The 144,179-nt window shown below is 39.5% G+C and overlaps 1 protein-coding gene across 1 annotated transcript; it reads left to right on the forward strand.

Moving 5' to 3' along the window:
- Positions 1 to 888: 888 nt before the first annotated feature.
- Positions 889 to 116,882, forward strand: LOC121520570 (vertebrate ancient opsin-like). Its single transcript, XM_041804084.1, has 4 exons — positions 889 to 1,261; positions 19,697 to 20,025; positions 90,502 to 90,735; positions 116,598 to 116,882. The coding sequence occupies exons 1-4, from the start codon at positions 889 to 891 to the stop codon at positions 116,880 to 116,882; spliced, it is 1,221 nt and encodes a 406-aa protein (XP_041660018.1).
- The last annotated feature ends 27,297 nt before the right edge of the window (positions 116,883 to 144,179 follow it).

The following is a 144,179-nucleotide window of genomic DNA, read 5'->3' on the forward strand; positions in this document are numbered from 1 at the left end:
TAATGCTCGGAGCTTCTTCTCTTGGATCATTTTGTTTACCTTTAAACTGCTTTAATTATTCATGACAGACTAGTTGAAATATGGAGCTGGCGCTGCCTGGGAGTCGCTCCTCAGAGATTCAGCACCATGGACAGCGCCGTAGACGCTGCAGGAGCAGCACTAGGAGAGGGAACAGCTCCTGAAACTTTACGGTGGACTTTTATCCCCTTTTTAATTTCCTCTTCAATAAAAAAAATCAATGTGGAGTTTCCCCTACTTCCATTATATTTATTCTTTTTTTCATACCAACGCTCTGGGCTCCGTGGGGTGACTTCAGCGTCTGAGTTTGAAGCGCACCATGGTCCTCTTGATGCTGCTCGTGCTCCGCCCTGCTCCTCCTCCTCCTCCCCTTATCTCTCCCCCCTCGTCCTCCGCCCAGACGTCAGCTGCTGGAGAGCGGGCTACAGTGATTTAAATCCGGACGGAGAGGGAAGGTGTCTGTGTGAGAGACAGGAGCGTGTCCGGAAACAGTGAGAGTGTGCATTACAGGCTGCCACACGGTGGAGCAAAGACTTACCAAACTTTATTTCTAAATTCTCCAGCAACCCCCCCCTCCCCTTCAGCTGAGACACAAAGTTTTGACACCCCCAACAAACAAACTTTTTCTTCTTTTTTTTTCTTTTTTTTTTTTTTTTTTTTAAGTTCCCCTCATTTCTCTTTTGGTCTGCTTTTAAACTTGTGATTTCTTTTCACAGCAACAAGTGCTGCTGGCTCTCAGCTGCAGCGTGTCTTTATGATATTTTTCCACACACAGAGAAAAAAAAAAAAAAACAGATGCCAACGACACATTAGCCGCCGCTCAGAGCACCGTGGCCGCCCAGTGTGCCACCGCCGTGACAGCGGACTGCGATGATCGTGTCCAACGTGAGTCTGAGCGGCTGCGCGGAGGTCAACAGCGCTCTGTGCGCCGGAGCCGGGGAAGGGCACCTGGGGGGCGGCTCGTACCGAACCACCCTCACCCCGACGGGGAACTTGGTAGTGGCCGTGTGCCTGGGCTTCATCGGCACGTTCGGACTTCTCAACAACCTGCTGGTGCTCGTGCTCTTCTGCCGCTACAAGATGCTGCGGTCTCCCATCAACCTGCTGCTGATTAACATTTCCATCAGCGACCTGCTGGTGTGCGTACTGGGGACTCCGTTCAGCTTCGCGGCCAGCACGCAGGGACGGTGGCTCATTGGAGAGGTGGGCTGCGTGTGGTACGGATTCGCCAACTCGCTGTTTGGTGAGTAGACACGCAGAAATGTTCAACTCTACGGTTAAATGTTTGGTTTGGTTGCGTCATTTTTGTTGCATGTCTAGACTTGTGCGCGTTTTTTGTTCGGATTTGGTGGTGGATGTGGAGCGCTGCGCTTGCCGGACTTTATGTTAGGCTTCATTCTTGTATGATTTTGAAAAACTGGATCATTATTTGACTGTCTGCCCTCGTAGACTCTTCAGAGATGCGCTTTTTTCCCATGGGAAACTTTCAGGTAAAAGCCTAAAAATGATCATATGGAAGGAAAAGATGGCAAAATGCTTATAGTCCAGCTGAATGCATGATAAGGAAATGCCTTTTATTCAGAACTGAAGGGGAGGTAATTTAATATTTTGCCTTCGACTTACGTGCGCAGTTATTGGTAGGTTTGCATGCTTTTGCATACTTCCTTAACAGTTGTCTCTGAATTTTGGGTGGCATCATCCTGAAGAATCACATGGCAGAGGTTTTGGTGCAAACAAGACATGCATGATGATTTTGCACAAAAAAGTAGCTCGAAGCTTTTGATCAAATCAGTTCTTTCATGCAAAGGTGCAGGTCATGCAGGTGATTATTTGTTAGAAATAGTCTTTGTGGTGCATGCCAGTAGCCTCCAAGATGCGCACGTGTGTGCATCTCCATAGCAGCGGTGTATTTAGCGGATTATGTGCACTGCCACGCGGACTCATCTGTTCAAATGTCATCAAAAACTGTGAAAAGCTGTCATACAAGACAGCGAGCGGCTGATTTGGGCGCAGCACCCGGAATGAAGCGGTGTGCAGGTTGCCATTAAGTGCTCGTTAAACGTGTTGCCATACAGCGTGTTGCCTGAGGCGAGGGAAGCATAAGCAGGTCCGCGCGCTGGGCTCTGCCTGTGCACGCGGACACGGTCCCGGGTCCACACGGCCAGGCTTCTATGAGATGCATCACTCGCATTTGTGGCAGAATAAAGTCACCCGTGGGAAATCTGTTTCGTGAAAGTGGGGGGAGGACGCTGCTCTCGCTTTGCTCATATTGATGCAAATGGGCCACAATGATGCAACTGAGGATAAGGCACTTACTCACTCACCTGGAGCCCGGCCAGACTGCAGGCTGAGGAGCCAAAGGAAGGGTTAGTGATCATCCCTGCGTGAGCCAGGAGGGCGGGGGGGAAAAGTTGCAAAAGACGAGTCTTGTAAGAAAATATTGTCTGATTATTATGTTAATAAAATGTCTGATGCATGTTAGGTTGCAATCTGTTTGATGGTAAAGTCAAGACAAAGACACAGAATTGCTCTTCTGTCGTCAGTTGTTCTCCTGGTGTGATTTAAAGGTCTTTAATGAACAGGCTTTCTTGCTATCAGGCCCACTAATTGCTCTAAAAGCCTTCCAAGCCATCCAGAACAGCCCTCAAAGACCACACAGCCTGAGTTATGTGGTTATAAAAACACTTACTTCTCTGCTCTCTGACATAAACGCAGTTATTGCTCTGCCTTATATTACGCATGCTCTCTCCTGCTGTCCAGCTGAAGAAAATTTGCAAGGTAAAAACTTCCTGTCTGGATGCATTTTGCAGATATTTGTTCAAAAGGACAGCCAAGAAAAAAAAAACCCTCCTCAAACAGAGTATTTTTGTTTGCAGTCTGCCTCAGACGCCCACATCCCGCTTGACTGATCAACCTGATGTGAGAAACTTCCATCTATATGTATATTAAATAGAATTCATCGCATAAAAGTCGTTCAATTTGTCAAAATATAAACGATAACTGTCACTCCTCTGGTGATGTATGAATTATTGATCATGTTTTCATTACTTTTTCTGCAGCCCTCATCAATTAATCATAGCCACTTATTTTCCTTCATGGTCAGCTTCTTTTAAAAACAAATTCCTTAAGTTCATTGGTCAGGGAATGAAATCCTGCAAACAGTATGAATAGCTTCATAAAATAGTTTGATGAAATATTAAGAGCTTTCTGAAATATAGACCTCCACATCTCTCCAGCATTGCACGCTCAGTGTCGGCGGTCAGCCATAGCCTCAGTCCGATGAAGTTTGTGAAAAGGCTCATAAATCCTGAAATAGGGTCTCTCTTTCTAGCTCACTTCAGTGCATCTATTCTCTGGATGTTTAAAGTCTTTCTCAAAGAGAAGCTATTGATCTCCACCCACAATCCACAGCAAACCAGCACAGACAAAAGCCAGGGCTTCTGCTTCTTGTTACGAGGAAACAATTTGTTCTCTTTTTCAGACGCTTAAATTGGTGTTATGTAACAAAAACATGTAATTGTTTTGGGTAATTGTTGATTGTCTGCAACTCTGACTGGTTGCATACTGAGACAACAGAAGCCTACTGGACAAAGGCGTGAATGCATCTTACAGGAGGGATACAAAAGACTCTTTTTGCATCTTTTTTGTCACTTTATATCAATTTTTAGCAGCGACTCTATTTGTGATGTCTTTGGCTTGGAGATGTGGCTTTCAATATGTGTGGAAAATGTGTCCTCTGTTTTAATTTTGTCTTGTTTTCTTATAACACTCTGAAACTAATCTGAGCAATCATCAGCATATTGGCTGCCTGTCAAGTTGAAAAAGTCACCTTTCTGGGATTTTGTTCTGCAGCTTTAACGCTGAAAGGTTTCCTAAATGCCGCTGATTGATGTTGCTCATTTTTGAAATGATGCCCTGACTGTTTGGTGCGTGTGCGACCACATTTGGCATACAAATGCACTCATATGATAAGAGTTGTTGGATACTGCTTGTTGTCTAACCAGCTAGATTTTGATAATTAGGTTGTTGTTGTCACATATTTAAAACATGCACCCCAGGTTGAGCTTGGAATCAATTCAGTGATGGCTAAATAATCAGTCAGACTCCTTGCATGATAGATTTCACTAGTTATTGCGGAGTGAAAATAGAGCGAGTTAGTTCTGCTCTCAAAATGCTCCCTGAGTTAGCGGAGCAGCATGTCACAGCTTTCTGAGAAGCATGATGAGGAAGCACCAAAAGTATTAGGCTGTGCAAATATTTCATCACTGTGCCTACAGGTATCTGTACTTTATTTGATTATCTATTTTTTGGACAACTTTTTACTTTTACTCCCCACATCTAAACACAAATATCTGTATTTTCTACTCCTTCCTTGCCAAAACAAGCTCATACTTGTTTCAGACTACACAGATGGACGAAAGCGTGGCCGTAGCTCAGTCTGAAGCTCATGAATGTCCGTTCATAACTCAAAGAGATGCATTAAGTTGTCTCCACTTCAGTCGAGTCTCTCTGCACAACTTCGTATCCTGTCGATTTGTTTCAGACTGACATGACAGTACGGTACTGGGTGTTTTTCAAAGTAACAGTCAGATCAGTTTGTTTCTTTGCGTTTTCACACAATGCCTTTATTCAAAATGTTTCCGGGATAGTTCTTCAATCTTTTCAGAACCTTGCAAATTTATGTCAGGTTTTCTCTGTATCTGTGTTAAACTTTCTGTTCCTTTCTACTCCATGTAAATGATTTAAAAACATCAGATTATGAATGATATTAACTCAAATGTAATATCCATCTCATTCTCTGCCTGCGTCTCTATCGGTTGTTTTCACACAATGTAAGTTCTGTTCCTGTACATGTCAGTTAAACTAGTTTAAATGGAAATAGATTTTTTTCCATATAAGTTGAATTCCTTAAACACTTCTAAATGAAACCATGTCTGTATACAGGTAGGACAGTCTGTAAAATTAAAAATGATCAATATTTTCAACAGCTGTTGAGCTGGACAATGATCATGCTAGAAAAGTCTAGTTTGATGTCGGCTCTTAACAAGAGTGCAGCTGATCTGACACGCACGCTTGTATTGAAGCAAAAGGTTCACATAATCAGTCAACTGAGAGTTGAGAAAGGATTTCCAATGTGGCGCCTGCTACCTAAAGTCTTAAAAATTCTGCTTCAGAAACCAAGACTGATGTCACTGAGGCTATGTCCATGCTCAAGTTCAGGTCTCTGCTTTTCTTCATGTATTATGAGATACAGTGAGTCCACTATAAAGGGTGTGACATGTGCACAGCAAAATGGTTGATTCACCTTTTAGTGAACTATATCTTGAGCAGTACTTTTAGGAGTATGCGATAATAAATGTGCTCACATATGGTTGAAATATAATGGTATAGCAGTAAAACATAGCATTGATGGAAAAAGTGTGTGTATATATAATGCATTCAGAAAGTATTCAGACCCCCTTCACTTTGTTCTTATGTTTTGGCCTGATGATAACATTGAAAAAATTCATTTTTATTCGAATCAATCCACCCTCAGTGCTCCATCATGACAAAGTGAAAACACAATTTTAGATTTTTTTTCACATTTATTAAAAATAAAAAACTGAAATATCATATTTTGCATGAACCCCTGAAATTTTAGCCCAGGTTCCTCACATTTCTCTTGATAATTTTTGAGATGTTTCTACACCTTGAATGGAGTCCACCCATAGTAAAAGTGATTGGACATGATTTGGAAAGGCACACACTGCTCTATAGAAGGCCTCACAGCTGACAGTACATATAAGAGCAAAATCAAGCCATGAGGTCAAAGGAACTGCCTGCAGAGCTCAGAGACTGTTGCAGGATTGCTGTAACAAACTCAGCTAAACGGAGGAATCGAGAGAGAATGGCCTTAGAGATGACCAAGAACTAGATGGTCACTCTGACGGAGCTCCACTGATCCTTTGTGGAGATGGTCTCATGATCAGTTATAGTTTGCACCAGCTGTGCGTAAGTTAAAAAATAGCCTGTTTGAGATAGTTTCAGTGAAGGCTTTAGTTACAACTTACACCTGTAAAGTCCTCTGTAGACTACGCCTATCATTGTGATAGCTCTGAGAGACCGGATAACTCAGAGGAAGATGAGCAGCAGAGGATATAACCAGCAGAGATCATTTCTGCCATCCACAACTAAAGTATCTTGATGTCAGTGTTGTTATTTTATACTGGAGCTAAACTGTCAGCTTTAATAATTACTTCTGCAAAATGCCATGTCATATTTTTCCACCCTACTCAATGCTATTTGAGGATTAACGAAAGTTGGCATGAGTTATTTTTAGCTGTTAGCATCTGTAGCAAATACTGGGTTAAATAAAGCTCATCACTGATTGGTTGAATAGAGTGCAAATGTCACATATGCGACAATATTTTGATTAGTTCGGATGTAAATCTCGACTAATTAAGATCAACCTTAAGCCTCTGTGGTTCAATGGAACAATGACACAACTTAAGTTACAACTTAAGTAGTTTCAATGTAGGGTTTAATGTGGACTGTAGACCATAACATAAGAGAGAACTTTGACGTAGCTGGTGCAGCAGGCTACTGGGCTTTATGGTAGACTAGATGGAGGCCCCCTTTTGGCTTTCATGTGGAATTTGTCACAGGCTTTCTTCTTTCCTCTAGCCATGCTCCCCAATTGGTGGAGGGCTGCAGTGATGTTCATCCTTCTTGAACTTTGTCCCTTCTCCACACAGGACCTCCGGAGTTCATTCAGACTGACCTTCGGGTTCTTGGTCAGCTCTCTTACTAAGGCCCTGCTCCCCAGATCCCAACCAACTCTTGCAAGAGTCCTGGTTGTGCCAAACATCTTCCATTTGAGAACTATATGCTCCTGGGAAGCTTCAGTGCAACATAATTTTTTGTAGCCTTCCCTGTGTCCCACCTTGGTGGAGTTCGACTCCATCAAGGTGCAGAAAAATCTCAGCAATGAAAGAGAGAAATGGGAGGAACCTGAGCTTTGTGAAGTGTTATTGCAAAGGGTTTGAATACTTCTGTCAATGTGATAATTTAGCTTTTAATTTCTTATAAATGTGCAAAAATTTTTAAATTATGTTTTCCCTTTGTCATGATGGGACACCCAGTGTGGATTAATGAGAATAAAAATGTTTTTTTTTTTTTTTTTACTGTAGCATCAGGCTGCAACAGAACAAACTAGAAAGAAGTGAAGGGGTCTGAATACTTTCTGTAAGTGTGAGATGGTCCTTCACATATGATAAGAGTTCATTCAGTCCAACTCAAATTTACATGTATTGCTTTGGATTCAAAGAGAGTGCATAGTGAAATGTGAAGTTCATTGAATGGTTCTCAAAAAAGCTGCAAATAGCTTCTGCGGGGGGCAGAGAAATTGTACTTTTATGAACACTCCAGAGGGGTCTTCCACTCAATGATTCAAGTTTCTGCAGCGAAGAACTTCAGCAGGCTCGTCATTTCTTCCCGGTCTATTGTAACCAGACTGCACTACAACTTTTCCTAATCTACTGCCAAAGTTTGGTCAACTTGACTAAATTGAATCCTCCAATGCTTAAGAGGCTCTTGAATATGTCAAACTTAAAATGAAAGAGGACTTCGTAGGAGTACTTCCACTCTCTCTGGGATTAAAGTCGGCAATTTTCGAAGCAATATTCCTCATTCCACTCATGTTATGTGGAGTAAAGAAAGCCTGTGATGATTGTGAGTATGTGTGTCTCTAACATGAGTGTTACGCTGAGATTAAGCGCCATGTGAAGATGCGTCACTGACATCCATGAGGAGCCAATTTATTAAGAACTGCCTGACAGGAGTTTGGCGTCTACAAGCTAAAACAGAGCAGGGAGGAAGACAGTGGGTGCGTGTGAGGGAGAGATGGCTCGCAGACATCATTAGAGCTCCATTGGTTATGGATGAGTGATTCCTCAATGGCCTCATAAAAACAGAGGGAAGGAAAGAGTGAGGGAGGGTCACCGAGAGGAAAAGTGAAATTGATTGTTTGGATGAATAATGCTGCATGCAGCTTTGACAAAGTGACTGTCTGTCTTCACCAAGTCTCCAAAAAGCTCCTCCGAATGATTGATGCTCCTTTTAGTTAGAGGGCATCCCTGTCAATGGTAAAAGAAATTGTTTGATTTCTTGCATTGATTGCTACTTTTTGCTGCTTGTTTTTATCTTAAAAAGTAGACATTTTTGGAGTGAATGAACACTTGAAGTTTCTCAGCTTTGACTTTACGCCAAGAGCAAGAGCTGAAGACGATTTGTGGAGACGCATGCGTGTGCTCAAAAGCACACTCATACTCTGTACTTTGTCCTTTGCCATCAGCCTCCTGGCACCCATTTAGCCACTTCACCTCTTCTGCCCAGCGTCTTCCTCTCTTTCAGCTCAACTTTTATTGTTTTCTGTGATACTTTAGAGCATCTTTGCCTGCCACTCTGTGAGCGTGTTCCTGCATACTGCTTCAGAGTGAGTGCACACAGTCAGTGGATTAACCCGATACTCCCTGCATGCATAAGTCAGATCACATACCCACATGGAGCAGCAGACATATAGGCGCAGAGATGGATGAACATGTACAGGAGGGTGGCAATGCATATACATGTGCGTCACACAGGAACGGGCTACGTCTGACCTGAGTGATGGTAATTTGCGCAGAAGGTAAGAAGAAAGTCTCAGCAGGGAGAAAGAGAGCAGAACAATGCTGCTCTGCCATAAAGGTCAGAGAGAGACAGACGGCTAATGAGCCGCTGTAATAAATACTGAATTAGAGTCTAAAAACAGACGGAAAACAAAGATTCTGGTTGATGAGCTTCAGAATCCAGTTTGGCATGAGTGTGAAAGAAAGTTGGTGAAAGTACACAGGCTCTGTAATCCAGTAAAGGTGCAGATACTCGAGTAGAAGAAGGTTATGGTGAAAGCAGAAGTGCTAATTAAGCGTGTCGAAGTCCAGGTTCTGAAAGGAGCAGTTTTTAAGTTAAAGACCAGTCCTGGAGCACGCCTGAACACAGAATTGTCTGGACCCCTGACAGACCCAGAGAATGGGCCCTCCCCAGCTGTGATTCACTGATTGAATCAGTGAACATGTGTTGGTTCAGTAGCACTGATTCCAGCTTAAAAAAGTGTTAAAGACCTTCTCAAGTGAAAATGAGTGAATCTGTGTTTAGGTTTGTTGTATGACAGGTAATTGTGTCTGAACCCCTAAATCAAATTTCAGTCTACTAAAACATCTCTAAGTTTATGAAATTAAGCTTCAAAATCATGAAAAATGAGGCAGTAATATCTGCTCCAGGATGGTGTGGGCGTGCCTGTTGAATGAGCTGAAGCCACGCCCACTCAGGAGAAATACAGTCCTCTCAGATTAAAGAAATGTTACAATCTGAATGTTGACCTTATAAGCAGAATGCAGCTGCCTGGCTTTGTGCCAGAGAAGTGACAAAGTCTCTTTTCTGGCTCAAATCTCTGTTATGTTACTTTTGACGATCCATTTCACTTTAAGGCGTCTTTAGGCTGTTAAAATAATATTGTTATGCCACTTTTAACCCCTTTTCATCACTGCCTCAGCCCATTTTTACCACATTTGTTTCCACATTGATTTTTGACATTTTTAACCAATTTTAGCTACTTTTTAACCGATTATCACTGATAGCCTCTCCTTTTGCTACCTTTTACCTTTTTTTTCCACTTTTAACATTTTCATTGCAACTTTTTAACTGCTTTTTCACATTTTTTCCACCTATTTTGTCCCTTTTGTCCTTTCTTAACACACATTGCCACTTGTATCCCACTCTTGCATCTTTTAACCAAATTTTGCCCAATTTTGCAGTTTCTTTCCAATTTTTTCCTTTTTTTTAATACCCTTTTCACAACTTAAGCCACACATTTCTGGCTTTAAAAACAAAAATTTCCACTTTATAATGAATTTCACAATTTTCTCTGGTTATTTTGGTCCTTTATTTCTTTTCTTAACCTATATTGGCACTTCTATCTCACTTCTGCCACATCTACCCACTTTTTGCTACTTTGAACCCTTTTCACTGTTTTAGCCACTCATTTTACCACTTTTAAGCCACTTTTCACAATTTATCTACAAATTTTGACCTTTTTTTCCTTTTTATCCATATTTTCTGCTTTGTTCCCTTTTTGCCACTTTCATCCCATTATTGCCAGTTTTTAACAGCTTTTCCCCATTTTTTCCGCCTACTTTTTCACTACTTTGGCCATCCATTTTTGATAATTTTTGACGCTTTAACCAAATTTTGCCAGTTACAAAAAATGTTTGCCACTTGTTAACGTCTTCAAGTTTTTCACCCCAATTTTTCCAGTTTTTCTTTCTTAACCCTTATTGGCACTTTCATCTCACGATGTCCTCTTATTATCAATTTTTGCCTGTTTTTACCACCTTTTCATTGATTTGGCACTCATTTTTGCCACTCTTTACAAACTTTTGCCAACTACCACCCATTTTTTCCACTTTTTAACCCCTTTTCACAATTTTTTCCACCCATTTCCACCCTTTTTTCATTTCTTATCCCATGTTTGATGCTTTTTCCCCTTTTTGCCACATTTAACCCTTTATGGCCACTTTATAACCCCTTTTCTCCATGTATTTCAACCAATTGTTGCTGCTCTTACTCCATATTTGCCACTTTTTAACCACTTTTCCCCATTTTTTTCTTCCCCATTTTCCTTTCTTAACCCATATTTGCTGTTTTATCCCATTTTTGCCACTTATTTTTAACCATGTTCACCTGTCGGTTTGTAATTTTTCACACCCATTATTCACATCGTCTGAATAACAAATGAATTTGCCCTCAAGTTGGTGCTCACCTACAGATGTAGGGTTGTCTTAGGCACCTTGATTGTGCTGGTACTCCAAATGCATTATTCAATTTAACTTTGGTATTCCTGCATATGCCTTTTGGACTTATTTTACCCAGAATTCTAAGGGGTTAAACAGTTTTTCATTTCTCTCTGTATTTTCCCTTCCAAAAGCACCATGACTCAGGCTTCTCTACTGTCATGTAAGCTGAGTTGTGTTGGTCCCCAGCATCCCCCTGCATTTTCAACAGTGCATATTAAGCTGTCAAAATCGAGCTCATGGTGTGAATAAATATTTTAAAGCTTATTTTTTTAGATTGTATTTGCAGTATGTTTATTACCACGCTGATGACTAAATGATGATTTATTGGACTGTCATGGAGCAGGAGTAGAAAGGTATTTGTGTTAAGATAAAAGAAGAGGAACTTTTCATGAGTCAAATATTCACAAGGAAAATTTGTTCTCATTTTCCCATCTTTCACTGTGAGTCCTTTGTCATCTGTAATCTGACATCTTTTACATTTGATTCCTACTTTATGCTGTCACAGTCGATCTGTGCATCTGCTCAAACTGAGAGGAAAAAGACACCGGGATGAGATTCAAAGAGCGACAACAGCTTTATCCAATCCTGTGTTTCTCATCCAAACAGCCTTTTCCTGGATCTGTGGTATCAGACTGGTAATACTGAATCACTTCTGACAAATACAGCAGATTCTGTGAGGGAGCATCCTTCAGTCAGACAGCGGCACAGATTTGTTTTATTACAGACATGATCAGATCAGAGGATGTTTCATTTTGGAATATTAGATTCTGCTGCTGTCACTGATCCTGACGGAGAACAAGGAGACGGATGGAGGGGGAAGTTTGATTTCAGATCTTATGAAAGTTGTTTGGGTGGCTCTTAATGTGACATTATACATGGGCATGCCACCCATATACTGTGTAACAAGAGAAAGAGCCTTTTAGACCAGAGGGTTTCATCATCATCATCATTATCACCATAATATACGACACTGGTTTTGTGAAGGCTGAGGGCAGAGGGTTGCTGTGGATTTGTTGATGTCTGCCTGTATTAAATTTGGATGCCTCTGTGTGGGAACCCCAAATGGAGCTTCTAATAAGCTTTTGCAATTTTCAGAAAGCGTGATTTGATTTGCTCCTCATTTAAAGCTGATTAAAGGGTTTTAAACATTTTCTGGGGATTCTATCAGTCTGTCATCTTGAACATGCTACAAATCAACCTCTGAATACAGAGTTTGGAAAAGTAATAAAAGTTTCTCTAGAGGGCAAGAGTCAGGGTCTTCATAGTGTAGTTTTTTAAGTTATTTTACAAATCAGGAAATCTATGTGCCTGCTATATTTCTCATAGTTTTACAGGCTAAAGATGTAAGATTCTGAATATTAAGTTAGAAAAAAACTGGGGCACTCTCATGCTGGAATAGGAAAGGGCCTTCTCTAAACTGTTGCCACAAAGTTGGAAGCGTAGCATTGTCCAAAATGTCTTGGTATGCTGAAGCATTAGGACTGGCCTTCACTGGAGATAAGGGGCTTAGCCCTAGTCCTGAAAAAAGCCCCATTCCATTATCCCTCCTCCTCCAAACTTAATAGTTGGCACAATGCAGTGCAGTCAGGTCATGTTCTCCCACCAAACCAGCACTCACCCAACTGACTAGATCCAGCCAGTTTATTTTGTCTTCTTGTTCTGAATTTTATTCTTGTTTCTTTTTTTCAGACAACTAGTTGAAGGAGATCTTGTTTTTACCTTGACATGTTTCGACTCTCATCTGCAGTCTTTCTCAGTGAAACTAAACAGCTGACCGCTGTGATGTGTCCTTAAATGCTGTTCTTCTCAGGCATGGTCAACCTGACAAACTGTCTTGTTGCAAAGGTGGCATCAATCACAGCATCACACTTGAAGTCACTGAGCTCTTCAACAGCTCAACTCATGCAGCTGCAACTCTCTCCTGCTGTTCTAAAATGGTAATCTTTGACCTTTACTGGTCCTAAGACTATGAAACTTTTAGAGCAGATTTTATGACCAACATTCTTGGGACACAGGTCCATCATCCCTCAGCTCCCACTGATATTATTAGAAAGTGGAAGCATTTAGGAACAACAGCAACTCAGCTATGAAGCAGAAGACCCCATAAAATCACAGAGCGGGATCAACGACTGCTAAGATGCATGGTCGATAAAAGTCGTCAACACTCTGCTCCATAGCTGAATAGTTCTGAACTTCCACTGGCATTAATGTTGGCATGAAAACTGTGAAGTGGGAACTTTATGGAATGGGTTTCTATTGTCGAGCAGTTGCATGCAAGCCTCACATCACCAAGTCCTATGACCAGCGTCAGATGGGGTGGTGTAAAGTACACCGACAATGGACTGTGGAGCAATAGAAACGCCTTCTGTGGAGTGATGAATCATACTTCTCTGCTTTGCAGTCAGATGGGCGAGTCAGATGTTAGGAGAGCCTTACCTGCATGACTTCATTGTGCCAACTGTGAAGTTTGGTGGAGGAGTGATAATGATATAGCGCTTTTGTTTCAGGGTTTGGGCTAGGCCCCTTATCTTCAGCGAAGGGCAATTTCAATGTTTCAGCATACCAAGATATTTTAGACAATGATATGCTTCCAACTTTGTGGCAACAGTTTCGGGAAGGCCCTTTCTTATTCCAGCATGACTCTGCCCCAGTGCACAAAGCAAGGACTATAAAGACATGGTTTGATGAGTTTGTTGTAGAGGAACTTGACTGGCCTGCACAGAGCCCTGACTTCAAACCGACTGAGCACCTTTGGGATGAACTGGAATCGAGATTGCAAGTCAGACCTTCTTGCCAGACATCAGTGCCTGACCTCATAAATGCTCTACAGAATGAATGGGTACAAATTCCTTCCACAAGGAAGTCAGCTGGTCACACCAGTAAAGTTGCTTAGATGCAAAAAGCTACAATGAAATATTTGAGTATTTATGAAAACTTTAATTGTTGAATTGGAAAAGGCAAAAGACAAAAGCAGAATTGCTATCCTATCACTGTCCTTATTCATATGCCACAAGTTTTATGCAACTACAAGTCTGGCATGAATAGCAGAAATAGAAACTACATGATTTCAGATTTGGAAAGAGCACTAATGTCAGACTGCGTTCTTGAATTCAACACGGGTTTCTAATCAGGTATCCAAAGAGTAAATATGAGAGTGGTTATAACTTATCACAGGCAAACAGAGAAACTTTATCCAAAGGTGCCATCCATTTTTAACTTCTTATCTAAACTAAATGAAATGTGTCAGTTATCATTTCCTTTTCAAAACAAATACATTTTCTTGTCTGATATCCCAGTCAACAGAAAGACAGATTCATCATACATTATGAATGTTTGCTGAAAGCAATCAATGCTGTGAAAATTTGATACATTCTAAACTACATGTATCGATTAAAGTTGTGGTTTATAAAAAATACTAATAATACATGGTTATGGTTATTTTTTAGATTATTCCAGATGTTTTTGTGATCCAGTGTACTGACCACTTTTAGGAAACTGTTAAAGCTGATGTTGAGTGAGCCAACTTTGCCATTAGATAGAAAGAGGAAGGCTCACATTGGATTGAGGATTTTTTCACCTTAAAATCGTTGTGTGAATAGTTACATTTTGTGGGAACAGGGCCAGGAAAACATCCAGGCCATGACTAAGAGAGAAAATTTGTCTGATAATACACGAGACTCTAACAGCATTTTCATGTATCCACTTCACAGAGTTCTTGACCCTGGATTAACTCTGACCCTCTCTAAGATGTTTGAGAGAAGTGAAGGTCATGTTATTTCAAACATTGCTCCTGGCAGACTATTAAGTCCACTCTAGCCCTCTAAATCTTGATTTATAGTTATGCACTGAATCAAGGCCATAGCATACACTGCTGGTCTGTGAAGCTCAGAACGTATGCGGAGGCTCATGTTCGACATGCACCTCATCAAAAATGTCTCTATGCATCAGGACAATACAGACGGGAAGCTCTGTGATTGGTCTGATTGGTTCAAATGGCAGCACTGGTCACTATCAGTCTGTGAGGTGTGGCTACAAGGCATATTGTGTCAATCATTGTGTGAGGCAAATGGCTGCAGAAAACTAACAGTTCAACCCCAATTCCAAAAAAGTTGGGGCACTGTGTAAAATTCCACTAACCCCTACCCTAACCCTAACCCTACCCTAACCCTAACCCTTTAAACAGAAGGCAGTGATTTGCAGATCTTGTAAACCTCTATTTTATTCACATAACACATCAGGGGCCAAGTGCACCAGCTGGATGTAACTTAAGTTGTTCTTATCTACTATGTATGATGTAGCTACGACTGACTTCTAGGCTCAACTTTACACTGAATGCACTAAACACAGCCTAGAATGTCTGTAGCTATGCTCAGTCTTATCATGTGAACACTTGCCAAGAGGTGAGGGTTGCCAAGAAACCCACTTCCCTCTAAATTGAATCAAACTATTGGAAGATTTCTAAGGCCAATATTCACGGAAAGGTGTGTTTTTCCCTAAATAACTGCATAATGGCTCAGTGTCTCTGCGTGCCAGTAGGTATGTGCAATGATAGACCAACAACATAATAAGGGGGGAATTAAAGCTGTGCCTTATGACTTATTTAAAATGTTTAAGTGCATGCACTTCTTTGTGTAGCTTTAACAAACAATCACGGCCCAACTGCTGTGTGATGCTGGCTGCACAGAGACAGTCTCATGTTCAAAGATGTTTAAACACAGTATCTATTAATAAACTATTGATTATTATGATGGCATATTAGAACCACTCTAAAAAAAGTTATAATAATTTAGAGGAAAAAGAAAGGCTTGACATTTTTTTTACCTTGACAGTCTTAAATGTATGTGAGCCAAAGCTGTTTATTTCTGAGATTTTAAAGTTGAAAAACCAACCACTGTTTTCATTTTCATTAAATGTAGGATTTTAAAAACTTGAAATTTATGAGTTTCTAATGTGAAAATTTAAGACTTTATAAACTTGGAAATTTCAAATTTTACCTGCCTGCCAAGCTCACATTGCTTTTATGTCATCGCTCTGATTGGCCCGTTATGAATGTGACAGACTGAATGTTTGTCCAGTCACCTTCCAAGAAGCTTTTGGAAAGTTTCCAACATGAATCAGAAATATATATTCCATACATTCAACATATGAAATAATTTATCTGCCGCGATGTGCAAGTTCGCAAATTGTAAAAAATTTACAAAAGAGTTCACAAAAATGTGACGAGTTACACAAAAGAGACAGTAACAACCTAAAAACCAGATTACAAATCTTTCAGGAAATACAAGTTGACAAATCATCAGCTCATTCTGGATGTGTTCCTGTGACACCTTACTCAAATTTGCGTCAGTATCACACGTCGCCACTTCTCAGATTTCAGTGAAACCAAACAAATGTCAGACAGAAACAACAGAGAGAAAAGGCAGGAAGAATGAGATAGAGAACTGAGCCTCTTTTTATCAGAATACACCGGAAATCTGTTTGGGATTGGTTGCTATGAGTCGTGAGCTCCGATCAAACAGAAGCATGAGTGGCTTGTTGTAAAACTGTGTTGACTCTGTAATACTGCAGTACAGAGCTAATAAAAGTGCAGGAAAAGCAACATGAGAGCTATATCTGGGGGAAACAGACGCGCATTATGCCTCGCTGTGCCAGAGACTCTGCAGGCAGAGGTATATGCAGTTTGGTCAACATATTTACATGCAAACACTGAAAAACAATCACCCTCAATCACAGAGCTCAAATGTGTTTTTCTGACTTTTCCTGCCCTCCTACTGTCCCCTCCTCACTTTTCTACCTCAAGCCATTCATCCTGCTGCTTTTGGCGCACTGTGAAAGGACTTGACCGCCTTTTTAGAAGAAGAAGCACCAAGGAAAGGTCTGCTTCACTGCCAGGGAAAATCAATGGGCATGAAGGATGGCCTTGTGGATCATAATGGCTTAAAAACAAATACCGAACAGGATAAAAAGGCAGAGGGGTCAGCGTGAACACTGAGCTACAAACTCCAGCTGCTCTGCCAGAAATACTGAAGCAGAAAAAGTCAGAAATATCGACATAAGATGTGTGTTTGGTGTTTATTTGGAGGTTAAAGCAGGATAAGACAGATCCTTTTGTGTTGGGTTTGACTGCAGAAGCACCACAGGTAAAGCTGCTGTTACTGATGTACAGCTGTGTGGATCTGCTGCACGACTCAGCATGAGAGCTATATATTAGCTGATTCCACAAACCGCACAGTTTTATTATGCTGCACTTTTCACTCTGCCAATTATTTTTTAAAGGCAGAACCTGCCCTCCCTCTGAGCGCGGTAAACCATAAAGCTCATTTCAGTTGCACTTTTGATTTTAGAGTGAGCCATGAGGCTTTAAATCACAGTGACTGTGAATGTTTTCCTCTCTAGAGTAGATAACATTTGGACAGGCCGTGTGTTTCTGTCTCCATGTGACGGCCCCATTAAATGTGACTCACCAACACCAAGGGTTTAAAAAGAAACTACACAGCTGTGCATGCTGTCTTTGCTCCATATTGTTTCTTTATATCAGGGTTTACATAGCCCAAAGCAGGCATGCATCCATGTTTTTATTTACTCCATTTTTCTACGATTACGAGTCATTTCTGGTTGTTTTCTAAAGACTAACTTATTTCTACAGTATACCCAGTAAACAAACACACATTAGCCAGCACAGTGCCATTTAAAGCCACAATATTTACACCCCTTTAACATTTAACACCTACAATAAAGGACATGGAAAAGTAAAGAGAGGATGAGGGGATGGCCCCTCTCTGCCAGAATTCCACATAGAGGCCAAAACAGAATAAATGGTGGAGTCCAGCCCTGTGTTTGCAAGTCTGAAAGTGGCTGGAAGATTTAAGACTTCTGGCTGTAACGAAAAACTTGCATTTAACAACAATGAAACATATGAGAACAGAAACGCTGTAATACAGCTTTACATGTGTGCTAAAGCAGACCCTGTCTAGACAGAAGAATCCGAGCATGACACTAAACCTGAGCTCTCGTTACCTTGTTTTTACAGACACATATTGCACATGAGCGGACCGTGAAAATGGCTGTGGAAAGACATTCCTTTATATTTCTTTATTTAAGTTTTTAAACAAATAAACTGAAAGCTGTGAGCTTTCCTTTCACACATGCAATCAAGTTATATGTTTAACATATAAACAACAGCAGCACTTAGCTTCACATTAGCACTGTTAGCTCTAAGTTAGCCCTTTAGCACAGCCAAATATCATCCCCCCACTTAAAACACCAACAAAGTGTCCCAACAAATAGCTCACAAGTGTTCCATTAACTAGACACCATGTTAAAACTCTGCTTTGCAAAAGAAAATTAAGTGTCACTGTCAGTTATCCAATATCAGTTTTCATAAACTGATGATCTCAACTGTTACCTTCACTAAAACTATAAAATCCAACCATCATGTTTTTTTGTTTAGTTTTGCAGTGAACGTCTAGAAAGAGAAAAGTGCCTTCTGTAGCTAGTGCTGAAGTTAGCTTTGCTGTTGATTAGCCAGAAAGCTACATACAAGCACTACCAGCTTTAGGTAACTGAGTTGTTGCCCTCACCATCTGCCCAATCAGTCCATGCCTTTCTACACAACCCAATTCTCTGTTGGATACAGTTCCATTTCATCTGAGAATTGGTATTAGTTAGAATTACCCACTCTTCAAAGTCGACAACTCTGCTTGGCCAAGGCCTGTCCTTGTCCTGGCCACTGCATCTGTGTTTATGCCGTCTGCAGTTCCCTTTGTCTTGGCTTCTTTATTACCTGCAGCAATTACAAAATCGAAATACTGCCACACCGTCAATTATCCTGCATATCATTCAGTAGCTCTAAACCTCCCCATAGACAAGTTTTATTTGACCTCATCCTCACATGTATACTCACTGCTGAAATTAGCCGTGTGCTGTGTTATGTAAATAATCAACCCCAGCCTTGAACCAGAAGTAGGTTGTAGTAAAATTGAGCTTTTATTAAAGGACTCTTGACAACAAATTGTGTAGGTGATATATACATGATATATATAATATCTAATTTTTCATTTTTTACTTATTGGCCATATTGCCATATTTTTCAGCCAGACATTTGAACCTTTAATATGCATATCTGCCAGACAACTGCCTGTGAAACGGGCAGACAAAACCTGTAAGTAACCTGTAACCTGCAAATGTAAACCCTGGTCTAGCTGGAGCTCCCGCTCTGCCATTCCCTCTTGACACCCAGCAATGCCAAAATGCACTGTGAATCTACAGAGACACATATTTTGTTAGAAAAGCCTGAAAAAGTGTATTTTGCATAATATGCGACCTGTAAAACCTCCACTAGATTTTGCCAGAAGGCATGTGGGAGACTCCATGGTCAAGTGGGAGAAAGTTCGTTGGTCTGATGAGATGAAAACTGTGCATGTTTGGCAGACATCAAACACTGTACATCACCACAGACACACCATCCCAACTGTGAAGCATGGTGGTGGCAGCATCATTCTATGGGGATGCTTCTCCAGATGTGTGATTGAGACCTATCCACACAGACTCAGTACTGTGATTGTAGCCAAACATAATTAACATAACCCTGTAGAAACTCCTTTCACTTTGACATTAAAGAGTTTTTTGTCAAAAAGTCAAATCATATTGACCATAATTGATTTATCAAATCAATAAAAGGGTAAAACATCCAAGGGGTTGAAACTTTTAGATGCACTGTAATTTATCTCCCACTCCTTCTATGCTGTGTCCCTGTGTTCCTGTATATGCAGTGGTTACCTATGTATTTATAGACACTGTCTTCCTTCCAGGCATCGTCTCCCTGATCTCGCTGGCTGTCCTCTCCTATGAGCGCTACAGCACCATGATGACCCCGACTGAAGCTGACTCCTCCAACTACTGTAAGATCTCCCTGGGCATCACGCTGTCATGGGTCTACTCACTCATCTGGACCATGCCGCCACTCTTTGGCTGGAGCAGCTATGGCCCCGAGGGTCCCGGGACCACCTGCTCTGTCGACTGGTCAGCCAAGACAGCCAACAACGTCTCTTACATAATCTGCCTGTTTGTGTTCTGCCTCATCGTGCCGTTCCTGGTGATCGTGTTCTGCTACGGGAAGCTGCTGTGTGCCATCAGACAGGTTAGTGGGTGAGGGGATGGGGAAGGCGTCTACCAAGCTTTTGCAAAAACCACTTATGTAACAAGGAAATACCATGAAAAAGGAAATTGTTAAAAAAAATGTGATTTCATACAAAACCCATAAAAGAAGTCCCATTTATTTACCATAGGACAGGAGGAGGACAGTTATTACCCAAAAAACTCTGTGAACCCATTTGCTCAGTGTGATCAAATTCAACACCATACACTTTTAAAGCACCTTTTTCATGGTGATATAATCACAAAGCATTAAATTAGTGTGATTTTACTTTTTTGTGTGTTGTTAAAATTCTGCCACTTAAATGTTTTGGTCCATACTCATGCAGCTTATGACAAGAAGCAGCAAAGTGTTGTTGTCAGTGCAAAAACATTGAAAATATGGGATGCTGGATAGTCTGGCAGTAATATTGTAAGCCTGAAATCCTGAGGCTATAACACTTAGAGTGGGTGGCCTGAGCTCAACTCCAACTCATGACACTTTGGTCACATCTCTCCCCACTCTCTCATCTTAGTTTCCTACTTTGCCCACCTATGCAGGCAAAAAGCCTCCCTAAAAACAAAAGCTTTCATAACCTGCTGTACGCCTAGCAGCAAAAACAGACAAAGTTAGAGATAAACTAACAAACACATCAACTAAAGAGGTCAATATTTGCCTTAAAATCAGAGAAAAATAAAGTGTGCATTCTGCAGATTGAATTCATATGGATATCTCCTATCTCCAAAAACCCCACTTCTCAGATAATGTAAAAAAAAACATTCTATAGATTTCAAATTATTTAAAGTGGCCATACTATACCCTTTTAAGACAAATTTATATTGTCCCCTAAACATGCCTGTGAAGTCTCTTGCTGATAAAACACTCTAGTATTGGATTTTTGCATGTCTAAAAACACCCTCTGTTTCAGCCCTGCTCAGACTGAGCTGATTCTGTGTCTGTAGCTTTAAATGTTACTGAGCTGTCTGACTCCGCCCCTGACCACACCCCTCTCAGGAAATGGATGTGGCTTAATGATGTGGCTCTCCTGATCCTCCTCTCAGCTGGCAGCTGAGAGGAGGATCAAGAGAGGAGGGCGGAACTTTCTTCCAAGCAGGGAACCTGGGGGCGGGGCTAATTCCCCACATGACATCATCTGAGAACGTCTTGTTTCAGCACACATTTTCTGAAAGGTGGAGAAAGAGAGGGGAGGGGGGGATCTTTTTCACAGTTTTTATCGGTTTAAAATTTGTTTCTGATTTATGGAAAAAAAAAAAAAAAAAACCTGAGATGGGGGTCTTGGCCTGATGCCAGTGATATGAACGGGCCAAAAAAGCAAAAAAAAAACAAACAAACAAACAAACAAAAAAAAAACAAACACCACAGAATGCCCCCTTTGTTTCAGAACATTTCATAAAGATCTTGGTGTGAAAGCTCCCCAGATGTCAAAACTTGTTATTTTAATGGCCGTTTCTTCCAATTAAATGAAAGGTCTTTACTCTACATTTTATTCCAGATCAATATACATAAAAACATACAATACAACAGGGTACAGAAATCTGACAATAAAATAGTCAGATGCATTCATTTTTGTCTTAATTGAAAACATTTGCAGTATGAGGCAAAATAGTCTGTGAAGAAATAAAAGCAGGGATGGTGAAGCAGAATCCTCAACTTTGGGGTATTTTTGTCAGACAGCATCTTAAATAATCATGACAACATCAGGAATTACTTTCAAATGAATAACTTTACAGAGCTGAAATCATGCAAGATTTAAGATTACGTTGGTATTTTTCCTTGCGTAACTGCATACATCTGCTGTTTCTCCAGCCTCCAGCAGTGTGACAGGAAGCCAAAGAAACTCAGAAATAAAATTGCTGATAAATACTCCAAAGAAATGTTTCCTACTGCTTGCCTGGTGGCAGGACAGAGAGCAGTCTGTGGGATGGATGGTGGGGGTCCTTTATGTTGCTAGAGGCCCTGTGAGCACAGTGCTGACTGTAAATCTCTAGCATGAAGGGAAGATGGGCACCAATGATTCTGCTGGCTGTCCTCGCCATCCTGTTAAGCTGCTCTAGTCGACAGCTTTGCAGTTGCCAAACCTAGAAGTGGGCATTTTAAGATGCTTTCAGTGGTTCCCCTGTAGAAGGGGGTGAGGTCTAGGATGGGAAGACTTGCTGTCTTTAGTCCCCAGAAGAGATGAAGCCACTGTTGAGCCTTTTTGGCTGAGGTGATTGTAGAGGAGGACAGGTCACCTGCAAAGTGCACACAAAGAAATGTAATGTTATTCACCCTCACTGCAGCTGCACCATTGATTTTCAGGGGTATAAAATGGGTTGAAATGAAACTCATTTATTTGTCCACATTATTCTCCAAATGTTGTGAACCCACTGAGCTATAATCTGCAGCTGCAACTGTATTAACAATTTTGTGGCCTGTTTCAGATTTTATAAAGCATTCTTAATGATGCACCTTACCTTTCCAATGGCTGCTTTAAAGCAGAGCTAATTAGGGATCATAAATTGTGGCTATATCACACTAGAGTTAACACAGTGCTGTCACTGTAAATCAGTAAAGTCAGTCTCAGGGCCTCTTTCACTGAGCTGCATTTAACAGGGTCACACATCATTTATTTTACACATTTATATTCATTACCAGTAGAAAAGCACTGACTAAACTGGTGTGGTAAAATACTGGTCCTTTTAAAGAATGTGTTTAGCACAGCCTGTTAGCATCTCAAAGTCAGAAATCAGTTAAATGAATGAATAAATACATGCATTTATCTAACATGGAAAACTTTAGACTCAGGTAGGATGTGGAAAAAGGAAGAAAGGAGTGTGGCTCTCTTCTCTAACCACTGCCTCCCCCCCACCCTCCAAAAAAAGAGAAAAAAAAAATAGCTTCTTTAGTGGGGATGCTGATGGGCACACTGATATAAACAATTAGGAAAATATTGTCAGTTTCAGAGCTAAGCCATGATGTGCACAAATTTCAGGATACCAGAAAATAAAACAGAAAAGACTTGGCTAACATAAATGGAAAATAATTACCTAATGGTGAAAAGCAGCAAAAATGGATGAGGAGTGGCAAAGTGGATTAAAGGTTGCAAAATTAGGCAAAAATCACCAAAAACTGGTCAAAAGTGGCAAATGAGTGGCAAAAATTGGTGTAAAGAAGCCAAAAAGTGTCATAAATGAGCAAAACAAAAAAAAAACCTCACCAAAATAGGTTCAACAGCACTTGGCTTCACATAAACACTGTTAGCTCTAGGCCAGCCCATTAGCACATTAACAGCAACCATGGCTTAGCAGTTGTCAACAGCCAAATAATATCCTCCATGGATAAATAAGGTTGTCTTCTTTTCTTCTTCACTGCCACAAATGAATAACTGCTCCAGATAGTTTGGTCCATTTGACCAAGTGCAATATGAAAGCAAACCAATCCACATGAAGGTGCAACAATGTTGCAGTTTGAGCCCTCAGCCAAATCGAATCCCCCAGTGTAAAATGACCAAATTCCCTAAACCACTGGTTCTCAACTGTTCTCAACAAATCCCAACCCAAATTTTCCCAAAATTTTCAGCAATGCACATTAAGAAAATAAAAATGTTGCACTTAAGATCTTGGATGGAACAGAATCAATGACAGAAACTAGAGACAGGGCAAAGCTGATGTGTTTTACACCCCCTCCCCCATGATGATGTATACATTTTAGCCAATTTCCAGAAATCTAGAGAAATTATTTCATTAACAAGGTATAAACAGCAGTTTTATTGCAAGAAAATAAGCTAAATGAGTTGAAATATTGATGAAATTGATACATTTATTTTAATTTACCTATTATCGCAATAAAAGAGTAAAATAAACAGTATAACTGCATGTGCTTCATAGACTTTTGCCACTGTTTTTAGTCCAGACACACATTCATGACTCACTGAAAACTGCTCTATGACCCACTTTTCGGGTGCCAACCCACCAGTTGAGAAACACTGCTCTAAACAAATAACTAACCAGTGCTATGTTAACTAGAAACCACATTAAAACTCCACATTACAAATGAAAGTGGATTCTTTCCATCAGGTGTCCCATATTAGTCCTCATAAACTGATGATCTCAACTGTAACCACTGCTATCACAGTAAACTCAACCATTGTGGTTTATTTGGTAGTAGTCCCAAAGAACAACAGAAGGGCCCACTGTGGATAGTTCAGTACAGTCCTCCTTTAAATGATGGCTCTTCCCACAAAGCTGCTGTTGATTAGCAGGGACACCCCCGAGTATTAATACCCAGCTACAGGGAAGTGGGATGGCGTTTTCCCTATTTGCCCTAACAATCCATGCCTTTCTGCATGACATGACTCTGTGTTGAATACAGTCCATCAGAGAACTGGCCATCAGTAGATTTACTCATTCATCGAAGATCACCTCAACTCTCTGCCTGGCCTAGGCTGTCCTCGTCCTTGTTGGCCCTCAGCTGCCTCGGTTCCCTTTGTTTCAGCGTCTTTATTACACTGACAAACTCAAAATCCTTCTACATTGTCAAATATTCCCCCTTGTTTTCAGTAGCTCTAAACTCTCCTGGAGATGATTATGACATCATTGAGCACATAAATGTACACCGCCTAAATTGGTCATGTGCTGCCTACAAAGATTCATTTTTTACTTATTTAGTAATTGGCAGTTTTCAGACGGACATTTTGACCATTTATGTTGTTATCTGCCAGACTTCCACCTGTAGAACTGGCTAAAAATGGGTAAATGCCCGCTTAGAGAAACCCTGGTTAAAATGTACCCTGGTCTGATATGAACAAGTTTTTATGTTCCAGCTTATAATGAATACAAGCCCAGATGATGGTCATGAAGTATTCAGCAGATGTCCTCAGTGAGGTGAGGAGGACAGCAGATCATCAGGAAGATTTTTCACCCTGTGGCTGTGAGCTGTGCCATGATGTAACCCATGTTTGAGATTTCACACACTGTCCCTCACTGACTGACTGCAGGAATATTAAGAGAGACAGTGTGGAAAGAAGCGCACGCTCTCTCAGGAGGCCTCAAACACTAACAGATGGGTAGTAATGCTTTACATTTACTCTGTTACATGTACTTGAGTAGTTTTTTTTTTTTTTTAAATCCTACTTCTGAGAGTGGTTATTGAGAAGAGTACTTTTTACTCCTACTCCGTTACATTTGTGATGAAAAAACGTTATTTCTACTCCGTTACATTGGGCATGCACTGGTCACTACTTTTACTTGTCTATAATTTATTTTCATTAAGTATTTCCTCAAACTCAGCTGAGCTCTCAAAGCAGCGTGAGGTAAAGTCACCACAGAGTAAACAAAGAAGTGACCCCTTCCCCCTTAACTATCAACAGTTGGAGATAATGGCTGAAGATGTAATACCTGCGTCTCCAGAGGAGCATGTTCATCCCTGGCCCAAAATCAAGACTCTCTGCCTTTCATACAATGAGGAACAACAGCCACATAATGCGCTGCCTACTGTGTCTACCTAAAATGGTAGAAATCTCAAGCTCCAAATATAGCACGTCAAATTTAAGAAAGCTAAATAAGCTAAAGAATGCACAGCTAGTTTGCTAAATCTGTAAGTTCAAATCTCTGTTTTAACTTGCAGACTGCAAAGACACAGTTGTGTCAGTGATAAATGATGTCACGTGTCCAACCACCTCTGCAACTCTGCCACAAATGTGATTTTACACAGCATTATTTAACGTTACGTCGTAGATGATACTATTATCATGTGTGTGTGTGGCATATCTCTTATATCAGTGATTATACCTTACATGGTTATAAGTGGGGCTAGTGGGCCAAAGTTGCCTTTGGTTTAATAAGTTTCAGTTTGGCTTGTCAAATCTGTTGAATGATAGTCAGGATAAAAATTCATAAAAGTTTAGTTCATAAGATTAATTTCATAAATATGAGCCAAACATCATTCACACATAATAAAATCAATATAATGACATGAAAAAGTAAGAACTGCAAGGTATGAATTCATGTATGTGAGATTAAAATCATCATGTAGAAATAAGATAACTATAATGAGAGAAACAGTCTGTTTTTTCTTATTATATTAAATTTTTCATCCCATAATTGTGATTAACGAACAGAACTTGACTGCTGCTTTATGTATTAAGTTTTTTCATTTTTACTTTCGGCAAGTTATGCTACTTTATTTATGACAATGTACAGTTTACATTACTACCCCTGAATAATATGTCATAATGCAATATGTTTTAATAAATTGCACAAAATGAGGCTACTCAATAAGTTACTCACTACTTGAGTAGTCTTTTAATAAGGTACTCATTTACTCTTACTCAAGTAATTACTTTTACTTCTACTTGAGTAATTATTATTGTTAAGTAACAGTACTTTTACTTGAGCACTGTAACTGTGTACTCTACCCACCACTGCACACTAACACACACACCCACCCACACACACACAGTAATTCACAGTTTGCAAGGACGAGTCCCAGAGCAATTTTCCAGAGCTACAACTCACTCAGACTGTTTAAGCATCATGACTACTCAGGTAAACAATGAGTTGTGTTTGTGTGTTGGAGGATGTTTTTGCTCTGTCTTTGCTGATTACCTGCTCTGGAGTCTGTTTGTGGCATCAATGCAACTAAAGATGCCAAGATGAATATCAATCAGTCACAACAAGGTGATCCTTCTTTGTTTGATGTGCCTGTGAGAGGGCTTTTCTTCCTCTCTATTTTTGATTTTGCAGACATTTCTCTCTCTTTGTTCTCTCCCTCATTTGCCTTCTTATCATATATTGTTGATTTAGCCCTTTTAATAATCTGAGAGCACACTAAACTTCTTACAGAAGAAGAAGGAGAAAGTGGAACACGGTTCTGTGCCTCAGCCTTTGTGTCTTTCAAAAATACAAATCAACTCCTCTTAAATGTCAAAGTGAAAAAAGAATTCTACAAACTACTAGTGTCAAATAAAAATATGTAATATAAAATAAGTGACTGCATAATATTCACCCCCCTCAACTTAGTGTAGTAGATACACCTTTAGGTGCAATCAAAGCACTGAGTCTGTGTGGATAGGTCTCAGTTGGGCCTGCTAATCTGGTCACTACATTCTAATCAATTCCCCGTGCAAAACTGCTCAAGCTCCGTCAGGCTGGAGATCAGATGTGAACACCCCTTTTCAGGTCCAGCCACAAACTCTCTGTTGGATTGAGATCTGGGTTTTGACTTGGCCACTCCAGAACATTTACCTTGTTGTCTTTCAACCATTTCTGTGTAGCTGTCTCTGTATGCTTCAGGTCTTTATCTTTCTGGAAAATACATCTTCTTCCAAGCCACAGACTGAGATTGTCCTTCAGGATTTTCCGATATTTTGTCACATCATTTTACCCTCTATCTTTATAAGCCTTTCAGAGCCAACTGCTGAGAAGCATCCCCACAGCATGATGCTGCCACCACCGTGCTTCACAGTGGGGATGGTGTGTTTTGGAGATGTGCAGTGTTTGATGTCCACCAAAGGCTCCATTTTTTATGCCATTAGAACAAAGAAGTTTCCTCCACTTACTCATGGAATCTCCCATGATTTGGTGAACTTTGTCGAGATTAAATATTAGTTTTTACCTCTGCCAAGGATGTTATGTGATCAGCAGGGTTTGTTAGTTAGTTTGTTAGTTTGTTAGTTTGTTAACAACATAACTCAAAAAGTTATGGACAGATTTTGATGAAATTTTCAGTTAATTTCAGAAATTGCTTAAGGAAGAACTTATTCAATTTTGTGAGTGATCTGGATCACCGTCTGGATCCAGGAATTTTCAAAGGATTCTTTACTATTGGGAGATAGGGCTAATAGCAGAGCTCTGTGCTCTGCGAGTGCTTTTCTAGTTTTCAACAGTGGCTTTCTCTTTGCCACTCTTAGCTTTGACAAGTAAAGAACCTCCCATCTCCCATCTCAGCTGCTGAAGCTTGTAACTCCTTCAGAGTAGTCATAGGCATCTTGGTGGCCTCTCTCACTAATCTTCTTCTTGCACGGTCACTCAGTTGGTGAAGACACCCTGATCTAGGCAGATTTACACGTCCTGTATTCCTTCCATTTCTTAATGATGGATTTAGCTGAACACAGAGGGATATTCAGTGCCTTGAAAGTGTTTCGAATCCATCTATTTGTATTTTTACTTTTCAAAAACCTTTTGCTAGGTTGCTTGAAGTGTTCTTTTGTCGTCATGGTGTAATGATAGCCAGGACAACTGATGAACGAGTGACTGGATCTTCCAGACACAGGTGTCTTTACAATACAGTCACTTGAGACAGATTCACTGCACTCAGGTGATCCCCATTTTACTAAATGTGAGACTAGGACCTCTGTTGAATTAGACTAGTCACTTTAAAGGGGTTGAATATTTTTGCAGTCACTTATTTTATGTTTTATATTTTTTATTTAATTGACATTACTTTGTAGAAATCTGTTTTCGCTTTGACACAAAAAAGTGTTTTTTTGTATTTTTTTGTCATAAAAGCCAAATTATATTGACCATGATTGATTTATAAAATCAATACTCGTACAAAACAGAATAATATTAGCTAGTTCAAATTACTTAACAGAAACATAACCTGCTATCAGCTGACCCTTTAAGTCAGGTTTTTTGGCAGTGATGCTGATCGAAAGGTAGTCATGCTTTCTTTAAGTTAACACACATATTTTATGCTTGGGAGAGGTCTGTTTGGTCTGTTTTAATCTGCAGTGTGCTCCTCTCTGGATTTATTCTCCAACGAGATTCTATAGAAGTGAAACCCAGCTTCTTTTTCATTTTTTTCTCATGAAGGACTGTTGAGGGGTCACAGCCACCCTCTCTACAAGTGAGAAAGTCTATGTGACCCTTCCCTTTGGAAGCACCACTGGGAAACCTTCTCTGTGTTTTAGCTTGAACTAAACTTTCCAGTTCACTACACGTCCAACCAATGTTATTCTTCACTCCACTGCTGATTAGTGAGTATTGCACTGGATATTAGAGATGAATGTAATACCCAGAGGATTGTCAAGTTGTTTGTCTCTGTGTCACATGAGTGCATATCTGAGAGGAGATAGCTGAAGTAGTGTGGAGTCTGAGCTGAAGTGCAGCCTATCTCACTCAGACGTTGGTTTCCTGGGAGACGGAGCGAGTCCACAGCTATCAGGGCGGTGGAGGATTTTTAATAGTAAGTCTAAGAAGCCAGAGCTAATCTATTGCTGTGAAAGAGACAGACTGTGACCTTCTTCTGTTAGGGCTGCCGCTGACATCAACCTTACCTGGAAATTCACTGCTTTCTATGACATAAACCGTTGGTGCTTAGAGAAGCAACCAAACTGGGACTATTCTGCAACCTGGAAGATTTTATTTTTTTCTCTATCCATGTTTAAGATTATTTTTGAGAGGCCAGGCTTGTGAGGTATTTCTGTGAGGCCGTGTCCGATTCCCTACCTTATCTTACAGTGCTGTGAAAAAGTTTTTACCCACTTCCTGATTCCTTATTTTTGTGTATTAGTCACACTTCAGTGTTTCATCGATGTGCTCTTGGAGTAATTTTGGGTGGCTGGCCACTCCTTGGAAGATTCACCACTGTTCTAAGTTTTCTCCATTTGTGGATAATGGCTCTCACTGTGGTTCGCTGGAGTCCCAATGCCTTGGAAATGACTTTCTAACCCTTTCCAGACTGACAGATTTCAATGACTTTGTTTCTCATCTGTTCTTGAATTTCTTCAGATGGCAACATGATGTGTTGCTTTCTGAGGTCTTTAAGCCTTCCAGAAGTTTTTCCAAACATGTGGTTAGCCACAGTGAATTCATTTAACAACGGGGGGGTAATTGTTTTTACACATAGGGCCATGTAGGTTTGGATGACTTTTCCTTGATAAATGAAATCATCAGATTTTTTTCTTTGTTTAATACTGGAATTTGTTTGCTGTTCTGAAACTTTTAAGTGAGACAAATATGCAACAAATAAGCGATAAGAGAAGGGGGAAAATACTTTATCACAGCACGTGTATGTCAGCTTAGCTTTCCTCTCCTTTCCCTCGTTCTTTGTCATCTTTGTGCAGGACTACGTAGTCATTGTTCATCTTTAATCTCCCTGCTGTTTCTGGGTTATTCTCTTCCCACTCACAGTGCAGTGTAAAGGCTACAGTTCTCATGTCAGGTCATATCGGGTAACACCAGCAGGGACAGATAAAAGTTGTTCAGCACTTTGTCCACTGAAAAGCTGGAAGAGTTGAATTCCCCTATCTAATAATGTGACGCTCAATGGAGCAGTCCGCGAGGGAAGACTAAATCGAGATTGGGTTCTTTCCAAAGCTGATATGGATTTATTACCTCCGCTTTATTCGCTGTTTGAACTGATGTCTTTGGAAGGATGCTACTTTTGCATTGTATCTAAAATGATCCAAAAATGTTGATGCAAAAATTATTAATGCTTTGAATGTCTGTGACATGAAAATTGCTCCTTTGGGCTAACAGACAGCAAAAGCATGACAGCCATTCTTATACTGAAGTCAGTCCGCTCCATGATCCAGGATGGCTCTTTGTGTTTATTGTAATCTAAGACAGACCAAGACAGGCCTCAATGCTCAAGGTTACAGCAGTTCTAACTGCTGCCCATTTTTTCAGCAATTTTCAAAAGTCTGAAGTGGGCAGAGTCAGCTCTGAGCAGGGGGTTTACTTACACTTTAAAGGAGGGGTACTTAGTTGTTTGGTCAAAGTTATGGAGAAGTTATGGGCAGATTTGAAAGGCTATTGGTTGAATTTGTGCCAACAGCTGCACAAGAGAAGAGAAGATTAAACCGGTATAAGACTAAGGCACTACCCCAGTACCCCTTTGCTTCTTCCACTCAGCCCTTCCTCTTTGTTTTGCTCATGTCAAGAGGTGAGGGAGAAATTTTTTCCTAAGGCACACACCAAATCAATTGTTATGGGACTTTTTCCAAAATGCCTTGGAAATAATTTGCAAATTTTGTAAATTACAACAATAATACAATATAATTTAATATTGTTTCAGTTCATTTTGGTTTTTCTGATTTTGAACAAGTGTTTTAAACTCCTTAGAAATGTCTGCCACTTATTTCAAGGGAGAAGGGGACTTTTGTAATTGAGGGTTATGAGGCAGGACCTAATGCAAAAGCCATGTTAGTCAAAGTTGCCAAGTCTGCTTATTGTAAGTATGGACAAAAGTATTTTTCCACACCTGTTAATCATTTTATTCAGGTGTTTCAATTAGACTCCTTGTCACAGGTGTATGAAATCAAACACCTAGCCATGCATTGTCCATTTGATAACATCTGTGATACAAAATAGGTTGTTCTGAAGATCTCAGTAACTTCAATTGTGATGGACGCCACCTTTGCAGTGAGATAGTTCATGATATTCTACAGTAAGTAATATCTTTAGAAAGTGGAAGCATTTAGGAATAACGGCAAATCAGCCATTAAAGCCACATAAAATCACAGAGCAGGGTCAATGACTGCTCAGGTGCATGTTGGGTAAAAGTTGCCAAGACTTCTAAACTTCTACCAGCATTAATGTAAGCACAAAACTGTGTGGTTGGGGCTTCATGGAATGGGTTTCCATGGCTGAGCAGCTGCATGCAAGCCTCACATCAGTAGTGTAAAGCACACTGACACTGGACTGTAGGGCAGTGGACACATGTTGACAAATCACGCTTCACTGTTGGACAGTGAGACGGGCGAGTCTGGGTTTCCGGACGAATGTTACTTGCCTGACTGCATTGTATCAACTGGGGAAGGCCCTAATCTATTTCAACATGACTGTAAGTTTAGTGTGGAGGAACTTGACTGGCTCACACAGAGCTCTAACCTCAAATCCACCAAACATCTTTAGAACGAACTGGAGTGGAGATTGAAAGCCATGCCTTCTTGTCCAACATAAGTGCTGACATCATAAATGCTCTACAGAATGAATGGCGCAAATTCCCCACACAAACACTCCAAAATCTTGGACATGAAACTGATCTAAGTGCCAGCTCTGAGGGATGCATCACAGAGCAGCTCTCCTAATATTGAAAATGAGATAGCATGGAAAAGGTCACATATTTTGAGCCTTTATTTATTCTTTTGAGAGGCCATGTTGCTTCTTTTGACCTTGTTTTCTTAGACATGGTCACTTTTGTCCAGGTCTGGTGACCCTGAAACTTGGCGCTGAACCAGTAAATGTTTAAAAATGATTCAAAATGTAAACATTTTAATTGAAATGGTTTCACTGTACTTTAGCATCACAGTTTCATATGGAGACATAAAACTCCCATCAGCTGATATCCCTGTCTGCTGTATTAAATGTGTTTCTGCTTCTGTGTGAACAGTTTGCAGCTTTATTTTGGTGCTGAAACTGCAACGTGCAAATGTTAGAAGCAAACTGGACCCAGTTACAGTGACTGATGGAGGAGCATTTTTAATCAGCCAAAAGCACGTTCTAGTCTAGTATTGAGCACTGTGCAGTTTGTTGGAGCTACATGTTATCTTGTTAATTAAACATAAATTAATTAAAAGGGCTATAGCCCATTGCCATTGCAGGAGAAGTACAAATAGCTGTACTGTAGAAGCTTTGAGCCAAGTATTTTGAGTTTTTAGTTTTTGAAATGAGCCATGACTGAGTGACGTGGTGACGGAGATTTCCTATTTTTCAGTGGAGGCAAAGTGCGTCATTTACTTTGCACTCGGGCTGGTTTTTTTTCTATTTGCAGCCCAATACAGCAGAATATGACACTATAGTTGCTGGCAACAACACTCAATTAACATGTATTTAATATTTCCTCTTTCAGTTTGATATAAATTTGGATAATAAACATTAAAAGCACATTTTCTATCTATCCATGTAGAGATAACACTTGTCACCACTAAAACTTCTGAGCCATGCTCTATAGAAGTCAATCCTCCAGAGCTTTAAGGTATCCCTCCATCCTGATTGATCATTCTTAAGCTAAAGCACAACATCCATTACTGTCTGCTTACCCAGCTTGTGTCTTATTGGCAGCTTGCCGAGCAAGCTATACTTGACTCCCCACTCTCACGTGCAGCTAATCCTCAGGGTAGAAGAAGCCATCCAAATTCAATGCCCGTAGCATCTTATGACCTTTGACCCTTCTGTGAGCTCTTTTACGGTGGTTATGCTCCCTACCCTATCTCTAAGACAAGGAAGGATGGTAGTTTCTCTTGCTTTGCATAGGGATCTCATTTAATTCCTACCTGAAGCTCATTTCAAAGAGTAAAGGATAGCATAGATTAGAAGCACAGATTGACCTTCTTAACCATGAAAGGTCTGGTTCAATATCCAAATAATTGCTGACTGCCAGATCAATCTACCCAACGATCTCACACCACTTTCCCCTCATTATGGACAAGATTTCGAGAAACTTGACATCATATGCAAGTGACAGTAGCTCAATCCAGTCCGAAGGAAGCGAGGAGATGTTTTCTGGAAGACAATTCAGTCTGAAGGAAACTCATTTTGGCCGAAGAAAGTCACAGTAGGTGTAAAGAAACACTGTCTGCTGATGCCAATAGGACCACATCATCTGCATAAAGTAAATTCACTTTTCTCATGAGCCCAGATTTGACTCACTCCCCATACTGGCTATACTTTTAGATCTTCATCCTCACCAGTCAGATGGGATCAAATCAGACAAGCAACAAACTTAGACTGAATAAATCACAGAAGTTGGCTTGGTCACCAGCTACGGGCCAGCTGTACATAAGTTCAAACGTAGCCTAGTTAGCATACGTTAGTTGTAGCCGTTAGCACCTGTAGCAAACACTGGGTTAAAAAATGCTTTTCAGTGATCAGTTAAAGTAAGAGAAAACGTCATACATTGACAATATTTTGGTTAGTTTGGACGTAAATCTCTACTAGTTAAGATCAACCTTACATCTCTGTGATGCAACCGAACAATGACACAACTTAAGTTAGAACTTATCTAGTTTCAACGTAGGGTTTACACCACAACTTAAAGCTGCAGTAAGTGATTTATTTTTAGTATTGTATGCCCACAAAAACAACACAACCTGCCAGGGTCTTGTTATTAAAGTCATCTAACAGAATAACACACTTCTGCAATGCCTCCTCGCACTGCACTCTCACTTGAGGAAAACCAGCAAGGCACGATGCTCCAGCCAATGACGAAGATGATGAAGTGTTTTCTTACCTGTAATCCAACCATTGATTTCAGTGGAAAATTGAAGCAAAATCACTCCATGAGGGCATTGCCAATGTCAGTATTTGATTCAGAGGACATGCTCATCCGCGAGGAGGTATGTGAGCAGAGGGGTGGAGCTACGGAGCTCAAACATGGAGAAGAACAGGAAGGGAGGGGGAGTAGAGTTGATTCTACACGGTTCTCATTGAATGTTACATACTCAAGCTTCAAGGCAGCACTTACGCAAAGCTGGTGCAACAGGCTACTGGTGGTTACTGAAAGGGAGTTTTGAAGCCCAATGGGTCATATGTAGACTGCATAAATGGGCCCCAGGTGGAGTTTGTCAGCAGCTTCTATGGTGGTCCCACCTGTGATTGTCCATATGGACTTTTGTCTGGGATGGGGCTTGTATGGGTCTCATAAAGGTTGAAGTCCAAGTTGGCAATCACAGGTAAGGCCACCATGGGCAAACCCACTTGGTACCATATGCATATAAACCATGATGGCTGGGTGATTTGGGTCTATTCCAGGGTTAATTTTGTCAACTAAAACTAGGACTAAAAATGTTCGTCAATGCATGATGAAAACTAGACTAAGGCTAGCCAAAGATAGATCTGTGATGACTAAAACTGACAAAAAGTAAGTTTGTTTTTTTGTCAAGATGACTTGAATCAGACTAAAATGTAATTCATTTTTCAACAGACTCTAAAATCCATGATGTTTCTGCGCTGTGGGTTAATCTGTCAAAAAACAATGCATCTTAAACTAAGCTTTAAACTTTAGTCTTAAACTAGACTAAAATGTTTTGGAGTTTTCATCGTCTAAAATTAGACTAAAACTAACAAGGGTACAAATGACTAAAATGTGACTAAAACTAAAAGTCCAGTATCTTTTCTGTAATTTGTCTAAGATATAATAAAGTCATGGGGCGTATTTTAGATTAATGTATCAGAGGGACTGATATTCATAACATTTAAAATAAACGTGATTAATATGAACATGTATGACCACACATTTTCATGCTAATATCTCTGCAGTCACAGGTTAGATAATTTGTGCTTTCCTGCTGTGTCTCAACATCTCTACCTCTGGTTTGAAGTCTTCATGTGACTCATATGCCCCTGTGGAAATGTAGCGATACACTCAAGTGCTACAATATTTCTCCAATACGCTGAAGGCTATGTGACACAGAGGCAGATGAAGATATCAAGAGAAAGTGAACGATGCAGAGACGTGAAATGAAGAAGAGGAGAGGGAGGAAAGTGACAGACTGTGACTGCAGAAGTCCTAATTTTATGCCGGCCTACATCAGATGAGTGACCTTGCTCTGGTCATGAGATAATTTCATTGGCTGCAAGCAGATTTTATTTCATGTGTGTGTATTGGGAAACTTCGTGACCTGGAATCATATCAAACAAAATAGGTAGGGAGTACACCAGAGGGGGATTTTAATGCAAATTGGGTGGTGGCGTTTGGATGGAGAAATTATACTTTTGGCTTTTGCCTACTTCACTGACACAGTCAGAAGTTTCTCAAAGACATCTCTGCCCAATGAAAGGTGAAGCAACAGTAGCTATACTGTAGCGTATCAAAACCAGTGGCAAACAAGTGATAATGCTATTATTGTTGCATCAGAGATTCTTTTTGTCCTAACATTCATAACATCTAGACCAGCACTTCTCAGCTGCGCTATCTTAATTTAAATACTTGGAAATTCTGAGTTGAAACTCTAAAATATTATTGGTGGACATCCCAAAACTTTTGAACTATTGCCACATTTATTTTTTTATTTTTATGGTGTGAATCAAGATCAACAAAGTGACCATATATGGTTCCTTCCTGTTTATGCTAAAAAATCCTTAAAGTTTCTTCATAAAAAATACTCTATAAGTAATCATGATACTGCCAGTTTATCTTTTAATACTCTGATGAAACTAGAATTCGCCTAAAGGCATGTAAGTGACTAGATGGTCAAGTGGGAGAACTTCTTTTTTTTTTTTTTTCCTTTTGAGACCAGAATGGTACTTTTTGGCCATCAGACAAGATTCTTTGTTTGGCAGACACCAAAAACTGTACATCACTACAAATACACCACCCCCACTGTGAAGTGCAGCAGTGGCAGCAGCATCATGCTGTGGGGATGCTTCTCAGCAGCCGGCCCTGGAAGGCTCACAAAGGTAGAGGGTAAAATAAATGTGGCAAAATGTAGAAAAATCCTGGAGGACAGTCTGAAGGAAAGACAATGACCTGGAACATCCAGTGAAAGCTACACAGAAATGGTTTAAAGACAACAAGGGGAATGTTCTGGAGGAGCCGAGTCAGAACCCAGACCTTGATCCAATAGAGAATTTGTGGCTGGACTTGAAAGGGGCTGTTCACACCTAATCCCTGTGCAACCTGGCAGAGCTTGAGAAGTTTTGCAAAGAAGGATGGAGTAAAATTGCAGTGACCAGTGTGCAAGCCTGATTGAGACCTATCTTGTGCTGTGATTGCAGCCAAAGGTCCCTTTGACATTAAAGAGCTGGAGGTTATATTGACCATGACTGATTCCGAAAACCAATAAAAGGGTTAGACATCCAAGGGGTGAATACTTTTTATAGGCACTGTAAATATAAAAGCTGTAAAGCTTAAAAGTGAAGCCCAGTGGCATCACATCATGTTTACAGGACGATCAATAGGAAGAGGAGAGTCATTCATGACTGGACAGAAAACCTTTTGGAAGTTATTCAATGTGTTGATGTTTGAATTCACTCAATGATTTCTCCTCAAACAGATCTGACTGCTGATAGTGTGTACCAAATCTTTTTAAACTTCTTCACTCATTTTTTCAGATTCATCAATTTAAATAAAAAATGGATGTAATATTTCACAAAAGGAATCTTATTTGATTGAAAAGACTCTAATTCAAACTGCAGTGTATGAGTGTACATTTTAAAACATTTCAGGGGGATTTGTTTAATATTCATCCCACAATGCCATGCTGGGTCATATAAAGTCTTTCCATGGCTCTTAAAAGAATGTATGAATACTTTTCTTTTGGTTTATCTTATCTGAATTGCTTTTCAGTGAGGCTTAGAGCCTGAAAGAGACTGACTTATTTCTGCCCTGCTGACTGTGAACTGACCACCATATCACCACACAGCCTGATAAAAAAAACATCAGTGGGATACCATTTTGTCCATGCATAAAAATGTAGCCAACCAGCTGTCATTTTATTAGACACACCTAGACTGATCTAGCTGAAGCAAATACAGAATCATGTCATTAGTTTAATTATGTTGTTCTGGACAAACATTGTGTAAATTCCTCTAACTCCTGTCCTCAGTGTAACGTTCATCAGTAGGTGAAAAATCATGAACATCTGTTTTTATCTTGAAGCATCTGTTTGTCCAAGCACTCATGCGCTCATCTCTGATTGTGAAATTAAAAATGTTTTCTTGAGTTAATATTTTAAGGGCCCTACAGTACAAATGGTGCAAAGCATCTTGGGATGCAGTGCAGGTGTCTTTGCAATTTTCCATCTGCCGTAGTTGTTATTTTCAAGATTAGCGCCCATGCTGTGTAAAGAACAAGAGAATTTGCTCTGATTTTAGAGCCCATGGGTGTTTGTTTTTATAATGAGGGATGGTCTGGTGCACAGGTGGCTCATTCCTAGAGAACACAGAAACTAGAAGAACCTAAGACTAGTGTTGTACTCAAGTCCACACTCTCCAAGACCATGACTTGGGCGAGACCAGAGTGCACCGAGACCAAGACAAGACCAAGACTTTTGGGGGCCGAGACCGAGTCAAGGCCGAGATCCAGACAAACTGAGACCAAGTCAACACTAAGACCATAAAAATCAATTTCAAGAAACTGTGAGAGGTTGAACAGTTAAAGAGCATTCTCTCTTTAATTTTACTTTTCTTTTGAATACATTTTACAGATAAAACCAAGATGTCTGCAACTCTTTCAAAGCACAACATGCAAAATTCTCAAATCTAAAAAAATGTTCAACTAACTTCTTGTAAAAAATAAATCCCTATATTTATTTAAAGCCGCTGACAAGTCTGGAATTATTTTAAAGGAGATGTTTATCTAGATTTGTCAGGTGATTGAGGCCTAAAGTAAGTGTTCAGAGGTATTTCTGACTAGAAATAAGACTGATGTCTGAGTTTTTGCAGGTGTAGTTATGTGAGGGTTAATGCCCGACGAGGTGTCCAATTATCAGGGATTGTGTGTCGGACAGTTCAGGCCTCCACATCATCCATTAATCCCTGATAATTGGACACCTCGAAGGGAATTAACCTGCTTATACCATGGTCACTTGCCAAGGAAAGTAATTAATAAAACTACTCATTTATCATTTCATACGTTTTGCAATATCAAAATCAAAATAGAAAGTTTTACTAGAGAAACAATTCCTTTCCTCTAGCAACGCCTGAGGGTTTGACTCATAACTGGAATAGTCATTCCAATCCCATAACATTCTTAGGGAATGTAAACGTTATTTAGTACTCGCTACTCAGTAGCGAATTCTCTTAATGGATTTATAGTGAAAAGGCATGAAGAAGAGGCAGACGGAGAGTCATCTGTGATCAGACTGTAAACCTGTACGTCAGCATGGACAGTCATCTGATAGAAAGGCAAGGCAAATCTATTTGTATAGCATATTTCAGCAACAAGGCAATTCAAAGTGCTTCACAGAGGACATTAAAATACATTGACAAAGGGAAAAAAGAAACACAATGGAAACATTTTAAACAAAACATGTAAAAGGTGATTAAAAACAGAAAATAAGATCCACAAAAGATAAAAACCTGGGTTCCTCTCAACCTTGGTCTGGAGACCGAATTCTGTCCCAGACAGTTTCACATTTCTGGTCAGTACTGGATCCTTATCTGAGCTCCAAGCTCTTAACTTAAAACAATTTAAAAGAAGGATGTAAAAGGTAATAAAAACAGCACATAAAACCCAAAAAAGGTTAAAAACACATATAAAAGTTACAAAAGCTTAGTTTTAGCAGACCAGCTGTTTGAATTAATAGAAAAATTCCCCCTTCTGCACTGCAAGGTCATAGAGGTGAGCTGTCCACGCCCCGCAGGTGCTGATTATCCGTTAGAGACATGTCGATATTTATCAGATATTATCATGCCAGTTTATCAGAAGCGTTTCTTTTGGCTCTACAAAGACATGATGGCATCTTTTCTCTTGTTTAATGTGATCTAAATCTTCTGACAATAGTTTATAGAAGTTAGAAAAGGAGGGAAGTGATTTTTTTGCCACACCTCTCAGTGTTAAGGTGAACCTGGGAACAAGTCTTACATTGAAAATAAGAGATAAGACCGACTTGCATTACTGCTAATTAACCTGGAGTCCGTCATTATATTGATGTCAGTTAAGTGACAGTTGATGCCGGTCCGCGGGATCCTTAGGGTGGCAACGCTGTACTCCCTGCTCAGAAAGTATGACTGCCTCAGGTTGCTATGGTTACTCCTATAACAGCTGCTACGCATTAATTTGGACTGGTGTAACGATTTTTTGCCCAGAAGGTTGTGTCCATATATCAAACGTTAATGGACACCAATGGAATTTCCAGAGCCAATCAGAATCGAGTATTCACCAAGAACATGATATAATTGTTGTTTTAGCAAGTGCTTCTTCTTATTATCACATTAATGAATAGCAGGTCAGTGCTGGTCTCGACTGGTCTTGGTGGAAAATCCAGAGTCCTGCTGGTCCGAGACCGAGACAAGACATTCAAAATGTGGTCTGGAGACCGATCTCAAGACCAAGATCATTCTCGAGTACTACAAAACCACCTTAGACCACCTTAAAAGTGGTCTCAAGTTAAAATCACCTGAAGTGGTATGTTCCTGTTATTTAGGGTGAGTGCAACAAGGGTATGTCATTGTGATGGACAGAGACTGAGAGACAGTCAGATTTATTTTCCTTTCCTGTTGTTTTTATACTATTCCAGTGATGCGAAATGTCAAATTGTATATCTTACCAATTTTTTATAAAAATATATGCATATGATTAGTTAAATGTAAAATAAACTCATGGTCATTTGGTGAGATTTACACTGAAATCAAAGTATGTTTAAAAAATTCCTTAGAATGTAAGTCTGCACATGCATATTCTTGAATTTACAAGACTGTGTACAACTATGCTTCAACCACCGTCAGGTACAGTGGTCTCTGGCATCTTTATTTTGGGTGTCACAGCTGAAAAGTTTCAAAAACCTTTGCTGTAGACCATAAAAGGACCCTTAAAGCCCTATGAAGTCATTAGATTTAAAATAATTCACTTTTTTATTCATTAAAACTCCACAGCCAGTATCATAGTGCCTGTGTAATAGTCAGCTCTGTGTTTGTGGTAACTGAAATCAACCGGTCATAGCAGAGTGTGGAGCTGCTTTAGATTCATTCCTGTGTTAATTCTTCATTCACATCAGTCCCACCTATGTTCCTCCTCGCCAAAAACTCCACACAGCACACAAAGATGGCAGAAACAGAGCAGCAGAGAGAAAGCAGCACAGCTGTGAAAACACCTCTTATCAGAGCTGAAAATTACCCGCACTTCTGTTTGAAACAAACTAGGACGGGAAGCACGGAGATACTTGAAACATAAATTAGTTCTTTGTCAGGCAGTCTCAAGGATGAAACTCTTGATCTCTTTGTGTTGGACTCAAGTTTTCTTTCCTCATTGCAGAGTCCTTTCTTTTGTCTTCTTTTTGTTCATTTGCCCCTGCAGCATCCAGATCAAACTCTGCTTCCTTCTTCTGATATGTCTTTGGATTGAGTATCCATTCTACATGTGTGTTCCTCACACCACTCTGATTGTCCCTGTTGGTGGCTTACTTTTCTGAATCTGTGTGCACAAGTACCTGCTACAATGGCTCATTTCATTTTCTGCAGCGACTTCTCCAGTCCCTGCTTTCTTACTTTTTTTTCCCCAGGCTGCTCTTTCTCCATCTCCCAGCTCTCCCCGTGCCCTCTTCACATATTCTCTCCCTTTCACTGCTCCATTATCATCCATCTTTTTCACCTTGGTTGTCTTGGCTGCCATTATCACTTCCATCCCATCTCCACCCCTCATCAGCTCTGAGGAAAGAGACCCCTGAAATGTGCTCTTTCTGTGTAACAATGAGACTGATGTTGACTCCTGATAGCATGTTGGAGCTTGTGCATACAAAAGAAGCCAAACAAAACGAGGCGGGAAACCTTTGTTTTGTATGGTGCTCCGGAGTTTGCTATGTGTTCCCATTCATCACAGACACTGACTGAGGCAACTTCTTCCTTTAGTGTAAATCCTTTAAATGACCATTTTCAGCAGGATCATATAAATCAGACTTTATAAGTTATAGGCTGATTCTCTGTCTGTTTCAATGGACCTGATCATTTATCATAAATACTCCAACTGTGACGGTTCAGTTTGGCTTTAGGTTTGATATACATATGGATACAGACAGAGCTTTCTGCCCAGATACTGTTCTTTTGGTTCATATTTTAAGAGGGGTCTGGCTGCAGACCACAGATCTCAGATGCCCCTCTTGCTGACCACTACTGTGAGACACCATCTGTGTCAGGACAGAAGTGACATAATTTACCAGTGCAATATATTTCCTATTTTACAGGTTTTTTATTTAAAAGTTCAACTTCATTCATAAAAAGTCTGGCGGTTAAATTTATGAAATAGCCACATTGCAAACGTTACAGACTGAGCGACAGTTCATAAATAAAACAGAAAACAAGGGTCTAATCTGGAATGATTTAGTCCCGCAACCTGCAAAAACACTTCATAAGGAATAGCTAAAACTGACATAGCTACACTAGCTACGTAGTTAACATTACTAGGTAAGCAAATGTAGCTGTAAGCTTTAGCAAATGTAGCTAAAGCTAACAAAGCTACATAAGCTATGTAGGTTACATAGCTACATAGCTAATATAGCTAACATAGATACATCAACTTTAGGAATCATTGCTGAGTTTGAAAGTAGCTAAGATATCTACATTAACTTTGGCAACATAGCATAAGCAAGGGCAAGAAAAAGTAGCCACATTAGCTTTAGCAACTTGAACTTCAACAAACATAGCTAAAGGTAGTAAAGGTAGGTGGTAGCTGGAGAGGTGCCAAGTCACTTCCTGAGCATTGCCGAAGTGCCCTTGAGCAAGGCACTGAACCCCCAACAGCTCACGGCAGCCCTCCAACGAGAGCAGCAAGGCCATCACTCTGACATTAGTGCATGCGCATGTATTTGTGTACTACATTTAATGTAGCCATGTTACCTATATTAACACCAGCAAACATAGCTCTGGCATTAGATGTTTGCCAAAGTTAACATAGCTATGTTAGCTTAAGCTGAGTTTGTTACGTTACCTACATAACTAATGTAGCTATGGTGCTTTAAGTTAAGTCATACTTTATTAATCCCTGAAGGGAAATTCACAATTTACACTCTATTGTTATACATGCTACACAGGCATAGGCTGAATTGCATACATAGCATAAGCTAAGGTAAGCAAATGTAGCTACATTAGCTATAGCTTTGGCAACATAAGCTTCATGATGGCTAAAGCTAACATAGCAACAACAACTTTAGCAATCATCTATAACCTACATAGCTAATGTAGCTAGGATTTCTTAATCAGTGTAAGCCTTACCTTCTTCAGCTGCTTTAATGTTTTCATGGACAACAAGCCTTTTTCCCTGTTAGTAGACATTTTAACCATCTTTGTTAAACATTTTGTAAATAGGTTTTTGAATTTTATCTTGTTGTATTTTAACCCTTACCCTTACCCCAGCCCTAGTTGGGCTCCCATGTCCAAAACATCTGAAACCACCTGTGCATGCTTGTTAAACCAATACAGAGGAAGCACATCACGTTACTTTGGCCGGCAGCAGGACAGAGGGCTCTGATGACAAGAGACAGCGGGTAACAAGAAGGACAGAGACTTGTCCATCACCAAGGTGAAAGTCAGACAACTTCTCAAGGATATTTGACAATATTTCTTGCACAAATGAGACAAGTTCATCAGGACAGTGCAGCTTTATGGTGTCCCTCTCTCATTAAAAATCAATGTAGACCACCCATCAAGCATCTAGCCATCCCTTCCCTCTAAAAATGAACCACTAGTAATCCATCTAGATTGTCAGAAAGAGACTTTTGAAAATGGATATATTGGTTCATATCATCCTTACGAGCATACTGTTTTTGCATCAAGTCTTTGCCCCATTTGATGGAGTTCAAGTATCTCAGGGTTTTATCTCTTCAGTTGTAAGGGAGGCGTAAATGAGCCTAACAGTGCTCTTCCTGGTTACTGGCTGCGCAAGATATCCCCATGAAAACATTTGTCCTGTAAGTTAAGGTAATTTTATTTACTGTATAAGCCATAAATGTTCTCATTGTTGGTCACAGTGTGCCCCTATATATGCCCCCCATTTCCGCTTACTGGACCTCCTTGCCACACCACTGTTTACAACTTCTTGGGAGAGGAGGCAAAAATGAAAGAGCTCCTATGAAGCCAAAGCCTGTGAAGTTTTTATAGGTGGATGGGCAGCCAAAGGAGTGATGGAGAGGCTGATAAAAGGGCCAATTCTTATTATTTGAAATAACACTGTTATTGTAAAGCCTGATCAAGTCAGGGGTGAAGTGGAAACTTATCAAAAGTCACAGTGAAGCAGAATCCCAGGCCTCCTTTCACACATTTTTGAGCCTTCAGCCCTACTATACTGTTTGATAATAGAAGGAACGTTAAAAAAAAAAAAAAAAGTTCAATTTTTCTGAGCTAAATATGCAACATTCTCAATATAAATGCAGCCAGAATCAGATAAACCAAAAACTGAGAGGTAATGATTTTCTGAAAAGAGAGCCAAGTCAAAGCCCCTCTGGTTTTGTCGTTTTCAGCCCCGTGTTCACACTTCCTCAGCTTATATTTCACTCAGAGGCTCAAACAGACATTCTTTCATACAGGTCTTTTATGCATGAATCTACGCATGAGTGCAACTGAAGAATTTAGCACTTCCCAAACTGAAGAAACTACACACAGGTGTGATGTTAGGAGAATGTTGCGTTCCTGCAAGCTTACAAGTTTTATAGAGAAATTCAGTACATTAAAGGGGTGGCTTTGTTCCTCTAACTTTATTTTCTGTTTGTATTCTAAACCTTATCTGACACTTTTGAGTCCTCCTCAGGCAATGCAACACAGTTTTGTTGTTCATAACATGTAAAAACAGCAAACTGATTCTGATGAATATAGGGGGCAGGGGAGCCTCACTTACATTCATGAAGTAATAACTGCAATAACTGCAGGTACAGACCAGCCTCAGTACTTCAGCTTTGGGATCCCTGACATCTGCCAACACCTCACTACTGATCTGTGGACATATGGAGAGCACACGCTGCTTACCTCCAAGCTGAGAGACGCCATTAACCCGAACCTGCTGCTGCTTTAATTGATAACCTCACAGAGGAACATTTCCTCAAAATTATGGTCAAAAGTGCAGCAGAAAATCTAGCCAAGACCGAGATATAATCAGGAGATGTAATCTAATATGAGCTGTAAAACTGATAATGGGCTGATCAGCAGCTACCGTCCATTACAGCCATGATATCCTGTATGTTGCTGTCAAATCTGTGCAGAAGGTGTCAGGGCTGCCCACAGGGATGGCAGGGCCCCTGAAAAACCCAGAGAATTGGCCCCTGTAAAAAGAAAAAACTGAGAATTGGCCCTCCCAGGTTGTGATTTATTAATGATATTAATGCATGTGTGTTGGATCAGGAGAATTGGTGCTAGAGTCCAGGCTAACAGTTACTTTGGACCTGAAAAGTGTGCCAAACTATAACTGGGTTCTAATGTTGGGATTATTTATACGTGCTACCTTTTTAACCCTTTTCAACACTTTTGTTCACCCATTTTTTAAAGTTTAGTTGCTTCTCTTAACCCATTCTTGCCACTTCATAGCCATTTTTTGCGTTTTGCCTGATTTTGTTGCTTTTCACTCATTTTTTCTACTTCAAGCACATTTAAGTAACTTTTTTTTTTTACAACATCCCATTTCTGCCACTTTTGTCCATTGTAGTTGCTTTTCACTCATTTTTGACATAATTTGCTCATGTTTGCAACTTTTTTTTGCTTTCACCCATTATGCTGCTCTGTGGCCATTTTTACACTGTTTTGCCATTTTAAGCTTTTTGGTCATTTCTTTTTGACATTGATATCCCTTGTTGCCCTTTTTAGCTACTTTTGACTCATTTTTACCTTTGTTGCTCATGTTTCTACTTCTTTTTGCCAGTTTTTGCCCATTTTTCAGATTCTTGCCCATTATTTGACTGTTTTGCCATTATACACTGATTTTAATTTTTTATTTTTGACATTAATATCCAATTTCACCATTTCTTGCCCGTTTCACTTGCTTTTCACTCATTTTTGACACTTTCTCCCATGATTGTTACTCTTTGTTGCCAGGTTTACCTGTTATGCTGACTTGTGCCCATTTTTCTATTGTTTTTCCATTCTATGTTCATTTTAGTCATTTACTTCTGAAACCTACGTCCTATTTTCGCCACTTGTTGCCCGTTTTAGTTGCATCCCATTCATTTTTGCCACCTTGCCCATGTTTGCTACTCCTTTTTGACAGTTTATACCCAATTTGCAGATTTTTGCCCATTTTTTCACTACTGTGTCACTTCACACTCATTTTAGTCATATGTTTTTGTTACATTTATGTCCTGTTTCACCATTTTCACATTTGAGAACTTCATGTCAGCTTTGAAGTCTAACATTATTTTCCAAATGGTTTAGTTCAGTGTGAAGAAGTCCATATTTGTACTACAGCACGATTGAATTAAATTCACCTGTTGTTGCCTTGATAAGAGTGCACAGTTTTAACTCGAATTGAACATTTTTTCTCTGGAAAATAGACCATTTGGTCCCAGTCTATTTGGAGTCAAATTTACTGCTTGCAGAGTAGTTTTCAGAGTAATTTTTACTCTAAAATGTGTGGGGGTTTTTTTTTACACTAATGAAGATTATGTAATCCACAATGAGCCAAAAACAAAACTCTACAGCAACTGTAGTCAACACAGAGTAATACAGCACAGTTTATTCATTATAGAGCTATTTTTGACTCTGTACAGTGTTGTATTTAACCCCTTCAGAGATTTTTTCATTACTACTTTTAATATAGAGCTACATTTTTCTCTTAATAGAAAATTCTGCAACCTAAATGGAGGAAGATGTTTTATTGCCTATATATATCAGTATTAGAAAGTGTCCTGATATTAAAGAAACAATTGGGATGAACATGTGACAAAAACCCACGAGATGAGGCAGTAAGGTTAAAGAAGTTTATTTGACAACAATAGTGCAAATGATGATGCCCTGGCTGTGGTTGGCAGAATCACTGGTTAAAAAAAGAGGACAAATGGAGATAGAAAAGGCAAAAAACAGACTGAAAAATGCTGAGATTTAAAGGTTAAAGAGGAGCCAGATTTTTCTTGAGAAGATGCTGTGGAACGCAGGCGTCTGAAATTTCATCACCAGGTGAGGAGGTCTTGATTACCAAGGATTATCAGCAGCTGGGACTCCTAACGAGCTGCAGCTGTGACTGCAATGAGTGATGGCAGCTGAGTTAAAACTTAAGTGGGTGTGGTTAAAGTTTTACTCCAGCAGAATTTCCTCTGTGTTTTTATTCCAACTCTGGCTGTGGCTGTTAATTAATACACTCAAAAAAGAGTGTAGCTGCCCTCGGCATCAATGACACAGCGGTAGAGTTCGACTGGTGCTCAATCTTATCTTTATTATACACCGTGAAGCTAAAAACATACAAAAGCATCATCATTGTAACAAAGTTAAAATGTGATCAAACAAACAGTCAGTGAATTACAATTTTGCATTCCTTTTAAATCACTTCACAACAAGGTGTGAATGGTCATTTAAACGTAGAAAACAAATACCTTGCTTCGCCTGCCAAGGGTGCAAATTTTGACTGGCAACAGGTATGCCTCTTTCACTCACTGCTCATGATCAAATACACAAATACAATCAAAACATGCATAAAAACTACAGAATTAAACCAATTAAAAGATTATTTGTTGCTACGTACCTTCCGAAAACTTCCCGCACGCACAAAATGACCTCCTGGCTTCAATCAAAGTTGGTGTGTGACGACACACCTGATCTATATACCAGTTCTGGGGCGCGCCGCTCAACCATGGAACATGAATACACAACAAAAAAAATGCTGGTGGCCACTTACAAAGAGTAAATTTTACTATTTTTTAGTAAATTAGTTTTTACTCTGGGAAAATTACTCCCCCGTTGGATAAAAGTATTTTTATTATTAATTACTTTTTCACACAGGGGCAGACAGGTTTGGATTAATTTTCCCTTAATAAATGAAACCATCATTTAGAAACTGCATTTAGTGTTTACTTGGTTTTCTTTGTGAGATATCAAAATTTATTTGATGGTCCGAAACATTTAAGTGTAATAAATATGGAAAAAAAAAGCTCAAACTAGCTCTGTTAGCCCATCTGTTACACTAATCAGTCCAATAGATTATCCTTAATATCGTCAACAGCACTAGTTGTAAGCCACCAATAATGTCCAGCCAAGAACCTGGACCAGAAAATATACCATTACCAGTTTATTAACTCAGATGTCATGATGAAAATCCTCACCTGAGAGCTCCTGGCTTCATATTTAACATATTCTGGACATGAGAATTTTATCAATATTCTTGTCTAACTTCCTCCAAAAAAATCATGACTTTGAAACCCCTGTTTAAACACTAAACACATTACAGATTCTCAAGCTTCTATCACTTCCAAATTTGCATGTAAACTGTCTGCACTTGTAGCAATTTACATTCATGAAATTGGGTGTCTGTGTGTAACCAAGGCTGTAATTAAACTTCATCTTTCTCAGATGAACTACAGCAACAGAATATGTAAAAGTGAATTCCTGTTACTCTTTGAGACCAAAAGCATGTGCTGCCTTGATAAAACCACGTTTATGTGTTAAAGCTCTGTCAGATATACTCTTATTAAAGTAGGCAGGAGGATGTGTCCTTACTTTGATTCATAATTGAGGTTTGCTGATTTGATGAAGCCCCTCAGGCATCTATTTTAGTCCAGTTATTAAAACAGATTATTGATTTAGATGAGAGTATCATTTAAAAGGATGTCAGAATCATTACAGAAATTAGGAGAGCTAGATATTATACTAGGCAGCTATCACAGCAAGGTCAGTATTGGCATAATAATGCATTAGCCCAAACACCAGCCCCATGTAAATGTCTCAAATGTATCTTTACCACCTCTGTGATGATGTATACAAATGTATATACTTTAGTCTTGGCAGACTTTCCACAAGATTTTGGACAGTTTCTGTGGGAATTTGTGCCCATTCATTCTGTAGAGCATTTATGAGGTCAGGCACAGATCTTCGATGAGGAGGCCTGACTCACAATCTCCATTCCAGTTCACCCCAAAGATGCTTATTGGTGTTGAGGTCAAGGCTCTGTGTGGGCCGGTCAAGCTCTTCCACACTGAACTCATCAAACCATGTCTTCATAATCCTCGCTTTGTGTACTGGCCCACAGAACCTATTCATGAAGCTCCTGCTTCACAGTTTTTGTGCTTACATTGAAAGCTTTTTGGAAAGATCAGAACTCTTCAGAATAAGCAGAGCGTCGGCAACTTTTACACACCGTGCCTAAGCAGTCGTTGATCCTGCTCTGGCATTTTATGTGGTCTTCCACTTTGTGGCTGAGTTCCTGTTTCTAAACGCTTCCACTTGTATCCCCTACAGATGACTGTGTAATACCCAGCAGGGATGAAATTTCACAAACTGTTTTATTGCAGAGATGGCATCCATCACAGTACCATGCTTAAAGTCACTGAGCTCTTTAGAATGAACTATTTTGTCTCACAAATGTTTGCAAATGGACACTGCATGGCTAGGTGCTTGATTTTAAACACCTGTGGCAACAGGTCTGATTGAAACACCTGAATTCAATAATTAATACTTTTGCCCCCAGTAAGTGGCAACCTCTTTGGTTAAAAAAAGAAGCTAATGTAGAGCTGCAATAAACTGCAGTTTCTCAAGTGTTCACTTATGAATGTCTTTATTGACCTGGTTAAATAGAGGTTAAATGAAATAATAAAACTAAATGGCCTTTTTTATGATCCATGGTAGATGCACCTCTGCTGAAACTTACTTCAGAATTGAGGTCATATTTGCTGATTTGGGGGCTCTAAGTCATTGACATTCAATCATCTTTGAACTAAAGTTATTTCTTTTCTTTTTTTTTTTTAAGATTTATTTTTGGGCCTTTTCATGCTTTTATAAGATAGAGGAAGTAAAGTGGATAGACTCAGATACAGGGAAGAGAGTCATGCGGTAAAGAGCCACAGGCTGGATTCGAAGCCAGGCCGCCCCCATACATGGTCAGCGCCTTAAACCACTCGACCATCTGCGTGCCCTCCTAAAGTTATTTCTTAAAAACAACAACCACTTTAGAAGGAGAAGGAAATATGAAAAACTTTGGCAGTGAATGTAATAAGACGTCAATGAAAAAAGCATACAATATCTAAATACATCATCAGGAACTAGAATAGCACTCAGAGACCACAGACCTCCGCCATTAGCCCTATCTCCCAATAGTGAAGAATCCTTTAAAAAAATCCTGGATCCGTCCCCATGAGCGCCCCACCACGGCATTTGCCAATTACTCCCTCCCCGGTGTGGTAGAAACATGGTGAGGTAAAGCGTTGGCTTCACTACAGGTGGACTGTCATGGTGGAAGCATTGCCTGCCGGTGCCAACAGATGCATTGACAGTCTCACCCATGGTCTCACTGGACAACTGGAGTTCATGACAGAGGGTAAATATTCCTCTATTCCTCCCAGCATTGTGAGTATTCTCGCTACAATTTGCTGTCTTTCTCTCTGTTATGCTCCGACTCGTCTCCTCAACCGGGCGTGCGTCTTTCAAACTCTATAAACCCCAAAACGTTGAATAGAAACACACCCAAAATGCTTCTGGGGTTGAAGTTACTCATGTCTGCCATCTCCTGGTGTAAAGTGGTAACAGCGCAGACCTCCGCCATTAGCCCTATCTCCAAGTAGTGAAGAATCCTTTAAAAAATTCCTGGATCCATCCCCATGAGCGCCCCACCACGGCATTTGCCAATTACTCCCTCCCCGGTGTGGTAGAAACATGGTGAGGTAAAGCATTGGCTTCACTACAGGTGGACTGTCATGGTGGAAGCATTGCCTGCCGGTGCCAACAGATGCACTGACAGTCTCACCCATGGTCTCACTGGACAACTGGAGTTCATGACAGAGGGTAAATATTCCTCTATTCCTCCCAGCATTGTGAGTATTCTCGCTACAATTCGCTGTCTTTCTCTCTGTTACGCTCCGACTCGTCTCCTCAACCGGGCGTGCGTCTTTCAAACTCTATAAACCCCAAAACTTTGAATAGAAACACACCCAAAATGCTTCTGGGGTTGAAGTTACTCATGTCTGCCATCTCCTGGTGTAAAGTGGTAACAGCGCAGACCTCCGCCATTAGCCCTATCTCCCAATAGTAAAGAATCCTTTAAAAAAATTCCTGGATCCAGACAGTGATCCAGATCACTCCCAAATTCTAATCAGTTCTTCTTTATGCCATTTCTAACATTTCCTGAAAATTTCATCAAAATCCATCCATAACTTTTTGAGTTATGTTGTTAACAGACTAACAAACTAACTAACTAACTAACTCACCCGATCACATAACCTCCTTGGCAGGGGTAATAAAATGTCTGATCATAGAGATGGGATTTAGTTGCTCTGCTAGTGAAAGACATTCACACCAAGATGGTACCTTCTGACGAGATGACCTTGCCAAACCATGAAATCCATTTAATCCTGAAAATGTGGTGATTTAATTTCAAACTTTATTTAATATTCGTGTTTAACTCCAATGCCAGGTCAAGATTTACCACACTGTTCTTTCCAAAAAAGGCTTCTGTTGTTTTAGTGAGCACAGTTATGACTCTTCAAGGAGACATATTTGGTCGGTACAGTAGCTGGCTCGTGGAGCTCGTTTAGAGATAATGGCTTTAGATTCGATATAAAAGACTAAAATAATGAGCTTAGCACAGACAATAATCTTGTTAGGCAATGATTATTGCCAAATTTGGATGTTTGTAGAGAGGTTAACCAGTGCAAAGTGGCCAATAAGGAGCATCAAAAAAAAGAAGCCTTAATCATTCATGTATTTTCCAAACAGGTACAGCTTCATCTGTATGGCTGCCTCAGTTCCCTCTTTGCTCATATCCTGGGCTCCTCGCCTGCCCTGACCCAGTAAGCCGTGGCCTAATTGGAGTATGTGTGAATGTGTTTGAGCCTCTCGTCTGGCATCGCCAGCCTCTGCAGCCATCTGTCTGTATGTAGCAGCATTTCTCTTCTGGCTGAGACTCAGACACTCAGACACCAATCCATTCATTAAAGCTGTGATGAACAGTTCCTTGAAATACATCTTTAATATATTTCACCGGCTACAGGTTTATTGAGGATAGCTGCCTGCTGTTCAAACAGTGTGTGCTTGTCCCGGCTTGGCCCCATGTGTGTTCCTCCTAAGGATATAAATCTAACATACCTCTTGAGGATTCTGTGCAGGAAATGGAGCAGCGGTCACAGATATATTATCGCTTTGATTGGGTTCCTACTGACCTATTTTCATGTGTTCGCTTGTTCCCTCCCCAACAAGTGCTCTTATTTTGACTTTTGCCCAAGATTCTCTTCAATTTAATACTAGTTTCAATCGTAAGTTCTTTATTACTGTTATTTATTTAAACCATTTTTTCTTTCTCTGCAAGAAACTTTATCTGATAACATGTTAGTAACTTTAAAAGCTGGTCCACACTAAAGATTTACAAAACCATAATATTGGACAGTTTAATTCTTACAGTGTGTAGTGCTAACCTGACAAGATGTACTGCTTCATATCCGTTGCATGGATACTTCATTTCACAGTCATTTGGGAGGCCTCCCATAAAAACATACGGCATGGGCAGGACAAAATCCTCTGAAGTCTATTCGATGAATGTTCTGTCTGTCCTATCCATGACAGGCTAATCAGAGCAAAAAGACAAAACGAGGCAGGAGACCTGCACAGCTCCAGTACTCACTTGAGTTTTACAGGCTAGTGCTGTCATAGTTTATGAATGGCAGATCTAATCATGGCTGAAAATTCATGCCGATGCTGGTCGAGCAAAACGTGCTCTGAATTTAGTTGAGGTCTGATAAAACTGCCGCTGTGACTACATCCAAGCTAATTGCTGCTAATTGCCAGGTGGCAGCCATTTTCCATTTTCTGGTCTGGCACAAACATTGTGGATTAGAACTTTGCAAGGACTTGCCTGATGACAGACAGGAAGTCTGACAAATCCACCACCTTTGTGAGGTTACTTTAATGCTTAGACTGACATCTTCCTGTGGTTTAACCTTGCAAAGCAGATGGATTTGCCAGACTCCATCTCTGTCCTCAGGCAAATCCATCCTGAAAAGCTCCAATCCACGTTTGTGCCAAACCAGACACAGTTCAAAGCAATCAGCGTCATTTGAAGAGAAAGTGGTAGCTGGTGGCGAGGGGTGTAGTTTTATTCAAAGCCGTTTGCAATGGCTGCCTTCACTGTGGTGATTAGCTCAGATGTAGCTCTATTGTAGTGTCAGTTTTACCAGAACTGGACTATGTTTCTGTATGTAATTATGAATAAAAACAAAATTAAAAGCTTTTTCACAATGTTAAAGATGTTTTCACCCTTCTGCCAACCTGCTTCAGCATGAGTTGTGTCAGTTACAGGGGAGAAAGGGTTAGTTGTTGTGTGAGTGGTTTGATACAATGGCTGCCAGTGGAGTGGTTAGCTCGGGCTTAGCCATAGCAGCGGTCTTGTCAGAACTCGACATAATTTCTTTATTAAAACAAGCGCTGAGAGCCACTTAAAGCTTTTCATGATGGAAAGGATGCCTTTGCTCTTCTCTCTGCCTACTTCGGCATGAGATTTTGAACATTACGGTAGGCGTTGGCCAGTGTTGGTACGGTAGCTATTAGCTCGGATGTAGCTGTAGGAAAGCAGCAGTTTTATCAGTACTGGGCCACATTTCTTTCTTAAACAATAGCAAAGAGCGATACCAAAAGCTTGTCTTGGCGGAGAAGACATTTTTTCAACCGGCCTTGAGATCAGTTTTATCCACTGAGGAGCTCCACCAGTAACATTCCATGGCGGCGGTAGCCTTTCAGCTCAAGAGTAGTGCACGCGTATAGTCCTGTCGCTCTCATTGGCCTGTCATGAATGTGACAGATAGAACGTTCCACCAATCCCTTTCCAAGAATTTTTTTTAAAAGTCCTGCCCTTCCCAAACACTTTCTATGGGAGCTTTCCCAGATTAATGTGAAATATATCCACAGATTGGATATCTGAAACAGTCAATCTGGCATGTCAGGTTACCATTGGTTTTCCAGAAGCTGACTTCTGGAAATGCAATCTGTGAAATGCAATCTCAAATCAACATTTCAGTCAATCTAGACATGGCAAAAGAGCACAAGCTTGATGACAGGACACTAGACAATTTTTAAGATTGGACAAAAAATGTTTTTTGTTTGTTTGTTTTTATTTTTTTATTCTTTTTACTGAAGTATTCAGTGACAATTACAGCCAATAAAAGTCAACTTGAAGAACCAAAAGGGGGAATATGAGAAAGGCCAACTCAACTAAACTCACAAAGCACATGGATTGGCAGATTCCATGTCTGTCATCAGGCAAGTCTATCTTACAAAGATGATTTCAAATCTTACAAATGATTGTGCCAGATCTGTGAATGGACCTAACCAGTCATCATCATATTATGAGAACAAGGCCATAGCTATAGTTGGGGTTTAGTTGTACTAGAAGCTGATAGCAATGGCTGCAGCCAGTTTATTTTTTATTTTTTTATTTAAAAGTTATTTAACCAGGAAAGCCTCATTAAGATTAAAAATTTCCTTTACAAGAGTCTCCTGGCCAAGACAGCAGCACATCAAAGAACACATTTACAGATAAAGATACAAAACAATGACAAAAGCAGATCACCATCTCCAGTTTAACATCAGAAGAGAAATAAATCGACCATCAAAGCATTTGCAAACTGATGCGTCATCCTCCAACAACTCCAGTCTACTTTTAAAAAGGTTCAAAGAGACCTGCGCCTTCAGGCCCAACTCCTCCTGCAAGAGGTTCCATGTAGCAGGAGCCGCATGTCTAAAACTCCTTTTTCCCATTTCAAGTCATCCTTACAGTAGATGTTGCTATAGCATAGCCGTAGTTTTATCACAGCTGGACCACATGTCTTCAGCAAAGAACAGCACTGACAGCTTTCATAATGGAAAAAATGCATCTGCTCTTCCCCTGGCCTGCTTTGGCATGAATTTGTGATCGATACAGGCGAGGTTAAGTAGTACTGGTAATGGCTTAACTAAAACAAGAGCACCAAGCCACACTGGAGGCTTCACTACTCCCACTACCTCATTTCCTCTTGTCGCTGTGATTAGCCTGGAATGAATCTGACAGAACGTTTATCCAATAGCTTTTTGAGAAGTTTTGCAAATATCCTGCCTTTCCCCAATGCTTTGTATGGGAGTTTTCACTGGTGAGTATGACATATACCAGTGAACATACGCAACAGTCTATCTCGCATGCCAGGTTAAATAAGACAGTCTAACTTGACAAACCAGGAGGTTCTAGGGAAAAGGAAGTCAAAATTATCTTATTTTGCAAGCTTAACAAAATACTCACGACTTATCCAATCATGGACATGTATGTGGTAGAGACCTGTGATGATGCCATTACTAGCACCTTTTATTGTTATCAGTAGAAATCACAACAGTGCTACTTCTTATCTCTTCTGATTGCTGGGGTTGATTGCATTCTCACTGCGATAAACTGCTCTAGGGTTTGATTGGAAGTAGGCGTCTCTTCTCGGTGATCTTGGCTTGCTTGTTTTGTTTTTCATCAGAATGTAATTGCTGGGTTTATATGTCAAATCAAATCAGGCCAAGGAGGAAAACACCTCATGTTTGGGATGTTTACTGGAGAGTGAAGTCCAATTAAACACAAAATATAATTGCGTTTAGCCAACTAAAATTGATGAAACACCCAGAAATAGTCAAAATGATGCACATTTTATTTAAGATGGGATCAGAGCAGCATTGCTTTGGTAGCAGATTATTGTCCACATTCCCGAATGTCGTGAATAGTTCAAAACTAGGCTGTTCCCATGGGAAGCTATCAGTGTTGTCTGTTCATCGTTGTTTACATTGGGTTAAAGAGCATTGGAGCAGCAAGGTGGTAGCCAATGAGCAAAACTACAGGAGCAAATAGAAGTGGGTGGCAGCATTACAGTTTGCATAGAGTATTTGACAGAGATTGGGGTGCTGAAATAATAGAAAATATTAAGAATTAGGTTAACGGCTATAATTCTGTTCCTGAATCAATAAAGTGCCCTTTTGTGACATAATCTGTATTTTGTTATTTCAGCCTCTTGCTGTGCTGTGATTGTCAACCTAACAGCATGTCTGTAAATAATTAAGCACAACATTGTGCTCTCATTTTCATTCATTTTTCTAAAGTTTATGTCATGACTGATGATAACTGACTGTTACAGGAGACAGTTTTGCATTAACAGCAAGTCAGCAGCCTTACTTTTAAACACACCATATGAAAGACGCAACATTGAAAATCTTTTGTTCTAACTCGAGCTGTAAATCTTCTCATCTGTTGTGTTGTTCCTTGGCTAATTACCTTTCCCTCCACCTTAGTGGATAAAATATTCATGTGGATAATTAATTTGCTGTTGGAATTTAATGTCCCCCGGATGTATTAGACTAGAGCCATGCAGGGACAATCAATAATATTCCTACTGAATGTGTTAAAAACATACGGAGGGAAATCCTCCTGGAAGGTGTGTTTGTGTGTGGATAGGTGTGTGTGCTGTGCTTTTAGGCAGTTCCAGGACAAAGTGAGCGATGAGCTGTTTGCCTCTGCTTCTAATTGATGAAACACAAGGACAGGGGAAGCAGTCTCATTGTGTAGCTGTGTATGTGCTTGTATACAGGTAGGCGAGCATGTAAAGGTGTAATATTTACAGTGTATGGTGAATGGAATAGTGAAGGACTTTCATTTTGTCAGTTTAAAAGGAAATATCATCTGAGACACCGTATGTCTCTGAATTGCACAACAAAACTTAAAAAAAAAAATAGGATTAAACTTCCATTCAGGGTTTGGGAAAGGGTTAAGGCAACAGTCAGGATATGAAATATTAAAACGTAAAATTTTGACCTGCAAAACTTTTTTGATAAAGCAGAGCAAACAGTCTCCTTACTGCTCATCCTCCATGGAAACATAACGCGGCCAGCCTAGCTTATGTAGCTCACCTAGCTTTGTAGCTAAAACTGAACTAACAACACAGCTATTTAAGCTATGTATCTACATTATCTATGTAGCCAAATCAGCTTTAGCTATGTTTTCTATAACTTATGTCGCTAAATCTAACTTAACTTCAAGCAATTGAGTAAGTTAGCTACATAGTTGTATTTAAAGCTAAGCTCACAAAGCTTCCACATAAGCTATGTGTCTATGTTGCAGCAAAGTTAGCAAAAACTATCTTTGCCAAGTCTCATGTTGCTAAAGCTAACTTAGCTATAGATAACAGAGCTACATAGCTATGTAGCTAATATAGCTAAAGCTAAGATCACAAAGCATTTATGTAAGCTATGTATTGACTCGATGTAGCTTAATTAGCTTGCTCACATTGCTCACAAAGCTAACTGAACATAGGCAACACAGCAGCATATCAATGTAGATAAAGCTAAGCTCACAAAGCAGCTGTGTTAGCTAGATAGAAACATTGCCTATGTAGCTACATTAGCTTTGGCTGCATTTACTAAAGCTCACATTGCTAAAGCTAACTTAAATACATTGTTTTATGCAGGAAAGTTAATCACCTGTCTAGCGTTGCTATGTTTGCTTTTAGCTAAAGGTTAAAGAGCTAAAGCAAGCCAAAGTTTGTGTACCTAATTCTAATACAGGTCTACACATTATTTAATCCTGGATTAGACTCTGGTCGTTCTCTCTTTTTTAAATTTTTGAAATGGTTTTTAGTGTGTAATGTTTGCAATGTAGTTATTTCATGAATGTAACTGCCAGAATTTGTTTATGAATAAAGTTGAAGGATAAAGTCTAAAACTGAAAATACATTGTACTCCTTTTTGAGATATTGTGTCTTAGATGAACGGTCTGTGAAAGTCACCGTCAGAGAATTGTGTGCAACTTGACCCCTGAGCTGACTTATCCACTGGTTCTTTGCAGAGGACATCACGTAGCAGCAGTGAACACCACATGGTGGTCAAGAAATTATTTCAGCATACAAAAAAAAAAACACTATCAAAAGGCCATGTTTTGTGCTGGTTATGACTATGCCAAGTGTTCAAAGTGTGCAAAAATAAAAAAAAAGATTCTCATCTACATTTGTGTCCTGGAAGTTGTGAAATATTAAGGCAACAAAAGACAAACGTAAAGAACTTGCATCTTTCTTATGGCCAGCAGATTCTAGTGACTGCAGATCACCAAGTGTGTGTAAAGACAGGTAAATGGTCTCCACCTCCTGTTGATGTGCCTTAATGAAGCCACATAACCCTCTGATGGCCAACAGTGCTACATCCATGTGCATCTTTCCTGTTGCCCGCCTTTTTGTAAACAGGTAAAAAAATATTACATCTTTCATATCTCATTGAATACCTCATTAACTTTTTAAAATAAGTTTATGTTAATAATGTTAATGGATAATTTTAAGACTGCCTCTCAATAGCATAATGCTCATTTGTAACTTAAAATCCTGTAAAGGATTTTAAGAAGTCAGTACCATGGCAACCTTTAAACCAGCATGGTGTCTGAGCTATTTTGATCATCTCTTATTAAATATGGTGTTATGTGGCTTCAGCAAGACAACATTACAGCAGCCAAACCCAAGTCCTATAAACAGAATATAAAGCTCTTTGGTGTATGTCAATTTTGGCACCCCCTGTGGACAAGAGATGTCTCATCCTGCTGTTCTTCAGTAGTCAAATGTACCACATGCTGTGAATATTTGTTGGGGAAAAATGATTTTTTTTATCTCCAGTGTGCAGTAGATGGTCTGATCTGACATCAACCCAATAGCTATGTTTTCAGACATGATTAGAAATGTTCAATTTTTATGCTGATGGACTTATTAGCTTTTATGGTTCATTAAGAGGAATAACTTCCAGCCTGTTGCTTGAGCATTTTAACTCTCCTTACTGAGCTTTTAAAGATCAATATGTGATCTCCACTCTGTTGTATCAGGATTATCAACACTAACAACACTCAGTTTAACAGTTTAACCGTGAACGTCTCTGTAAGCAAATGTGACCATGACCTGGTGCGTGAATTTAAATCTGCTGTAGCTGTTCTGGATGAGTTGTGTCCCTCGTGGGGTTTCAATCCAAATGAAATGCAAAATTTGAACAATCTCTCTAAAATCAGTAAAAGAAAAAGCAAACGTGCATTTCCAGCCTTTCTGCCACTCCAGAACATTCCCCCTGTTGTCTTTAAACCATTTCTGTGCAGCTTTTGCTCCATGCTTTGGGTCACTGTCTTATTGGAAAATAAATCTTCTCCCATGCCGTATTTCTCTTGAAGACCAAACAAGATTGCCCACCAGGATTTTCCTATATTTAACCAAATTTATTTCACCCTCTACCTTTACAAGCCTTCTAGGGCCAGCTGCCGAGAAGCATCCCCACAACATGATGCTGCCACTACCATGCTTAACAGTGGGGATGGTGTGTTTGTACTGCAGTGTTTGTTGTTATGTCATTTTGGTCTGATCAGACACAAAAACTTTCTTTTTGGCAGACTCCATTCGAGATTTAATGAAAGTTTTCTTCAACAGTGGCTTTCTCTTTGCCACTCTCCCATGAAACTTTGACCGGTGACGAACCCAGGAAACAGTTATTGTATGCAGAGTCTCTCCCATCTCAGCTGCTGAAGCTTGTCACTCCTTCAGAGTGGTCATAGGTGTTTTGGTGGCCTCTCTCACTAGTCTCCTTCTTGCTGATCTAGGCAGATTTACACATGTGCCATATTCCTTCCATTTCTTTATGATACATGTATGATGATGATACATACACTCAGGGGGATCTTCAGTACCTTGCATTATTTTTTGTATCCACCCCCTGACTTATACTTTTCAATAACATTTTCTCTGAATTGCTATGAGTGTTCTTCATGGTGCAATGGTAGCCAGGAATACTGATTAAAACCACCGAAAGGGTATAACATCGAATACTTTTTATAGGGACTGTAAGTTTGAATGAGCCAACTTGATACAAAGTCATACTCCAGAGAAATGATACTTTTCTTGTGGATTTCTAGCATCACATTTGTATTCAGGCAAGAATATTTTCTGATTAAGGCATACTTGAATTTAGTCTTTAAATTAAAGATGCCACTTGTATTTGCAGAAAGTGCACTTGTTTAAGTCCTGCTATGAACTCATCCTTGACTCTTGCTCACAGCCATCAGATAATCTCACCTACTCTATCCAGACTTCTGACATCGGAAAAGAACGCCAGTCCCCTGATTTTCTTTCTCCTTCTTAATCTAACATCCCTGTAGAGCTCCAGGATAAGAGGCAGGACATTTCCAAAAGCAATCTAAAAGCTAAAAAAAAAATCCTTTAGGTTCAAAACTCAACAAGTCACTTCACTTGCGTAGTGTTCCTCTCTGGCTCAGGTTGTTTGAGTGTTGTTAAACCAAATGAAAATGAATGTCCTGCTACCCTCACCCACATACACCTTGCATTCACAACCTCTGCCCCTGAATTCCCCAGGCAGCCCAACACAGCCTCAGCCTCAATTTGATTCCTGATTCCCTCTCTTACAAGTAGTTTATTCCTGAGCACTCGACAGATTTGCCCAGCCCTCCCTCGTTACAATCACGCTCCTTTTTTTCCTGTGACCTTGCCGACACCTCGACGTGACGGCAAAGAGTAGAGAAAAAAGCAGGTGGGAGGAAGGAACAGTGGGGTTGGGAGGAGGAGGAGGGAGGACGGGGAGTGTTTGTAAAGCGACTCAGCGGAGCGTTGAGGATTCTTGCTGAGAGAGGCCCTTTGATGGGCGACAGGAGGGTGTAGAGTTTGGCAGGCCACAGGAGGCTGCTGGTGTACAGGAGCATTGCAGCCGCCACAAACCCTGTGATCAATCATGTTCAGCAGCCAACAACTTTGCTGGCAGAACATCCGGGCCGACTCAGGAGCTGGAGTGCTGAGGCAAAACAAGCCGGTCGAAAGTGCTGTGACTGTGTCTTTTCCTCTTCTGGATGATGTGTGCTTGTGTTTGTGCACTGTCTGGATATTTATCTGGGTGTCCAGGTGTTTGTTTAAGTGTGAAAAAACTGTGATGACTCGACCGCCATGTACTTATTTTTATATCTGGCTGTCTAAGCTGCTCAGACTTCATTTGAACATTTTTAACTGGTGCTGCCAATCAGTCTACTACTTAATTATGATCAATCATGACTGATAACAGTTTTGAAATACCCTTATTTTACTTCTTATCATTCAAAACACTCTAAAATGCCACTTGAAATAAAAAGAGCTGTTGGTAGCATGTTGCAACACAGCCAAACAGATGATTTTAAGGGGGCTTTAGTGCTTATGGTTGGTATTCTAAAGCCTGCCAAACAGTGGGCTGTCCTTGCGTCATTACGTTACAGCCTGCACAAGTTAACAAATGCCAAACCTCGTTTCCAAGTCATATTTTACATTCAAGACGTTGCGTGGGTGGACTTGGAGCAAAGAGGAGGATCTTTAATATGTGGGCAGATGAGCATTTTCATTAAAAGTTTGACACCAAACACAAAATGATATAGTTGTGGACAAAGTCAGCTCATGCATGAGAGAGGCTTTTAAACTCTGCAGGTGTTAACAGTTTAACTGGTGTTAACTGGTGTTCTCTGTGAATATTTCTTTGTACAAGAGTCACTAACCCCAAGAGTTTCAGCTAAGGTGCATCTAGCCTTACCTGACACAACAGATCATATGTTTAGTTTAATTTCGGAGTAGAATTTCATTCCAGCCTCACATTTGCAACACTTATACAGTTGTACAGTCATGCTTCTTCCATTTAGGCACAACTGCAAAAATAAACCAATTCTCCATCATTCAGACATGGAAAAGGTAATACATGCCCTCATTTTTCCCCATCGTTACAATTGTATTTCTGTCTTATCCAGAATCAGCCAAAAATCCCTCTCTTGCCTTCAACTGGTACAAAATGTGCAAGCTAGGCTTCACACCGGTTTTAACAGATGACATCACATAACTCCAATTTTAGCATTTTTTTATTGGCTATACTAGCTAGTTGAATGGCTTCAATCTATATAGTAGAACTTTTAACCCCCTATGAGCCAGCATGCAGCCTTCGCTCCTCAGGAAGGGGCCTCCTGGTCATTCCAAAGAGAGAATGCTCTTTAACTGTTCAACCTTGTCATGTTTCTTTAAAATTGATTTTTATGGTCTTGCTCTTGACTCTGTCTCGACCCCCAAAAGTCTTGGTCTTGTCTTGGTCTCGGTGCACTCTGGTCTAGGGCAAGTCTTGGTCTCGGATGGTGTGGTCTTGACTGTAACACTACTGATAATCTGCAGACCTTTATCAGGCTTCAGTGCCTATCAGGCCTTACTGTATCTGCTAAATCTTCATCATGCATGCATTGTTTTCATTATTTATTGGTTTTAAAGAATAGATAAGGTGAAAGAGGCTCTGTGAAGATTTTCATATGAAACTGTGAAGTCAAATGACTAATTTGCATAATTAATGCATGAAGGTCTTTAAAGTTATCCCATGTTTATGCATTTACACTGACAGTCCTTATTTAAACTCATCAAGCCTCTCCTCATGAAAACATTTAAAACTTGGATAAGACACCTTTTATTTCCACTTTTGCAATATTAAAAGTATTAAAAATATAAACATTGGCAGCTGAACTAAAGTATTTCAGTCAGATAAGTCATGTTTGTTATGTTTGAACATTTATCGCTGCAGCAAAACGCATTTTAAGTTTGGTGTCTAGGCTCTGACCTCATCACGCCTCACAATTGTTTTATATGCAGAAACTGAGGAAATCCTGATCCTAAACTCCCTGTTAGAGTCTGCAAGTGAACTGGGTTGTTGGTGGTGGGATTTTAATAGAGGGAGTGGAAATCTTGATGGTTAAACAGGCCACCAAATTAGGAGGATGCATGTGATAGACGATTGTGAGAACAAAGTGGATCAGTATAGATGAAGATGTCTGCCTTCACTAGATTACAGGCTTAGCTCCATTTAAGGGGTTTGACCCCCACAATGACATAATTTTTCCAGAAAAATGGGTAAAACCATAGGGGCCTGTATTACAACTAAATACTAATGCAAAATCAGTTTGCTCTGAGTTCATAAAATATTATGATCTTCTAAGGCAGTGGTTCCCAAAGAGGAGTCATGAGACAGTGAAGAGGGGTCGTAGGGTGCTTCCAAAAATTAAAGAGAAATTTCACATGATTTAAAATCATATATTTGATCTATTTATTTAAAAAAGTGTTAAAATGAGTTCAAATTAAAACAAAAACATAGTCATTAAGTGATAATTGTGCTGAAATGTAAGTGAAAGTTGTCAAAAAACACATCAAATACAAGTTTTGTACATGATGCTACGCTTCATTCCCATTAAGGGAAGACAGGGTCCCTGATCTCTGGTGCTGTTATGGGTACGGGTTGAAAAGTTTGGGAACCCCTGTTTTGACTTAAAGTGTTCACACAGTTATCAGGGTCCATTTATACCATGCAAGATTTTCATGTTAACATCCATTTTGTTGACCGCATTTAAAATATGTGTCCACTCCATTCCCAGTCATGACCTACAGTCAGAATTCTTACTTGCCTGCCTCTAATGCAAATAGTAATCTGTTCATCCTTTCCCAAAAAGGCAAATTAACCACAAGCTAAGTGTGAAGCTGTGCCTCTTTAACTGCTTTTCTCCCTCCCTAACCCTTTGTCATAAAAATGCTTTGCAGTGAAGCTTTAAGCAGATAAACATGTTGGGCATTTGTTAAATGGAATAACATCCTAATTCAAGACAACAAAGTTATGATTGAGTAGTACGAGGTCATTCAGACTGGTTGCATGTTTGCTGCATGGCGGCTGTGGCCAGTGTCAGCTCCAGCTATCACCATCAATGCTTTCATACTGGGCATGTGTGCTTGTGGCAAGTTGGGTGTTTCTCCTTCCTGTAACTGCCCCGTCTTTCCTTGTTAGTTTTACCTCAATAAAAATCCGTACCAAGGACTTAATTCATTACTGAGAAGGAATGAATTCAGAATAAGAGGGATTTGTTGCAAGGTGAAATTCTAAAGCTGACATTTACTTTGAAAAGCAGCCAAAAGTGTAACCTTATTGTGTTTATCTTGCTTGTGTCTTACACTATCAATGTGGTCATACATATCTGCTAAAACAAGGTAAATACAGCTTTGTGTTTGATATTTTCCTGCCTATTTTGGTTGAGCGTTGCATGTGGTTCGCTGTAAGACTAGTTGATGTGAATGATAAAGTTAAACCAGGTTGTAATGTAACTGTTGTGTGGTCACTGCACACCAAGTCTATAATAGCCATAAAAGCCAGCTCTTTCAGAGTCAGTTTCCTTTTTAGTATCTTTGTTGTTGTTTCAAAGAAATAGAATGCCAAAAAATGGGAGCAGAAATAATGGCTTCTTTTACTGACCTGAGCCAAATGACCTGGATCTCTAAAGGGAGCTGGAATTCCCCTCATTACAAGCAAGGCTGAACAGCAGTTTTTGTTTGCTGGAAGACTACTATGTCAGTTGGCAGGTCGATCTGTAGTGCATGCCAGTATGCCTGACATCTACACTACCAGACCAGTCTGCACTGTTAGACATTTCAAAGGGTTTTTACGGTATTTTTCTGGCAACACTGTTGCCAGTGAGTTTCTGTAATTCACATTTACAGTACTGTTACTGTATGTTACTTTTACAGTAACTAAATGTTACTGCAATCATGTAATACAGTACTGTAAAAAATCCTTGATTTATAGTACACCACTGTAACCAGATTAAAAATAGTTTTTCAAAATAAAATTCTATTAATTTTTAACTATTTATTAATATATTCATGCATTCATTCATCTACGCAAACACAAAATGATTAAAACATTTCAAATTCTTTATTTATACCTTGTCAAATACAAACATACAAGAACATTGCATGAAAATATGAAGAAGATTTCACTGAAAAATTCCCGTTTCAAATCAGCTTATTTTTAAAATTTCATGTAGAATAAATTATGTGCGGTGCTCAACAAATTTATTAGACCACACTAACCCTAACCAAAGTAAGGTTTATGCCACAGCTGCCCTAAATTAACAGCATTGGTAATTACCAAAATCATTTTTTATGTTTCTGCAATGGTTAACACACCAATATGTAGAAGCTCTTTAACCCAAATGATATTTTTAATGCTAAAATATAATTAGTTGTTATCCATGAATTTTCAAATGTACTGATTTACAAAAAACTGAAAAAATAGGAAAGCACATTATTATTTCTTGATTAATATGTCGAATTATAGTTATTTAGTTGCATTCTTGAACAGAAAAATTTAGTGCTTGAATGTTATGCTTGATTAATTTCTGACTTCTCAGAGAAGCCCAGTAAGCCGGCTCAAATTTGGAAGAATTCAGTTTGAAATCCCTCATTCCTGTTCAAAATGGTAAAACGTGGAGAGCTCACTGAAAAAGAAAAAGTCTGCATCAAAGCACTTCATGATGCTGGATGGTCTTTGAGACAAATATGACTGGTGGTCAAATACACTTGTTAAGCACTGTATATCAACAAAACTGCATAAAGTCTCTTTAGTTATAAGTGCATACAGTCTTGTACTGGGGAAAAAGTTGTAAAATGCTGTAGAAATTATAGAGATGTCTAACAGTGTGCATGGATTTCAGAGTCCTGTGCATGGATTTCAGAGTCCTGTACATGGATTTCTGAGTCCTGTACATGGATTTCTGAGTCCTGTACATGGATTTCTGAGTCCTGTACATGGATTTCTGAGTCCTGTGCATGGATTTCTGAGTCCTGTACATGGATTTCAGAGTCCTGTACATGGATTTCTGAGTCCTGTACATGGATTTCAGTGTCCTGGATAAAGGCATCCCAGACTCCCTGAGCCACTGGATACCAAACTGTCTTTGGTATGCATTTAGGTACATCCACACTGAGCATTAAGGATTACCAATTGTTGTCCAAATGCATGAACCAGAAGTTAATCTGTGTTAATGTAAGATATAAGTGAGGTCAAATAAAACTTGAAACCTTATTTTGGTTTCATCAGACCAAAGAACTTTCTTCCACTTGACCATGGAGTCTCCCACATGCCTCTTGGCGAAGTCTAATTAAGCTCTGTTGAATTCGGGTGAATGGGGATGGGAATTTATGTAAACGAGCCTTAAAGCATCATCAGCATTATTCTGAAGCTGTGCACAGCTGACTGGCTTCAGGAGTCACACACCCTCCTCTCTCAAACACTTCAGGAGAGAAATATCAGAGCAGGGCTGTCAGTGGAGCAATGTCTGACATGTTTTAACGTGACTCTCAGCGTTAGCTGAACGTCTTGTCTCGGTGACTGCACTTTTCTTCCTTCTGGCAGAGCGGAGGGGAAAGATGATGGAAGGGCGAAAAGTGTTATCAGATTGTTGAGGTTGTAGCTTTTTCGGGGTGTTCGTGTTTTGATGCCAGGATTCAACTTCGCTTTGATAGCGTGCAGCTGTTTGAGCTGTCAAAGCCTCGCCAACGGGGGAAAAAATTACACAAAATGTAGGATTTTATTTAAGCAAACCCCAGCAAGTTTTTTCTTCTTAACTTGTGAATATATGCCTGAAAAGATGAGCGACTTAAACTCCTGTTCCTTTTGACTTGTAAAAGTCACTGATCCCAGTCAGAAGCAGAAGCCAGGGGTTCAAAAAGTCAGTTACATGGAAATACAGTTCTTATGAAGGCAAGTGGCCACAGTCAAGCGCTGTAGCTGTACAGTTTCCTCCTTAACTTTAACTTGAGACTTGTTTTTTTGGGGTATTATCTCTAGTTTAGTTAAGGATTTTAGTCATGTCCGTCTGTCACAAGAAGAGATTTCTTATCTCTGCTTTTTAAAGTAAAATTTAGCAGGCTTGAAAATTGGGGAAAAAAAGTGCCTCTGTTTGTGATGGAAAACTTTACAGGAGTCTGAATTAACAGTAAAGGCACTTAGAAAATTGCTTCTTATCTGTCTTTCCCGGCTGGGGAGGTGGTGTATTGTGAAGCAGCTCTCGCTCACTTCTCCTGGGAGTGCTGAGATTGTTGACACTGCAGCCTTACAAAGATTTACTCTGGCATTGTAGACACTGATTGTTTCAGAAGATTAGTGTTGGGTCTCCCTTTTTCTGGTAAGTCCCAGGAGGTATGAGTATTTAAAGAGGACAGTCAGAGGAGATTTGTTTCAGCTGATTAGATGGATTCACTCAAACACGAGGCTTCTGAAGCCTTTACTATTTACGGTGCATTGTATGATGGGAATAACAGCTCTTTTTACAGATATGGTTCATTTGGCTCAGCCCGGTAATAACGCCCAGTCTTTTGGCTCCCAAGCAGGTCTTCATTTTGTAACACTTTCTAATGCCTGTTATTTTCTAAGGACGCATTCACACCAGAGCTGTTTGGTTTGCTTTAAGCGAACTCTGGTCCATTTAACCAGATAGTCCGGCTCATTTGGAGTGGTGTGAAAGCTCACATGAACTCTGGTGCGGACCAATCAAGCGGTCTCTGGTCTGCTTGAAAACAAGGGGTCTCAGTCCGCTTCCAAACGAATCCTGATGCGGTTCGTTTGGGGTGTGAAAGCAAAGCGGATCAACTTGTGAACCAAAGGCAGGAAATGGCATAATGCATAATGATATACGGATTTAAATGTGATTTAATGCATTCAAATACATGTTGGTACCTCACTTGGCATCTGTGTAGCCATAGCAACAGGTTAGTCTCTTGCTCACATGTTGGCTTGCCTTTTTCTTCTGTGCTGATTTATTCTTCTCATGTAAAGATCGACATGCTGGACAGCCCACCGCCTCGCTGACTGCTCATAATGCTTCAATGCAAAAGCAGAAACCCAAAGACAGTGTAAATTCTGTCTTTCTTCATTGTTTATGTGGGAAAAAAAAGACTGGCAGAAGGAGATTGATTTCCTGTTCTTCTTCTACGCCTTCTTTTCTTCTTTGCCGCCGTTTGTTTGTGACGACAGCGCCCCTAATGGGCAGAGGTTGTAGGTATGCATATGGTTTGGTCTGTTTGACCAAGAGCAGGGTGAATGCGAACCACACCAAAGGAAGTGCAACAATGTTGTAATTTCTGTTCCAAAACGGACTATCAGGTATGAAAATGACCGAAAATGTCCATGTTGTATTTTTGCCACTGTCTGATATCTCAATGTTTATTTATTCATCTTATACCAATATTACAGAAGAGGATTAGGGCCACTGAAATAAAGGAAATGAGACGGATATTTTATTTTTTACTTGTGATAAAAAAAAGTCACTATTCTGAGAATAAAGTCAGAAATCTAAGATTAAAGTCATACTTCTGAGATTAAAGTCAGAATTTTGAGAGTAAAGTCAGAATTCTGGGAGAAAAAAAGTCCTAATTTTGACTCCTAAAAAATGTCAGAATTCTGAGATTAAAGTCAGAATTTTGAAATTAAAGTCAGTTTTTTTTTCAGTGGCCCTAATCCTCTTCATTCAATATAAAGAGGTGTATCAAAAAAAAAATAGATTATCATGAAATAATTCATTTTTTCCTTTAATTTCATCCAAAAAGTGAAACCATATATTCCAGACACACATGGATGAACTTCAGCCCTTTTCTCTCTTTAAAAACGTTCTGTTTCCATCAAGAGGTCTGGTTTACTTCAGGTCATTTGATGACTGTTGATGTAGTATATAGCAATTAAATAGGGGTGCACATTATTATAAGCATATGAAACCAATATAAACTTGTCTTGAAAGGGTAAAATATTTACCCTTTAAAGCAAAGGTTGTCCTAAAACAAGAGCTGACTGTGCACAACAGGGTTGATGTTATAAAAGCTTTTTAAAACCTGGAGAAACAAAACAGTTAAAATAGCTTAGGGCTTGAAGGGTTAAACTTTACACAAGTATCCATTCAGGCTCAAATTAGATCTAATTGAATTTTAAAAGTAATGAGTCAGATGTGGAGATTTTAGGACCTTATGTTCATCCCTTTCATTTAAGATTTCTATAAACCCCCCATCCTTTCCCCTGGCCTCACCACTATTGTAAAGTGTCGTATGGCCAGGTGGTTCTAGCTGATTTGTAAAATGTCACTCTGGGAAGTTTTGTTGACATTTTGTGTTGTGTAAAATGGGTGAGATGTTGGCTTGCTCATTTCTTGTCTTTTGCAGAAAATGAAAAGTTTCTTTATATGTGAAGTTTTACAGTGATTATGAAAAATAACTTTTTGTGTCTTGTGTACTTTTTTGTACCAAATGTCATTTTCATGATTATCCATGCTTTGCATTTAAATGAAAATCTGTTTGTGATTTTTTTTTTTTTTTTTTTTTTTTTTTTTTGTGCTTGGGGAAAGGTCTTTGTGTTTTGATGTTTGTGTTTTCTTAATTTGCATGTTTGCTTGCTGAAAAGGCTGTTTTGTCATGTTTAATGTTTGTGTTCTGTATTCATTATGCTGTGTTGTTGTCATGTTCATGAAATTATTTTGTTTCTGTCAGAAAATGTCATTGTATTTTATAAAATGCTGTCTTGTACAGTGAAAGAACTGGTGCTTTGACCTTCAAGACCACCATACAAAAGTCTATGAACAAGGGGAGCATTTGGCAAAGCTGGAATTCTACTTGCTGATTACTGCATGGGGAACTGCTGAGGGTGACAGGGGATGAGGATAAAGAGATAGAATGATGTGGAAGGAAATTCATCACAGAGCACTCCAGTCTCTCTGCTGATTTGTCTTTACCAATCAGAGTCACAGGAGTGTCCATCATCAGAAATCACTTCTAAATCTACCTGCGTGCAGCTCTTCTCTCTTAAGTCCTATTTGCATTCTCCGTTCTGTCATTTCTCTTTCATGCACCATTTCCACTACTTCCTCCAGTGTGCTTTTACCTCTCAAACAGCCTCTCTTCTGACTCCATCTCTCCGCCCCCACTCCATCTCCCCCCTGTCTGTTCTCACCTCATGTCTGCTTCATACCGCCTGCTTTCTGTCGCGCTGTAGCCACCACCAACCTCACAGTCTAATAGCCAGCGTCTGCTGCTGCTGCTGTGGGTGAGGAGGAGGGCAGACAGGAGGCTCTGACTGCCTCCAGACTCCTACAGCTGAGGAGATACTCAACAGCCTGCTGGTCTGTCACTCAATCTATGTGATCCAGTCAGCCTGGATGTCTGGGCGTGGTTGTGCTTTAAATCTACTGTAAACTGCAGTTAGACATTAGGATTGCGTTTTTGTGGAACATTTTGTCTGTAACAATCATGAGGGGCAAAGCAGATCCATAAGACAAAATGATGTAAGCATGCTCTTCTCCTGAGCTTATAGGTTGCAGCTGCCTTGGACTGTTAATGGCGGAGCTTCTTGGTGAAGAAACCACAAAATGAACATTGAAATCTGTAGACAGGCATACCCTGATCATACATATGAAATCTGAAGGCAATAGGATGTTTCATATGAGAGTTACACCCACTTCCTTTCTGATGGTGGATCAAAATGGCCGCCATGGCCACTGGGGCATCCGTTAATGAAGCATTTCAATGTTGGGAAAAAAATTGATGAGTTCAGGTGAAAATCAGAGCATGATGGGTTCAACACACTAAGTGGAATACAGAAATGACCCATTTGTATCACTTCCTATCGGCAGTAGAGGGCGCTATGATGAGCTGTTTTCATGTGGGTGTGTTCAGTCTGATACTGTTGTGTTGCCATAACACTTTGAAGACCATAGAATGATCTCCCCTAAAGTTACATCAGTTTTCAGTGAATAATTTTCAAAAAAAGAGCCCTCATTTTGAAATTAGGTGGAGCTAGTGGACTTCCTGTTTGGATTATGGCATAGGTCTAAGAGGCTTTATTGTAGGTCTGATGATGCCCTGTTTGCATACCAAAATTCATAAGCCTGAGTTGAACGGTGCGCTGGGGCTGATTTTTTTTGTGACAACACATTTAAAAACATCAAAAATCAGTGGAGCGAATGTTACAGTGACAGAAGGGGGCGCTGTGGCAAAGTAATTATTTTGATGCATGGATGTATTCAGGACCAATGCGTGATTATCCTTGTGAAGTTTGGTGATGTTTGAAATAAATACTAAAAAGGCAATATTGGTGTAAATTCACAGCACAAAATATACAAAAATTATGTTTAAGTTTGGGCTTCGATAATGGCTCCGCCCTATGGTGAAAACTCACAGTTAGCACAACTTTGGGTCTCAAGGTTGTCTAGTTTGAGAAAAAAAATTCTGGAGTCAATCAGATGTAATCCCTCGGACAAGTTTGTTCAAATGTGCAAAGTGTCCATCAGTGGAAAAGGCCAAAAAAACACCAAATTTTGACCTTTCGCTGTTTGTAGTTCAGTTCCTGGACGTTTTAGGGAATTGTCATGATATATATATTTTTTTCATCGAATCATGATACATATTTGTACCAATTTTCATGCACGTAGGTCTTACCCAGGGCCCTATCTCACTTTTGGCGCCCCCTAGAGGAAACTGCGTGATGGACTTACACCGTTCAAACACCAGGTGGTTATTTCTCAAGGGGGACAATTTTGGACTTTTTACATATATAAAGGCCCCCAAAACAGTCCTCGAATTGCCTGAAATTTTTCGACGAACAAAATACAACAGGGTCCTCGCTGACCCTGGGGCCCTAACAAAAGCATCCATAAGCATTACTGTTACGTGCCCTATAACTGTAACCTGGCACGCAAGTTGGATTTGTTTTACACATCTATCTGGAAAACCACACATAGACGGCGTCTGGGAAAGGGCAGAGACTTTGACAAAAAAAAAAAAAACTCTAAGAGTGATTGGATGAACGTTCTGTCTGTCACATCTTTATGGGCCAATCAGAGCAACAAAACATGACGTAGCCCCTACCAAGCTGCACCCATATTTAAGCAGTAAACTCCATATAAAACTGCATAACTCAAAACATGGCGACCGTAGGCATATCAGTACACGACTTTTGTCGTTTTTGAAAAGAAAACAACTCACTGGTGGTCTTTGTTCTTCTTTAAACAAAGAAATGTTGTCAAGTTCTGATAAAACTGGCACTTTAGCAGCATCCATGCTAATGTCTTCCGCCATTTGTTGCCGCGTGCTTACGTTTTTTTACTACTTCACCGCGCCTGAAAGTACTGCCCTTCGACACTGATTGGTCCTGTCACTTTCTAACCAGGCCAAAACGGTTCAGAAGGGAGCTTTGCAACATGGAGTCACCTGTGAGAAACACAGAAACGGGCGTATTCATCTGCTTTGAAAGGTTCTGGGAATCCTCAACAAACTGTTAGTGCTTTTCTGACTGAATAGATTAGCTTTGTGGAAATGCTCTACTGAACTTTGTCTCCATTGTTTTCTGATTCACTCTGTCATATCTGATGATAACTGTGTGCGAGACATGAATTATGGGTAAGAGATGAGGCATATTCTAAACACAGAAATTTGATCTCAGCATTGTGCATCATCTTCTTTGTTTCAGTGTCCGTTCTCTCTCTCTCTCCCCTCTTTTACCAGAACATTCAGTATCTGACTTGCTCCCTGGTCTTTTTTGTCCGTATAAGAGAACGCACCCCAGTTTTATGAGCTGAATCCTATTGGGAGAGTTATATCAATCCATCAGTTGATATTAAATGGTTCCACATCAGAAACAAAAGAAACAAAAACATGGCACTTTATATGTGGAGCAGGTCTAGACTGTTTTATTTATAGAGAAACAAATAAATCAACCATAAGCCAGAGCTTGGTTTTAAGCAGCAAGGAAAGAAAACTTTCTTTTTTAGCAGTAAAACCTAGAACAGAGCTTTTTGTGGCTTTGACTGAGAGTTACAGTGAATTTTTTTCAGTATGACAAACATCCATAGATCTTTTGCCAGTGTGTAATGTTGTGGTATTGTGGAGAGATTTTTATTTTGTTTAATGTCCAATTATCTGATCATGTTATAGCCTTTAAATTTGTGAAGCTGAAAACTGAAAAGCCAGACACACATAGACAAATAGAGAGTACTGTGGATTGGCAAGGAGATATTATTTAAGTCATCTACTTTCAGCATTTGTAGATGTTTTTTTTCAGGTGGTTTCAAATGAGGGACCCATGTCAAAGTATCCCAAGACCCAGACCTTGAAGCCCGGTTTATTTGCAGTAGCATTGTAAAGGGAATTCTAGATATCTCCCAACTCTTTTAAAAGGTCATATCTGTGCCGCATGGGTTTATTTCATCCTATGAGCTGCATGATAGATGTTGGAATCAGAGGAGGGTCATTGTTGGTGTCTCAAAAAAAAAATAAAAAATAAAAAAAAACATCTTTAGTACTCTGTAAGATGGACTCGGTTGTCCACACAAAACCTAACCTTGCAGCTGTTTCAGCAGCGGCTGCACAACAGCAAATTCTTACTTACTTTTCTTATAGGCTTGCATATTAGTGAAGATCTGGAGAATAGAAGGCTTGTCTTTTTTACGGAGTTGCACATGTCGCTAGGCCAAAATGGACTTAGAAAGGATAAACAGATCCATTTTTACCTTGTTTTAGGAGACATGTACAGTGCATGTGACAAGCATTTGCCCCCTTCCTGATGTCTTAGGGTTCTTGCATATCTGTCACATTTAAATGTTTCATGTCATCAAACACATTCAAACATTGGACAAACATAGCTGAGTAAATACAAGATACAGTTTTTAAATGATGATTTCATCTGGAGAAAAAGCCCAAGCTTACAAGAACCGGTGTGACAAATTAAAAAGGCCAAAAGATCTCAAAAAGTAACACATCATTTTGGATCTAAAGAAATTCAGGAACAGGTCAGACTGATATCTACCAGACTTGAAAGGGTAACAAAGCCATTTCTGAGGTTTTGGGACTCCCAGAAACCCTGCTGAGAGCTATTATCCACAAATAGAGAAAACTTGTTACAGTGGTGACCTTCCCAGGATTGACTAGCCTACCAAAATTACCCCAAGAGCGCACCAATGACTTATCAAGGAGGTCACAAAAAAACCCAGAACAACACCTAAAGACCTGCAGGCCTCATTTGACTCAGTTAAAGTCCGTGTTCATGACTCAACAATAAGAAAGAGACTAGGCAAAAATCTTACATTTGGCAGTCAAACATGGTAGAGAATGTCTGGCCATCACCTCATGATCTCAAACTATGTAAGCCTATGCCATAGACGAGATTAACGCAGTATCAGTACACTTTCGGTTTATGCTTTTTAAAGTAAAAGTCCAATTTGGCATTTTTGTAGAGAACCTATCCTGGGTTCTACTAGAAGTTTATTATTATTGTTATTATTATTATTATTTAAATTTCTTATCCTAATTTGCAGCAAGATTTATCAAGTTAAAACTAATGAACAAAAACAGGGTAGTAAATGTAAGGACAGTCAACATGCCGCTGCCATCACGTAATAAACATGCACCCACTCTGAAATAGCCATAGTTATGATGGCAGTGGTTGCTTTGGTTGCTTCTTCTCCTTTCTTTTCTTGGCAGATTTGCAAACCAGCTACGTTCATGCCGCCATCATCAGACTGCATACATGTGTGCTCAGGCATGGAAGGATGTTACTGATGTGAAACGCTCTCTGCCCTCTCAACGAACTGTCTTCCTACATTAGTTGCTGTATGATGTGACTCTAGTCAGTCAAGTTCAAGTCAGGACAGCGTCTGAAATAGAAGCACAGTCAGAGTCTTGAATTTGTTTATTTCTGTCTTACCTGATGACTATCCATATGGCCATCTTTCTGCCTCCTCCATCCACCTGCAGATCTTTTTTTAATGTGTGTGTTTGGAGCATGCTGGAGGTGACTTATCCTCCACACTGGGGGTCTCAATCATGCTGGCTGGCCTTGCATCAAACACAGGTTTAAGCTGTGCCCTGATAATCCTTCAAAACACCAAAACAAATCAGCTTTGGCTCAGGATGCAACCTTCAATGTGGAGAAATAAGAAGTGGGGAAGAGCAAAAAAAAAAAAAAATCTGCTGTTCCACGGATGTCCACTTGAGGCTGGCACCGAAAATGAGTCCGTCCTCTTTATGTCTCATCTTAAAACGGCCAACTTTACAGGTTAAAGAGCTAAAACGCTTTGCTTTGTCGATGCTCTGTTGTTGGTGGGATTTGGCATCCAGAATTTGGACCATTTCTATTTTGTTTTGGTCTTTGTGGTTTATGGCACTGACTTGCAGTCCAAGACATCTCTGGTCAGTGGATTTCAGTAAGTTTTGCAAAAAGTTGGCAGGTTTCTGTTTTCAACAGGGATTGTTAGCTCATTGAGTTTTTATCATGCTTATTTTTCTATTAGGATCCCAGTTAGCACTAAAACAAACATTAACTATACTATTTATCTGATCCTCAAATGCACAGTGATCAGAGTTGCTGTCTGCTTAGCCCTAGAGAGATTTTGGTATACTGCGGTAAGGGAAAGACCAGTCATCCACTAAGTGTCAGGACAAAGTAAAAACTTCATTACAGTATGTGAATTAATGTATAGATGTTCCCTCTAATTGATCAAATTAAAATGAAAGTCACTCATACTGAGTTTAAGTGCTCAAGTATTCTGTTTGTAAGCACTCAAATATTCAAACTACTCTAAAAAAACCTCAAAGTGTTGAATTTGCTTCTACACACTGCAGGTCTCCAGTGCCAGAGGATGCAAAGCAGCCCCAGCGCATCCCCGAGCCACCGCCATGCTTCACTGTGGGCACAGTGTTTCCTTTCAGTGCAATGCTTCATTCTTCTTCGTCCAGACATACCGCTGATCCATTTCATTGCTCCACATAACAGAATCCCAAATCTCTGTGGCTAATTATATGATTTTTAGCACATCTGAGCTGACTTTTCTTGTGCTTTTGGGTCAGTAGTGTGTACGTCTTGGATTTCTGGCATGGAAACAGTCTACGTTCAGTACTCGTCTTCCTGTACTCACTGAAACCTCAGTCCCAGTTGCCACCAAGTTTTTTTGGAGGTCTTTTGCAGTCACTTGAGGATTTTTCACAACCTGCCTTGTGAGATATCTGGTTGCAGCCATTGATAGCTTCCTTTTTCAGACCTGTCCAGGTATAGTAACCACTGTTCTGGTAACTTGAATTTGCAAACGGTGTCTCTAGGAACAATCAGTGCCTTTGCTATCTTTTTGGTATCCTGTTCCTGGTTTGTGAAGGGCAACGATCTCTTAACTTTTAGGACCATTTATATTTGAGCTGTTGTGAGGGATTCTGTTCAGGGGTTGAAAAGTCTGTAAATTAAATCAATAAACCTGATTTGCGATGTGGGTTAAATCATTTTGATTGCAACTGTAGTTGACCCTTCATAGCTGTGAGGAAGAGTTACTGGATTTGGTCTATTAAAGTCTACACAGTCTCACACGGCATTTTGCAGCTCTGTTTGTCATTACTAGGCTGATGAGATTATTTGATTACACTGATATGAAAGCAGCTGATCTCAACAGTGCTACTTAAGTCTCAAAACAGCTGAACCACAGTAAAACCAATGTCTAACTCCATTGGCTGTATTAAATGCCACCGCTATACAATTTTATGCACACTTTGAAGTAAACCTTTTTTCTGCAGCACCACCTGCCTCTAAATATGGACTATCTGATGTCAAACCTGAAATTTTAGCATTTGAGCCGAACAAAAAGCACAGTACAGTGAAAAAATGTAGGATCGTGCCCTGAAACTTTGAAGTAGTTCAATTGAAGGGAAAGTGCATGTGTGTATACATTTCAGCTTCCCACTCTGAACAGGAGTCACAGTGTCAGTCTCAATGAGAATGATTAAATAAGTGAAGCTTCAGAAATCAGTCAAGGTTAAAGTCAAGAGACAGAGAAGAGCCAGATCAAGTGCTGAAGTGATAAAGGTTTCACTCTGAGTACCAGATGTGGTGTAGGGACAAAGACATTTTGAAGCTTGATTGTAATATTGGCCTTGATGCTTTCACAACCTCAGCCTTCTGACTCTGGTGTCTAATACATCCACCTGTCTGGGCCCCACATGAGATTGTCTAGAGCAGGGGTCATCAAGTACATTTGCACAAGGGACAGATTTAGTCTTGGGGCCAGACTTTTAAATAAAGAAAAATTAAATCAATATATCGGTCGATTAACATATTATTTTATTAGTATTTGTATTTTCTTTCAAAACAGGAAATTTTTAGGCATTACCAGTGAGATCTATCCCTGTTATCATTTTTGCGGTAGACCACAATGAGACAGTCACACGCACAGAGTTGGCTGAAAATCCCAGAGAATGGTCCCTCCCCAGTTGTGATTTAGCACCAATATGAGCTAATGTTTGACACTTTTCACTATTTCACTACTTAATTCTGCTATTTCTGTAACATTTTATGCCACTCTTAACCCATTTTTGCCTCTTTTTGCTATTTTATCACTCTTTAATCCATTTTCCTGCCCTTTCACTACTTTGCCATTGGCTGTTTTTGCTACCTGTTTCCTTGTTTTTCACTGGCGAATCCATCTTGCAAAGCTCCCATCTGAATCCTTTGGGCCCGGTTAGAAAGTGACAGGACCAATCAGCGACGAGGGGCAGTACTTTCAGGCCCAGCAGAGTCATGACGTAAACAAGTAGCAGCAAGAGCTGGTGCAGTTATGGAGGAAAAGATTAGCGTGCATGCTGCTAAAGCACCAGTTTATCAGAACTTGGCCACATTTCTTTGTTAAAAGAAGAACAAAGAACAGCAGTGAGTTGTTTTCTTTTCAAAAACGACAAAAGTCGAGTACTTACATGTCTATAGTCTCCATGTTTCGCGTTATTCCTCAGTAGCTGCGTAGTAGCTTGATAGCAGCTACGTCAAGTGTTTTGTTGCTCTGATTGGCCCGTAGAGATGTGACAGACAGAACGTTCACCCAATCATACTCTGAGTTTTTTTCAAAGCTTCTGCCTTTTCTCAAACGTTTCCTATTGAAGCTTTCCCAGATGGATGTGTGAAACATGTGTGAAACATGTCAGGTTATATTTTTGCACCATTTTGCCACCTTTAACCCATTTTTGATACTTTTGCCCCTTTTGCCTCTAACCAAATTTTTTTGCCATATTTAAACCCCTTTTAAACCACTCTTCCCGACTGTGTTATCCCTCTTGTGCCACTCCTTTATCCATTTTTGCCACTTTTTATTACTTTTTTCACAATTTTCACCACATTTAACCCATTTTTGATACTTTCTGCCCCCTTTTTTCTTTTTTTACCAGTTTTTGTCACATTTTAACCTCTATTCAGCACTTTTCCTGCAAGTTTTTGTCCCTTTGTGCCACTCCACAACCCATTTTGACACTCATTACCTATTTTTGCCTCTCTCTAACCCCTTTTCATCACTTTATCTGGCCATTTTTGCAACATTCATGCCAGTCTTAACACATTTTTTAAAATATTTACTAATAATGCTTGACAAGTAAATTTCTGTAAAAACAGATCAAATGTTAAATCATTCTAAGACTATTTTGATAATATTTGTTTTTTGGGTGGATTTGAACAGCTGCAGAAATTTAAAGCCAAAGGATACTCTTAAACCCACAGCATCTGCTTTTCCTCCTTTTCTGAATTTAATGATCTTCTGGGGGCCTGACAGGAAGCTTTTGGGGGGCCTGCTATGGCCCTCGGGCCACCAGTTGATGATCAGTGGTTTACAGGTTCGCACCATGCCATGCAGACCTTCACAGAGAGGCATCAGGAATGTTCTTATTGTTCAAGAGAATACACTGAAAATCACACCAGCTTAATTGTAAGCCAATATGTAAGCCATGTTTTAAAAGTCATGTGCCTTCAGGAGAGTTGAAGGTCTTTCACACATGCTCTGAAGGAATTGGAGGTCATTGAGACTGCAATAGAAGAGTAAGAAATCAAAGAGTGAAAACTAAACTTAAAAGACATATAAAGGAGAATGTGATGTCATCTGTGATTACAACCAGTGAAATTCATTTACAGTCAACTTTAGAGAAAACTATAACGATGCATTTCCAGGAGACCCAGACAATCCTCGTGCCCTGTTCTCATAAACCAGTTTTATGGCTGACTCTACAGAGGAGAGGAAACAAGTGTAGGCAAGCAATCCAAACTGTGAGTCAACACTTTCTGTTATTGATTCAGCTCGTCTGGCAAACCAGAGCTGTTCACTTTTATATTTCCCTTTTCTTGAACTTTGTAGATTAAAAATACTTTGAAAACTAAGATGAATTTTTGCCATTTTTAACAAACACTGCATTGTTTTATATTTCCAGTAGAGCATTTAAATAATTTAAATTCCCATTTTCTTCTCTTCCATTTCTCTTTTGTGTGTAACTCCTTAAAAAAGAATCCTGGAAACTTGTATGGATGCTTTGACTCTGCTGCACTTTTCCCCCTCCACTAGACTTTTCCATCATTGCTGACAACATTAAGAGGACACCTGCCTGAAGCCTGCAGGAGCTCTGACTTCACTCTAGACAAGGACCTGTCATACAGAGTCAACAATACAGACACAACCCCAGCATAGAGGCTTGCACTCCCAAGAAAAATCCATAAATCTGATCTTTCCTCAGCCAGGACTGGGCTCTCCGGCTCTCTGCTCAAACTTTAATCATGCCTGACTCTGACCACTGCAGCACTAACCCAGTCAGGCTGCTGAAATATTCCTCTATACCCAAACTCATCCACCGATTCATGCATGCCTTTTGACTGTTCCCTGCTTGAGCAAAGCTAATAATAACGGTGTGGGAATAAGGGCTTGAATATAGCAGCTGATTCTGACCTGGTCATCACTTCTTTTGGCTCGCTTTCTCTGCGCCTCTTTAGTGTGAAATAACTTTCTATCTAAATGTGGTGGAGCTAAACAGCCTCTCATTTTTAAAAACGCTTCAGAAAGCACAGCATGTACCTCAGTGAGAGCTCACTTCAGTGCTTAACTTTAAAAAGCTTGTTCAGGAAGTGATTTTATTGTACCCATCCTCACCTGAACATGAAGTATGAACAGCTAAATGCCTACAGAAAAGTGTTACTGTCAAATTTCTCAAGTGACAAGCCACACTATCCGGTTTATCCGTCTCCGCTGCTTCACACACCATTATTCATCCTCTTACATGTGACACGCTGTGATTAGAATAGATGGCTTTGCCTACAGTCAGGAAATTTACACAGAAGATGTCAAAGTGACAGCAAAGGACCGCGGACTGACTGTCTTTGCCCTCAGAGAGACGACATACTGAAAGCAGGGTTTTCATGCCATCTTTAGTGTCAACTGAAATAACAGAGCATCTCCAGTATGCAGCAGAAAACACTTGGGGCAGCAACACAGATGCACTGAGTCAAACTGCTCTACACGTGGACAAAAGTGTTGGTAAAAACCCTCAATGGTCACTGAAATAACTTAAAACTGACAAAAGTAATGATAAATAAAAATTTACTGAAAATTAACTAACTAAAATCAGACATCGCTTTTGAATTGTGGCTCAACAGAATCATTTTAAAAAACAAACTAAAGAAACCAACTTGGACTAAAATGATGGTACCCTTACCTTGATATTTTACTGCACAACCTTTTGAGGCAAACACTGCAATCAAGTGGTTTCTGTCACTCTTAATGAGACTTCTGCACCTGTCCTCAGGTGTTTTGACCCACTCCTCGTGAGCTAACTGCTCCAGCTGTCTCAGGTTTAAAGGGTGTCTTCTCCAGACTGCATGTTTCAGCTCCTTCCCCCAGTGTTAAGGATTTATATCAGGGCTCATCGAAGGCCACTTCAGAATAGTCCACTGTTTTTTTTCTTAGCCATTCTTGGCTGTTTTCAGCTGTGTGTTTTGGGTCATTATCCTGCTGGAGGGCCCATGACCTGCGTCCATAACCTGTGACCTTCTCTGTAAGCTTCAGGTTGTTTTGCATAAATTAATGAATCTCCCGAGCCATAGTTCTCTTACAGACTGAAAAAGCCCCCTAGGATTTTCCATTTTGCAAAATTGATTTTACTCTCTACCTTTTCAAGCCCTCCAGGACTGGCTGCTGAGAAGCCTCCCAACAGCCTGATGCTGCCACCACCATGCTTCAAGTGGTTTTTGTGATGATACGCAGTGCTTGGTGTCTGCCAAACCAAGGTTATCATACAGTAGTTAACTAAAACTTACTAAATAACTTCAAACTACAAGGAAAAAATCATTTTAGTTAACTGAAAGTAAATAAAAAAAAAACTTATTTCTGTGCTGACAAAGCTAACTAAAATGAAATGAAATCAGAGACAAAATCTCCTCAGTTTTAGTCTTCGACAGCAGCAGACTGTCTGACATGAACACCCAGGCCCAGAGAGAATGAAGTGGCCTGATTTGATTGCAGAAGACTTCACTCAGTGGTTAATTTTAGGTCTTGGGCTGTATGTGTTTGTTGTACAAATATTAAAATTGAATAAAAAAAAAGTAAAGGGAACAGCCCTTTTGGGTCTGGCCCCTGACAGGTGTCCAATATCACTTAAAAAAAAACTCAACCTAACACTAAAACTAATACAAACTGAACTAAAACAAAATATTTTTTTCAAAATAAAACTAAACTATGAAGCAGGCAGAAAACTGGTCAAACTAAACTGAAATCTAATACAAAAGGCAAAACTCAATAAAAATAAAGAATGAAAAATCCAAAACTATTATTACCTTTGTGCCATGGGCGTAGCACAGGGGGGATTAATCGGGCCCACAGTAGGGAGGGGCCCTTGAGAAGCCTGCAATGACAGGTGTGTTTTTATTTATTTTTTTCTTAGTAATTAGTGTCATAACTGAATCAAAAGCTACTAAATAAATTGGTCAACAGACTGAAATTTGTATCAAATAGTGTAAAATACAATACTAGGGGGCCCCTGCTCCTACCTTAAAAATGGTGTAGTCCAGCACTGCAAAATAATGCAAGTAGATTTTATTTAACCATAGAAATAATACTGCTCGTAAATGGGAGATTTATGGTTTGTAAAAATGATGCAACATTTGTTGCGTGGCTAGCCGGTTAAGGGGGCCCTGTGTAATATTCTTTCCGGGGGCCCAAAATCCCTAGCTATGCCCCTGCCTTGCGCCAAACATAGCATCTTGTCTGATGGCCAAAAAGCACCATTTTGGTCTCAACAGACCAGAGACCTTTCTTTCATTAGACCACTGAATCTCTCAGATACTCCAGGGGAGATTTAACATGAGTTTTCTTTAACCGTGGTTTTCTCTTTGACACTTGTATCCATCCCTTATTCTTTTCAATAAGCTTTTCTCTGAGTTGCTTGAAGTGTTCTTCTGTCTTCATGGTTTAATGGTAGCCAGGAAAACTGATTAACTAGTGACTAGAATTTCCAGACACAGGTGTCTTCTTCTACAATCTCTTGAAACACACTCATTACACTCAGGTGATCCCTAATTCACTAATTGTGAGGTTACAGACTCTGGCTGACTGGACCTCTGATGAATGAATCAGTCTCTTTAAAGGGAGTGTATATTTATGCAGTCACGTATCTTATAGTTTTATTTAATTGACATTTCTTTGTAGAAATCTGTTTTCACTTTGTCATGAAAGAGTTATATTAAATTATATTGACCATGACTGATTTATACAGTGGTAAAAAGGTCAAACATCCAAGCAGTGAATACTTTTTATTGGCACTGTACATCTAATGTTTGGTACATTTGAAGCTGGCCTACATAGGCCTTTTGTTGACACACAATTTGAATTGTGATAGTAAAAAGTCTGATAAAATGAGGATTATTCAATTGGATATAGCTGATTCAGCTTCAGCACTGTAAATTCTGGCTGAATGTTCTGCTGTCACACTGCGACGCTCACGCTTCTAATCTGATTATAATTATGAAAAAGAACTGCCTAGAGAGACAGAAATGCTACTGTACATCAGCTGTCTAGTTGCTTTCCTCGAGTAAGAGGAATAAACAAGCCTGATGGAAATGAAAAGCCCCTTTCATGTACAGATACCTCAAACTTATTCGTATTTCCTTTCAGATTGATTTAAAAGTAAATTTGAACATTGCATCAGACCGGCTGGATGATCTGTCTGAAAACTGTCAGCCCACCAGGACTGAAGAGGAGACAATGCTCCTTCTGTCGCAGAGGGACATTAGACATCGGATATTTAATTTAGTCAGTGATGACTGTGAAGATATTCTCTTGACAAAGACTTCCCATCATAACAAACTCTCTCCCTGGTATCTGTCCTGTCTATGTGAGCATCAGAGCTGCACTGGACCCTTGCCATAATCTACAACTCTATTTCCAACTCTTATGAAGCTGTGAGGAAAAGCAAACAGCTGCTGTCATTAGTTCACTGCCTCCATCATGTCGTCCATGATAAAAACCATACTGTTGTTTTGATGCTCATTACCGAGCCTGTAGACTTCAACAATGTGACAAAAGCCGGCGACAGACTTGTGCCTTCACTCTGCCGACACATAAATATTAATCATGGTGCTCAAGGGACTGCTGTTTAGCATATGAAACCGCTCCTCTGTACGGGCGGTCAATTAAAAAGCCGGCTTCTTTCACCGGCCACCCTGCCTCTGATTGCAATCATTCTGCTCTTACTCTCCATGTTCTCAATTTGTCTGTGATCTCTGCCACTTAATTTGTTTAATCAAAGCAGAGACTGAAGCCATTAGATGTTTATTCTGCAGAGCTGGCAATGTGAGGATGTCTGCTGGGTGGCAACTGAGTCAGGAGGGAAAACTTTTCTGAGCTAACTTTAAGAGTCTGTTTAAGCTCAATAACATCTTTTTAAAAAGTCCTATTCTGCTTTGAAAGAAGCTAAAATTTCTAAATATGTGTTCTCCTAGACATCTACTATGCCACAAGAGCTACAGTGTGTATACACAGTCAGCCTTTCAATCACTTCTGGCAATAGTCCTGCACCTTGTGGACATATCCTGGACAAATCCTCTCCTCATGATTTTGTTTAATGGAGCTTTTTTCCACTGTTGTTCTACCAGGCTAGATTTGATATCAGAGGAAGTCAAAACAAATTTACTTAGTCCCAGTGGCTTCACTTTGACAGACCTGGCTATGCTTTTTGCTGCAATTGACCGCTTGCTGAACCCCTCCCCAAAACAGCCTTTTTCAAACCATAGCAGTGGCGACAGCAGCAGACCTGTCAAGACTCAGAGTTCTCTGCATGCTGAAGCATTGAAGAGAGCAGTGTGACAAAACTGTGTAAAGTGCTGTGATAAAGTATTTGCCCCTTGCTGATGTTTTATGTTTTGCACATGTCACACGTAAATATTTCAGATCAACAAACAAATCCTTATATGAAACAAAGATAATCCCAGTTAATACAAATACAGCTTTTAAATGCTGGTTTTATTTGTTAAGGCAAAAAGGTCATCAAAACCTTCCCAGCCCTGTGTGAAAAAGTAAAAGGCCTCTTTAGTTGAATCATGAATTAACAGTCATTAACTTTTTTTTTTTGGAAAGCAGAGTACAATTTCACTAACCACACCCAGGCCTGATTACTGCCAAACCTGCTGAAATCACTTAAATAGAACCTGACTGACAAGGTGAAGTAGGATAAAAGATTTCAAAAAGCAACACATCATTCAGCCATCTAAAGAAATAAGAACAGATGAGAAACAAAGTCATGACATCTATCAGTCTGGAAAAGGTTACATAGCCATTTTCAAGGCTTTGGGGAAACAGTGAACCACAGTGAGAGCCATTATCCACAAAAGGAGAAAACTGGGAACAGTGGTGAGTCTTCCCAGGTATGGCCGGTCTATAAAAGACTCCAAGAGCACATCGACGACTCATCCAGGAGGTCACAAAAGAACCCAGAACAACATCTAAAGACCTTCAGGCCTCACTTGACTCAGTTAGGGTCAATGATTCAACAATAAGAAAGATTCGGGGCAAAAATGGCATCCATTGGAGAGTTCTAAAGTCAAAACCACTGTTGACTATAAAGAACGCAAAGGCTCATCTCACATTTGCCGAAAAATTTCTTGATGATCCCAAAGACTTCTGGGAAAATACTCTGAAGAACATTATACCAACGGTCAAACATGGTGGTGTTAGTGTGCTAGTCTGAGGCTAACTTGCTGCGTCAGGACCTGGACGACTTCCCATAACTGATGGAACTAAGAGTTCTGCTCTCTAGCAGAAAATCCTGAAGGAGAATATCCAGCCAATATTTTATGACCTGAAGTTCAAGCACATTTGGGTTATGCAGCAGGACAATGATAAAAAAAAAAAAAAAAACAGCAAGTCCACCTCTGAATGGCTCAGCAAGCGAAGGTTTTGAAGAGGGTAAATCTGACTGAGATGATGTAGAAAGGCCTTAAACAGGCCATTCATGCTTGAAAATCCTCCAGTGTGGATGAATTAAAACAATTCTGCAAAGAAGAGTGGGGCCAAATTCCTCCACAGATGTAAGGTTTAGGGGGCAATCTTTTATTTTTTTTTTTACAAAGGGCAGGTTTGGATATCTTTTTTCCTTTATAAAAAAAAAATAAGAATCAGGAAGGGGTTATTATAAAAAAATTACTTTATCTTTCTTGAACGGAAGCACTAGGAAAAAAGCATCAAGAACAGATTGTTCACTTTAGTCTAATTCATAATTTGCAAATATTGTCTGACATGCACGATTGAAATCCTGTTATGGTGTTGCATCGTGGGAAATGAGTCCTGAGCTCAACATCATGCAAACTTTCCTCAAAAATAGTCATTTTCATGATGTTTTAGCGCTGTATTTTTCAAATAATTTAACATTGAAAGGTCATAGTCAGAATTTTTTTGACACTTTTTATTGCTATAATTTGTTGAAAGCCACTGAAAATGTCATTGTTAGTGGAGGTTACTAGGTTTTGGCCTGAGGCCATCGATATGGTTTTCACAGCTTAACTTTTCAATGGACCATGATTTTGCTGACTTCCATGGGCAAATATTTGACTGGGCCCCAATAGCTCTCCCCTTTATGCTCACTTATGGGTGACCTAGGACAGTGGTTCTTAACTAGCTGGGGATCAGAACCCTCCTGAAGAGAAATCGCGACCCACATTTTTGTACATTTCCAACCACTCCAACATATCAAATGAATAATGTTGCAGTTTGGACCCTAAATGGAACAACACACAATTTTACAGACAGCCAAGATGAAACAAACGTGTAAAAAGCCCATCATTGCAGATGGACAAGCACACATACATACATTATGTTTTTGTCCAATTGCAGAGACAGCTTGAAAACTTGTTCTTCACTCAAGGAATTTTCTTATCATACATATGACTTTACTATATATCAAACATCTGTACATAGATTTTTTGACACATGTTTTACAAAGAGCTTTGCGACCCACTTCTGGGCCCCAGCAGTTGAGAAGCACTGGCCTAGGGTATACCTAATGAAGTGGTCGATTAGTGTATACTCATATTAATCCGTTTTTAACTTTTGATTTTCTTTATCTATTGTAGTTTCAAATCAAGGAAAGCTTTGTTGAAAAGATTTTTTGGTATTTCGATTAAAAAAAAAAATTGAAACATTCCATTCCCAGTTGATAAAATCTGCTTTAAGAGACCTGATTCATGTTCCTTGGTTTGAAATCAAGGATCTATTGTTAGAGACAAGTAAGCCTGAAAAAGACAGAAACTAAAGCGAGAGAGTAAACACTCCAGAGTTGGAATAAAATTGTCTAAACAGGTTTTGTGTGAACACACCCTAAACTCCCATTAGCAGGATTGTGGGAGCCTCTTGGGGGTAAATGAGCTAAATGTAAAGAGTCTGTCAATCACCAGCAGAGGTTGATTAGTCTCCACAATAGAAAATCAGTTTATTTGCTCTGTGTTTTATTGTGGCGGTAATGCGTACACTTCTTCGGAAGCTGACTTCCATATTAATGTGTATATATTAATGCAAATGCTGCAGTGTGAGTGGCAGAATAGGAGTGTACTGAAATACAGCATGGATGGTATAATGTGAAGTGAAAAATGCAGGAGAAGAGCACTTAAGCATAGTCCTACAGTATTCTATAGGCTCTCCCAGCATACATAAACATGTCTATAGCAGACATGTATGTATCTTTATATGCAGATATGGAGGTTTCATTAAGGAGGCAGCAGGGACGTGATGGAGCGATGAATATATTTTCTACATGATTAGCTCTGATAATGACAGATCACTGGACACTTTGGTGTTTTTCTCTGTCTCCGTCTTGTTTTTTTTTTTTTTGTTTTTTCTTCTCACTCTGAGTGATTGACTCCTAAGTGTGCAACAATGTGTATCTACCGTCTTAGAGCGTCTCCACCTCACTTCACCTCTGGAACACAAACAGAAAAGGAAATGCTGCCGCTGCTGTTTATAAAGTGCCTCCATGTCAGTGAGTGTCCCCATGGTGATGAAGTTGAGTGGCAGGTGCCGACGAGTGGCCGTCACGTAGAGACAGGAACGGAGACTGCTGCAGTTGTTAGAGTTATGCATCGAAGCTAAGGTGTTGTGTTAGCCTGTGCACATGTGATGATTTGTGTAGCTGTCAAATCACAATAAATGCATGTGTAGGCCCATAAACACCACTTATGTATTGTTTATATATAATAATAAGAGTGCCAAATTTCAATAACATTTGTATTACTGGGATTATTTTGACAGTTTCACCATTATTACTATCAGTTATAGTAACACTCGAGTAACATGAGCTGTCACACTGTTACACACATTTGGAACAAGCTGACAGTTTAGCCCAGGAATATTTCTTATTATTTCACAGGAAAAATTATTTCACGAAAGTTGCACATTTTAAGTGGAACCTGAAGCCTACCAGCTGTGACACTAGACGGCCTGGGTAGCAATTTTACTGATTATATGTGGTTTTTCCTCCAAATACAACCTAATCATGTTATCAATGCTGCTTGAGTTCAAGGTTGATAGTTTGGGATTTTTTCATTAGTTTTAATTTTTATTTCAATTTTACTTTTTGTTTCAATTTTCAGTTTAGTTTTAATTAGTTTTAACTGCTTTTTTAAGTTTCATTTAGTTTTTATTTTGCAATTTTTTTTTTTTTTTTTTTTGATTTTTTTTTTTTAATATAGTTTTTATAAGTTTTAGTGTTAGATTTAGTTTTGACAGCAATGTGGGATACGTGTCTGGAACAAGACCCAAAAGGTCTTTTCATTTTTTACTTTAATAATTAGATTGTAGCGTCTGTATACAACTCAAAGCCGAACATTACCATTACGTAAAGTTGTCTTGAATTAAATCAGGCAGTTTTACTCTCTCCAGACTTGGGTTTTCATGTCAGTCAGTATGCTAGTTTAAAAGATGAAAACTAAAGAGATTTTATCCCTAATTCTATTTCATTTTAGTTAGTTTTATAAGCATGTAATACACTTTTAGTTAATTTTCGTTTTATTTGTAAAGCTTAGTTTTTATGTTGTTTCAGTTAACTAAAATAATTTTTACATTTTAGTTTTAGTCATTTAGTTAGTTTTGGTTAATTATTATAACCTTGCTTGGGTTTATGGCCCAGTCCATGTTCATTCTAGAGATATAAAATTTTTTAAACATAGTAGCTTTAATGACTCCTTTTCAATGACCACATAAATATATAAACTAGAAAATAAAATGTTTCACTTATTTAAATCACCAAAAAACAACAATGGTGGACGGCTCCTCTCTCTTCGCTGCAGGGCGGAAAGATATAGAAGATCTTTAATACCCTCAGCAATCAGACTATATAATTCTACCATGAACAGATGAAAGTCCAGACAAATGAATTTTTCTTTGGGGATATATAAAGTTATTATTGTATTGTACTGTATTTTTCAATCTTCTTAATTCTTTAACTATTAAAGGGGACATATTATGCAAAAATCACTTTTCAGGCTTTTCTAAAAAAAATATTTGTCCACAATCCCCTCAAAAATGTGTGCTGAAAAAAAGCCGTTCTCAGATTTTCCCCTCATGATGTCATGTGTAGAGTTAGCCCCGCCCCCAGGTTCAGTTGGAAGAAACCTTCACCCTCCTCTCCTGATCTTTCTGTCAGCTGCCAGGTGAGAGGAAGATTAGGAGAGCCACATCCATTAAGCCACATCCATTTCCTGAGAGGGGCGGAGCCAGACAGTTCAGTAACATTTAAAGTCGCAGACACAGAAACAGCTCGTTGTGAGCAGGACTGAAACAGAGGAGTTTTAAGGCATACAAAAATCCTATACTGGAGTGTTTTTTTACTACAGATGTCACAGGCATGTTTTGGGGACCTCTGAGACCAATATAAACTTGTGCTTAAAAGGGTAAAATATGTCCCCTTTAACTAAGTATTCAAATTAAACCATATTTTACTGCAGGATTTTTACCACTTTTTTGTAGTAATACAGGACATATTTTGATCTATTTCAGAGGCCCCATTGTACATAATGGTTTGACTGATTTGCTTAGTGCGTTAGAGAACGACTGAAAACAAGTGTAAGAGAAGCATGGTTACACATTTTATTAAAGTACTCATTTAATATAATCTTGCAAAGCAGATGGATTTGTCCATTTCCGTGTTTCTCACTGGTGACTCCATCTTGCAAAGATCCTATCTGAACACACTGGGCCCTGTAAGAAAGTGACAGAACCAATCAGGAGTAAGAGGCGTTACTTTCAGTCGCGGTGGAGTCGAGACATAAGTAAGCAGCAACAAGAGGCCTGTGCAATGATGGCAGAAGAGATTAGTGTGGATGCTGCTATAGTGTCAGTTTTACCAGAACTTGACGACATTTCTTTGTCTCTTCGGCTTACTAGTTAGCTAAACTTAGCACAAAAAGTAAGGAAGTCTGTGTTTGGTAGACTGTGACTTTGTTGTAACAATGCTGCTTTGCAATAAGTGTTCTACAGTTGGAAAGCCTGTTTATTACCCTTTTTAAAGGTGCCACATTTGTTGAGCAGCAGAGCTGAGTATGCAGGTTGCACCCAAGAAAAGCTTGCCAAATCTTCTCTGTCAATGCCAAACAGCTTATTCTGCCATTAGTACTGACTCATTTTAAGCGTCTGGTACCCCCAGGTGCTGACCATCAGTGCCTGATTGGCATCTGATGGTCAGCACCTGTGAGCCCGGGCCCTGCTACAGTGGTCAGTAGGTGTCTGCTCCAACAATAGGCATGCAATGTTTGACTGATCTGGATAGGGTAACTTCAAGCTGCAGGTCCACAAAAACAAGTTTCTGCATCATTTGGAGTGAGCTCCAGTACCATTTCCTAACTTTCTATAATCTTTGTGCTAAGTTTATATGGTTTTTCTTCTACACAGTTGAGTTCTTGTTTAAATATTCTCCATATCGAAGAGAATTATTAACATTTGGATGCTAAGAATTCCCTGGGATAGAACCCCCACACACCTTCTTATTACTTGTGTCTCAGTCTCTTTAATGAACAAGCAGGGTAAGCTTTAAAACGTCCCTAGTTGGACACTCTTTCTCCAAGGCTGGCCACTCCATCTGTCTGTGGAAAGCCCAGTGAGAGACCAACACCACGTGTTTTCCTTAGAAATAAGGCATGAGTTTGTGTATGTTTTAAATTAAGTTTGCTAGTATTCGAGGTCGATGTTTCTACTAAATCCAATGCTGAGTGATAAAAAAGTGCTCTTTGTAATCTCTCCTTCCAGACCGAGACCTGACTCTCCTTCTGATTCGAGCCCTTCTGTAGATGTTGAGATGAGTTTCTAAGCCTCCTCTTGTGTCTGCTCTCCCTGTACAACCCTCAATCTCTCACTTCACCCCGTCAGACCTCCCCTCATTCAATCTCTCCTCACCCTGTCTGACCTGCACTCTATTTTGTCGCTCTTGCATCTGACTTTCGAGACTCTTCTTCTAACAGTCGTCTCCCTTTGGAGAAAACTGGTACGCCCTGTGGGAGCAGAAGTCAAAAACCTTTATGTCTGAACACAGTAACAGAAGATTGCTCTTTCATTGAAGTCTTATTTCTCCTCTTCTATTTCTTTTTTTCTCCTCAGGTGAGCGGGATCAACGCGTCGATGAGCAGGAAGCGTGAGCAGCGCGTCTTATTCATGGTGGTGATTATGGTCATATGCTACTTGTTGTGCTGGCTGCCGTACGGCGTCATGGCCCTACTCGCCACCTTCGGGCCGCCGGGCCTGGTCACGCCCGAGGCCAGCATCATCCCCTCGGTGCTGGCCAAGACGAGCACAGTCATCAACCCGGTCATCTACGTCTTCATGAATAAACAGGTGAGAGTCCGAGGTCACTTCTGTTTTATTTCTCCCCATCACGAAGCGTCGAAGGTCGTCTCGCCTTCTGAGGCGAGGCGTCTCAGTTGTTTTCACAGAGGTTTGATATTATGATAATGCGGCATTGTTTTGTATTCCTAGCCGATGCAGTTTGGATGGCTTCTTGACACTCAGTAATCTAAATTATGTACTTCTGTGCCGGTGATAAATGAGAAAGTGGTTTTCACATTTTAATGCACATAGAATTAAGACAAATATGAGGGAAAAACACTTTTCAGAATCTCACTGAGAGGATAATACCTTTGAATAACATGGGTTTCTGTCTGTAACTGTGGGAAGTGTGTACAGAAAGAAGCATGGGATCCTTTAATCAGAGTCTAATGACAACAATTCAATAAGGAGAGGCAACCTGAGTCCACCTTTCCTTCATCTTGTTGACATTTGTGTTTAGGTGCATCCAAGGACAGGGCGGGTAAATCTATTAATTTCTCTCTAATCGCCTGACTCAAGCCTTTCATGTGATTCTAACAAACTCCCGGTGCTTGTGTCTACTTGCTTTTCAAACTGGGGGCTATATTTGCAGTGTCCTGAAGGCACTAATCATCTGGAGTGTGTATAATTAAAGTGGAAGAAGGTCTCAATTGACCTTGGCTCCTGTCCACTGTAGACAATATGATGAATCACTTCGGGAGTAATTATCTTTAATTGGGAGCTCCTATTCTGAGGTTGTTATGGTGGCCTGGGACTGTTATCATTTGACTTTGTTTTTATAAATTTAATTTTCCTGTAAAGAAAAACTGACATAATTAGGCTATGTAACACAAGCCCCAGGGCATATGTTATTCACATTTCACATCATTTCCACTGCTATTCCTCTTCCCATAAAAGCCTTTGTACCAGTTTCTGCTGTTGTCTCAGGCCAAAATGGCCGACAGTCCTCGAGAATTTCAGCCATTTAGAACAACTACGGCACATATACTTTAAATAGCCATGTGACCAGTAACTAGTGTTGTACTCGAGACACATCCAAGACCAAGACTGCACCAAGACCAAGACAAGACCAGGACTTTTGGGGGTCGAGGCAGAGTCAAAACCAAGACCAAGACAAGAACAAGACCATAAAAATCCATTTTAAAAACCATGACAAGGTTTTACAGCTAATGTGCATTCTCTCTTTAATTTTAGTTTTAAAAACAAGGTGTCTGCAACTCTTTCCAAACACAACATGCAAGAATCTCAAATCTTAACAAATTTGTTCAACTAACTAATTGTAAAAACATAAATCCTTGTGTGTATTCAAAAGCTACTGACAAATCTGGGATTATTTTAAATATCTGAAAATGAGATGTTTATCTAGATTTGTCAGGTGAATGAGGCCTTAAGTAAGTGTTCAGAGGTATTTCTGACTAGAAATAAGATTGACTGATGTCTGAGTTTTTGCAGGTGTCTGACACATAAGGCACTCGAAAAGATTTCTAAGGAGGCAGAAAAGTCAGTGAGCTAAGGCAGCTGTTTTAAGTTAAATTATAACATTATTTAATCAGGAACAGTTCAACTGAAAATGACATCATAAGCCCAGCCTGAACAAAATTCAGTACGAAAATACTCAAAAACCCAAGCTCACCACTATGGGTAAACAAACAGAGGTGTGGTTGCTAAAGACCACAAAACATGTCCTCAAAAGTTCCATTTCATTTCAAGGGGAAGTAACCTGACACGCCAGATGGATTCGTTTCACACATCCATCTGGAAAAGGCAGAGGATTTGAAAAAAACTCGGCGGGTGACTGGGTGAATGTTCTGTCTGTCACATCACATCTCTACGGGCCAATCAGAGCAACAAAACACGTGACGTAGCCGCTATCGAGCTGCGCGTGCGCAGCTTCTGAAGAATAACGCGAAACATGGCAATTATAGACATGTAAGTACTTGACTTTAGTCGTTTTTGAAAAGAAAACAACTCACTGCTGTTCTTTGTTCTTCTTTTAACAAAGAAATGTTGTCAGTTCTCATAAAACTGGCGCTGTAGCAGTATCCATGCTAATCTCTTCCTCCATGACTGTACCAGTCTCTTGTTGCTGCTTGCTTACCTCACGACTCCGCCCTCGACACTGATTGGTCCTGTCACTTTCTAACGGAGCCCAAACGTTTCAGATGGAAGCTTCACAAGATGGATTTGCCAGTGAAAAACAAGGAAACGGACGTATCCATCTGCTATGCAAGGTTAATGGAGAAGAGGATTTAAAGAAGAACTTGGTTGCATTTAACTCATTGAGTGCCATTGACATATATATATATATATATATGTAAATGTGTTTTTTTGGTAGCTGGCACAAGGGGGCGCTCTCACGCTCCCTGTGAGTAATTTTGGGGCTCCTGGGATACGTAGTTGGAACACGGAAGAGACGGTAGATCAAAGCCACAGAGATCATTGGTGGAGACCCTGGGGTCAAAGAGCAGAGCGATCGTTACGGAGGTAATCTAAGCTAAAAGTTCTGAAATAGACGCTGGAAGAAACTTTAAACTTTTGCCTGAGAAATCGCTTACTCACTGAAACCGATGCTGAACTTATCAAATTAGCAAATCCAGGGATCAGCGCTTTCATTCATCTGCCTCAGCCAGCCAAGAGGCTAAAGAATGCCGCGAGGTGTCCCCCGTGCGTCAGAGAAAAAAGGCAGCCTCTCGCAACCTGGATGCCACACTTCAGAGATGGACTTTTCCAACCCAGACTCTGAGGAATGGCTGCTGAGTGAGCTTAGCGGATCTTGTTCTCTGTCCCAGAGCAATGGAGGTAAGTTAACGTTAGGAACCCACTGATTATTCAGCCAAATTTATCAAATGAAACCATCACTCATGCACTCCTGTGATTTCAGAAGCAGACTTGAGAGAAGAGCAAGCCACATGCAGTTTTACAACACCGTCTGTTGGCAGAAAAAGAGGTAAGAACAAAAAAAATTGTATATTATAGATTATATATATAAAACATATTATATAACTATTATAATACTTCTATAATGTACAGGTAGTGCCAGGGGACACGCAGGAGAGGACGTGGGCGTATGGGGGGTCACGTGGAGGCCGCCCACTTCCAGAGTGTGAATGACAGTGACTGGAAGCATTGTTATTTATTTTATAATAACATAACATTTGTAATACAATTTTCAGATGTCTTTTATGTCATTAAAGGCAAAATTATTATATTCAAATGACTGTTTTGCTTGACAGACTCTCTTTCACAAAAATGCATTTTTCTCAGCTTTCTAGAAAAAGGGGTCTTTTTGGTGAAACTAGCCTCTATTCAACTTCAGATAAATCAAGAACGGAACAAGGTGCAAACAAATGTTTTTTTCCAGGATGAAATAGAGAGTTTCTTCTTTCATTTTAGCTATTTGGTGTTTTCAGAGTCATAGTACAAAATATTCTCTGGGTCTTGAAAGATGACTCAAAATGGCCAAAAACGCTGGCACAAGCAATTTTCCATTTTATAAAAGGGCTGGCACTCAATGAGTTAATGTGCACAGTGGGGTCTCATTATAATGTCCCTTCTCCTAAAAACCCTCTCAACTGTTGTTGAGAAGTATTTGTAGTTGAGGCCGTAAATGTGTGTCACTCGGTCACACACATATACAGGGGGATTACACATGAGTTGAAGGTCAGTGCTGGTCTCGACAGGTCTTGATGGAAAATCTGTGCCAGCCCGAGACTGAGACAAGACCGAGTAAAACTGCTCTTGAGTCCGAGAAAAGACCAAGACATTGAACATGTGGTTCTTGGAAAATCAAAATGTGGTTCTCCCAGACCATTCTTGAGCACCACAACACTACCAGTAACCTGCATTTAACAGCAACAAAACATACAAAACAGACACACTGTAATAAAGCTTCATTTCCACGTTTATACAGGACTGGGAATGCATTTGATTTCTGAATCTGACCCAAGACTGAGATAAAGCTGACAGTAAACCTGAGTAATTGTTAATCTGTTATTACAGCGTGTATGACTCATGTTACACATGACCTGACCTGGGAAATGACTTCAGAAAAGACTTTATTTTCTCTTTGTGTCAGTGACACATACGCCTATGTTTAACACATAAACAACAGCACTTAACTTTACATTAGCACTGTTAGCTCTTAGTTAGCATATTAGCACATAAGTTGCTACCATAACTCAGCAGTTTACAACATCCAATTAAGATCATCCAGTGAAAATACCAACAAATCGTTCACGCAAATAACTAACCAGTTCTCTGTTAACAAGAAAGCACCTTAAAACTCCAAATTACAAATGAAAATTGATTCCTACCATAAATTGTCCAATATTGGTCCTCATAAACTGATGATCTCAACTGTAACCAACAACTATAATTCCAACCATCAGGGTTTATTTGGTGTAGAGAAAATCGTACAGTGTGGATAGTTCAGTACAGTCCTCTCATCGATGGCTAATGTGTAACAATTTGCTCTGGTTTCAGAGGCCTTGAGGGGAAAGAAACATTTTTTTTACTGTGTTTCTAAAGTAACACAAAAGACTTTATCAATGTCACTGATTGTATGAAACATAATATCAGTTATTTCTGTGTGATGTGTGGTGTCTGAGGAGGGCTTTTAGTTTAGTCAAGCAAAGAACAGCGCAAGAAAACCTCCTTCAAACTCCTGCTGTCCATCCGTCACGAGTTGAAAGAGCAAACTTTTCGGGCCCTCAGCTCCCAAACAGGCAGTGCTGGCCCTGCTCGAGCTTTTGGCTGGAGGGCCAGGGAGAGACAGGAGACAGGATGAAAGCCAACAGGCAGTCAGGAGTGGGAAGTGAACTCCAACATCAGAAATGTTTCATCAGTCATTCTGCGTGTTACAGCTCTAGTGGCCACATGTGGAGACCACATCTGATTATAAACTAGCTTTACATACACGCTAAATTATGGATTATAAACAAGGGGACACAAAGCCTTTGGCTTCCAATAATTAATCACAGCAGACCTTAAAAGTAGTGTCAGATTTATCATGCAACTCTGGCTCCTCTGTGTTATTTAATTTAGTTCACAGACACATGGAAAACAACATGTTTTTGTTGACTGATTCAGCTGCAGTCTTTTTTATTCAGGAGGCTCAATAAGACATAGCTCACAGTCCAGAAGCATGCTTAAAATGGATGTGAGATTCTCTTTTCTGAAAATTGGATTAGGCTATTTCCAGCACAGGTCTTTGGTGAATTTAAATCAAGTTTAATGAGACACATTGCCTAACCAGTCGGAGTACTGATGCAGTTTGGCCCCAAAAGGCTGTGCTCAGAGGGCAGGTATTGTTTAATGGATAATTCAGCTTTCTTTTAACTGGGCCCTTATGTCCCAGTGCCTTTCATCACAATGATTGATTGCATTTAAATCACTTTTTTAAGAGCTTCAAACACAGAATATAGTTTTCTGCAGGAGCAGCTACAACTGTTCAGTCCTAAAAGTAATCATTTCAAAACATGTCTGTAACATTTCACTGGTTAGATATCACATCTTTTTTAGCATTTATCTATGTTCTTATATATATATTACTTAGCAAGGACTAACTGCTGGGCAATGTGGTCATAAAGTGCAGATCCTTATTCCTACTTCCTGAGATTGTCTGAGATAAACTTACGAGTTCACTGGGTGATTAAACATGTATAAGATTTTCTTTGCTCTGGTTTTTCTTTTTGTTGATAATTTTGGGCCCTTCGGACCTCCTCAAACACTAAAATGAGCAATCATTAGAGGAGAATGGTCTTTTTTGGTTTAACTGTTGGTAACATAAACTTGAGCAGAGGTGAAGTATATAAATATATACTATATTGTAAAAAGCATTTGCTCACCTGCCTTGACTTGCATATGAACTTAAGTGACATCCCATTCTTAATCCATGGGGTTTAATATGACGTCGGCCCACCCTTTGCAGCTATAACAGCTTCAACTCTTCTGGGAAGGCTTTCCACAAGATTTAGGAGTGTGTTTATGGGAATTTTTGACCATTCTTTGTGAGGTCACGCACTGATGTTGGACGAGAAGGCCTGGCTCTCAGTCTCCGCTCTAATTCATCCTAAAGGTGTTCTATCAGGTTGAGGTTAGGACTCTGTGCAGGCCAGTCAAGTTCATCCACACCAAACTCTCTCATCCATGTCTTTATGGACTTGCTTTGTGCACTGGTGCACAGTCATGTTGGAACAAGAAGGGGCCATCCCCAAACTGTTCCCACAAAGTTGGGAGCGTTGAATTGTCCAAAATCTCTTGGTATGCTGAAGCATTCAGAGTTCCTTTCACTGGAGCTAAGGTGCCAAGCCCAGCTCCTGAAAAACAACCCCACACCGTAGTCCCCCTCCACCAAACTTTACACTTGGCAAAATGCAGTCAGACAAGTACCTTTTTCCTGGCAGCCGCCAAACCGAGACTCGTCCATCAGATTGCCAGATGGAGAAGCGCAATTCGTCACTCCAGAGAATGCATCTCCACTGCTCTAGAGTCCAGTGGCGGCATGCTTTACACCACTGCATCTGATGCTTTGCATTGCACTATGTGATGTATGGCTTGGATGCAGCTGCTCATTTTATACACTAGTTGTGAACTTACCATTGAGGCAAACCGTTCCCTTAAACAAATGTAATGCTCAGCCAAGGTGCCCTGAGCGCAAATCTCTGCTGTAAGGAGGTAAATATGAGCGTGTGACATGAAAGGAGTCAGAGCGCCCTCTACTGGATAAATAATAGAACACAGCTATCATGTCGAAGTAAAACCAAGTCTTTTCCCCTGTTTTCATTAGCAAAAAAACAAGTGTAAACATTGGCATCTATCAGTCAACTTTTGTCCAATTAACAATTCATTTTAATAGGCTATAGTAGTATCTGTCTACTGCCAGCAAGACTAAAAGTTACTGGTTTATTTCAGGTTTCTTCAAGCACCATAAAGTCAGGAGCTGGACATGAGTCATGCAAGCTTTGCAATAAATAAGGTAAAACACTGCAGCAACACCAATCTTCATTAAAAAAAAAAAAAACAGCAAGGGGTTATTTAGCAGTTAATAACAGTTACGTTCACCCGGACAATGTGTGTCATCCCAACTAGCACTGAATGATGCTGCAAATTCAAAATTGTCCTGACTTCTAACCGGGATCAGGTGACCATAATCAGCACCTTAAGCTTTTTTTGTAATGACTTGAGCCGAACAGCTGCACTGATAACGTTGGTTTCAGGCAGCTGAGTCATGCTGTTTAATCTTCACTTGCCAGTTTATGCATATGCAAAATATCTTAAAATGCAGTTTACACAATCTTTTCAGAACTGATTGCACTCTTTGTCCAAGCAAACTTACCAACAATTTCAGTATAGCTCATCTGCGTAGCATTCCACTCACTCTTAACAGAAGATCGTGGCCTCCCTGGGCAATCTTTCAATTCCACAGCATGTGCTTCAGTCCTGTCAGAAGCGCCACGCTACTCTGCTCTGCTTTACATATGCCAAGTTTTCACAGCACACAGGTCAACTCCAAACAGGAAGCCAGACATGGGAATGTATCGAGCATCTGGTCAATTTTAAAATAAAACACCAGGTACAGACTGTGAATCATTTGTCTCATGAATAAATCAAGAACGCATCAAATCAGAAAGTAAAGTAAGCTAGACAGGAAACTCAAACCACTAATGCATAAGGATTTTTTTTAATGTGTCATGAAATGTACTTGTATTTTATACTCATCATGTTTCTATATTGTGTAAAAAGCTTTGTATAAGACAAAGCATTTACACCAGAGTTTTTGTTTCTGAATCGCTCTTCATCATGGTAAAAATAGCAGAACTTCTCCCACAGTGACCTGATAAAAATGTTTCTCAATGCTATCTTTATGATCTTTTTCTATGCTGTGAAGAGGAAACACAAAACGCTGTGTAAGCTTTACGAGAGGGTTGCTCTCAGTTCATGTCATAAAGATATCATGTACTATGAAGAATTACTGGGAGAGAAATGAGGAATTCTTATCGATTTCTGAAGCCATTCAAGTACAATGCATTACTTTAAAGTTTAAACTTTCTTTACCGAGACTCTGTCGTGCTTTTTTGTGTGTGAAGTTAGAAATCAACAGAAAAATTACAGCCTGTCGTCTGGAGGCAGCAGAGCCTCCTGTCTGAGCTTGCTGCAGCTCACCGACCTTACAGCGACGTTTTAGCCCACACATCATCTCCTTCATGACAGCGTGAGAGCGGAAAAGTGGGAGAGAGAGGGACACCAAATGTCCTGTATGTCTTTTTCAGTCTTCAATTCCTCCCAGCCCGTTGCTATGGAAACTGTGAGTTGAGGCGAGTTGAAGACTAAAAATGCTGTACAGATACAAGTAGCAGCTGGTGAGTGTTTGTCCCATCAACGATCAGCGACATGGAGCCAACAGGCCTGAATGATGAACCCGCATAGGGATTATGGGTAAGTTTACACTCATTTCTCTTTTATTTTCCTGTGATTGCGTTCATACATATGTGGCTGTTTTTACTGTCTGCTAGGAGCACGCAAGTGCTGTGTCGTAAAAGTGTGAAAAAATGCAATATCATACACATTAATGCTCCCATGAGCAGTTTGAACCTGCTTATGGTACAGACTGAAATTTAAAAAAAAATGCTGCAATTTTTCCTACAAAAATAGAAGAGAACATAAGCAGAATTATGACATTTCCATCCATTGCCATTGAACTCATGTCATGGTCATAAAGGGATGAACATGGTCAGCAATAATACTCAAATAGGCTGTAGGTAGGAGTTTGAACCATGCTCAGGTGGTACTATGGGGCCCAAAGTGTGCCAAGAAAACTATCCAACCATGCCACATTTAAAGTCACTTTTCCCCACATCCTGATGCTCTGTTTGAGCTTTAGCAAGTCGCCTTGACCACGTCTACATGCCTAAATGCATTGAGTTTGTTATGAGCTTCAGGACAAAATACTGAGTATTAAAAAGTTACAAGGACTGTTTTAATCCTGTCTGACTCAGTCTGCAGCTACTCACTCATATATGCTGTAGTGTTAGGGTTCGTAGTTTCCTGTCACTTGCAGGCTGCAAGTAACCTGGCACGTAACCTGGATTTGTTTCACACATCCATCTGGAAAACCACTCTTAGACAGTGTTTAGGAAAGGGTAGAGCCTTTGAAAAAAACTCGCAGGGTGATTGGATGAACATTCTGTCTGTCACATCTTTATGGGCCAATCAGTAATAAAACATGCAACCTACCAAGCTGCGCCCCTATCAAAGGAGTAAACTCCATAGAGAACTGCAATAGCGAACCACGGAGACTGTAGACATGTAAGTACTCGACTTTTGTCGTTGTTGAAAAGAAAACAACTCACTGCTGTTCTTTGTTCTTCTTTTAACAAAGAAATGTGGTCAAGTTCTGATAAAACTGGCGCTTTCGCAGCATCCACACAAATCTCTTCTGCCATAATTGTACCAGCCTCTTGTTGCTGCTTGCTTACGTCAAGACACCCTGTGCCCGAAAGCACTGCCCCTTGTCGCTGATTGGTTCTGTCACTTTCTAACCGGGCCCAAATGGTTCAGATAGGAGCTTTGCAAGATGGATTCAACAGTGAGAAACAAGGAGACGGGCGTATCCATCTGCTTGGCAAGGTTAGGCTGCACGAACTCAGCACACAATTTATCTGTACTGCCCTAACCAACCCCCCTTGAATGTATGTAAATGGGCCTGCTGTATTTTAGAAAAGAAGAGTGAGAAGACGTGTTCTGCATCCTCAATAATCTCACAAGAAAAATTAAGAATTTAAAACCTCAAAAGTGTGTAAGGTTACTTCAGAGTCTAAGATATGGTTTTTAAAACCCTTTTTATCTTATTTGAAGCTCAGTCGAAAATGATTACACGTAAATACATTCATCAACAGCAAAAATGGATTATATGAAAAATTTTGAATCATTACCTTCGTAATAAATGATTTGAAGATCAATTCAAAAGCCAACAAATTGGTTCAAAATAAGTATATAGGTAACAAAAATATAAAATGATAAAAGGAAAAACATGTAAAAGATTGAAAAAATTTGATCTAAAAACCCTCATGAGTGGAAACCACAAAAGATAGCTTCTGCTGTCCATTTGTACTTCACCTTGACCATAGAATCTGTTGGTCAGGATCACATAGACTTCTGGGTCTAATGACCAAAAAATTTCCAGTTTCTGGGTAGCACTTGTTGGCTTCTATTTAACCCTCATTAGGAGACCTTTCCTTTCCACCAAGAGTAGCTACAATCCTTAACTGGTTTTCTGATGGATAAAAGAGTTATCGACTATCCCCCACAAAGGTCTCTAGGCTGGAGCACATGTGCACGCCAATCAAGCTGACAGGTTTCAGTCTGCAAGAGAGCCAATGGGAAAACTGGGAACCCTTTTAATACTTGGTTTCGCTGTCGTGTCTTAATGGAAAGCCCCGCCCCTTTAGGTTCTAATGTAGACAAAGTTTTCAAGTTTGCAGAAACTGAGTTCAACAATTCACCCAAAAAGTCCCTTGTGGTTTTGACCTTCACTATTTTTCTGAGATGGTAATGCAACACCTGCAGAAGAGGTCTACCTGTGCCTTTGGCTTTCACACTTCTGTCAGCAAAGTCTTGGTTCAGCAGGTGCAGCAGCAACCAAGGCCTATTTATAGACATGTACGCATACAAAACTAGAGAAACTTAATTATTGCATAAGAAATAAAATGAAACATTTATCTTGTTAAACCCAACTATGGTCAAATGTTCAAAAGTTTAAAAAGAACTACTGATAATTAAACTGAGATAAACAGCATTTTTTAAAAATGAAAATAAATAACACCAGAAAGTCAATTCTCTTAACAAGTTGCTACCATGTGATTGGCTGATTAGCTATTTGTGTTAACAAGCAATTGAACAAGTGTACCTAATAAAGCGGTAGGTGAGTGCAAAATGTATCTTTCCAAAGGCAACAGAACCTATTAACACCTCTAACGCTCAACAAAGAAAAACATTAATTTTTTCTTTATTGTATTGGAGATCAAAGTGTAAAAATTGCATATTGACCTTTTCTTAGCCAGACAGTACAGCTCTATAGTCTCACTGGCTTCAGCTTTGTACAGGCACACTGCAGCTGCATCGCTCCTGAGTATAATAATTTGTTGTCAAGAGGAGCAGACTCATAAATAACATGTCACAGAAACAAGACAGGAGTACACTCACCTTTCATTAGTTCATAACAGTGACTTTCTTAATCACAGCTGACAGTCTGACAGCTCTGTGATTTTATGTATGATCTACTCCTTCAGTATTAAAGTCACTGGTTTGATTAGAGTTTGTAACAAATGAGTTGACTCCTGACATTCACTTTTTATTTAAGTTCACTACACTTTTTATTAGCTGGAGTTTTGGGGCTGTCATTTGTTTGATTTTAAGAGAATGAGTCCCTGGGTGTATGGGGGCCACCTTGTCAGATATTGAGCTTGGAAGGACACCAAAAGATACAACAATCCAATGTGTGAAAGAGTTACAGTGTTTTTATCAACATGTTTTAAATGGGAAGTTTTATGGTAGTATGAGTTTAAATTTAGTTTCTGAAGTGATACCATGCAGTTGATTATTTTTAATGAATATGCCATTTTCATGTACTTTGGACAAAGTACGCTTATGTAAACCTAATACATGAACATTTGGAGCGACTGAGGTGTCAAAACTATCACCTTCTCTCTTTTTTTTTTTTTTTTTTGAAATAGATCAGATTAGTCTAAAGAGTCTTTATTGTCTTAATCATAATTTTTCTTTCAACAGAAGTATAAACATCATAATAATACACCAACACATAAATATGTACAGCAGTGTGCAGAACTTCCAGGCATGTTTGGGCCAAAAATCGAGGCTAAAGTTCGGCGTAAAAGTGACTAGTAAGCTGCTTCATGGCTCCACTGGGCTGGAAGGAGGATTGACACAACCCTGGTCATGCTCTGGATGTCTTTGCATAGTACCAGGCATGGGAAAATAATGTGTTGAGAAAAAAACGCAACTTATGGGCTGAGTAACACCTGGGTGTGGCTAATAAGCACCTGTCCTGGGGGGTAGCAGGTTATCCACCAGCCCTGGTCGTGCTGTGGATTTCCCAAGGTGCCAACTGCTGGTGGTCTCTGGAGATATAACTAGAGGTAAAAAAGCCCAGTGTGGTGGCATACTGTTGATACTTTTTGATACCAAAAAGTCTGTTTCATGCTATCTTGACAATTGAAAAGGGGCATTAAAACCTGTTGATAAACTTGTTTCAGGCCTTAAATCCTCATATTACCTAAATTCAATTTGCATTTGTGACCTGATATTAAGGGGCCTTTGGGCTGAATTAATTTACAGCTGTTAAGCATTTTATGGCTCTGTATGATCATTTTAATTGGAAATTTATATTATTCATCAGTTAGTTCAATGTTTAGGGTCATATCATAAGCACAAAGCCTCCTCACGTGAAGTGCACAGGCATGCCCAGGGTGATGACATCACACCTGAAAGACCCAGCAGAGGTCTCCTTCCTGGCCTGCATCAGCTTTTGGAGTTTGTTAACAGGTTGTTATTATTATTGTCAAATTGCCTAACGTGCCATCTTTGACTCATTTCTTTTTAGGCATCTTAACTTCTTTTCTGGCGCTTGAATGGCTGTTCACCTGGCCGATGTTAACATTTTAGAGAACAAGTCTCTTCCAATTTTGAAAAAGACTATATTTCACTGTGGTCACAAAAATGTAGCTTTGCTAAAACTTAGGGTAGACTGTTTTTCTTGACCTCAATGGGCCTCCCATAAAACTGGGCTCCAGAAAGCTTTCTGCCTCCCTGGCAGTGCAGGTGTCTTTCCTTTTCTCCCCAACACAGCCTAATTTTTTCACCTAGCATGCATTTTGTTGATATAAGATATTAAATTTTACCCAGACTAGCACCCAGGAGTGTGTTTGTTTTAAAATTAGTCAGGTGCAAAGGTGGCATTTCCTATCTAAATAAACTGTGCCTTAGACCAGTGTTTCCCAACCATTTTTCCTTGGAGCTCCTCCAACATGTACGTAAGAAAACCTCCTGGATGAGTTGTCAAAGTTGTCAATGTCATTTTAGTAGGCCAGCCACCCCTCGGAAAATTCACCACTGTTCCGAGTTTTCTCCATTTGTAGATAATGGCTCTCAACATGGTTCGCTGGAGTCCCAAAGCCTTGGAAATGGCGTTCTAACCTTTCCAGACTGAATGTTTGATTGCTTTAGATTGCAGCATGATGTGTTGCTTCATGATATCTCTTCATCAGACAGGTTCTATTCAAGGAGTTTCTTGATTCAGCAGGTCTGGCAGTAATCAGACCTGGGTGAGGCGAGTGAATTCTTCTCTAGTTGTAATCTGAACGCTGCTGTCTTTAAAGGAATGTCCTGTGTTCTTCAGACAGTGAAGAGCCCAGTCCTGACTAGATGAGTTGGCTCTCCTGCATTTTTATAAGAGTTGTTTCATTTTCCCAGTATATGAGTCTCTGTCTTTCTCAGTGCATTTCATGCCATAAATGTCATTGCTTTGCTTGTGCCTGGATGTTCTGTACTTAGGATAAACCTGTCTCTGTCTGTTGGTATGTAATGTAATGGGATGTTGTGTTTTCAAAAGAGGCCCAGTTTGGGTATCTACATTTGTAAGGACTTCCCTGAGATGTTCCTTGTTCCTTCTTGTCTTTAATCTTTGTAGAAATCTACTCAGTCCTTTTTCAAGAATGTTTCAAGCTTTCTCCAGATGTCATCAGGAACAGAAGTAATGAAGCGAAGATCAAGACAGAAAGCCAATATTTACTTGAAATTCTATTCTTTTAGCCAATTAAATATAAACTCTAGACAGGGATCTCAACAGTCATGCAAGGCCTTGGCAGGCAAAAACAACAGCTGTTTCTTATTGGAGCATCCACATAATGACAGCTTACTTTAGGGTACTGTAGCCTAAATAAAATGGACCAACATTACTGGCTATTGTAGTGCCATAGTTCTTTTAAAACGGTGGTGGGAGGAAGCAGCAACTGTCAACTTTGACTGTAGGCAGAAACATTTCAAAGTCTTGGTAATGTTTTTAAGAAAATGCTTTCCTAACCATTTAAGAATCCTATCAAATCACTTCAAACATGAAAGTGCATTTGTTTTCTAAAAACCATGTTTGTTCTGAAAGACTGATCTGTCAAGAAGCATTACATCTGTGGATTTCCCAATCTGGGAAATGAAATGTAGCAGGAAATCTAAACTGTGAGACTGATGGTGTGAGGAATTGAATGGTACACACAGGATAAACACACCGCAGCCCTTAGCTGAATTGAGAATGTGCCAGGAAATCCCAAGAGGAAATGAGACGATTGCCATTCAGTTCACATGTTCCCGTGTGGCACTCATTATTTTTCCGGCTATAGCTCTCAGATCATTTCATTTTGTACTGTACTTGGTAGTCTGCAGGAAACTTCACAGCAGATGGAAGTTTATTGGAAGGCATTAAGTCTCAGGATTGTCAAAGCTCAACACTGCCTGCCACTTCATTTGGGTCCCTTAAACTGCATTACATACTTAAATGAACTGTTACTGAAGGAAGTGACTCTGAGCTGACATCCAGTGGACAGCAACCTGTTGGGATTAGAGCTAGGAATCAGAGGAGTAACTGGTTCAAGTACTGGTACAAACCAAAGTACAGAATTTGGAAGTGGTCACTAGAGAGATACTGCTTCCTTTCTCAGGCTTGGTTGAGGTGTCCATGAGTAAGGCACCAAACCCAGAACTGCTCAGGTGCTCTTTCATGTGCATCGCCTCACTCTGACATCCCTCCCTTTGTGCATACTGTAGCATCCTGTGTGTGAGAAACTGAAAATAGCCATTGGAGACTAATTATATCTTCCTCTTCTTCTGCTTTTAAACAAAAATAAAAGCCCTACTTTCTGAGACAGAGACTGACATTTGACCTCTGTGTTGTCATCTAAAGAATACAAGCTCTGTTTGTTTAAGATGAGGTACGGGATTAAGTCTGGTTGGGGGGGGACTCATAATTCCAAGAATTTCCCCTGCTAGCCTATTGATCTCAGAGTCCAATTCACAAAGCATGTACTGTATGTTGTAGTAATGATTCAAGTGCAAAAATGCGCATAAGGTTGCATTTTTTCAGGTGATTTGCTCTTTTTTTGCATCTGATTGTGACAATGAGCTTCCTGAATTCTCCTCTCTGCTATGCAGAGTTGTGTTTTCATACTGATGGAACTTAATTTCATCCTGATACAGAGGATGAACTGAGAAAACAGAAAATCTCTTTTCAAGTTCATGTGATGTCCAGACTCATCAGATGTGATGAAACTTTACCACAAGAACTTGAGGTATGAATGAGAAAACATCATGAAAACCACTCCATGGTTGACTGTGATGACTGAAAGATAAGGAGCAAATGCTCCCCTTTTGGTAGGTGTCAGGATTAATGCCACTGACATCAGGTCAGGGTGTCAAACTGGGCGACAATGCAAGAAAAGTTCTGACATGCTGAATCAAGTTGTGTGGCATCTTGGATGGGTCGTTGATTATGTCACTACAAGACCATTAGTAGTCCTGGACACTGATAATGAGGCCTGATGTTTGACACTGAGCTGCAGCGTTGCAGTCAGGCCAAAATTTGGCTGAATTTGTTTAGTCTGCAGCCAGCCTTAAAGCATCCTGTCAAAGAGCTGAGTCAGTATAACCATGTCTCTTATAATCTGCATAACTCTTAAGCCCAAAATACACCAGCACCTCATCATCATGTTATATCTTGCGCCTCAAATGCCGCCGCTAGCGCACATCTCTCACGTCTCTCCTGGACTAATTGTCTAAAAAAGGGTTCAAAACATCAGTGCTGTGGTGCACAGTCAAGCCAGTCACAAAGAATTTTGGGATACAAAATGGTGTTAAGCATTAACTTCCAGTGAGCAATAAAAATTGATTCAAAAGTTTAAAAAATGATTCATTATCAGATTTAATGGTGTGGATTTAATCCTTAAAGACTACACAAAGTCACCCAAGTCCTGGGTTAGCTTGAAAAGATTCTGTAGGGAATTCAAAGGCATGGACAGCGTCATTGGAATGGCACAACGCCTGGCTTCACAAAAAAAAAATAAGAGGCTTCAGTTTATGGTTCAAAATTAGTTTTGCTTTTTACAACCTGTCACTTCTTGTTGCATATGACAATATCAGTCTCAGAGGGTTAACATGGGCAGTGTAGTATTTTATGCCTCTGAGGCAACAACAATCAAGGTGGAAGTAACTGTATTTTTGGCTTGTCCTTCCTTATGTGCATGCATCCAGATGTGGGCCAGTGGTGTGAATGTGATATTCTAAGAACCCTTTGACAGATTTTTATCAAAGTTTTCTGAAATTTTTGCCCTAACCCAAAGATGAACTGATTAGATTTTGGTCATGGGGCGTGTTTGCCTCCCTTGCTTGCGATCTGCCCTTTTCTGACCACAGTAAGCAGTGCATTTAACCCTTTAGGGATTAGCTTTTTTGGTCCTGTTTGCACACATTTAGCAGGTGCAAAAGCCACACACTGACGCTTTTTGTGCATCAGGCCCTGGTATTGTTAAAACACCATTTCTTATTCATTCCACTTACTCAAAAAACAAACAAACAAACAAAAAAAAAAAAAACCCACTCTTGTCAGTGTGCTCACCCTCCCAGTTCCCCTGCCATGCTTTATCTATTTATCTGTCAATGCCTTCACCTTTCTCTTGACCTTAGCCTCCATGCCCCAGTCTCTAAACTAACTTCATCCACCACCATTTGTATTTTGTTTCCATTCTCCCCTTTTCCATCATTTCACAACTCTTCAGAGTGTTTTTTGGCAGCTGAAGGGAGAGCATGCACCCTAACCACACAGAGGTGCTGCGCGTCTCGCTTCTTTACATACCCCAGCTAGCCTCCGCTCTGTCATGACCCACAGGTTATAAATAAACTGACAACTGAGACAAACATCTAACTCAAAGATGCAATGTGAGGAGAATTTCTGATCATGTCCTGAGGCATTCTGCCATCTCTCTGCATGTCTATATCAGTTTGACAGACAGTGATATGCAGTAAGTTCAATGTCGAGTCAAATGACTACAAATTTCTCCAGAGATTAGCTAACAGTGTTGGGAAAACAAAATATTTGAGGTTGGGTTTGAACTGAAGAGTAAAGAAAAAGACATCAGCTATATAATTTTAATTCAATTATTAACAAATGTAATAAAAGAACAAACAGTGGTTGTGTTGTTTTAATATTTAACAGCTCCCCTGGCTGCTTTTAATCCTAACCAAAGTGCTAAAATAAATCAGTACATAATGTATTTCAGTACAAAAGGCAGTTGCTGTCTTGTAGTAATCTGAGTTGAAGGTGTTAAAAGGTGTTTGGAGGAAAGCTGATTTTATACCATGCACACTTTTAAAGCATAAGTAGCCAATGAGTCAGAGAAAATACGGTTTAAATGGCAAGAATTCATCTGCAGAGTAGGATTTTGCTCAATGTTAATCATGTGAACCAAAAATGACATTTTGTGCCTAAGAGGGTATACAAGCTGCCTTCATTAAACAGGAAGTCAGGTTTAGAGGAACACTAATGGACATAAGTATTAGGCTGCCTTGATGTAAGGCTTTTCACTAGATTTTGGAGCGGGAATTCGTGCCCATTCATTCTGAAGAGCATTTATGAGGTCAGGCACTGATGTTGGAAAAGAAGGCCCGGCTCGCAATCTACATTACAGTTCATCCCAAAGGTTCCCGATGGATTTGATGTTAAAGGGATATTTCGGCATTTTTGAAGTTGGGTCGTATCAGGTATTTGGTTATAGTCGTGGCATTAGCCTCCGGTGATTAACGTGAAAGTTGATCCTGTGGTTATCACAAGCTCAGAGAGATCTGCGGCATAATGGCTGGAGACGGGAATGTTTTATCCACGTAGTTTCACGAGTTTTATGTAAAAATGGGCCAAGAAAATATGTTGGCACGCCTGTACGCTGTGTCCAAAACATACAAAGAGATTCATATCTCCCCCCAAAAAAAACCCTCTGTGTCAGGCACTAATTTATGATAAAGCTTTCAGCATTTGTCTCCTTCCGCCGCACACTGATCCTCTGATCAGCTGTGTGGGTCTGCGGAGTTCTACAGGGATAACGCCAAACCAAGCTAAAACAAATATCATACGAGTGATTTATCAATCTTTATAGTCTTTGCGTTGCACACTGGCGCACAGTCATGCTGGAATAAATCCCAGGGTGGCTACACCTCGACTAAAACTGTGATTTTGTAGTGTCTCTTTAATTTCATCACTGTAATGTGTTTGAATAACCTTTATACACATTAATCCTCTCCTTTCTATTACATGCTACTTGATATACAGTATATATTATCAATCATGGTGAAATACCTTCCAGCATAATGAATACTGAGAATTAGATTGAATGTCTTTGGAAGCTTTTAATCAGGATTTGATTTGATCAAATAAATGCTTTAATGTGCTTTAATGTTTTTTTTTCTACGTATTTTGTCTGGATGTCCCTTTATTTGTTTTGCTGTAATGTGCTGTTTTTAATCTCATCTGCACAACAAACTGAACTCTGAGGTATTAATAAAGACACCTTGAACCTTGAATGAGTTTCCTCACATATTGCCTTCATGAGAAAATGTAGTAGACTATAAGTATACATTAAATTCATAAAGTATACTAAGTATACTACGTTTACTCAAGAGTGGCATCTTTACAGAGGCTCTGGAAGAGGACTTGGAAATGGTTTTAATTGTGGTCCAGCACCTGTCTGAGTTCTGAATATTTCCAGGACAACGTTGGAAAAGTCTAGAATTTTAAGTATAGCCAAATACCCTGAATGCATTGTTATGCTGTGAACCTGCAGCCCGGGTCCTCAATTATTCAGAATCTCTCTATCTGTCCATCAGCAGATCCCCCAACTTTGAGCCAGGCAACACAGGGGCTCTGCTCTGAGCACAGGCTGGTGTAAAACAGGAAGATCTGCATGAAATCATAATAATCCTGAGACTTTCAGGTTGGTTGCTTCAATTGAAAAATGCATCCAGGGGTCCATTCACTATTTATCGTATGTTGACAGATGGTGTATACATTTCAATGCATTTCCTTTGTAGCTGGAAGACAGACTGTCCAGGCTTTTTTTTTTTTATCTGCTCTGATCCTTGGTGCTTGTTAGGGTACAGTATTTGTGGAGATGCAGCTGTGCAGCAGAGCAAGTGAAATATCAGTTTGAGAAATGTGCCATTTCTATTTTTTATCTGATTTAAAACATTATCAAATCAATTCTTAGAGTGTGCTATTTCACTCATTAATCCTCTCTTTGTGGCTGTTCATCATAATCCATTTAACATCATTAACACATGATATTGAGCTTCTTTTAATAAATGCTGCTGTGGAGGAGAGGTCACAGATAAAGAGATCATTAGATTTAACATTATCAGTGACACTGATCTCTCGATTATTCACTTAAGAAGGTTGCTGATGTCAGCATCACCAACCTTCATACTGTCATTAAGTTTCACCTCATTACCTACAGCCCCAATTCCTAAATAGTTGGGGCACTGGGTGAAACTTAAATAGAATGCAATGCCTTGCAAATTTCATAAACCCACATTTTATTCACAATAGAACATAAACAGCATATCAGATGTTGAAACTGAGACATTTTACCCCTTCATGAAAGATAAAGGTCATTTAACTTGATGGCAGCAACACATCTAAAAAAAAAGTAAGGATGGGGCTATAAAAGGCTGGAAAAGTAAGTGGTACCAATAAAAAAAAATAGCTGTAGGAGCATTTAGCAACCTTCTGGACTGGATATAAAAGGAATATTTTAGAAAGGCAGAGTCTCTCAGAAGTAAAGCTGAGCAGAGCTTCACAAATCTGTAAAAAACTGTTTAAAAATTGTGGAACAATTTCAGAAAAATGTACCTCAACGTAAATTTGTCAAGGCTTTGAATGTCCCACCAAAAGATTCAGCAAATATGGAGAAGTCTCAGTGGGAGATTGGTCAAGGGACCAGGTTAAAGGCCAATATCAGATGCTCGTGATATTAGTGCCATCAAGCGGCTCTGCATTAAAAACAGTCATGATTCTGTACTGGAAATCACTGCATTGGCTCAAGAAAACTTCTGCCAACACAGTTCATCGTGCCATCCACAGATGCAAGTTAAAGCTGTAACACGCAAAGAAGAAGAAGAAGCCATTAACATTATCTAGAGACACTTCCATCTTCTCTGGACAAAAGCTCATTTGAATTGGATTGAGGCAGAATGGAAAACTGTTCTGTGGCCGGATGACTCAAATTTGAAATTCTTTTTAGAAAACATGGGCCATGTTCTCTGCAGACCAAAGACAAAAAGGACCATCCAGCTTGTTATGAGCACACAGTACAAAAACCTGCATCTGTGATGGTATGGGGTTGCATTAGTGCTTATGGAATGGGCAGCTTACACATCTGGAAAGACACTATCAATGCTGAAAGTCTACAGAGGTTTTAGAGCAACATCCAGACAACGTCTCTTTCAGGGAAGGCCTTGCATATTTCATCAAAACAATGCAAAACCATTGCATTGTTTTGCAAAACCAGCAACCAACAGCATGACTTCACAATACTTCACAACGTGCAGAACTGACTTGCCTGCAGTCCAGACCTTTCACCAAGATAAAACAATGAGCATCATAAAACAAAAAAAATAGGCAAAGATGACACTAGACTGTAGAGCAGCTAGAATCCTACATCAGACAAGAATGGGACAACATCCCTCTCCCAAAACTCCAGCAACTGATCTCCTCACTTCTTAGACTGTTATTAAAAGAGGAGGGGATGTTACACAATGGTAAACATGGCCCTGTCCATACTTTTTTTTTAATGTGTTGCTACCAACAAATTCAAAATGAGCTCATGTTTTTTCATGAGATGGGCAAACATCTTAGTTTTAACATCTGATATGATGTTTCTGTTCTATTTTTAACCAAATATGGGCCTATGAGACTTGAAAATCATTGCATTTTTATTTACATTTCACAAACGTGCCTCAACTATTTTGGAATCGGGGTTGTACGTGTACTTGGTTGTGAATGTAACTGTGAGATAGGCTGAATCTAACAGTAAAGGTCGGTGTCCATCAGTGGCTTTGTTTTCTTTGCACATGCAGTGCTCAACCTCAAATTCAGAACGTTTCTTCTCTGTGACACAAGTTGGCTCACATTTTTATCACTTTTCTTGGTAGTCCCTCGGTCTGTTTCACATGTTTAGTATTTGCTTAAACTCAAATAAATTTCACCAAGAAAGGAACTGTATCCTGGAATAAGCAGCAGCTCCTGACCTGGAATTTTAACCCTCACAGAGATGAGTCAGAAAAGTCCCTCTTCCGCCATAGCCAGGGCTGGACTGGTAATCTGGCATACAGGGCACTTTCCCAGTGGGCTGATGCCATTTGGGGCCAGTATGATTTGATCTTATTTTATTGATTTATTTATTTATTTTCCACAATTTTCACCTCTGATGACAAGAGAATCAATGTAAGACACAACATACATAATTCTTCTTGCCTATTTCATGTACTACTCAGCTTTCTAGTTGACCTAGTTGACCTTTTAAAAGGCATGAGGAAAGAGTGTAGTTGTGTCGTGTTCAACCAGGGTAAAGGGCCTGCTCATACCAAAAGATGCCAGAGCTAAATCCTCTCGCCAGTCCTGCACTGACCATAGCTGTAACCTTGCAAAGCCCATGGATTGGTCAGATTCCACATCTGTCATCAGGTCGACCCATCATGTAAAGCTTCAAATCCTTGTTCTGGGTCAGAAAATGAATGGACCAATTGGCAAAGCTGACTGTCCATGCTCACTATTCAACAACCAGGTACTATAAATGGCTGATGTTGGCAAGGCATCAACAACACCAATAATAGAATTTCTTCATGACAGCCAAGATTATAAAGGGCTGGTTGGCATAATCTCAAACCCGTTGAATAAAGGACTTTTCATTATGCCACAAAGCTCTCTCGATTCCAGTGAGTAGTAGTTTGTGACCATTTTCACACAGGACTAGAAATAAAGTGTTTAGGTTAATAAATCCAGAGTAAATGGATGTGATCTACATCCAGTTCTAATTATGACTTGCAAACTATAAAGGTGTGCTTTCATTGCAATCCTACCAACATTCTTTGCTGTTCTCAGTCTTTACACAACGGGAAAATAACTTCTTGATGGTGTCTAGAGTAGAGCTCCAGAGCCCCCACTCCCGTCCCAAAAGTAGCCACCAAACCACCAACATTCATTCATGATGGTTTAAGTGCAGCAGGGCAAAGATTGATAACATCTCATCTCCAATGTTCATGTCTCAATTCAGATCTCTCACAAAGCCACTGGGAGAATCATGGAGACCCTGAGCCGCTGCAGCTTCCCAAACATCCACAGTGGCATTATTATGAAGAATGAACATGAGAGCTATCTGTCCAAAAGCCCGCCCTGCTTCGTCTACTCAGTTTGTGTCTGGAAGGCCTTTCTCAAGTTCATTAGTGAGGGCAACAGAACAGAATGATAGAGTGAAGCCACTGGGTATAAACTGTCAATGCTTCAGCCTCTGAGGGCAACAGGTGATAGTTTGCAGTTTGTGGAGTAGCCAGTGGTTATTTAAATAATGGATTAGTCATCCCGGGCAAGCTTTTCTGTCAATGCCATGTTTATTGTTTAGAGTCTGCAAAGTAACTGGAGATGGAGTAAAAAAGCAGGAGATTTGATTTTTGAACAAGTATGGGTTTACCGTAAATACACTGGGTTGGCTTTAGCCCAGACTTACAACAAATTAAATGTGTTTGATGCTGTCATAATGCCAAGACTCAGAAAGACTGCCTTAAAACTGGTCGGATTGATTTTATGACCACCTTACACCTAACGTCTGAGATCACGGGAGCCACTGCAACTCCTGCAAAACTCTCATGATTTTTCTCCCATTTAGGAATTTTGTCTGCAACTTTGAAATCCTCTGAAAAGTGGTTAGGTGTAAGGCCAGCATTATTTGACCACTTATTGGCTAAATCATTTGCATGTTCTTATTCAGAAGTCTGTACTTAATCTGCTTCTGACATACTTGTTTGATATTATTCATCTGAAATGTGCTGGAAACTACAGTCTTCACTCTGTGACTCAGTCTCAAGACTGTCTTTTGCGCTCTCTTCCCAAAGTCAATCTTGAAATGGGTAAAATGAGTTTCAGGCACACTGCTCCTGCAGTCTGGAACCTGCCACAAGAGACTCCATATGTTAGGGAGCTGGTCTCTAAATCTTTCAAAAGTAGACTGAAGGTGTTACAGGAAGATGCATCAGGTTGTAGATGTTTTTGACCAATGACTTTGTGCTCTGTGACTCATGACTGGTTGATCTGTGTTTGTAAGTGTTTCGTGTCTCTGTTAAATGTGCTGCTGCTCGTCTTGGCCAGGACACTCTGGTTAATGAGACTCTTAATCTCAATGAGGCTTCCTGGTTGAGTAAATCTAACTAATAACAATAACAATTTGCACTAAGGAGGTGGCCCTCAAATGGTGTGCTGGAGTTTAGTCTAGGTGTGCAATTTGAATTCGTACAACCACACACTATTACAACTAAATACACAGTAAAAAAAAAAAAAAAAAAACCTCTCAGGACAAAAGGCAGAAAGTCCAAAAATCAGTTAACAAGAGGTCAATCAAAGACCAGGCAATGGTAGAAAACTGGCAGGCAAAATATAGTCATCAAAAGGCTAAACTGGGACAATCATGCGGAAACACTAAGGTTATGTTCACTCTGCAGGACTTAATGTTCAATTCTGATCTTTTCTCAGATCTGATTTTTTAGTTTGCCTGTTCACACTGCAGTCAGCTTCCAAACGAGCAGATACATATCTGATTCAGAACCACACATTTTCTGATTTGAAAAGATCAGATTCAGTGTGACTTGTACTATTCTGTCAGAAAGAAATCAGATACAAGTCCCATGTGAGCAAAAAAATCTGATTCAGGTCACTTTTAACTGCAGTGTGAACGTAGCCTAAAAGAAGGCTAAAAAGCAATGCTCAGTGGGGTTCACAAGATGATCTTGCACTGAAGGAAGGGAGTGGGGGGGTATATATATATATGTACACACACACAAGGCATAGGGAAGACAAAGAAAATGATCACCAGGTGAGGGAAATCAGACAATCAGTGGAGGCGGGAAAACCAAACACATATAGGGAGGAGCACGAAGCAGGACCTGAAACAAGAAACGAAGGTAAGTATGACAAAATAAAACAGGAAATGGGAAACATGGAGGAAAAACAAAGAGGACTTATGCTGCATTCCATTTATCTTGGAAGTCGGATGTCGAAACTGGGACTGACGTCATTCGTCTGAAAAAACAGATTTCCCAGTTGTTTGCGTTCCATTTGTCACTACCACTACGAGTTTGAAAATGATAAATGCCGTTCTTGTGTTAGCCAGTCATTGTTTAAATCAGCTGATAAACCTTTAAAACAGCACATTGCACAGTACTTCATGTATTAAAAGACTGTTGCTACGCACTACATAAAACTGCAGGGTAGTGCTGTGTCTTCAATTTCTAAAAATGCACTGAAAAACAGCAAAAGGTTCTGAAAACAGGTCAAAATCAAAGTTTTTGTCACCACGTTGTGACGTGAAGGTCGGGGTGCTCTGTGAAAGAACAAGTTCACAAGTTGTAAATACGACTTGGAGAGACATTTGCCACTTCCAGTCGGAAGTCAGAAAAACACGTAGGAATACAAGTTACAATGACAAATTGAACACAGCATTATCTATGCTAACCAGGGGATGTGACATGTACCCTAATATTTTGACTTGATATTAGATGTGCCTTGGGCATGCTGCTCTATGGTGTGTTGGCTAACTAGCCATTCAGCAAAGTTTTGGATTGAAACTTTTTGACTTGAGAATTGAGAATTTTTAACAAACTTTGATGAAACAGGACCAAAATCTCTGTCATTATGTCTAAACTTGCTTTTAACACCTTATGCATTTCAGGTTATGTTGCTAACTCTGGCATATGTTTCTACTGTTTTGCTCAAAACATCACAATGCTTTGAGCATTATTTATTTGAATACATGGACATTTTAAGGACAGGCATTTAAATAACTATATAACGGCTAACATCTTCAACTCTTCCAAAATTCCACACTTTTCCTTGGTCTTCCCCCAACAGTCAGTATAACGTTTAATTGTATTTTGTGCTGTGTGACAGATTTTGCTATTCCTTTATATAAAGCTCTATCCACAAAAGTCCTTGGTCTTTCTAAATAAAACTTCCCCATCATTATAATTAAGGACATATGGCATGTTAATCTTTGGTGGTTCAAGGAAAAAAACAAGATTATTAAAAAATGTAACTGGCAGTCTTTTCCCTTCATATTGGTGGAATTGCAAATCCAATCAAAAGATGACTAATAGTTCATAATTGAGAGTGAAATGAGTTTGAATCACTTTAGAAACTCTACAAATAATGTGTGCCCTTGGTGTATTGTTCCCCATGAAAAGACAGGCGACATTATAAGTGGGATGACAGAATAGTACTATGGGCACAGATGAGGGAATAGAGAGGTCTGATCACTCATTATTATTTGTCATTTGCCTAAAGGTTCACTAGAGACAGGAGCGGATATAAATCATAATTGAAATTATCTTCTCTGTAGAAGCATGCAACTGTATAGAAAATTTTATTCTTTTTTTTTTTTCCTTTGTTTTCAAAAGGTGCGATCTTCTCTCTGGTCAGTCTTCCCAGTCTCTGCCTGTCTGGCCTCTACTTCTAGAGAGTGGTGCATCTCTAATCATGTGTTTTTGTCGTGTGCTTGCTCCAGTTTTACAGATGTTTCCAAGCCCTGCTGCGCTGTGAGACTCCACGACGAGGTTCCAGCATCAAAAGCTCCTCCAAGGTCGCCACCAAGGCCATGAGGGGTGTTGCAGTTGCCGGCCCAAGACGCACCGACGATTTCCTATATATGGTAGCCTCTCTGGGTCAACCGGCCACAACCATACCCCAACTGGGACCCTCCTATGAACCCACAATGGATATCACGAGACCCCCCTCCTCAGACATAAACAAACCTGTGGTGGTATCACTGGTGACCCACTTTGATGGCTGATGATTGGCTGTAACCATGGAAGCTAACAGTCCCCTGCCCAGAAATCATTAATAATGAGAGAGGCGGTGTTACTGAGGCCCAGAGAGCAGTGGTCTGCCAGTCCAGGTGGAGTTCAGGCAGATGTTGCATCAGCCCAGCCCCGGCTAGAAGAGATGATGGAGCGGTAACAAAGGATAACTCTTGGACTGTCTCCTGACAGTATGAGCAGAAATGTGAAGAGATGAACCTGCAGGAGTCTGTGTTTCACTGCAGAAACATGAATACAACAGTCTAACTTGCCGTGAGACCTCGAAGAATGTTGTTTTGAAAAAAGCACAGTCCAACTGTAACGGTAACTTTGGAGGAATTATAGGGATCGTTCTCTTTATCTGCAATGTCTTACTTTGAGATTTCACTCATAAAATGTTATATATGAGACGTGTTCAGAGTGGTGAAAGGGGAACTTAATGTATTTTTGTATGAATAAGCTTCTGACTGTGATAACAAAGTAGGTTAAAAAAACACTTTGTTTATAAGCTCAGACATTTTGATGTTTTTCTTGAATAGAAGAGATTAAATAGATGAAGATGGACTCATGATAATGCACTTTTAGTTTTTGGACTCTGCCAGTGCTTATGATTTAATTCATCACCTGTCACTTTAAATATTTAAATGGTTATACATTAAGGGCCTGGTTTACTCAGAATGGATAGCCACTGCTAATTGCTCTAAAAACTGTGCATCACATGCTCCCTACCTGCTATATCTTAAGGTCTAATGCACAAAACATGCAGGGCTACCAATACACATGCACAAGCACACTCTTAAATGTTGCTTCTCCGTGAAGTTATCTCTTGTTTTGTGTTTGAATGCAGGTAAAAATTATCTGCACATTCACTCTGCATGTAGTTGTGCTCTCATGTTAATGAAATTCAGCTTTGTCCAAATGAAGTTGATGAGTTGACTGTTAAAAAAAAAAAAAAAAAGCCTTCCTCACAGGGGAAACATGTTAGCAACCTTGTCAGCTCAGTATTTCTAGGTTTCTAACAGTTATGTATTATTTTGAACAGGTAGTATTACAAGTAACTAACCTTGCAAAGCAGGTAGATATGCCTGTTTCTTTGCTTTTCACTGGTAAATCCATCTCGCAAAGCTCCCGTCTGAACCATTTGGGCCCGGTTAGAAAGTGACAGGACCAATCAGTGACGAGGGGCAGTACTTTCAGGCATGTTGTGACGTAGTCAAGCAGCAACAAGAGGCCGGTGCAATTATGACGGAAGACATTAGCATGGATGCTGCTAAAGTGCCAGTTTTATCAGAACTTGACGACATTTCTTCATTAAAAGGAGAACAAAGAACAGAAGTGAGTTTTCTTTTCAAAAACGACAAAAGTCGTGTACCGACATGTCTATAGTCGCCATGGTTCACGCACCTCGTTAGCGGCTACATCACGTGTTTTGTTGCTTTGAATGGCCCGTAAAGATGCAACAGACAGAACGTTCATCCAATCACACTCCGAGTTTCATTTCCAAGGCTCTGCCCTTTCCCAAACACTGTATATTGAAAGGTTTTACATCCATCTGGCATGTCAGGTTAACAAGTTACAGTATCCAGTGTAAATCAACAGTATTCACCCCCTTAGATGTTTTACCCTGTCATTGATTTTATAAATCAATCATGGTCAACATAGTTTGGCATTTTAAAAAAACCTTAAATGTCAGAGTGAAAAAAGATTTGAACAATGTAATGTCAATAAAATGAAAAATACAAAGTGTAAAATAAATGACTGCATAAATATTTACCCCTTCAAGTTAGTAATTAGTAGATGCACCTTTGGCTGCAATCACAGCACTGAGTCTGTGTGAATAGGTCTCAATCAGGCTTGCACACCTTAACACTGCAATTTTACTCCATTCTTCTTTGCAAAACTGCTCAAGCTTTGTCAGGTTGCACAGAGATCAGGCGCAAACTGGTCTTTCCAAGTCCTGCCACAAATTCACTATTCTGGGCTTTGACTCAGCCACTCCAGAACATTTACCTTGTTTTCTTTAAACCATTTCTGTGCAGCTTTGGCTGTATGTTTCTGGTCATTGTGTTGCTGGAAATGAATCTTCTCCCAAGTTATAGTTCTTCTCACAGACTGAATATGATTTTCCTCCAGGATTTTTGCAGCATTCATTTTACCCTCTACCTTTACAATCCTTCCAGGGCCAGCTGCTGAGAAGCATTCCCACAGCATGATACTGCCACCACTGTGCTTCACAGTGGAGATGGTGTGTTTGTGGTGATGTTGAGTTTTTGGTGTCTGCCAAACATAGCATCTTCAAGATTGAATATGAGTTTTGTTCATCAGTGGCTTTCTCTTGGTTACGTTCCAATAAAGTTCTGACTAGAACTCAGACAACAGGTGTATGCAGAGTACCTCCCATCTCAGCTGCTGAAGCTTTTAACTCCTTCAGAGTAGTCATAGGTGTCTTGGTGGCCTCTCTCACTATTCTCCTTCTTGGACGGTCACTCATTTTGTGAGGACGGCCTCTTCACTAATTGTGAAACTACTAGCACCAGTTGGCTAGACCTCTGTTGATTAAGTCTGTTACTTTAAAGAGGGTGAATATTTATGCAGTCACCTATTTTACCTGACATATTCTGATTGTCACTTTGTAAAAATCTATTTTCACTTTGACATTAAAGAGGGAGTTTTGTATAAAAAAACAAAAAAAACTCATGATATTGACCATGACTGATTTATAAAATCAATAAAAGGGTCAAACATTGAAGGAGCTCTGTCAGGACTTAAGATCTTATTTGCCAACATGACGTTCGTATTTGCCATTCTAGAAGTCATTACGCACATGCTGGCTAACTTTAGCCACATTAGCTGTGTTAGCGTGTTTTCATAGAAGGCCATCTTTTATGTCAGACTGCCTCTGTCTCACACACTGAGAGTCTAGAGAACAGAAGCCTCGGCTATTTTAACCGCACGCTAAATGCATCTCTCAGCCAACATAGACAGAATAATAGACACATTTTATCTTGTTTTATCAGAAATGTACAGTATGCCCACATTGGTAGAACATTTCACAGATTAGATAAACACTGTATGCTTACACTTCTGATTTGCGCTTTTCAAAGTCAAAGCCTGTTTTTTTAATTATTATTATTATTTATTAGCAGAAACTCACCTTGTGCTTTCATTCTGAATTCTGGACACTCAGCACACAGGCACCTGAAAGTCATGACAGTGCAAACCAGAGTGAAGAGTCTAAAACAGAAGTTAAAAAATAATAATAATGATAAAATTTCTGTAACTGAGTTTGTGGGTGCAGCCTGTGCAAAAAAAAGGAAAGTAGGCTGTGGCTGCAGGCCCCTAGGAGATGTGAGCATTTACCAGAATTATGTGTGATAGTGTATTTAACATTAAACAACAACAGAGTCAAACAAAGCAGAATAAAAGAAAAAAGAAATGAAAAACCTCCTGATTTGAAATCATAAAATGAATGCAAGGTAAAAGATGTGAAATAAAATATGTTCCCTTTGGAATGATGCATATTTATGAATTATGAAGTGTGCGGCTTCATATTGAAGAGTGGATGCAGCTCGTGATTGCACTCAGACTTATTCACTGTTTGATTGTCTCCAAAGTACCATGATGTCTGAATGATGATGGCTGGAAAGAAACACTGTTACTCCCCTCCTGCCAATATTAAAAATGCTATGTTAAAATAACATTCATAGACTTTCTTCATAGATAAATTATTTCTACATTAGTCAGAGGTGGATTTCTTTTTCTTTTCACTGGCAAGTTTGAGCATGACATTTCCCATGGTGCAGAAACGACATGTTTATGCACCATTGCTACATAGGACTGTTAGTGCCAGTGTTATTGAATTAGATGCTTTTTAAAATCAGGCTTTTTGGATCGAATATTACCGTGACTGCATTTAAATACATGCATATAGCACTGGCGTAAGGAGATGCTTAATGTGCTGCAGTTATGGAAGCATTTGATCTGCACAGGTTTAGCAGGTGCAAAAGCTGAGCAAATCCTTTGTGAATCAGGCCCGAAGTGTTTGTATCAGTGGTTTTGTGGACATGTAGCATTGCTAGCATCCTAGCAACATCGAAACATTTTTCAGGAATAGTGACCTTAAGGCCATGCATGTTGAAGATTACTGTTTAGTTCCCTAAAAAGCAAACTCTGCATGTGCACTGTTGTGGGTAATATGCAAATTAGGTCTGTATCAAATTAGTTTGCATTGTTCAGTGGATAGCGCAGGTATTTGCAACAACCCTGAACATTAATGCCTCTTTAGACTGTTTTTCACATGTACTAACAGCTGTTAAACCTGATTTTGACCTGAGCTGGATTAAGTAGAAACAAAAATGAATGGTAGCCTAAGTGTTCAAAGAGAATTGAGGTCAGAGACCCTTGAATGAAAAATTTTTGCATACTTGGCTTACCTGTCTTTGAAAGTGAATCAACACTGACACAAAATGGGTATAATTTTTTAGAACTTCTCAGATCATGACAGAGGAAATTACCTAAGGCAAAAAATCTCTTTCAGATGGAGCAACTTTGTTCTGTAAATATAGTTTGCAATGTGCTCGTCTGCATCTTGTTCAACTTTTTGATAACTGATTGGAAAACTTTTCTGTCTGGCAATACAAACTGGGACAACTGAGGGAAACCAGAGAGCAGAGCATCAACACCATGTTAGTGAATGTAGGAAGCTAAAGTTGGTGTACTACTTTTCTCTATCGCATACATTTACAGTGTGTGCCGTATTTTGTAAGTCGATTTTAGCGCACTGACTGTTTTCTATGTGCTGTTACGATCTTGTACACATTAATGTACATGAGTTGATACCAAAGTTAAAGAAATTTTCATATTTTTTGAGGGGTGCTGTTCAATAAAGTTGTTTTGTATCTAAATAAAGTGGTGCTTTACTTGTTTAGTGAGGTTGGTGTGATATTTAAATGTATAGCTAGTAAATTCCACCACCAGGGGGCTCTCAATCAAAACAATAACAACTGACGACGTCAAGGTAAGCAGGGAATATTGAGAGCGATTCATCATTTTTCATTTTCTGTTATTTTCTATGCCAGAAAAACTGCACCAGTATTACTGGAAAACAGCTAGCGTGGCTTTCTTGTGCATTTCAGCATGCTGTGTTAAAGATGGGGCATTATACTTTTCTGATTTTTAAAACACAAATATAAAGTCACAATGTTGGGCGTCCATACTTCACGCATGCAAATCTTCAAACCGCAAGATAAACGTATGTGGCAGTAATCTCGGAATTACATGGTAAACTGATGGAAACGGTTTGTTGGGAATCTCTCCGAGATCTTCCCAAGACAAAATTTCGATGGAGCGAGCTGATGAGGTCATCACAATAGGATCTTCTGACTGGTTCGTCCGTGTTGCCAGCAAAGCAGAACAGACTGCCCCTACAAGGCCTTTTAGCCATTTAGCCATTTAGTAACTCAGTAATTAAACTCTTACCAAACAGATACGTCCTGCTCCATCCTTCGCTGCTGCCGGTTTTCTTCCCCCTCTCTCTCCAAACTATCAGTGTCAGACTCCGGGTTTGACACGTACGGACGTATATCAAAATTTGTCATATTTTACTCAGTCGGACTGGTTCATTCAAAGTTTACGAGTACATACACATAGTCACATTGGAGGGGGCGGCACAAAACAGGAGGAAAGCAGGGACGGTGGGGGGGGGGGGGGGGGTGTTAAAGAGACAGCAATGAAAATGAAGCGTTTCAGACGGAGGTTAAAATAAGGGTTTTTCAGGACGCCAGTGTGAGAAACATGAGGAGTTTTTTTGAGCTGTAAACCATGTGAAGCTACTATGTGGGTATCAGAGAGATGGTGTAAAGCCCTGAAAAAAGGCATAATACCCCCTCTTTAAGAAATGCTGACCTCCGAGGTCTGTTAAATTCACCAGATGATTAAAAAAAAAAGTGCAGAGAGCTATAATCAACCTCCTTAGACCATGATTGTACGTATTAGGATAATACATTTTGGATTTCCTACAACAAAGCAACAAAAACTGCTATCAGAATTTTTGAGAAAATTGTCCAAAATTGCTTGAAATGTTGGGAGAATTTTCAATGACACTTTCAGGAATTTTATTAAACTTTAATAGAATTTATTTGGAAGTTCTCAAGTATATTCCTGGAAATTCATGGGAATATGGTTGTATTTTTTTGTAGTTTCAGTGGGAGTGTTTATGGAAATTTGTTCTGTTTTGGGGATCCCCCCCTTGTCAGTCATTTTCACTGCATTTTGGTTTGGGAATTAGATTGGTATTTGGAGATGGGGAGGTCCTTTAACATTTTCAAAATTATTGGTACCCTTCTGTTAAAGAGAGAAAACCCACAATGTTCACTGAAATAACTTGTAAAATGTACTGAAAATTAACTAGTGAAAAACAGACATTGTTTTTAATTGTGGATTAACAGAATCCTAATAATAATGATAATGATAATAATAATAATAATAATAAAAATATCAATAATGACGAAAATTATGGTACCCCTAGAAAGATGTAAAATAATCTCACCATAGGGAAATGTTAAACTAAGCTGTGTCCTGTAATTAGCATCACAGGTGTTTTCAAACTTGTAATCAGTCAGTCTGTTTATTTAAAGGCTGAAAAGTCCTCACTGACTGCGTTTACATGGACTTAAGTATCTCAGTTATGAGTCATATCCCGGTTTTTATCATATTCTGGATACTGTGTTTACATGTGCACAGAGATCCCTGTATACATGAGAAAACTAGTATCCTGGTTTCTGATCACTGAATCATATCTGCGCAGATAGTTGCAATGTTATTTTACAACACCAGACAAGGTAAATTTGAAACTTGAGAAAAATTTGATCACTGTTATTTTGGGTTTAACATTAAATGCCAATATCACTTTGCAGAAATGTTAACCACCTTGTTCCAACAACGGGAGAAAACAAAAATAATCTTGTTTATATTTAGAACACTTGACTACAGGCAGAGGTGTCAAGTAACTAAGTACAAGTACTTCATTACCTTACTTAAGTAGAAATGCTGGGTATCTATACTTTACTGGAGTAATTATTTTTCAGCTTACTTTTTATTTCTTCTTACATTTTAAAGCAATTATCTGTACTTCCTACTCCTTACATTTTAAAAATAGCCTTGTTACCCCTATTTCATTTCAGCTTTTTTCATCCCAGCTTTTCATCATTCAAAAAAACACAAATAAAAAAACCATAAACCTATCCAGATAAATCGCACCATCCGGATAGAGTGAATTTGACTGTGGCTGGATGAGAAGTATAAACATAATACCATTCCGACACCCTACTGGTTTGTACGCGATCCATCGCACCTGTGCACGACACAAATCACGTCACACTCCAGCAAGGAAATAGCAGACGTATGAAGCCTAGTATGAAGATGACCATGACAGAGACTCAAGAGAACTCGAGCGAAATGTCCCAACCAAGCACCAGCGAGGAGGTTGGTAATACACATATATGAATGTATTTGCATTGTACTAAAATGCGTTCATTTTCAATGGGCATGAATGTGGCTGAAACAGGTGCATCCCAAATTTTTAAACATTAATGTTTTAATATAACATTAAAGTCATTATGGTTTTAGAAAAATGTTTTTTGGGGGAGGTAGTGCACTATAGGCCCCTGTGGCGCAGCCTAAGCTTCTGTCCTTAATGGCATTTTTCCCTCTTACATTACTTTTACTTTTATACTTTAAGTAGTTTTGAAACCAGTACTTTTACACTTTTACTTGAGTAAAAAGCTTGAGTTGACACTTCAGCTTCTACAGAAGTCTTTTTAAACCCTAGTATCTATACTTCTACCTGAGTACTGAATGTGAATACTTTTGACACCTCTGACCACAGGTAATCAAGCATCTGCAGAAAAAGAGACTGAGAGGATGGCAAGGAATGAAAGGAAGCTCTTAACAAATAAGATTAATATAACTTGATACTCCAAATTTTTGTGACTATTAGGCTGTTAGAATTATTATTATTAAACACTACGAAAGTTTGGCAGACACGCCAAGAAAGGGCGAAGCAACTTGCAGATGCCTTACTACTAAAACAGGATACAACGTATACATGGCACAGTATCCCATTTACTTTTGGAGTTCTCCAGGTAGCAAAACCGGGTTTCTTAAAACCGGGATACTATAATATCCCAGTTTCTGAAGGAGTATACACACACAAAGAGAAAAACGCAGTTACTGTGTTTTGGTATCATGGTGTGTACCACACTGAACATGGACCACAGAAAGCTAAGGAAACAGTTGTCCCAGGAAATTAGAAAGAAAATGATAAATTATAGACTATAATCTATAAGACCATTTCCAAGCAGCTTGATGTCCCTGTGACTACAGCTGCACATATTTGGCCACAAGAGGAAAACTGATGACAAATCAAATATACAGATTATAGGAATGGTAACCAAAGAGCCCAGAAAAGCTTCCCAAGAGTGAACTCCAAGGTCAAGGTACATCAGTGTAAGAGCGTACCATCTGTCACTGTTTGAGCCAAAGTGGACTAAATGGAAGGCAGATGTAAGAATGACGCATACAAAGAAAAGAGCACTGTACCTGCAGTGAAACATAGGAGGATCAGTTATGCTCTGGAGCTGCTTTGCTGCATCTGGCACAGGATGTCTTGAATCTGTGCCGGGTACCATGACATCTCAAGACTATCAAGGTATTCTGGCGCCAAATGTGCTGCCCAGTGTCAGAAAGTTTGGTCTCAGTCCCAGGTCACGTTTCCTCCAACATGATAATGACCCAAAACACAGCTTAAAACACCCCTAGAATGGCTAAGAGACTATTCTGAGGTGGCCTTCTATGGTCCCTGATCTAAATCCTATTGAACATCTGTGGAAGGAGCTGAAACGTACAACAAAAATGGCATGATGCCTGTTCCCACCTGTAATACTTGTGTAATCAGTGGATGATTCCCCCAATTTTCAAGGGAACTTTGGAAACTGAACTTAAATTGGTAGTGGGACTCCTGGTTGAACAAATTCTGTAAGCACATAATTGAAATATGTATCAGACTCTCGTGTTCCTTTAGGGGAACTCTGCAAATTGTTTTGGCTGATATCTGGGCCTCTCTCCTCAGAGTTTACTACAGAGTCCTTGGTTGGCACAGATAAGAGAAAGACCCAGCTTTGCTGATGGACTCCATTGACCAGAGGCTCTGGGTAATGTCTGATTAACCAGGTGAAAAGCAGGAGGATTGAACCTAAAGTGGGATGACCTTTACATGAACCAAATGACCTTTTGGGACCACCCATCAAAAATACGAGCCAGTCAGTTGTCTTGATGAGCAGTTGCTCATTAAGGGCCTGCGTCAAAATTGATTTCCCAACACCTCTGCCTCTCTCTCTGACTTTTCAGCCGGGATAATGTCAGGTTTCCTTATGTAAAGAGCTGACGGCAAACAGGCTGAATGAGGTGAAACTGGAGCCATGCACAAGTTTTTAAGTCTTTAAAATGTGTCAGGAATAAACCTTGTTGCTTGAAATGATTGCAAAATTATTTGATCATCTTTTAAATAACTATTACAGCTAGAGATGAGAGGAGCACAGGGGTTATTCAGTTCCATCAAAAAGACACTGTTAGACCTCCCAACGCTTCAGCATAAAGGTAGCCTCTGTCTGACTCCAGCCAAATGAGCCGGGCCAAAACTGTTGGAGCTGGCCAGTTGCCCGGTTAGCAGTGAGGCCGGCACGGACTTAGATGATAAAACACAATACAAGTATCAACAGTACAGAGGATTACACAGTCCATTTACTAACAAGTCCATCACAGCCTGACACTGCCTAAATTAGAATAGACCAAACTTTACATGTGCAAATACAGCTGTGAAAATCTGCCTAAATTTACAGTTTAAAATGATTTCCTTTTATTAAGGGAAAAAAGCCTTCAAAACCTACCAGGAAAAGTCAGTGCCCCCCATGTAAAATCATGAATTAACTGTCATTAACCGCATTTTTGGAAAGCTGACTTCAATTTCACACCCAGACCTGATTACTACCAGACCTATTTAATCAAGAAATCACTTAAATAGACCCTGTCTGACAAAATGAAGAAGGCTAAAAGATTTTAACAATCTACTGCGATCTAAAGAAATTTTAAAAAACAGGTGAGAAATAAAGACACTGACATCCTCAAGTCTGAAAGCCATTCCTAATGCTTTGGGAGTTAACTACATGGAGAGTCATTATCCACAAGTGGAGAAAACTTGGAATAGTGGATTCTACACAAAACCAAACATCCATTGAGTAAAATATTACTCTTTTAGCTTCATAATACACTCACCTATGGTAGGAGCAATAAAATAATGGAATCATGTTGAAAAGAATGACAACTCAACCCCAGGAGGGAAAAATAATCTGTTGTGGACATAATATTCCTGTGTAAACTTGTAGTTCTCATGTGATCTTGTGACCTCTTGTCTTGAGCTTCACAGGGCTGCACGGCTTTGTGCAGCACTCTAGACATGATTCCACTGTGCAAGGTCGCTTGAAGAGCCAGTGTTTGTTGAAAATGGAGGTAAGCCATTGCTGCTAGTGTGTGGCATTACCTGCATGGGTGGTAACTTGTTTTTATCATACTCTTTCAAAGGGATATCAAAATACAGGATTCTAAACTTGGACATGATACTATTAATCAAATGACGTAGACACCTGTTTCATAGCAACAGCATACACTGAATGTTGGGTTTACAATAACAAAAATCACTGGCAAACTGCTACACACTGTCAAAGTACGGAAGGGGATTAGGGCCATTTCAAAGGAGGAAATAATTTTGGACAAGTCAAGGTTAAAGTCAAAATGACGAGAATAAAGTTGACACACAATTTCGAGATTAAAGTCGAAATGACAAGAAAAAAGTTGAAACTTGTTATTACTAGTGTATCATAGACTCAGTGTGTTTATATGGCAAAGAGAGATAATCTCTTTGTTGTTAAATCCAATAATAAGGTATAATTTCACATATTCTTTGATATGAGGCATAAGGCATACAATAGAGACAGTCATGATTCTCTGTTCATATCTTAAATATACATCAACAGGAGCACAGCAGTGCTCGTGTCGCCCTTCCTCTTGTTCCCCGTCTGATCACCTATAGAGACGCACAGGTGACAGACTCAACCTCGATGGGAGAGTGAAAGGAGATTGATGGCTAGTTTATTGATCATACGCTGCTGCTAATGATAAAATGTTAAACAAGGCAAAAAGGGAACACTTTGTCACGTGTTGTATTAGAAACTTTAGTTAACAGTATTGTGTATGATACATAAAGAAAATGTTACCTGCAAAACGCCATGTACACGATATACATTACATTTGTGTATGGAATTTAGAAAGAAAAAAACCCCATACGTTTTTATTGCTGCTTTCATGCAGCGCCTCCATGCTTCCCTTCAGATATGTCAGTAGCGTTGTTTATATCGATATTATCTGTCCCACCACAACAAACAATGATCAATGAACAAGTGACGAATTTCCCTTCGCCCTCCCATTACTGAGGTTTAGTCTGTCATCTGTGCATCTCTACAGGTGATCAGACAGAGAGGATGATGAGAGCTGTTCTGTCGCTCCTGTTAATGTAGCTATAAGTATTTAAGACAATAACAGAAAATCGTGCCTTTCTCTACAGTATGCCTTATGCTTCATATCAAAGAATATGTGAAATTATACCTTATTATTGGATTTAACAACAAAGAGATTATCTCTCTTTGCCACATAAACACACACCGTCCATTATCTGCAAGGTAAAAACAAGTTTCAACTTTTTCTCGTCATTTCTACTTTAATCTCGAAATTGTGTTTCAACTTCATTCTCAAAATTTCAACTTTATTCTCGAAATTTCAACTTTATTCTCGAAATTTCAACTTTATTCTTGTCATTTCGACTTTAATCTTGACTTGCCCAAAATTATTTTCTCCATCAAAAATGGCCCTAATCCGCTTCCATAGTCAAACTAATGTAACATTTACATTTTTACCTTTTTGATAAAGTTGATCTGAAGGTTTTTAAAGCTTTGGTTCTTTGATGCAATGGAACATTAAAAAACATTGATTATATCATTTTAAAACACAGAGTACTGAAAAGTGCTGAAGTATTGCGTGGGGTTCTCTCTCGGACACAAAACAATTATACAGTTCACTGCATGTGCATCCTGATTTACTGCTACCTCAGCTTGGTAAGTTTGCAGAGTGGATTGTCCTTGGGATACTAACTTTGTATTCCAAGAAGATAAGCTCAATCCAAACTTCTATTAGACTCAAAACAGGCCAAGTGTACAACAAGATACTAAGCGAGGTGAGAGGGGAAATTAAAAGACAAACAAACTTTGTCTCTGTAAATATCCACCACAGTCTTCTAAACTAAATGTCCAGTAATGTGTTGCTAAAACCTGCACAATCACCTCTAAAATGCTATTTTTCTGTAGACCTTTGTCAGCTCATTATTCATCTTAAAATCTACTCTTTCATTAATCCTCATGCACTCCAGGTTCAAGGTTTGAGTTGACTCCCTAAACATTAAGTGGCATGGTTTCTGTGAGCTGCTTTAGTGAAGTTAAACTGCACTCAAAGTAACATGCACGTCCGATTTATGAAGCCTGGAGTGAGTTCTTGCAGGACACGGTAGTCATACGGTGATCAGCTGACAACCAACTGATCCTAATTATCGCCTCCCAGCTCCAACAGCCAATCACAGCTCTTTCTCACAACACAGCAGTGTATTCAAATGATTGAGGTGCCACTAATCTCTGCTTCCAGTAATGCTGATGTATCAGGCTGCTGCTGGTAAAGCTTAACCTCCTCCACCCCATCCTCCTCCTTAATAGCACAAAACTTGTTGCACCCTTTTAAGATTCATGCTACTTCTGATTGAAGAGATAATGAACACTAACATTTTTTTTCAGCTGTACACATAGGTATCTGACTGGACTATGATAAAACACATCAATGCTGGTGTTATTTCTGACATTTGACCAAAATGATAAAAACCTGCATTTTATGGCCTTAAATTAGTTTAAACAAAAATCTTCTTTGAAAAATCATTTCTTAAAAGGCATGGCTTATGTGACAGAGTCACAGCAGTGCTGCAGGGCTCTGTGTGTGTCACTTTCTGGTAAGGGGATTTCACTGTCACTCCAGCACTTTATGTGCTTTTGAACTGATTTAATGTATTCAATATGCATTATCATAAATGTATCTATCCATATGGGGGTTTCTAGCCACACGCTCCCTGGAGAGTCAAAGCATATTGCTTCACTAACCCAGGGAGCATCTTTTGAGCAGAGCCTTCTCGGCCAAGTAAAACTGCATATCCATTTTGCAATGAAATTGTTAAATGTATTATGTGAGTGTTCCTGACTCAAATTCAAGTTATGTAAAGTAATCCTGCATTTTTAAATGTAAAACCTTTCTTCCTCTACCAGATTGCTACTGCAGTCTATTATAGAGTGTATGCATCCAACAACACATCATGCACACCAAGCAGAAAACATCTTTATGGTTATGACCCTCAAAATTCCTGTTAGTCTAAAATCATTTTGCTTTTCAGTGATACGGTATTAAAACGATGATGGATGGATGTGTTAATCTGTTCTGCTGGTCCCTGAATACTTTTCCACTTTCTAACCTGGCAGTGTCTGGGTTAATTAATGTTTCCAACTTTTAAACTCAGGTGACAGTTTGGTCTATATGAGTTTCATTAATAAACTTAAATATTAACTTAGTGGGAATTTCTCTGCCAAGGTGGCTCCCAACCACAGAGCATGCCTGCACTAAACTGCTGCAGGCTATACTGCTGCACAGCTCGATGTGATAGAAGATTTAGTGATTTGGGTGAAAAGAAGCTTTTATGATGTATGAAAATGCACAAAAAATCGGCTTTCCCTCTCTTTACTCTCCGTCTTTCTTCTGAAGTGTTCATGTGGTAAAGCCAGATTTTGTTGGGATAATTTTCTTTCAGTTTTGCAAACTCACAGAACAGTTTTCTTCAAACTTTGCCCTCAGTAATGAACCGATTAGCTGCAAGGCCAAAGTTATTAGGCCTCATTTTCTTCCCTTGGATTTAACCTTATTTACTTTTTTTATACCCCTCCAGCTATTTTTCATTAGTATCCCTTACTTTTCCATCCTTTTGTTCCCTACATTTTTGAGATGCATTGCTGCCATCAAATTTAAAATGAGCTAATATTTTTCATGAAATTTAAAATGTCTCAGTTTCAGCCCCTGATATATTGTTCATATTCTTGTGGATAAAATATGGGTTTATGAGATTTTCAAATCATCGTGTTCTGTTTTTGTTTACATTTTACACAGTGTTCCAACTTTTTGAAATTGGGAATATAGAAAGCACAAGCATGCAAAGCAAAATGGTTTACTTTTAAGATGCTTTTATTTCTAGTCTTTCGACTTCTCAAAGGGCTACATAAAGGGTCAATTGGTATCACCTCATCATGCACATTACACTCAAGTAATGTTGTTTATGTTTTTGGGAGCTGTTTGAGGTTCAGTGTCCTCTCCATGGACAGTCTAATATGCGGTCAGCAGAAGCTTGAATAAAACCACCAACCCTGTGAAAGATGGAGGACTGAACCTGCCTCTGATACACAGCAACCTCCAGTGTTAGACATCGTCTTCATGATAAAACATTCACTGGAATAAAGTTAAAAATGCTGTAGTTGACGTAAAGATGTCCTCTTCCCCTTAAACTTCATCCTTAGGGTCATAATTAATGATAAATATAGATTCATCATTATTTCTGCTTTATTCTGACTGACTGTAGAGACCCATTAACTGGAAATACGAGCTGAATTGACACAGGCCATTCTGTAACTATTAATCAACACCAGACTTTTGACAAATTATCTGTCATTAGGGTGCCATTGAGTGCTGTAGGTACTTAGAGAAGCTCAAGGCACACTTACGCTTTATAACAAGGTTATAATTGGAGCCATGGGATTCACAAAGGAGGCCAACTGGACAGTATCAGGTCATCTTTCTTGTAAAGTCAAGGACTATTCTTGAATATATCCAACTCTGAGATAATTTCTCTGACAAGAAGTTCCCTGAATCACTCTCACCTTATTATCTCATGGTATATAATATAAAAAATCCCAAGATAAATGCCATTTTTCAAAACAAATAAGTAATTCTGACAGTTTATGTTAATTCAATTACATAAGAACAACAACTCCAACAGGATAATCCTCAGATTTGTGCCTTTTCCATTAGTGCATTTCTAAATACACAGTCAGCTTGATTAATACAAGAATAGGTCAGACATCTGAAGACCGAGGAAATGTAAGATACAAAATCCATTTAAAATGTAAAGGGAAAAATAAGTGAGTCAGCTTCCTTTGTGTGCCTGTCACAGTGATTAATGTTGAGGTTGCACTGTCTTTGTAATCATCCACAAGCACGGGCTAGGCTCCGTTATAGAATTTAATTACTCAGAAAGCATCTGAGGAGGATTAACTGAGAAGAAGTGACAAAAAGGGAAGGTTATGATGCCATGGCATGGTAATTGTCCTATCTGGTATTATAGAAATCCAAGAGTAAATACAAGCCTGAGGAAGAAAATAAAGCTCTAATTAAACTGAGGGATGTATGACTTCTCTCTCCAAACTCTTGTTTGAAAATGAAAATGAAAATATGAGTTGCTGGATGGATGGATAGCAGATGGATGAATGATGGTGGACTGATGGAAGGTACGTTGTTGGATGGATGGATGGATGGATGGATGAAAATATGAGTTGTTGGATGGATAGATGGATGATGGATGAACAGATGGATGGATGGATGGATGGATGGATGAAAATATAAGTTGTTGGATGGATGGATGGATGGATGGATGGATGGATGGATGGATGGATGGATATCCAGTTGGATGGATGAATGGATGGATGGACAAGTGGGTGGATGGATGGATGGATGGATGGTAGATGAAAATATGAGTTGTTGGATGGATGGATGGATGGATGGATGGATGAAAATATGAGTTGTTGGATGGATGGATGGATGGATGGATGGATGAAAATATGAGTTGTTGGATAGATGGATGGATGGATGGATGAAAATATGAGTTGTTGGATGGATGGATGGATGGATGGATGGATGGATTTAAGTGATATTGTTTAGCTTTTAAAAGGGGATATTTATTTTTAATACAATTCCATCAGGAGATACTAAAGTAAATGGATCTAAGATAAACATTATTGTCAGGAAATCTTTGGTGCCTGAACTACAGGGTGACAGGATTGTCAAAACTTGTCTGCCTGAGTGGTCGCAAGATCAACCCTCCTGTGAGTCCAGTCACTGGTGGCAGAGGTGCTAATAATATCATCTGAGGATGATGAAATGAAAAGGCTGATCATACTGTGAAGACTGAAGTTGACTGGATATGGCTGATGTTATTTGAGGCTGGTGGGATGAAGAAGGTCATGAATCTGTGACGTGTAGATCAAGCGATTGCTGAAGATGTCATCTGAGGCTCACCACACTGCAAAGACTGGGATAGACCAGGATATGGGTGATGAGGTCACCCGAGGCTTATAAGATGAAGGAAATATTGAAACTGCAGACTTGGCAGTGATGTGGATGTGGAGGGTCAAACTCATCAATGTTATGAATGAACTGGTGAAGGAAAAATCCATATTTTAAAAATAAAAGCAGCAATACAACAGCATACCACTGAGTGAATGGAGCTTCTAACAGATGAGACCGTAGATGAGAGGAGCTGATGATTACATGAAAAACAGTGGGCAGGAGTACACGCAAAATAGTGTAAGAACAAACAATAAAACTATCATTCAGCATGTGAGCTTCCTCTAGTGTTTTGCTAGAGCAACAAGAAATAGGAATAAAATAAAAAGACAAAAACCTGGTTTCTTCATTTCTATCTGTACAATATCTTTCCATCAACATCAGTCTTTAACCATAAAAGTTGGTCTTAGTTGGATGGGGCAGGGAACATTGGAGATCTGCACAAGTAGGCTGTAGCATTTTAATTTACCTGTGTGAACACTTAGATTTGAACACAATGTGTGGTTGTTTTTCATTTAAACACATAAAGTTAAAATACAGTGCTCCAGAAGTGTGCTTCCCCCGTATATTGTAATTCTTGACACAAAAGCATACCAACAAACTTCAACAACCAGAACCAAACCAATTTCAGGGCTCATTAAATTCAATTTAAGACCTGAAAGTTTTACTACTTCACTGCACATTAGACCTGGGATTTGATTTTGTTTGTACTCCATAGCCAAACTTATTTATGGAAATGATTTAGAGCTTTGATTGGTGAATTATAAAACGTGCAAATAACAAAAAGGAAAGGGATTTGAAAATTCAGTTTCCAGATAGACTGGATTTATTTCATATTTATCTAGGAAACCTCATGTTCAAAGTATCTGGGAAGGGCGGGACTCTTTAAAAACTTTTTGCAAGGGAATTGTGTTCTTTCGTCATATTCATTACAGACCAACAAGAGCGACTAGACAAAATGAGTTAGTATTAGGGCTAACAGATGACATTTTCAAATTGTGATTAATCGCACAACTTTTATAGTTAACTCATGATTAATCGCAAATTAATCCCACCATATTAATGTGTTCTAATTGTGCCAAACAGGAATATTTCTCAAGATTTAAATCCCCTTATCATCACGAGCGGACAAAAATGCTTTCCTTATGCAAATGTTTGTTCATGGAAACGACCCAAATAATGACAGATAATGTCCAAAAAATTCTCTAGATTAAGCTCAAAGATACAGAATGCTCCAAAAAAATGCTGAGAGCATAACATAACATAACTCAAGCCCAACAAGCCACAACAGATGGAGATAATGACCTTAATGTAAGGTTATTGAATAATACCAACTTCAGACCAGAAGTTGAAAAAAGATTAATATATGCTGAATAGGATAACATGTTAATGCAACTATAAGCAGTCATGATAGAGAAAAGGAAGCAGCAGGCTCTGGTTTGAGTCATCAATCACACATCTAAATGACTTGGACTGATGTGAAAATTTGCATAAAATTGAACCTGTTAAAAAAAAATGATGGACAAAAGTGTCAGTGTGCACAGCACACATTATTAAAACAACGTGACTGATTTTCTTTTTATAATGTGTGAAAAATTCTTATGTACAAAACAGACTCAGTGTGCAAAGGCCTGTACCAGGGGTCATCAACAACATTTTTACAGGGGCTGGATTTAGTCTTGACAGAGATTTTAGGGGCCAAAGTTTTGAATAAACTTAAGTAAAATAAATCTTTTCTGTCAAAATGCACATAATTTTTAGTCATTAACAGTGAGATCTGTCTCTATTACCTATACTGCAGCCAGCCACGAGGTGGCAATTGAGATATTTTATCTGCACATTTCAGGGGTTGTCATGTGATCCATCACTAGTTTTGATGCTTACGTGCGTCCCAATTGGTGAAAAACATTTGCAGAAAAAATCTCTTGTTTTGATTCTCAGGCAGGAAAACTTCCCCTTGTAAGAGTTTGAAGTAAGAGGTTGACACAGAAACTGTAGATTTAATCAAGACTAGAATGATAAATATGTGTTCATCATGCGTCATATTTACTAATGATTGCAGAGGGATTGGTTTCTGCAAAAACAGATCAAATGTCAGGTTGTTCTTGATAAAACTGTTACAATATTCATCATTTTGCAGGTTTATTTAAGAACTGCAGAGATTAAAAAAAAAAGATACCTTTAGAACCACAATATAATCTTTCCTCTGCATATTTTCTGAATTCAATGATCTTCTGGGGGCCAGATGAAATGTTTTTGGGGGCCTGATGTGGCCCCCAGGCTGCCAGTTGATGATCACTGGCCTATACTGTAACCTTACTGTATATGTGTATGCAGCATGGGGTGTGGTGATGTGCAAATTGAAGTCATTTCACTGTGGAATGGATTAACATGTTCCTAAGTATTAAAATTCTGGTTAATAGCGAGTGGTCTGTAGGTATTTTTCTTGAGTTTGTTAGACACCTACAGCAATCCCATGGTACATTGTTTTTAATGTTATATCTCACTGAATTTGTGAGAAAACACCCACAACACCCAAAACAATTGCAGTACTTATGGTCCCACAGAGAGGGTGATAACTTTAATGTCTGTATTATGTTGGCGTTTCAGCTCTTAGGCTGTGGAGAGCTGAAGCTCATGGTTTAACTCAGCTCAGACACCACCTTTAGGAATCATACTCAGGTACTGGATTCTTGTCTAGGACTCACCTCAGACTTTCTTTAGTGACTCAGACTCGACTCAGACTTGAAAACTAGGGACTTGAGACTCAACTCAGACTTAAGGTTTGGTGACTCGACTACAACACTGCAGTGCATCACGTTGTTGGGGTTCCATAGACAAATGTAAACAAGGATTTTCCCCTCAACATGTTCGTCTCTGGATGAGCTAGATCTCTGACTTGGTGCTGCCATCTTTCTCCTTGTGATGAGTTTGCACATGGGATGCAAATCAACGTATTTACGTCATCAATGACACCAATTACGTTGACATGTCACCCCATCTCAAGATAAAACTGCTGCTATACTATAGCTACATCTGAGCTAATCGCTATGCCAGCGACCGCCATTGCTACTGCCTTTCAGTACAAGTTAAGCCTGCCATGGCTCCACCTTGTTCTACTCAAGTGATGCTGATGGGTCTGGTCTGTTCTTAGAACTGTTGCAGATTGAAGCTTTGCAAGATAGATGCCTGATAACAGACATGGAATCTGGCCAATCTATTTGCTTTGCAAGGTTAAATGTTAGCAGCTAAATATCTGATTTAAATCCAAAAGACGGAAACTCTAAAAAAAAATGTATTCAAAATAATGAAATAAAAAGGTTCTTAAACTGTGTATAATGCCCGTAAACCAACTACCAAATCAAACTTTCCATTCACTTATCATCACTATATAAAATAAGGCCTTGTAATTCTATGTGGTAACATGTTCTGTGAAACCTCCTGATGATCAACAGAAACTCTATCTCTTCACAACCTTTCCTGTTTAATATTATGTCTGCCGTGTGTGTTTATCTACCTACACATACTCTCACGGCCTTCACCAACTCTCACATACAACTGTGTAAAGCAAACCATCTCTGACAGACTGAGAAAAGCTACCAGAACAACACCAAAAAAGGGAAGAAGTGAACTAATGTCAGCGGAAAAGCGCTGAGCTCCTCTTAAGCTGAGGTGCACATTAAAAGTTTCTGAAGAGGACATGGTAGCTGCCCACTGGGTACAGTATAATCCACATATTACAGAGCATTACACAGCTAATTCTCCAACACAACTGCCTTGAGTTAATTCTACACGCCTATTAAGCAGAAAGGATTGCTCCCCCTTTCAAGGAGCTTTAGATCTGCTCTAGACGGTCTTTCCTTCATGGTGATACAGCTGGAGGGTTATAAGGTAGCACATCTCTGTATACTTACTGCTTCTTTGTGGGATGTTTCTTACAACTAAATCCAAGGTATATTATAGCAAGTCTGCTGTTCTAACTCAGAAGCAGCAGGGAGCAGCCAATTTAAGGCAAAAACATTTTGCAAAATTCAGATATCCTATTAAGCACATGAGATTCACAACAATGCAGCACACTGAGTTCTCCTGGCTCTCATTAAATCTGACCAGAGCTGTATTAAGTTCCTCCTTAAGCAAACAGAAACAGTGTGGAGCAACAAAATAATGCCCAGGGGACTCATTGGAAACCATTTATTTTGAAATTAATACGCTGGCCATATATCAACCTGTATCTACAATGAGTAACCAAAACAACAAGAAAGCATTCAAATCAGGGATGGGAATCAGAGGGTAACCCATGACACAACATGATACGATACAATAAATAATAAAAAAAATATATTTATTTTGATTTATAAATCACAGTGGTTAAAAAGAGTGTGATTAAAAAATGTATACTGATTAATCAACCATCACACAACTAAAGTTGGAACACGTAAATATTCTCTGTTCTCCTAATTTTTACAATTTTATGGATAAAGTCCATATCTCACAGATTAACTGAATCCTTAATTGACTAGTAAGTGGACAGCCTGTTCTTCATCTCAACTTCCCCTGTTTCAAAAGCTAGTAGAAAGTTTTATGCCATTCATAAGCATGTCCTTTCTGATTGTTTTGTCATCATAATTATTATCAAATCTACCAGTAATGCAGTATTTTTTCAGATTATCGCCATACGCAGTTAATTTTGGATTAATTAATTACAAAGCCTATAATTAATTTGACTCGTTTTTTATCAGCTGACAGCACTAATCACAACTCAATACTAAACAATACAACATGCCACAATCTGATTCTAAATAATGCAATACGACACAAGACATGATGTGTTTTAATACTAAAAGATGAAATAGTAAGACACACATTACTAAAACATATGATACTAAAATAAATTATATGACAAAGTATGTTAAATAAATAATACGGTACAGCACAATTAAAAACAAAATGCTATGATACTAAAAATGATACAACACACTAGGTTCTATGCAGATGATGCCACGCAGCAGCAGGGAACACACCTAGGGGGTAAAGATCATGTTTATAACATGTTACGACTATGCCAAGTGTTTAAAGTGCAACAATATACAGTATAAACTTCTTAAACTACTATTCTGTTCCAAAAGTAATGAAATATTCAGGCAAAAGAAAAAAGTTTAAACATTCAGGGAAACAGCGATAGGCAAGAATTAAGAAAGCCTCCATCCTGAAGCCTGGACAAGCCGTGTAACTCACAGCTCATTTATGGTCTGTTCCCTCAAAGCGTTCAATAGGATTTTGCCGTGATTTAGCTCATTAAACTCTGATGTAAGATCAAACCTGAGCCTATGTCTGTCAGCCTCACTTGTATAGCTCCCTAACTGCTCTTCATTTGGTCACAGTTTGGCTTTGAACAGTGTATTAAATAAAGACAAAGTATAGAGGAAAGGAAACTGGCACTCAAATTGGAGCTAGCTGGAGCACATCATTACTCAGCTTCTTACCCTTCAAGGCTTATTTGGTTAATCATCTATCACTGTTGCAATAAACAGCATGTTTGTGACAAAATTAGTTTTTTCATACGTTAAAGGGGCTCAGCAAGTCTCTTAGCTTAGTACAAGACTCCTCAAGACTGTTGTCTCTCTTCGTCTGACTAGACGACGATGGATGCTAGGAAACCTGCAGGACTGCATAAGTTATGATGTCGATCTCCAGATGAATGAGTTAAACCGTGGTAAAAATCCTTTTTTTTTTTTGTAAAATACAGGGATCATATTCAATGCATGTATTTTCTGATGATAATTGTGGTGATGAGGTCCATTTAGAGCTGTAAAGTTATACTTTCCTCTGTTCCCATTCATTCCTAATGGCTGTCCCCCACTCCTGAATCCCAGTGGACATCCAGAATCACATGAATATGCCATGGCATGGCATGATACAATACCATACAATATGATACATGGCCAACAATCATAATATCCTGATAAAGCAAATCTTTGTTAACTGATATACTAACAATGTATAGTTGATATATGTGACATTAACTCTTAATTGTTAAAGGGTCCTTGACCCAAAGAGGCCACTGTATAATCCCATCAATTAAGTAATTTTACTACATCAACTCACATTAAAAAAGCCCAACCTTGAAGTGTTACACAGTAACGTTGTGCTGGGGCTTAATGTGCTTATTGCACTTGTTTAATTCCATTAAGTGAGGGTGTCAAGTTTCTCCTTGTGCATTACATGTGCTTTATAAATAAAAAAGGTTGCCCTGCCTTTGCCTTAATTGCTCTGCCTGTTGTGCAGCCACACCTTTAGAGAAATGAGCCGGCACACCAGATGGTGGTCCCCACCCTCGCTGCCATAGGCCACCCAGTGCCCAAACAAACAAGTGAGAAAGATCACGCTGAAACCACCAGCTGAGTTTGCTAAGTGAAAACGAAGCAGGTGACTTTGACAGTGGGGTTTCTGCCTTTTCTCTCCTTAAAAATGTGTAATGGTGTCATTGGACACAAGTTTCACACCTTCGCTGCTGTGAGGAAACAAAGGAAGTTGGATGAAAGACAAAAAGACTCAAAGCCAAACAGCATCCTATTTAACTTCAGGGCACAACGAAAACAACAACAGAACACAGACTTTTAGGAGGGCAGAACAAAAAGTGCATTTAGATTAACTCATGCTCATTCAACATGAGCGCCTGTGGTGAGTAGCAATGGTTCATTGTAGAGTGCCTAACTCGATGGAATAGCTCAGCAGATGTATCCCGCATTATTAGCTCAAGCTATGATGTCAGGATGAAGTGGACTGAAAATGCAGAAGAATGTACCTTCAGGGGTTGAATAGGACTCGCCCTGGTCAGCGATGCATTCCTGAAGGTACATAGGAATAACAGCTCTCGTAAGAAATGAGGTCTCTCACTCAGTACCAAGAATCTAATGCATCTCTCTTAAGGGCATAAACTGAACTAGTTTATACATTTCTCTTTATTATACTGTATTATACTGAATCTGTACTTCATAAATGGAACTCAGGCTGCTCATATTTTGACTCTGTGCCAGAAGAGTTTGACTACATGTAAAACATTTATTTCTCTATGTAACCTGAAAGTGTTGCCTCTACAGCATTTGAAGTTTACTGTTACTTCAAATTGCAAACGGAAGTCATACGCCCAGTTGACTGCCAGCTGATGACTCCCTTCTCGCGATCCTTGTGAGCCCTTATCACCAAGCAGAACTGATATTCAATCCAGCAGTTAAAGGTTCAGTCTATGACAAAAGTCTTTCTGACTGAAATGTCATAGATAAGTAGTTCAAGGAGGATGATGGATGGATGGATGGATAGATGGATGGATGGATGGATGACCACTATGTAACAAGAGGGCCCAGTAGATTATGGACCGCTTGAAATGTAGGTGCTTTTCGGATGGAATGGCAAGTTCAAGGTAAAAATAAAAATTCAGTTTGCAATCAGATTGTTGAAAATGTGGCCTTCTCTAGAGATATGCTTTCTATGTCAGCTTCAATTTCACCAAACTTGCCATGAGCACTTGTGCCCATAACTAACCTAACTTAATTGCTGAATATATTTAAGGCGATATTATGCAACTTTCAAGGCAGTTTTCAGATCAAAACAAATGCTCTCTTTAGACACACCTCCTTTATCCCTCAGCTCACTCCCTACCTCTCCTGTCTCCATACCTCCCTCGTCCCTTCCTTTCTGTTTCACCACCACATTCTTGTTGGAATGGAGGGGCAGGGTGGAGTGCTAAGTGTTCGTAGCCCTTCAAAATAAGATTTTCCAGCAGGGTGCAGATGGCCTGGTGGTTTGGGGCATGCCCCACGTACGCAGATGGCAAGGGTTTGAATCCGGCCTGGGGCCCTTTACCGCATGTCTCGTCCACACTCTCATCCCTATTTCCGAGTCTATTCGCTGTGTTTAATCTATCAAAGAAAGGCACAAAATGCCCCAAATAATTCTTAAAAAAAAAAAAAGATTTTCCTAAGGCATACTCTAAACCAAATGTTAAGGGAAATCTCCCAGAATGCCTTATAAAACATCAAGAAGTGTCAAAAGTTTCTTTGTAAATAAGAATTAGATAGTAGCACAATCAATTTTATCTCATAACCTTATGTAGTTTCAAAGCATTATGGTCCTTTTTATTTTGAACAAGCATAAGAAAAAATCTCTCTTAGTAGTCGTCCTATCTGTTGACATAAATACTGTTGATGACCACTGAAATGGGACCGAGACTTTTATCTTGTAGGAAAGTCTCTTGGTCCTTCTTCAGTCGTGTCCATAATACCGTATCATGCCTCTACAGTGTTTGTGGTTTAATTTTCCTGTATCAATATTAAAAATTTTGCCTACCAAGCCTTTAAAAACTGATGTTTCACTAAATGTCAATGAACAGGCTAAGTGCACATCTTTGTCCCTAATGAGTGATGTTTTATTGTAACATTACTGCTACTACTACTAAATGTCCTTTACTTTTTCATTGTTACATTTTTTTCAAAAGATTGCATGTGCTTGATTTCATTTTATATGAACCAGAAGTCCAACTGTTGACCTTCTCAACTTCAGAATGTTGCAGACGAGGAACGTATAATTTCACTGATCAACATGTCAACTTTAAGACATAACACCACGTAGACTATGCATGTCATCTGTGAAAAAATCCCCTCCTGCTGGAGACACCCATGATGCAGAGGGTGGGATTAAAGCTATACTCAATAATTTTAATTGTGGACTGCAGTATGATATTTCATTAAAGCTGACAGAAGTGCATGATCCTCCACCTGTGCATGTCAAAAACCATTGACTTATTGTCTTTGCAAATCAATAAATGGCGGCTCTGCATCAACTGAAGGAAGTCTGAAGGCTGAAGGCATGAAGATCTATATCATTATGAAGGTGGAGCATGAGGGAGGTGCTTTAGAGTCAAACACCAACTCTCATCTTTGTATCATCATTTACCAGAGTGGCATTACACAGGCCCAGACTTTGAACCTGTCAGGGATTTATGTGTACATACAGAGATTTCTTTGACCTTCTATCACCTTCATACCTCAAGTTCTATCTGAAGGATAGCCCGTCCATGTTGTCCTCCTCTTGGTGAACTGAGGCGAGTCCATAATTGTTTCTTGTTTGTTTTTTCTAGTTGTCAGAGCGAAAGACTACTAGCATTAAATATAGCACTTCTATGATCCACTCTCTTTGACCTGCACCCTCCTGTAAACCTTTGAACTCACATACAGTCACATGAAGTCGAGCGGTAACGTCAGCTTATGTTGAATGATCGGGATGAAAATTTGTAGCTAGGCCTGGCTGTCAGATGGGACAAAAGTCATATCTGGCGCTATTGTGATTGACCAAAAAATCACGTAGTCTGAGCAGGCCTTTAGTTTAACTTAAACGCATGAAACCAAAAAAAAAAAATTTGCAATTGAGAATGTGTCGTTATATTACAGTAATGCAGTCTGTATAACTATAGGGGGGATGCTTGGGGTCTCGTTTCTATAGATGCATTAACACAAAACGGGCTCTGAAACTGGCGTACGCCACAACCATGCAACATTTTGGAGGCAGGAGGAGCTGGTGACAGAGGCTGTGCAATATAGTTCAACTTTATTTCTAATGCCTCTGCCATGTTTGCTTTTTTGTTGTTCTCTTTTTACAAAATACCAAATTACTTGACAGAGCCACAGGGTGATTATTCTTACCAAGTTTATTTCAAAGCATTCACGTAGAAAGCAATTGTCCATTAATACCTTTAAATTTGAAAGAAAGTTCAGTGAAAATACTATTCAAGTATGTCATATTTAATATCTGATGTTAAAATCCCAATAAACAGCTGAAGGCATGAAAAACAACTGCAGACAATAGCATCAGCAGTTGTTGCCAATATTTTCTAACACTGTGCTTACGTCACTAAAAGTGATTTATAGTTTTAATAAATTACTGTGTTGTAAAACCAAAAGCGTATGCTTGAGACACAGCAGAATCATGCTGTTATTCTCTAACATTGGCTAGTGACTGTCTCGCTGTAGTGAACAAACTATATGGGCCCTATTGAAGCCCGTACAGGTCTTGGTGAGTAGCACAGGTGTCTCTCTTTCAACCAGTACTCATGTAGTTAAAATAACAAATTCACTTTTTGCATCCAAGAGGGTGTTTGTCTTAAAAATGACTGGTTGTCAGACGCAAAGCTGGTGCATATCTGTAATCAGGACAAAGAAAAAAACTGCATTTTACCATCTGAAACCAAGGCTACACAGTCCGTGGTGCAGTGATATCCATTCATTTAGATAGCATAAAGGAAAGATGAGCGTGCAACAGGTTTCACTACAGCACACCTTCTTATCAGTGCATCTTCTCAAACTTTTAAATTATGTTTTTAATGGGACAGCAAGCTGAGAGACACAAAGCTTTTGTTCTTTTTCTGTATTGTCCATTCTTTTCTTCACATATACCTGCTCTAGTATACCTTCTATCTGATACACATTAGGGCTGCTCGATTATTGCAAGAAATCTCTTAACACTTTAAAAAACAAGCAATTACTGAAAATAAAGAGTGAAAAACATTGAAAATAATGCTTCATATTAGCAATAAGCAGAACAAATTACTTTTATGGCCAAAAATTTAACAAGACACACTGACACATCAACTAGATGATGAAACCTCTGGACAAAACAAGTGCATTACAATGATAGTTTAATCATAAATAGCTTAT

This window comes from Cheilinus undulatus, linkage group 13, assembly GCF_018320785.1.
Source record: "Cheilinus undulatus linkage group 13, ASM1832078v1, whole genome shotgun sequence".
In the NCBI taxonomy this organism is placed as follows: Eukaryota; Metazoa; Chordata; class Actinopteri; order Labriformes; family Labridae; genus Cheilinus; species Cheilinus undulatus.

What these genes read in the sequence shown, in the direction of transcription:
- LOC121520570 (XM_041804084.1), top strand. Translation starts at nt 889, where the DNA reads ATGATCGTGTCCAACGTGAGTCTGAGCGGCTGCGCGGAGGTCAACAGC. An exon ending in ATTCGCCAACTCGCTGTTTG is followed by an intron (nt 1,262 to 19,696) that starts GTGAGTAGACAC and finishes TCTTCCTTCCAG; the next exon opens with GCATCGTCTCCCTGATCTCG. An exon ending in TGCTGTGTGCCATCAGACAG is followed by an intron (nt 20,026 to 90,501) that starts GTTAGTGGGTGA and finishes TTTTCTCCTCAG; the next exon opens with GTGAGCGGGATCAACGCGTC.